The sequence below is a fragment of the Synchiropus splendidus genome, chromosome 6 (assembly GCF_027744825.2).
Source record: "Synchiropus splendidus isolate RoL2022-P1 chromosome 6, RoL_Sspl_1.0, whole genome shotgun sequence".
Classification (NCBI taxonomy): domain Eukaryota; kingdom Metazoa; phylum Chordata; class Actinopteri; order Syngnathiformes; family Callionymidae; genus Synchiropus; species Synchiropus splendidus.
In genome coordinates this window covers 16,204,419-16,316,879 of record NC_071339.1, presented here as the reverse complement: position 1 = coordinate 16,316,879, position 112,461 = coordinate 16,204,419, and the positions used below count along the sequence as shown (strand labels likewise).

At 43.8% G+C, this 112,461-nt stretch overlaps 1 protein-coding gene across 9 annotated transcripts; it reads left to right on the top strand.

The window, feature by feature from the left end:
* The first annotated feature begins 12,171 nt into the window (after positions 1–12,171).
* On the top strand, positions 12,172–109,717 carry magi1b (membrane associated guanylate kinase, WW and PDZ domain containing 1b). 9 transcript variants are annotated; one of them, XM_053868741.1, is made up of 25 exons: positions 12,172–12,357; positions 12,505–12,825; positions 47,470–47,586; positions 63,922–64,041; positions 64,938–65,159; positions 67,673–67,898; positions 68,880–68,962; positions 69,869–69,904; positions 71,635–71,692; positions 73,977–74,077; positions 76,511–76,630; positions 77,324–77,509; positions 78,045–78,704; positions 87,141–87,172; positions 87,419–87,463; positions 90,314–90,560; positions 93,214–93,305; positions 93,668–93,860; positions 94,186–94,548; positions 96,960–97,163; positions 100,942–101,035; positions 101,113–101,200; positions 101,530–101,670; positions 104,602–104,740; positions 107,406–109,715. In XM_053868741.1, exons 2-25 carry the CDS (start codon positions 12,528–12,530, stop codon positions 108,650–108,652), a joined length of 5,112 nt encoding a protein of 1,703 aa, XP_053724716.1. In that variant the 5' UTR covers positions 12,172–12,357; positions 12,505–12,527; the 3' UTR covers positions 108,653–109,715. The 9 variants fall into 9 exon arrangements, with proteins under 9 accessions (XP_053724716.1, XP_053724719.1, XP_053724715.1 ...); XM_053868749.1 differs by adding an exon at positions 105,747–105,826 and having other exon boundaries at positions 12,173–12,825; positions 107,406–107,620; XM_053868744.1 differs by having other exon boundaries at positions 12,172–12,825; positions 96,996–97,163.
* The last annotated feature ends 2,744 nt before the right edge of the window (positions 109,718–112,461 follow it).

Genomic DNA, 112,461 nt, shown 5'->3' with positions numbered 1-112,461 from the left:
GAGAGATCTTACAAAACGTACGTACAAAAACTTTTTTTGAAGCATGCAGTAAATAGAGTTTACATTAATATAAAGCAGTAAATTAAATGCAGCGATTTGTGGTCTTTTTTTTAAATAATAGCAGTGTAAATTTAGGGTGAATTGTAAGTCCTTCCTCAAGCCTCAAACTTAGTCGTCAATCTCAAAACTGCACTACTACTTTAGGACTGAGGAATACAAAGGATGCTTTGCGTATTTTCAGCCAATGAAAAATGGCATCCAAAGTGGCGAAGAAAGCAAGCCACAAATGTATAAGTATTTTCCTTGTTCATGGAAATATAAATATTATGGAAATACTGATTGTTGCATGATATTTTTTTAATTTTATAAACTTTGACAATCTTCTTTTTCTTCTGCATTGATAGACAGAGTGCAATGCTGCCCCCCACAGTCGGAGGACGTATCTGCATTTCATTTCGAAGTCACACTTAGCCTTCAGTCAAGGTTGAGGGTTAAGGATTGAGGCTTAAGGGAGGATTTTGGAGTTGACCTTTGGAGTGCAGAAAAATATGTTTGACACGGAAAATAAGCACAAAGATATCATTGCAACAAATAGCTGGAAACAAGTTTTGACCATAGAATTGTTGTTTCTAGAGCATAGCGACAGAAAATAGTAGAAAAATATTGAATCACAAAAAAACTCACGAAAAACTGAAACTAAATGAATACATTAATTAATTAAGAACCAGTTTATACATTTATTGACAAAATATGTTTTGAGCACATGGAAATGGTGCAAAATAATTTTTACTCAAAAACAACAAAGTTTAACATGCAGTGGAAAAATGAAAATACAAAATGTTATTTCTGTTCCAAGAGGACATTAATTGTTTTGTATGATATTGTTTGTTGTTTGTAGCATACGAAACTTGTTTCATTTTCACAGAAGCATTGGCAAATTTTCAGTACAAAGAAATGAATGTTGATGCATGTACACTAAAAAACAAAGATCATTTTGGGAAAGTCAAAAGACTTTGCACACACAATTCTTGTTCCAAAATATTGAGCATCCAAAAATATTGTATTTTTCAAGCGACGTGAATGATAAAAACGCAGTTTGGGCACAAACATGCAAACATGGAGAAAAATAGAGTTGTAGTTTTGAGAACATGGGGAAAAGGTACAAAATATTTTGACCGCAAAATATATTATTTTGACTCATGCAGAAATAATCTAGGAAATTTAAAAAAATGAGAAAGAGAAAGGAGACTTTGGATACTTGTGTCAATACTTGTGTTCGTATGGAATTCTTTCTCGAGGGCACAAAAAGTTGTTTTCAGAGCACGTACAAGTCTTGTCGCCCGTCGATCTTCACAATGATTGTTGATGACTTCTTTAAACCTGGAGATCATCTGTGAGTCCTTGTAAGACCTTCCTGGATCTTCCTCCGTTGGCACTGCGTATTCATATGCAGGATTTTCTCTTCTGGTTGTGTCGATAATTTGTTCAGAAGGTGTCTGTTCTGTCCCACGGAGCCATTCATCACCCTCCTCCAGCACGTCCGCACGAATCGGGCTGCGTGTCACTTGTGCTCTGTAAAAGACTGGTAATGTCATTAGAATGTAAAGAAGAGGAGAAGCTGCTCGTCATCGCTGATCCTCCATGGGCTCCAGGAAAAGTTTGTTCAGGTCGGGACACGTTAGTAGTTCTGTTGATTCTGTACATGTCTGGATTGTTTTCAACAATGAAGTTGAGATGCAGCTCTGCAGAGGATCAGCTCCTCTGAGTTTGAGACTGTTTGAGATGAGCTCTTTCCCCAGGAGGAGATTAGCAGTTAGCTCCACAATGTTTCCTCCACATATCCACAGGTAACATCCGACTTACGACCTGCTGGACTTATGTCCATCCGTACTTACGACCATAGTCAGCAGATGCCAGTAGATGCTTTTTTTTTTTAATTCAATGTCTGGCACTGCAGCACGTAGCAGCCCGGCATCACATACGACAGTTACGGCAGCACAGTATCACGGCATCTCACTCTCACAGAGCAATCTACCACTACAGTAGTACCTAACCCTCAAGTCGGCTATTTTGAATGCTATTTTGAACTTCCCTTTTATCTGATTTACGACTGGTTGGTCAGAACTAATCCTGGTCGTAAGTCGGATGTTACTTGTATTCTCTACCTTGTCAGCCCTGATCCCCAGCGACAGACCTCGTCTGCTGTCACTAACAGCTGCAGCTTCATAGTGACAAAGAGAACTGGCGTTTTCTCCGCAGGTGTGGACTTTCGCTTGTTTTCAATGAAAATAGTGAGTCACCTCACCATTTTCGCCCAATTGTATGGGAACACTTTGGAATACCGATCCTCAAAACCCATTTCCATTTCAGGGTTGTTGATCCTGGGGCCAGAGAGCAAGACCTAGTGATAAAAAAGGGACTTTAAGCTCAGTCATCCAGGAGCGACTGCACCAGTCGAGATGGCTCAGTCTTCCTGTCGAGATGTTTCCTGCACCAGTGTGGTTTAACTGGGAGGAGACCCTCAGGCACGTGGGGGAGATAGTGTCTCACGGTTGATGAAGATATCGAATATGCTTAAGTCAGCTGCGGCCCCCGTGACCTGCCATTGGATAAGACGAAGAACTGACATCAAAATCACATACTGATGCAACTGCCTCCCAATCAGCCGGCTAATGACTTACACCAGACACGTCTATCACTTGAAGATTTGCGGCTCAGGTCGGGATGAGACGATTTATTCTGTAGACTTAAAGGTAAAGCTCGTGGGGAGGAGCGCGAGTGTTCACTTAAACCAGCGTGGGGTCAGAGAGAAGCTAGTCAGGGCAGATTTGCGGGGAGCACCATTGATCTTGACCCACGCAGCGTGATCGCAGAGATAAAAGTGAAGAGACGAGAGCGGAACTTATTTACTGTCAGCCACAAGTCAGCAAAGGCCAATTCTCGCCTGCAGGCTGTCTTTGAAAAAGCGTGGCGGATTAAGACCGGAGGCGGCAGGAAGCAGCCAGGAAGGTTATTGTTCCAACGTCTAATGGCCTGTTTACCACACCAGCTCAACTCCAGAGTCAAGAGTTTACAGATTAGAGGTTGGAAGTTTCAACAGACGGACCTCAAATTAACATTTTTAGGATGAATTCCGGTGACAGGTTTGTTTGTTTGTTTCGGAGCGCACCATCTGCAGTCGTCACATCTTGACTCTGACACGGGAGTTATTCATGAGGCCAAACCCGAGCTCATTAGGCAGCCGGACATTTGCATCATTAGGCGACTGCGGGGGCAGGAGTGGGACGCGACTAAGCACCTTTCATACAACCCGTGTTCCTCCTCCTGCGACAGGAGAGGTGAGCGCACAAAAGGAGGTGAGGGAAAGTGGAAGGTTAAAAGAGGAGAATAAAAGAACATTCATTATGAATTCACTGAATCGACAAGCTGTCAGGTGTCGCTGTCGTCCTCGTGGTGCCTCTTCAATCGACTGTGCCGCCTCGCCCAGAAAATCTTCTGCAGAAGTGCAAACATCCAGTCAATGTGATTCAGAAAAAAAGATAATTAAAAGGAATTTCATTATCGACTTGCATGATGCCGCTCTCGTGAAGTGGTGCCGCTTTGGTGGCCCTCAAACTTCGGCGAGGAAAGTCGTGCCGCCTGGGTGTCATGACTTTGCGGCACACATGTGCCTGCCACTAATCAAGCCAGCCAAGTTCAGGGTCTACAATCTTGCCAGTATCAAAAAGAGGCTCAGTAAAAATGGAGCTGCGTCGTGTGCCGAACCTGGTTGTGCAATGCCAGTGTTTGTTATGGCATTGCAGAGCACGTTTGTGTTGTGTCTCCAAACATGAAGAGCTACATGTTTTGTCGTTTTCACTGAGTGCACTTTTCTGAACATCATAAATGATGCAGTAAGCGTTGATGCGTTGCAGCGTGCTCCACCTGCTCTCCAGCCTCCACCTGACCCACCTGGACCCCTTCCCCGCCGTGTCATCACCCCACCTTCCTTCTCTCCTCCTCCAGATGCTAGTCCCTGCTGGGGCGGCGGTGAAATATGAGCCGCCTGGAGCTCATCGATCCTGGCCGAAGATAGATAGATAGACCAGATGCCTCCTCATTCTCCCACAGCTGCTCCTCTGATAGCTTCACTGCTTGTCTATCGATCACGCCGATCAATTCCACTGTGACAGTCGCTCCAGCAGGTTAGCGGAGAAAAGAAGCTGTCAAGATGACCGCGATTGTCATGTAAATACCTCTAGATCTGAGGTCTGAAAGGAAGATCTGATCCACATTTCAGTGGTGACTGTGAACCTTCAGCTTCTGCAGCAGACACTTACAGGTTCAACATCTCCAGAAGCCTGTTGGTCAATAGATCGGACGCAGATACAGAATCACATCAGTCAGTGTTTTTAACTCCACAATTTTAGTTAAAGAATAACAATTTTGCTATTATTTTAGGTTTCACATTTCTAAACATTTAGGGTTTTTTTTTTTTTTTTTTCAACCATGTCGGTCGGTCGGAGCTTCTCGTTTGCGGAATTTTCCGAATGAATTCATGAACGTTTGCAGCTCACACAGCTGAACCAGAGCACATCAGATCGGATCGATGCCGCGGCGTGAAGATCCAAACAGACAAGAGCGTCAGTGTCATGCCTGCGCGCTGAGGCTGATGAAGACGGAGGAGCTGGTGAAGATATGCGCGGACATGCTCCGTCACTGCTCCGGCCCTCCTGGTTCACCTCGCGCGACACTTGAATTCACAGGAGAAATCATGTTGATGGAAACGCTTCTAAATCTGATTCATAAATGTTATCAGATGTCAGCAAATACTGACCTTTGAGCAGCGCGTGGCGCGCGGAGGGAGCAGCTCTGACCTTTGGAGCACATCTGGACACTGGCGGCGGCGCTGCTGCGGTCTCAGAGCGCCACCACGTGGACATCAGGGGCTCACTCTCTACGACCCACACACGTTCTGGTGCGCGTTAGTTCATCAGCGGTCACGCGTTATGTATGACTCCAGCTCCGCAGGCGCTGATTGCGCCATAACGAGTCATTAATGTGCAATTTTCATATGTCGTCTGAGATAATTGACATCATCAATATCAACACACCATGAACAGCTGCTGACGAACGCAAGAATGAAACAATGAAATGAATGAAATATTACCTGAGGTTCATCGAGACGATTTGCGGCAGTTTTACCTTTCTATGATTTCTGAGTGATGAATTAGTCTCAAAAATAGAGGATTTTGAATATGACATATGATATGATGAAGACATGAAGACGAAGGCCGAGACCTTCAACTCTCAGTGGAACGATTGCAGCCGGGATGCGGGGCAGCTCCTTTAAGTCTAGGATCATGATTCTGAATATCCTCTGCTGTTAAAGATGGTCATCTGCAGGTGGAGAAGATCAAGTGTCATAGGGTCTTGTTGTTGAGTGAGAAGGAAGGATGGGGATAGAGAGATGGATCAGAGCGGGGTCATGAGGACTATAGTGAAGAAGGAGCTGAGCCAGAAGACAAAGCTCTTCACTGACCGGTGGGTTTCTCCTCCCCTGTGGTCACTAGCTTAGTGGTGACACAAATAACAAGAGTTTCTCTGTGGGGACACAGTCTCCTCTACTCCTACACGAGTGAGGTGTTCAGCTGGGGGGAGGCCTTGGGTTAGACCCAGGACACACTCAGTTAACCTTATTCATTGTGAAGAGCCAGAGGAGGTTTCTGGCCAGAGGGAAATTTGGATGTCTTTATGTCAGCTGCTGCCCCCATAACCTGACTGCAACTCAAACATATCCCTTCAGATGCAAGCTAATGTTTCAAGTTTAGTTAATGCTTGAGTGTTTGGTTCTTGTGGGTGGAAAAAGCAATTAAATCCAAGAAATTAACCCTGACTCAATATGTTCTATTACAATCTTGATTTATGCAAGGTTTTATTTATGAGCTGTCTTTTTATTTATTTCCCACACTCAACCTCAGGCCTCAGGTATTATTATTTTTATTTTTTTAATTCAACAGTGTTTGGTTTTTTTTCTTAACTTCCAATTGGGAATGTATTTAAATATGCTTTGATGTCACTTCTCGAAAGTCTTTATCATTATTAGATTTACTCATCTTTCTTAATCGAAAATTCAAATTTTAAATCAGTGCAGTTCACGAATTGACCAGAAGATGACCGTCTTTACCAACTATTACAAAAAAAAAATGCAGTTCTCTTAAAATTTAAAACAAATCTCGGATATACAGTCACTACAGAACATTTAAAGAGTTATTCTCATTAGTGATCTTATAAATACTGTAAATGTATCAAGAATGTTCAACTTGATCAATTCTTCATGACTTCAAATCTAAATCTTGTCTCAGCTTGTCACCGAACTGTTTTATGATGACAGTGACTCTGACTGTGACGTAATGGCGGACGACCTTTGGCACCTGACTGATCTGAACTCGGAAAACAGCTGGGATGCGTTTTCTTTTCAACGTTCAACATCAATCAGCAGAGGGAGCACTTGCACTTTTCATTGCGGGAAAAACCGCTATACTGTGACGTCACATGCCATGTATAAATTAAATGTATTTTTAGCCGTACAGTTCATTTGAAGAGGTTTTGCGTGACAAGCATGGAGACTATAAAAGTCATTCGCAATGACGCTGCTGTTTACATTCTTACAACTGACCTTTGATCCACATATTGTTCCGTGAGCTTTTCTGTCCCTGTGACGGTTCATTCTATACAGGCTACTTTATATTGTTAGTGTTTTAGTTAAAAGAAAATTAGAATAACCAATATCCAGAATACTGGAACATGAGCTGCAATGCTCTGATAAAGTAAAATAAATGTGTCATTAATATTTTATACAAAATGGGAATATTTATGTTTTTGAGAATAAATATTATGTGTAATGAGAATATGTTTTTTTTTAAAAACACGAGTATTTTAGTACTAGTAAAAAAAAGGTGATGTCGTCGACAGGGCGGTCACAAAGTTCCATGTGGCCCCAGGGTCTGATCTCATACATCAGCTTCAACTATAAAAAGACTTTTCATGACACCAGTTTATATGATTTTGGGGATGTTTCATCATGTTTAATGAACGAGGCTGTCATCGGTGCGACAGAGCAACACTGCATTAAATATACGCTTCCTGTTTCTCTGTCCTGAAGCACGCTCCAGATACAAATCATCACATCGTCAAATTAATTGGCCTCGTCGTGCTAAATAGGCGTCAGACACACACACACACACTCACAAGCATGAGTGGGTGGCAGAGGCCTCGCAGCAGCATCAGTCCTTCTCAGCTTCAGCCTGAGCAGTGACACGGCAGCGCAGCTCTCAGCACACAAGTGACGCCTCAATTTACTGCACTCAAACAGTCACGCAGGAAGTAAAGAGATCCACTGGGACATAACTCTGCAAGACCTAAGACACGATGAAACAAGTTCTCACCCAAAACTGTGACCCACATCACAAGAACCAGGAGGTTGAGTTTACTTTACTTGGGGTGTGGCACATTTTTGAGTGATAGCAGTAACAGGGTTTTTCATCTCAGAGCGTCTCGGTCAGCTCCTCTGGCCTTCTTCATCCACAGCCTCTCCTGGAGCCACTCTTCACGATTCTCTTCAGTCCCTGTTTTAGTTTGAAACTCACTTCCTGTTTCAGTGTCGAGCGCAGGCTAGTGCACATGGCTGGAAGGGATCAGGAATAAACACCGGTCCCCTTCAGTTTCTCTTAGCGAGTGAGGTGTCCCTGAATACATCATGTCTACAGACAAAAAATTGTTCAGTTCTCCGTTCCTCTGATCCCTGCAACCGACCTCGTCTTTTTCATTGACACAAACATACTTCCTGGGAATCTGCATGTTCTTTCTTCACCTCCTGGTTGTCTTTGTACGCACCCTTAAGCCCTCCTCCAGATGTGACAAAGGTGGAGTGACAGCATTAGTTATCTTTGTTCAGAAGACTACTAGAATTCCCGTTTCTGACATTTGCAAGGGGAGTAACTTCATTCTTGGCCCTCATCCAAACGCAAGGCTCCTGAAACCTTCAGTCTGAGCTGCAGATGAGAATCATGTTCCAGCTGCAGCTCTTTGAATTTCATTCCTCCTGCTTCTGCTCAGCCCCGAACAATGAAAGCTTTATACATTTAAACAAACCTCAGCGCTGCCTCGCCCTCTGACACATGCCATCGAGCAGCGTCCGCGGAGGAAAGCTGGTTTCATTCTCCTGCCAAAGTCCACCTGTGGAAAACTGAACCGCACTCTAGTTCCACTCTGATTGACAGGCTAGCAAAATCGCAGGCATGGAAAAGAGCGGGAGCCAAGATTACATTTCGGGGTTCTGCTCGAAGGGCTGCAGTGACGTGTAGAAATAAAGAGGCTATTCTTCCAACAGCGCTTTGGAATCCATCCAGATTCCACTGTGTGTGTTTGCAGTCAGAGAAGTATGACATTTAAAGTTCATCCAGTCATGATAACATAGAGTCAGTGTGGCGCAAACACCAGGGCGAGGAGGGAGTCCTGTGGTCAATCATTACCACAACAGAAGCCAAACAGAGTTGGGAACCAGGATTTAGCTGGGAGACTGCTCTTTGGTCTTAGTCTGTCCAGTGTTTGCGTTGGACAATCGTCACTCTAGTTGTGCAAACACTCGGACACCCGGACATAACCAACACCTTTGTGTGACATCACTGGTAGATCAAGGTCATAAGATGTTGTTTATCTCTGTTTATTCAACCTCCATGAGAACTTTTCAGATGCAGAATGAAGCACAGACCTCCACCATGTCTTCAATTGTGCGGTTGGACTCCACAGACAGTCGAGTTGATCCCATGTTGGACCTGTTAGAGAGTGACTCACACCTGGAGAAGCTCTCGTATACTTGAGCCCCTCAAATTCTCCAGCTTCAACACCATCACCAAGGACTATATCATTGACAGATGACAGACTTTCAGAAGTGATGTGCGGTCACGCTGCAGTGCCCCATGGCTCCGTCCCATCTCCATTTCACCATCTCTGTGTGGACCTAAGATTGATTCTTCCTGAAGACTTTTGATCGCTCCACCATCATGGGCTGCATCAGTGGCAACAAAGAGGTCAAGGTTCTTGAGAGTGCCATTTTTGATTTTTGGCCAATACTGATTTTTTTTTACAACTGGTACAACTTCTGTATTTTAAACATGTTTTACTTTGAAGCAATACCTGTCAACTCAGCAGTTCTTATTTATTAATTTATTTATTTTCTGCCCCGAGTAATAAAGGCAGTAAATGAAATATGAAGTAGACTTAAAATAAATGGTAACAATTTAATGGACAATCTAACAAAACATTAATATGTTTACATTTAAATGGAGTTAGTTAGTTAGTTTAAAAGGCCATTCAAATGTTACAATCTTAGCCTAAAATTTGCTGTAAAATGTTGGAAAAAAAGAGCTTTAAAAATCAATGTAGAAAAATAAAACTCCGGTAGCGAAACATTTTACATGAATTAAAAAGTAATTTTCCAAAGTCAACAGGTAATAACAAGACCAGACAGGGCACTTGTTGTAGTCACTTGTCATGTGGCTGGTTTTTGTTTGTAAAAAAAAAAGTATTTCTGTCTTTCTACTAGACAAGATACTTCTTCTCTCATCTACATGTCCAACTCAAATATTGGTGCGGCCCCCCCTGGGAGGGGGAGAACGCATGTGACGTTTTTGCTGTACTAATGTGTAATGGCACATCCACTCAAATTGATGCACTTAAGGTCTTTTCTGTTGCAGACAAAACAATGCTAATAAAGTTATTCTTTATTGTTAGTTGATCTGTATTACTTTCTATTTTCTTTTCTTGTTAACAAGGATAGAATGTTATGCAGAGGTGTGCTTATCATAATGTCATAGACAAACAATACTATTTACAGAGGCGGCGGAGAGTTGAGGGGTGCGAAACGCTTACTTCTTCACTGCTTCCTGGGGGAGGCGCAATAGAAAATAACTGAGAAGCACTGAGCGTTGCTAACAGTGCCAACACTCATGACAGTTAACAGTGTCTGCTAGATAGCTCTTTGCTAATGCTAGCTGGAGCTATCGACGTAGCTTCAAATGCTGCGTATTTAGCTGAGGTGGTTTCTTCAGGTTAAGGTTAAGGTTGTTATACATGAAGTGCAAATGGCGATCAACATGCTAGCAACAGGTGCAACCTGTCAGTCAGTCCTTTTTTTATGGAGCAGAAGAGAACTGAGTGGATTTCCGGATTGTTTGTTTAATTAGTTCAATATATTTTTGGAATTTAATTTCAAAACTTTACGTTTAAGTAAGGGTGTGCACAGCTTCTTGGGTGCAGTGTTTTAGGAGCCATTTTTAAGCATCCCACATCCATAAACATTTTAAGTACTCTTTGTGTGACAAGTAGATTGGTATGGACCAGTGCTCAAGGCTGCAATATCGGTATCGGATGGAGAAAAAGGCCACTTACAGGACAAGCATGTGTCCGGCATGGTTTCGTGTGGACCCCTGTAACAATGGATTCAAATCATAATTTAGCAAGTCACGTGACGTCATGAGCGAACACCCCCATTCATATTTAATTCACATGCTTTGCTCCACTAATGGATTTGTTCTGGAATGTGAAGCTGTATTATTCATTCCCGACGATTCCCAAGATTGTTGTAGAGAGACTCAGCAGCAGATTACGTGACAAGGAAATCTGTCATATTTCAGCTGAATTACGACGTCCGGTCTCATCCGGGCCAGTGAGTTTCAGTCTCGGGGGGCCAAGCGATATTTTTAGACGGGGAAAGCTCATCTGCAGCTTCGAGGTGGGAGAAGGACTCAGTTGATCTCAGACTTCATATGAGAACCATCACTCACAAACCCCTCCTGATCAGTGAAACTACACTGCTCACGATCCTGACATCAATGCGGAGTTGTGTTTTTTATATTACTGCCGTTGTTTCTGACTCACGCTCTTGAATGCAAAGCATGTTCATCTCCAGGTTGGACCTGAAAAACTAGTTTAGTCACTAACTGCACTGCACGACGTCATCAAATTTGAATTTTTACAGTAGACGTCATGGTAATGGGTTTTCAAACTGCTGATTCTGCAATTAAAATTATGGATATAACTAAGGAGGTACATTAGTGAATTTGAGCGACAGATATTTACTTTACTTCAAAATAAAGTCGCGCTGCATCAACTGTCGCGCATGCGCGTTTTTCATTGATGCCTTCGTGGGTCTTTTGAAGCTTCGGAATTTTTAGTTTTGAAACGTTAACCGCGATATCATTTAACTTAAATTGATATTGATTTAACTTTAAAAGATAAAACATCGTTCAAATGTTACGCTTTGAAGATCTGAAGGGACAAAGGAAAATTACGATTAAAATACATTACAATACTCGCAAGCTAAAATTATAATAAAGTAAAAACAAAGTAAAAACAAACGAGTTTTCAAACATATTTTAATGGCATGTCTGATATGTTGTTTTTACAGTAAACAAGAATAATTATTGCGTGTCTGAAACTATTGACAAATACAAAATACAGATATAGTGTGTTTCAGTTGAATGTTTGAATGGAACATTTTCTGGACTTTGGTAGAATAGTTATTTTTGCTTATTATTGCCATAAAAACAACGCTAAAATGCATATGCATGTTCTGGCCTTTAATGGCGTACAAATAAATAATTGTATTGTGTTTGTATTGCGTTTGAATAATAATGATACATGCTTTTCCTAAAAGAAAAAGGCATTTTCTTTCAAAATGTGTACATTGCTGACTGTGATGAAGGCATAAAGTGTAAATATGAGGGCAAAATGTACCAATTGTTTGTGAATAAATAAAGAAAACAAGTACATCTATTACATTATTTAAGAAAGACAAGAATAAATGTTACATTAATCTTACCCATGATGATGGTGAGGAAAGAGCTGAGCTAAAAGGCAAGCTTTAATTTTCTATCCTCACCTGTGGTCAATAAAAAGAAATACACAACCGTCATTTTTATGCAAAATGTCTTTAAAATATGATCAGTCGAATGAAACTGGATTTCTTCTTTAATGCGTTCGACATAGATGACAGTTCAATTACTCTCGCTTCTCTCTAATTATCTTACATGAACGTGACACAGGACAAGTCAGTAAACTGCCAGTGAAATATGACCAGGGTCCGTGAACGCATCACCAACAGCAACGCAGCGTGGGAGTGAGATCCGGCCGCGCGACCCAGAGAGCGTCTCGTACCTGGTGGAGGGAGCCGAGCGAAGTCACCCAAGGGGGAAAGTTGGTTCATATTCGCGCTCACCGAAATAGTTGGAGATAGTTGGGTTCAGGCGCGCGGCTGAAGAGGAGCGGGACGCCGTGGGCGGATATGACTTCCACGAGAGCGGACTGAAAGTGCAGGTATGTTCGGCGGAGTGCGCCGGCAGAGAGCGGGGATGGCTTAACCACCGACGCTCGGTGGGAGAACGCGAGCCCATGTTCCACTCCAAGAGACGGAAACTTTGCTCGGAGATTCCTGTCAGACCCATTCTCTACTTGTGTCCCTAGTTCCCCGGCTCTTAGCTGCTAAAATGTCCAGACCCGCGCTGAAGAAGAACCACTGGACCTTCAGGGTCAGCGAGTCTTCGGTCTACAAGGACTCCCGCGGAGAGCTCAACGTCCCCCTGCGCGGCGGCGCGGAGCACGGCGAGTTCGCCTGCGTCGGACAAGTGAACGACGAGGCTGTGCTTTACAAAAGTGGGAAACTAACAGAAGGGGAGATTCTGCTGGAAGTGGAGAACCTTTCCATCTCGGGATTACCTCTGTATGACGTGCAGACCGTCATCAAGAACTGCAAGGGTCCCGTCAGGTTGAAGACTGTTTCGCAAGGTAAGACATTTTCTTTGACACTATACTGTTGAGAATATCTAAACCCATACTGACACATCTGTGGAGGTTAGCTCCAGGCTCTTCTATGAGCAGGTTTGTGTCCTCACTTTAGAGGCCAGTGTGTTGCCACTTTCATTTTCGGGCGATATCACCGCTTATGTGACCTAAAGTTTACCCATCATGGACTTGAGCAGACACAGATACTGTCTGGGACAGGAAAATTCGTATTAAAACAGGCTCTCAAATGATGGAAACTGTTCTCTCTGCTCCCTATAACTCCCCCAGATCAAGTGGATATGAAAGAGTTGTATGTTTGTTTTATGAATTGACCAGAACCATTAGGGTCAATCCAGCCTGGTGTGTTAAGGGCCCGGGCTGCTCCGAACAAACTGGTCCTCCGGCATATTTGTGAACCGGACGGGGAACATCAGCCAGTGGAACCCGTCTGGTGCGTTCATGGTCAGCTTGACTCAGCAGGGCTGGGTGCCTTGATGGTGAGTGACTCTGACACTCTCCCAGGCGCTTCAGGGATGCTTCTGAATCATCTCGCCCCTGGGAAAGGAGCGTTGGTTCTTTTAAGGACAATTTCACACATTGTGGGAAGCCTGGGAGCCAAGATGACGAGGTACCTGCCAGACGTGGACCTTGGCTAAGCAGAACTCTACTGCCGGTTTATGATGACCTGGGCGTTTTCATGACATTTGGCTTGGCAGTTGGAGGCTGCCAGCTTTCCATCCAAATCAGTATAAATCATTGCTATCTATCACAGTGTAAACAAGGCTTCGCGATGGGAAGGAAGCTTATCTAACTTTCATTCAAGACGTAGTGAAAGTAAAAGCACAGTAACTGTTCTAATGTAAAAGATGAAACTTTGTTTAATGAGGGGAATGCAGCAATGGAAACCGAAAATGGACCCTGTAGAGTACTAAAAACAATGGCTGTTTTGAGGCAGTATGATTGAGGTGTGAGCAATTTAACATAGTTTACAAGTTATGCTCCCCCTGCCCCACACATTATTAACATTTAGTAGTAGCAGTTTTGTTTGACATGCAACTGTCATTCACAAAAATTTAACCGACACAACATGCCCTCCGTAAAGCAATAGATCAAGAGCGAGTGAAATTAATAAATTATTAAAAAATAATACATTATATAAATGCAATCGATACATCTAAATGAAAATGGTTGGAAAATACAACAATTCGAATACAAATAACACCAACAATAATGATATAACACTATAAAATAAACCTCTCTGGCCACTCTGTAAAGTGTATTTTTTCAAAATAAAATGAAAAATAAAAGTGTGCATTTTTTTCCAATAGGGATGGTCTGAAACCAGGTCGGATAGCGGGCTTGAGTACTGGTACTCATAGAATGACCGCTGAAACCACGAAACCGAGACCGCTTTGTGGCAGTGCGCTGTTTTTGAATGTTAGTTAATGGCAACTTTGTAAATTTGTTTGAACCGCAGTGAAACTTGTGACTGTCTCCCATGTACAAGAAAAACATACTGGAATGTTGTTCAAACAACGCTATATATGGAAAAACCTTATGTGTAATGGTGAAGTACTGAGTATCGGTGAGTACTCAAATGCAAGTACTTCTATACTACTTTTTTTTTTTTTAAAGGTTCCTATTTTAAATCATTGCAGACTTGCCATGTTGATGATAATGAGCGCTTTCATGGATGTGGAACTTATTGTTTTAAAATTGGGTCATTGAATGCGCATGTCAACAATGCAAATCTGCAAAGTCAAAACCAAATATTTATTTTTATTGTTTGCCTTGAAAGAAGCCATAGTCCTAGCATTGTGATTCCAGCTCTTAAAGGGTTAACAGGTGTGATACTTGGTCTTGAGAGTGAGGAGGAGAAGGTCTGATGGAAGGAGGAGGATGAGATTATCTGACCGTCAATCTTATCTCCATGTTTACAGCCAGGCAGCACACAACCAGGCAAACATCCTGACTACTTTCTTATTCTGGATTTGTTTGTCGTCCTTATCTCCTCCCGCTGTTTGGAGAAGGGATCCAGGCAGGACTGGAACGACCGTTTGTGAAAATGAGTAATGACTGTAGATGTGTGAGTGAGTGTCCTGTGCTGAGCTGGAGGTCTGACCAGGGTGTCCCATGCCTCTTTCCTTGAGAAGAAATAAGTGTAAGACATGTCCTCTATGGTGGAATCTTTCATTTGTCTGATACTAGCAACCTCATATATGATGGTAGCTAGGAGTTCAGCTAAGTGGTCTGTGGGGCTACAGGATTGTGGGTGTTTGATGCTGACAGGTCTGTATCTGTGGGTAGTGAGACCGACTAGTGCTGGCCTTACCAGACTGAAGTAAACTCTCCTGGCCTGCTCGCTGTTTGAGCGGAGAAACAAATATCCTCCTCAGTCCTTCTTTTCGGTCAAAGCAGCCTTCTAAAGATCAGATTTGAGAGCTGAGAGCAACAGACTCCCAAGTGTTGTCAAGTTTAAGAAACCTGACTTCAGTCTGAATGGACTCACATTGCAATGCTGCGGTGAATGATGAAGGACTGATGGAGGAAGTGATGGAATTTTTGAATTATCTTAACCTCTGGTGGACAACTGTTCTCCTTTATGTGCGTCCAACTTGTCCAAAACCCTGTGCCCCTCCCAATGCACCATGTCAACGACTGACAACTAACAACTTGCTTTGTGAAATACAAAGATGTAATCTATTTGTACCAAAATAACTTGATAAACAACAGATTAACAAGCATCTGCCTCAAATAACAAACGTTAACAGACATGAACTCAGTAACTGTTGCCACAGTGACACTTTTAAAATGCAGGGGTCCTCTGGGCAATTAATAATGATAATAATAAAAACACTTTTATAATGATTCTTTCCTTACTAACTTGGATGTTAGTTAAAGACTAACAGCAGCATATCAGCCCTTCTGCGGATGATGTATTAGAACATGGCATCAAAATGTGGATGCTTTTTTTACTTATTGCTTGCTGTCATTACACAGCAAAGTATCTCAGTATCACCTCCTCATGCTTACAAAAGCCACGTCAAGTGTTTCTTACTGAAGAGCAGAGGTTCTACTCTGAGTCTCTCCTGGCTGAGTTTCTCTCTCTAAGAGAGTCCAGACAAAGAAACTCTTGTTCTTTGGGTCACTCCAAAGCTGGTGACCACAGCTGAGTGGAGAAAACCACCAGTCAGTGGAGAACATTGTCTTCTGGCTCAGCTATTTCTTCACCATCAGTCTTTTAAGTCTTTAAATGGGAGCAGGGGCAGAGCATGTATTCAGTCTTCTTTTGCCCTCCACAATGTTCACACCTGAGCTTGTGGCCCTAGAATTTGCTGAGTAACTGACGGCAACTGTTTACTTGTATATTAAAATGTTGTCATCTTCTTCATGAGTCTCCCGGTTGCTCTCACACTTTTTTATCGCTTCATCTCTGCAGAACACACGGACCACATCTGGGAATGTTGAGTGTCAACGCATCACATGATCAGCCTCCATTTCACGTTTTTAATAATTCACACTGTCAGGGTATTCCCCGTGCTAATCATCTCTAATTGGGAAAATATGCTCGTCGACAACGGCCATCTGTGCGACCCAATTTCTCCGAGAACTCGTGCCATATTTCACTTTCCGATCAAGTTGAATGATGGAGAAAAACAAAACAATGGCAAACAAGGTTTTTGTTTTGAGCTGTGTTGTGATATCAGCAGCCTGACGTGAGCTGCCATCATAATAAGTCCTCTCAGTCTGTCGGGGCCAAGAACTTTTCCCAGATTATCCTATAAGAAGATGACCTAATGCCACTCTGGAGTGATGAAACACACGGGATGCTGCGGAAGAGCAATCACAACAGAGAGGCTTGGGGTGGAGAACAGATTGACTGGACGTGTTTGGAACATATGGTGGGTTTATTGAGTGTTCTATTGTGCTTGGTCCCTTGTTCTGTGTGAAGAGTGGTGTGTTGTGTGAGAATCACTGGAGGGTGTCGTGTGTACTGGATATTGTATGCTGCTCATGTCTGAAAATCACAATTTCAATCAAAATACAATAAAATTGTCTGCCGCTACGCTAGTTTTAGCATGTTAGTGCTTGATACATATGGAAGAGAAGTAATGGTGATCATGTCTTTTTTACATTTTAAGGGGTTTATTCAGAACGTCAATGTCATACTGTTCTGTCTCCGTTAGAATCCGACTAATAGAAATACTTTTAGACACTACTAGTATTTAATTGGCCATAAATATACTACTTTAATGTCTGTACTTGCTGACCTCTTTGTGCACAAACTTGAGATGTCTCTACTGCCACCTCATCTTGTCCCGTCCTGACATGTCCTTGACACTTAGCCGTCAGCACGCCTCACTCTCCATTGATACCTTGCTAGGGTCCTTGAAACGTGACTTTAATCATCCAGGTAGGTCCTTCATGTGTTTCCAACAGCACATGGCAAGCTCTCCCATAGCCCCAACATGTCCTTGTTTTCTGAGGGAAAAACCCTTGCAAGAGTTGACTGGCTTTTCGATCTCTCCTGCAGTCCACACGGTTCAAGGCTGTGTGGTTTTGGGTATTGTCCAACCTCTGCGACTCACCAGAGGAACATATATTGGCATGATAAAATGTAATCATAAATACTGCGTTTTCAAATATATGATGTTTTATTGTATTATGATGTCTTTTGTAGCCTAGCACCTTCATGAAACCTAATCATTATGACCACTTGAATTACCCAAAGCATAAATCCTTTCATCACTAGACAGTTTAGAAGATCCAGCACCAGACAGAGCGGTGTTCCGTGATATTACATCTCCGTGGTGAAGTATGAGGTCGTGCTAGCTGTAAATTTCTGGGAGGAGAAATTGAAACTCCTTTTATATTCCTGGGCTTTTGCCCAGCTATCCTGCTGCTTGATATTACTTCATTCTGTTACCTGTGATTTAAGGCTATTCGTGAGTCTGCACTGCCAGGTTTGCATATGGAAGTATTTACTTCCTTTCCTCGAACACAAAGTTTAGCTCACTGTTCTTCCACCTACTTTACATCCCACTTAAGGACGAACTTCTGGCTTCAATTTTAGACCTTTCTTTTCCTGAAAGAGTGTTGATACTCGTCTGAAGCGGAAGACTTCACAAGATTTCAGACTTGGGAAGAGCCTTCACTTTCCTTCTCTAGTTTCTACTTAGTCCCTCCAACTGCCTAATTAACATAATCTCCACTCAAAGTTCTGCTAATGCTAAGCGTTAGCATAATTAACCTTCGCCCTAAAGCAGGCTTTTTAAGAGGCTTGATCTAAACCATCGTCGGAGTGCTTTAAAGTCTTCAAGAGGGACTTCATGCCGGAATCTTTCAATGTTAAATACAATTTGAGTAGTCGGGTTGGTGAAGTATAATAATAACACTTATTGTTTAGTTTTTGAGGGATGTTTGGTTTAATTGTAGAATGTGACTCTTTTGCTGTGAACACGTAAACCTCAACATGGGTTTCATTTTCAGTTGTTGTGTGGCAGAACAATAGGTGCTGCAGTGGAAATGCTGTGGATTTCCACAATTTTCATCTCGGTCTGAGGCTGAAATTTGAAAACTGCAGCAACCTTTCAAACCAAGCATCTTTCCTCACTAGCTAAATTTCCTCCCCCGTTTTGACACAATAGATGGTGGACATTAAATGCCTGTGCGGCTGCTGTGAAGTCCTTTAAAGCGCTGAAAACTCTTCCAGTGGGACTACTTCTGCCGTTGGTGGACTATTAAGGAGAGCTGACTTAATCCCGAAAAGCCCTTCGTTTAATCAACACTCCCAGAAGCACAACAGATTAACATGCTTGGAGGTCTGACTTCTCCAGAGCGCAACAATGCTGGTTGCTTTTCGAATTTACTAATATATATTTGTGTGGGAGTTGGTGTGTTGGATATAAGCCTGAGCTCTGAACCAGCTCCCCAGTACTGACGATGTCTTGTGGAGACAAGGTGAAACTTTTCCCTGGACAAAGAGAAAATATAGTTCTCTGACCCTTGGAAAAACATTGTTGCTGCGTCAAAGCAGTTGAAATCAAGAATGTCAAACTTGCAGTTCTGAACACCCTGAACCTCCACTGTGAAGTCTGATCAGAGTTTCTGTGTCGTTTTGACTCAGGAACTGGATCAGACAGTCGCAGATAGCAGACTTATGCGTGTGCATGTGTGCCCATTCGCTCGTGTGCCAGACGGGCTGATGTAGCCGAGTCGCTCTGTCAGCTTGGCTGCAGTTAAACTGAAGCTGAAATGTTGTTCCGCCTGCAGCTTGCAGGCTGAGGAAGGAGGCTGATGTGAGCAGCCGTGGCTCTGGGTATCAATATGTCTGAACATCAGCGCAGCTTCATGAAAAGGAAGTGTTCTTCCTTTTAAAAAGAGGGTTTAGAACCTCCTTGTTAGAAGGGTCTTGTGCCTGATAATTCTACATATTATTTAGAGGTGGGAATTTTTTACTTGCTCATTATTATTATTCGATTCTGATTTTTGGCTCCACAATTCAAGTAAAAATCGATTCTTCAATTTCTTCAACTTCAACATATGTTCTTGCTCACATAGAATTGTTGCAACTGCTAACGCTCCCCTCTGTTTCTCTATCACTTACGTTCCCTTGCTGCATTCCGTTCTGTTTTTATTTATTTATTTTTTTATGGGCGGAGGGAGTACGACGGCTCTGCCACAGTTTCAGAAAAGTCCTGGCGGAAACTCTGAATATCACATCCTGCATGACTAACGAAATAAAATAAATATTGCCAGGGCCCACGTGTCTTATCCATGGTGCCCTTTCAATTCATATGCTGACTAAACCTGCAGGACTCCTCTTAGGCCTCAGACATGGAGGTGAGTTGGAAAAGACCTTGCATGACCCCTGTGGTAGCTGCTTGTACCCAGTAACAACACTATGATGGTGCTTCTGAAGTATCTAAACTTTCCTCGCATTCTTCCCTCACCACCAGTTTCCTCCTACACTTGGGGGTTGATGGAATCTTACATAATTTTCTCTCTAAAGCTGATTTAAGTTTTGTGTAAGTTTACTTCTCAAATCTATGAGCACACGCTTTGGAGCCATGTGAGAATGTCCAAGCAAAACTAAACACTTGTGAATAAGAGGATTTAGCACTTCCAGTCATAACCACACACACTCTCTCAAATTCCCGGGGTCTTCCTGCAGCAGCAATCATGTGGGGACACACTTCTTTTAGTTAACCACACAGACGCTTTCATCTTCCTCCTCGCACTCACTGCTCCATTCTTTCCCTCCTATCTGTTTTTATGTTATAATGTGCTTTCCTTCACGCTTCTTTTTGTCACGAGTCTCACAGCCCTCCCAAATCCTGCCCTGTTTTGAAAAGAATCACCTAACAGGTCACTTCACTGCAGTCATGAGTTCTGGAAAGCTGATGTGGGTGGCGGTGAAGGGAGAGTGCAGAGGCTTTTGGGTAAAGTGAATGAGTTGTGCGAAGCACAAACGACCGGACAGTCTGTTAACATGTGTGTGTCAAAGGTTTGAATATGAATGAGGCAATGATGGGCAGGGATTGAAATTCATTTCTGGAAGTTGCCTTCACAATGATAGAAATGTGTGTGACCTCAAACTCAAACTCTTGGCTAATGGTTTCTGACAGCGGGAAGTCATGTTTTGGTGTCTCCCGACATGCTGGGTGGTCCTGCACTGTTGATTGATGCTGGACGATAATGGGCCCGCAGGTTCAGGCCTTGCTGTGCTCCATAACTTGCCCTTTAGATAGCCACTCATCAGAGCCCCGGCCTCGGCTGGACACCTGTGATTCAGCTGTGTGTTCGCCTGCTGGCCAACCACGCAGTGTGTCTCAATCATCACAGATGCCTAAACCACACACATTAAACTCTTGTGTTTCAAGTAGCTTTGTGCCTTATGGACCCGCTCTGCGGACCACACACACACACACACGAAACATTCACACTTTTACATCGACAGTTTTCTCTCCTACACATCAAGGTTTATTCATTTTTACTATAGATAACTGTGTGATGTACCCCAAAGACAGAATGAAGCTCAGTGATCATGAGCTTGGACGGTGTGCCTGCCAACCGTACAGGAAGACTCCAAAAGCCCCACATTGAGTCGACTGTTAATCCTGATCGAGGTTTCGGCTGTCGTGATTAAACTACACCGATCGATGTATTTGCAAAGCTTCAGACTGCGAACAAATGTTTGTGTTTTTGCAACAGTATTTGCAGAAATCCATAAGACCTACTCTTGTGCAGTCCGTCTGTGTCATTGTGCATTTTATGGAAGTTTCACAGTAAACATTGTGCTGTCAATCATTGATGTGTGACTTGCTCCCAGTCTGAGGATGGTATATGTGGCAAACATGCCCGTTGATGCCACTTCATTGAGCAGTGGTTGGGAGAAACTCCCAACCCTAAAGGCCTATATGAAAAGACACTTTGAGGAGGTCATGAGGTGAAACGTGAGACCTAAGATTTGTCATCCCAATGTAGAGATGGGGTATGACCTGCCGTCTTGGTTATGTCAACACATGTGGAGCTCCTTGATGTGTTCCCTGCTGAGCTGTGGTGGATCTGTGGGTTACATAATGGTACATTAAATAAGTAATGAGGTACAATTTGGTGGAAGGGGTCTCAGTCAATGGAGATGTGTCTCGGGCTTACCCAAGTGAATTGGGATGAACTGCACGACTGTCTCTTTTTGGGACGTCTGGACTCTTGTGTAGGCGCAAAGATGTGGGTTAAAAAAGTGTCACCAACAATTACTGATCGGAAACATAACATAGTGGTCTTCGACGACTTCTGCAAATCAGCGGCGAAGCTTCAGTGCTGTGGGCAAAGTGTACGAGCTCTCTGAATCTTAATTAGACAAGCGGAGACTAATTAGCCACGACAAGGAGAGAATTGAGTCTTAATTAAGAAGTGGTCGACGTCCGTCTCTGCTGCTCTCGTGCCATCAGTCATGGCTGTCGTGGTGGCATGGCGTTTTTCGTGATGCGTTCAGCAGATGAGTTCTGCCACATCCATCCATGGCTGTGAAGTTCAACGCTCATCTGCTGTTGTCATCCAGACAACTGTGATGACGCTGGATCCTCTGTGATCCAACACCTGTATGGAATTTTGTTTCGGCCCACAACATTGTGACTTGACACAGACCCCTCTGGCCTTTCTGTCACCGCCTGTATTTTGACTTGCTCAACGGCACGATGACTGGCTTTATGGAGCCATTGTTGAGCTGAGGTTAACCACTCCCTCAGTGTTGATGTTGTTCCAGGCCGTCTCATGTGGGAAATGGGCCCCATGTGATGTTTGACTGTGGGTCAGAACAATCGAGCACAAAACTGCCACATCCAGTTTGGGGAACTTTTCTGTCTGATTTTTGGAACTTCAGAGAGACAAATGTGCATTATTAATTACTTATGAAATTCTTTCGGACTTGCTCAGGGAGGGTTTGCTGTTGTGCTCGCTGTGAAGTTTTACTTGATGATAAATGAATCAGGGAATCTGACCATGATTCTGTCATTTTCTAAATAATATAAAACTATGACTATGAAATATATGAATATAAGTTTTTCCAGCCTAAAACCTTCATAATTCAAAAATTCAATTTAATAGTTGATTTTCTTTGACAATAAAGTTGTCGACCACAAACAAGTTAACCATGTAAGAAAGAATGGACTCAAACTCGTACTTGGCAACCCAAAAAAAGACAACCGTTAAAAAAGGAACCTCTGCAAGTAAAGTTTCTGATTATAAATATAAAATGATAACATGTCACAAAAAAATGCACAAAAGAGAATACTTGATTAAAATATGTGGTCCAAGCTACAACAAGAGAAACATTCATTAAAATCTACATCTGTTGAGTTTGTTCCATTCTGAGATAGAATCACCAGCAGTGAACCACCATTAAAATGGTTGCCGGCGTTCAACTCTCTCAGTTCTGAGCTCACTGGTACTGCCACGTTGGGTGGATCGCAAAACCTGACTGGTGGGAGGAGTTCAACTCAAACAGTGGGCACAGTATCAGGGTTCAGAGGGAATCTTCAGTGTGAAGTCACTTGAAAGAAGAAGCAAATTGTGAGGAAACCATTTCTAATTTAGTGCTAATTATTTCCAACATAACCATTCAAGCGATGATGCTTCAATAAGTTCAGTGGCGCCAAAGAATCAACACTAGGATGAAAAACCTTCCCGTAAAAATCCAATGGCTAGAGATAAAAGAAATCATGTTTAAATTAGAATGAATTAAAAAACACTGAATGTAGCTTGACCAGTGTAAGATGAGACTGTACTTTATTCTTCTCACACTGTAGAAGAGCACTGATTGTTGCCTGAAAAGCACCCACTTGTATGTATATTTATTCGGTCTTGTGACACACACACACATACACTCTCTCTCCCTCTCTCGCGCTCTCTCTGTACAGTTGGGGATTGTTGTGTTTACTCAGGTGCAGTTTGGAACTCAGGTGTCAGTTGCTCAAACCCAGAAATCCATTTCAAATGTGAAAGATTTGGTCATCTGTGGTGCACCTGACCCGCACCAGTGTATGACACTCACTTGTGTTCGGCGCACCTCTTGGTTACAGCTCCGCTTCTTCTTCTCCGACTGGTCTCACTAATTCAGATACACCTGTCCACCTGGAGCAGGACCCTGGGACTTCCCCCTGTGTCCCGGCGCCACGGCGGGCACCAGAGCTCATAAATTAGCCAAGAAATCTAATTTCCCTGCGGGGCTCTAGGACTGTTTCATTTCAGGGGCCGTTGGTTTCCAGTCCTCCTGATGTAAATGGCCAGATAAAAGAAGTGGATTAAGGTTTGGCTGAGTCACAGTGGACAAGAAGAAGTCAGACTTGAAGCTCACAGCTTCCATGTTAGTGTTGTTTTGAAGGGACTTTGCTGCCCCCCACCCCCAAAATCCTGTGTCACTTCCTCCTGCTATTGTTTTCCCCCATGCTTTCGCTGCCGGTTGATATTTGGAGGTACTCTTGGCATTTCCTGCTCCGCAGGGCGGAGGTCTGCTTTAGTTCCACTAGTATCACTGTAATAAATGTTTGACTGGGGTGTGTTCCAATCACATAGACAAATGGCCCATCACACATGTTTTAGTGGTATTGTTGAACCTGAGAACAAGTTTAGTGGTAATTGAAGTGACCCAGTCTTTTGAATAATCTATTGTTAAATGAAGGCAATGAAACTATTCAAGTCATTATGGTTTGAATAAAGTCATTTATAAGAGTAACTCAGGTGGAATGTAATGTGTGTTACATTATTGATATTAAATTATAATCTATCATACAGGTCACCTGTCTTTATTTTGATTATATGCCTGTAGATTTGTACTGTTGAGCGACCGTTTTTGTCCCTTTTTCCAAGATCAATGAGATTTTCACGATACATGTTACACCATAGCACAGGACATTTTTTTTCCCTCTATAACAAGGTAATGTATCGACACAAGGAGTGTTGACGGATTACATTGTTACGTTGTCAACTTCAGTTTTTCTGCCAGTTGACAAGTCAGTGTCCCGTGTTTGTTGCTAGTCTGGGTTGGACTCGAAACAGTTCTGAACTGAAGCTGTGGTTGCTACATGATGGTTCTAATTGAGACTCACATGTGAAGCAACACTGCCAGCTAGCCTTCTGACTAAAATGAAGTCATGAGAATATGAAAATAGAAAGGCTTCCAGGTGCTCTGACACGGTCGGCAAACATCAAGATCATAATTTACACTTAATTAATTAGCATAAATGAACACAAGTGTATATTGACAAATGTCAGGTGCGTTTGACCTGAAAAACAAGTTGTACAAAACTAGCTCCACTTGAGACTGTTGTTGTTATGGAAGTGTTTGGGCTGTGCCAGGTTCCTTGAACGCACCTGGGTGCTGTTGTGTGAGAGAAACACTGGGAGATTGTGAGCAACTTTGATATTACTGTTATGAGCTGACCTCCGCAAAAAAATGTTTTTGGAAGAAAAATTTAATTGCAATAAAAAAAAAAACCTCTCGAAGAGTAACGATAAAGAAAGTGAAAATAATCCTTGCCAGTATTAAAGGGTGACCTTTCAAAATAGTAATGAGAACCTACCATCTAAATGTACCACCTAAAAACGAACCACCTGTAAAGAAATACTGTTTTAAGAAAATTGTTTATAAATTATTATTATAAAAATGGATGTTGGAGCTTTTAGTATGGAGGCGCTGGATGTAACCACAAGCTTTTCGAGTCGACCCAAAGTTCTTCCAGTCATAGCCCAAATAAAATCTTAAATAAACATTTAAGATTTTATTAAATAAATATGATCTTGAAAAAGGTGAAACCAAAAAAAAACAGAAAAAGCTGTTCCCCACGAAGTATCCTAGGGTGGCTGTCGTATTTTGGTTTGGTGTCATTTTAAGTCTCGTAATGGAATGATGGTGATGATAATTTACATTTGTTTGTATTCTGTTGTATTTAAATTAACAATAACTCTGCAGCTGTGCACATGTTTGTTTTGCTAATGGTTAAAGTTAAAAGCAATAGCTACAGATTGCTTGTTGTGTACGTTCAAGTGTGATCAACTAGCCATCTTAAAGTTAACTATTCAGATTGTAAACCGGATCGCTGTTCATCGGCGGTTATGCTCCGACACATCCCCTTGGGCCGGTTACTCCTGAGCAGGAATGGTTGGAATCCCACTCAGCCACTCTCAAGTTGTTTTCACGACCCGGGTCCAATCTCTGCTTCATGTGCTGTGCGAGGGAGTTCACCGCAAGACATCTTCCACCGAGTGTATGGCTCACCAGCAAGGTCCAGTCATCTCCTTCAGCGGTCACCTCAAATGTATTTGTCACTTGTCTGTCTATGTGGACGACCAGTTTCCATAGAGAAGCCGGTCCAGCAGGTTTCAGGTGAAACTGCATCAGTGACCTGTGAGCAGGTGCAGTGGGCGGAGTCGCCCCATGGAGATAAATCACAACAGCACGCCCACATTTGTGCAGCACACGTTTGTTAGAATATGTAACTGTAATTACACTTGCTAGTATTTGAAGGCTCTTTGGCTCAACCCTCCTCTGGCGTTCCTCAAATGTTTTCGGTGTCACCGGATGACAACAAAATAGAGGTGTCTGTGCTGGTTGGTCATGTATGTTAGGATGTTGCAAGTGAACAGTAGAATTCAGAGCAGGAAATAAGCGCAGTCAATTTAAACACTAAAAACAAATTACATTACATTACAAAAATGACTTAAATTAATGGCAGAACATCTGGTGTTGGTGAAAGGCAACATTTTTGGCTGGGCGTGGCCCCTGCCCTGGCTTTGATCGCTCGGGTCTCTCGTGAAGCGTCTGCCTCAGATAATCACGTCTGTGATAATCTATCCTCAGCTGGCCTGACGCGTCTTCGCCCTCGCTAAAACACTCCGGCGCTCTCTCCGTCCACTCACGTCCCCTGGCGCTCATCTGGAGAGTGTAAACATGACGTCTGGGGTGATCGGTGTCAGGTGACCTTTCCGTTGCCGTGGTAACGGGGTCTGAAATCCCAAGTCGCCCGTCATCTGCCGAGGCTTGGCTGATTACTGAGTAAAATCTTCCTGAGCACACACACACACACACACACACACACACACGCATACATCAGCAGAGGGTTGGAAGGAGAAACTCCAGTGGAGGAAGCTTTTAGTCTCATGATGCTGCAGGGAGATAACTTTGTTTAGTCGAGCTTGGACAGACCACATTCCTGTCATTCTCTGCTCAGGCGGCGGTACAACTGCCTTTTTGTTCAAATATAGTCATCCATGAGTGGCGTCTTAACCGTCGCACTCCAAAAGATATTGATGAAGCAATACATGTGTAATCAGGTTACACAGATGTGGAGACTTTGTATAAACTGTGGTTGCTGATTATGACCCATATAGGATATGATATAGTCCTGAGACACATCTGTGGGAAACCACAAAAAAATGCAATGGAAGTAAAAAAAAGAAATCACAAAAAAGCAAGTATAAAGTGGAAACTGCCAAAAAAAATCCACCCTGAAAGACATAGTGATGGTTGAGGAAGAACTTGAAAAATCAACTTTTCTATTATTTTCATAGTGATAAGCATTTTACATTTGTTTGTTATAAGTAATGAGTACTTAAATGAATATGTTGTATTCACTATGTTCGTGGAATTGCTACTGGCTAAGCCTAAAACTATTGCCCTACTACTACTAATTGTACAAAATTCTAAAACTATGTTGACTAAATAAAATCATGAAAAAAAGGAAAAATGTTGGATAATGTCACAAAAGAAAAAGAAAGTTGATTGCTATCTTATTATTTGCTCTTTGACTGTCATACCTTCATCTAAACTTAAAGTAAGAAACCCAGCACTGGGATGTTGTTCCTATTATTTCTTTTACCTTTGTAGCATTGTTGTGCTCTTTGCTACGTTGTTAAAACGGTCATATTTTCTTTTGGCTTTGACCTTCCTCCTTTATTGTGGCAGCCTTTTGCGGTCACTTCCTCTCTTTGTTTTATTTCTGAATCTGCTGGACTCCTGCGTCATGGAGCAGCAAACAAACATCGGAAGAGTTGAACTGAGAGGTAGCTGCTGGGCGGGTTCTACATTTGAATACAGTTTGAAACGCATGATGTCACAACAGATGATGTAATCCAGAGCAGAGGGTGTGTGTGACAGCTGCTCACTTGTGCACTCTGAATGTTCCGCCACTGCTTCCCTGCAAAAACATGTCGACTGTTCTTTGTCCCTGACTGGCCACTCGACTCTGCAGCTCCTCGTTTGCGAGCTTGTGTTTGCTCTTTCACGTCAACACCTGACGTGTGCAGCTGAAAGGTTCTGTCATCGCTGCTGTGGTCTTGATCTGACTAATGTAACTGACACACATCTGCCTGAGCGCGGTGAATTAGAGCAGATGAGAAATGAGGTGGGAAGTTGTGTGTTTGTTGTTGTTCATGCGACTGAGCTCCAGCTGAAAGAGAAGACACACTACAGCCACAGATAATCCATTTTTTGGTGATGGTGCTCTGTTTTGATGCTCCTGTAGCACGGCTGCACAAAGGTTTCACTCTTAAATCTTGCCTGACATTGCATTCCATTTGTGCTTGGAAAGTCCCTATTACGCCCCCTGGTTACGTCACTTGATGTTGGATTTCCAAGTCAGAAAGAAGGACAGTACACAATTCAAGATGGCTTTCCCAAATGTCAACAGGAAGTAGAAGTTTTGATCAATGAAATGGGCAAAAAGAAGCAAATACTGACAAATAACTTTATGCCCCTTTCTTTCATTGCATAGAGCATGATGTTGCTTTTCTCAGGACAAGGTATGTGTGACTATTGCATTTGTTTTGAGTTAACTAGGCATCGTGTTATTCGTGTTGTTCACGAATGTGAAATTAAGTAGCAAGAAATGGCTGTACTTAACAAACATTGGCAGCTAATTCTTAAAGTGATTGTAGAGCGGGCACAGGAGGAAACACAGCGATGCCCCACATGCTCTTTCTCCTCAGTATGCCACTCGATTCGGGTCACTCTGTTCAGAACATTTGTCTGTAGTGTCGTTGAGTTGATTCTCAACAAGCTTGTTCGGCTGGTGTTACTCTTCTCACTCACGCCCTTCTTGACTTTGTTCCTCTCTCCGGGGAGCTTTCTGTTTTCTTTCTGAGCAGAATATGATGTAGGTCATAAAATTTGGGAGTGGAGGAACGGTTCAGGGCCTGAAGGATTTGACGTGACGATCCCACCAATATCCCGCTCACTTCCTTTATATGTGCTCTTTCGCGCTTCTTTCTCTCTTTTTTGTCTTTTTATAGCTGCATGTCTCTGTGTGTTGTGTGTTGTCACTGATCCTGTAGCTTGTCTCTGGCCTGTGACAGTACTGACACAACATGTGATTTAACCCTCTCACTTGTAGGTAACTGCTCAAATGAGCGTCAAGAAACACGTATCTTTCAATGATTTGTGTTTGCCTAGTTTTATCTGCTTAAACATCCAAATTAGCCTTCTTTTGGTGACATTATACGCTCTATAAACAAGGGATGGCTTGTATACAACTTTTCCCATCTGATACCTCCGATACTACAGTATTGAGGAGCGATTGATTACGATCCAATACCTTCTACTTGTCACACAAAAAGTTGTTACTATACTGACACCTAAAAACAAAATAGGTAGATCATAACCTCGAACAAGCTGCATGTGAGTCTGTATGTAAGCAAGTGTACAACTTAATTTTGTTTACAAAACACACGATACAACAGTTAACATGGTGTCACTCTGTTGCCATAAAACAAGCCGTATCCATCCAACTTGTGAATTTTGTGATGGAGAAGTATTCTATGTATTGGGGCTTTTATATGTACTGTAGCCATTAGCACGATGATGCTGCCAAGCTAGTTTCTCATTCCCACTGCTCGCAGGTCACGTGATTTGATGTGTGTTGGTTGGCTCGACAAACACTCCGATCTTTGTTCTTAATTTAGACTCCTCCTCAAATATCCAGGTACCATGTCATTAGGCGTCGCATGGCAGCAGACTTGTGAACTCATGTAGTGTTCATTCAATCTTTCAACGCTCTGTCAATTATATTTTTTCTTCCTTCCCCCCCAATGTTTCTTTTTCTTTGGACATTCTGAGCGCTGTTTTCACTCACTTTTCTGGTGACATACTTTTAGTATCTTACATTTGAACATGGAACGTGAATGACACTAAACTGCCTCACTCGCTCCATCAGTCTGTCTGAGGTGGTGATTTTTAATATCCCCGCTGTCTTGTCAACTGTGACTGCATTTCAGACCTCACTTCTCCTCGAACAAGATTCACTTGCGATTATCGTAAAACCACTCCATGAAGCTTGAGCGCAGCGAGCATCACAGATTGATGATAGCGAGCGAAAAAACGAGTCTGAGGAAGGATTTTCTCGGTAATCCTTTTGTTTGCGAGCGTGATATTGTCTGTGTGAGTGTGATGGATAAGCTGCTCGCCTGACTGTGCCAGATCTGGCTGCTCTTCTGTAATAATGATACTCCGTTGCTGCTAACAACAAACCTCTCCTCAGCTGGCTTCCTTCAACATCAATCTCCTTCTCACTCCTCTGTCGCTCATGTTTCTTCCATGTCCATTGGTTGGATTTTTATTAAATAACGTAAAGATAATGCAATTTTTTAAAATTAAATGTAAAAGCATTTTCTGAAATCTTTTTTAACTTGTTTTTTTCAGTCCTACTTCATTTGTTAAGCTTTTGAAATTCTACCAAAAATGTGTGTGTGTGTGTGTGTGTGTGTATATATATATATATATATATATATATATATATATATATATATAATGTTATTGCAAATATGTTTTTTTGTCTCATTTATATTAGGTAAATGTTTTTCTTTTTCTTGAATTGTTGTCAAAGATGTAATTCTTTTCTGCCTGTATAATTTATTTAGTTTAATGAATTTATCATTGTCACTGGAGGAGTTCTGGTACAGCCGGTCGACTCTTGAATCTCATCATTTGTTTTCCTTCGTTCAATTTTTTTAAACTGTCAAACTGCAGATGCTAGTGCTATAGAAATGACCCCGGATAGTTAGCGTTGTAGGCTGCGCCACATCCCTTATAGTCAGCCTGCTCGTGTAAACTGTTTTAATCAGGACCATGTGCTGACACGCCTCCCCCACCAGGACACTCATGTGGAGTCTATAAAGTGACAGAGGCTCTGCTCAAACACCTCTTCCACATGCGCCTTCCTGAGAAGACAAAGCTGAGACTTTAGTCACAGAATGTTGAAAAGCTAGAAACAAGTAATACCACAAAGTTGAACGACAACAAAACTTGTTCATCATTGAATTGAAATCACCGATTGAACTGTCATACAGGCGTCTAACTAGAGGCGGCAGGATGTCCTTGGAGACCTTTGGGAATGCTGTTGTTGGTGGGATGACTGACACAGTTCTACTTGAGTCTTACTCCAGACTCAAATATAAAAGAAATAAATAAATTACCAATTCTAAATGCATTAAATGCCGTTTAAAGGGGGTTAACATTTAAAAATGTCTGGTCGCTCTTCCATATTTTCACTGAAAGCAAAATTGTAATGCAATTGCAATGACAAAATGAAAATCAAAACAAAAACAACTTGCAATAATAAAAATTAATGAAAGTAGAAAATAAAATGACATGTAAAGAGAAAGGTGTCTGGACTTCAGGAGCACAAAAAACATTAGAATATACTGTTAAATATCTTATAACAGAGAAAAGACCTGACTGCTGAAGAAGTAGCCAAGAATTAATGCAATAAACTCCATCATCGAAAAAAAAATGAAATAATTGGACCCTGACATTTCACTTAAAAGGCCAAACAAAGAAATGTATTTATTGAAAAAGAAAGAAAAATACTACAGTCTCACAGTAGTTTTAAAATGAAATAAAAAATACGCCACGTTCACTTAAAAGAGCAACTTGTGAATGACAGAACTCAATTGTCAGTAAGAACTCAGTCAGGTTTTTTCGTTCCGACGCTGTTATGTTGGTCAGTGTGTATTAGAGTGACGTTACGACGGTCTGACTCTGTGAGAAAACCTCCTGCGGGTGAGTCAGCTCTGCGGCTCATCAGCTGATGAATGACTTCCACTGAGTCCGATCTTCATGCTCATCAGGACAGGAAGGTTATCTGAGGACACGCTGCAGGTCTCGCGGGCGACTTGATCGCTCTCTCAAAATCAACTTTAGGATTGTTCGCGGCCCACTTACTTCCCTCCATTGCTCATTGATGTCCCTCTCTTCTTTGCACGTCGTCCTCTCAGAGTGTGATTGATTATCCTCCTGAGTAAATACCCTTCCATCGACTCTCCTGCTGACTCACCGGACAAGCTCAATACCTCGTCTATTATCCAGCCCTGCGCTCCAGTAAGAATGCAAATATAGAAATAATATGGTGAGCCGGTGCCAATATGAAATCAGGGTGGGAGTCTTCTCGTCTGATGATGGGAACACACACGTCTAGTCTCCCCACAGTTCATCAGATTAGTCCGACGTGGAAACTGTTTATTGTGAATTTGATATCAGAAGTGCTGTTACCAACATGCTAGCTTGCTTTAGCTGGTAGAATGTGATATAACAGTGATACAAATGCCATATAAGTTGCTCTTCCTCTCCTGTGATTCTTCTCTTTTCTGTAATCTTCTGGAGTCTCAGAGTCAAACAAAGCCATGAGTCTGGAAGTTCAACAGATCAAGTTTTACTTGTAGATTACATCCATCCATTTCCCCCCTTATGTAAGGTCAGATTGTGGGAGCAGCAGTCAATATCCCATTTGCCAAGACTTTAGTGACAGAAACCTTCCCCAACTCTTTTGGTGCTATATTGAGGTGTTCCCATGTCAATTTCCACGTTAAGATTTGAAGGGTCCAGGCCTCTTTTGCATATTGTTTGACTGTGTCATTGACTGTAGTTACCTGACGGCCCCGAAAACCCAATTATTGTGTTGGTCCGGCGAAGTTCGGACCTTTTGAGATGCATGTCTACAGCTTACTCTGACTACTGGAGAGAAATTCGGATTCCTCTTACTACCTTCAATGTCCTTCACCCAGGTTGCTTTGATCATTAGTTCTCGCAGGGTAGTCATTTTTATTCCCCACACCTGCCTCACCCCAGCCAACAACGCACCTCTGTGCCTGCTGCTCCTGTGTAAATCTCTCAAATCCTTGTGACGAAGACCTGGTGAGGTGGTAACAACTTGTTTCTCGCTTTTGAAAACATGTAGTTGGACCTGTTTATTTGGATTCTGAGACAGTTTCTCCCTATGTTGCAGTTTCAGTGTGTTGGATTCCCAACGTGGCTACTCTGTAGTGCTGTTTGGGGAATGTGAGGGAGACATCTAAACATTCATTGATCTATCTCTCCATAATGAAGTACCATGTGCAGTTTCCTTCTCACTTGTTTGGAAGTGGTTTGATTCCGCTCTCCTGCCACGGTTCGTCCCAACCCGACAAACAAGTGTGTTGCACTCACTCTGATGGAGGTAGAGATCTGCTGAGGAGGCAGAGTATTCATCTGATCTCTGACTTATTCCCACAACACACAGACACAGAGGGAACATTCTCAGACTCGCCAGATAGAGGTAAGATCTGACCTCTGGCTTTTTCCCAGGAATCCCTGTCAGAGTTGTAATAATGTTTTCTGCTGATATTTCTCTACAACTTTTGTGCTGGTTCAGGCAAGATCTAGTTTTTTGGTGCATTTGTGTTCTCTTCTGTTGACATTCTTGAAAGTTTTGTGATAGCGAGCGGGCAGGTTTGGAACAATGTTGTTATTAAATGATGGCAGATTTCAGTTTATTAAATCATTTTGATTCATATTGATTTCTAGCACACTATATGTGTTGCAATGTCATTAAGGTTCTGATGGTTGTACTGTTCATGTGATTAGTATAAACATGCGGGAGGTGTAGCCTTGATAGTTGAACGTCTGGTGATTCTGAATTTTCTATTTTTCTCCGGACATTGTGCCAGCTCTGTATAATACACTGCACAACAATAAACATAGTGACGCATGATTATTGTTGTTCAAAATGCATGGGCTGTAACCACGAGTCGACTATGAAAGTCACATCGTGACATCATCACTCTTTCTGGGGCGCATGCACAAGTGAGCGCAATACCGGAATACCCGATGGTCCGGGACTGTTGCGACCCAATAACATCCAATGTATGGAAACCTTTCACAGCATACACATCAAACACTTAAGTTAGACGCACAATTTGGAAACATACCTTTCCTACAGTGGCACAGTGTCCAGATTGCAATTCTCCTCTTTAAGACAGTAAGTGAACAGTCAGATGGGGTTGTGAAGAATATCATTCTTGCCAAAATCAGCTAGTTAAACTTCCGTCCACATATCTGGCTGCAGGCTCAGGGTTCACTGAAGTGTGTTAACGTTACAATGGCCACTTGAGTACATCATGTCTCTTGCTAAGTGGAGTGGAGGAACATGCTTAACAGAGAGGCCAGTCAAATAGTTTAACTTCCAAACTAGAGTCACATAGGAATTTCAATTCAAATGTATACGGATCACGTGCAGCGCTGGACACAGACACTGGACTAATGTCACTCATGCAGCCCAGGGTCGAGCTACATTACACGTTCCGTTGGACTGCTGTGAAATTACCTGTACAATGTACGTTTCATCCAACAACAGTCTCTGCCTCAGCTCTGCTGCGTCCTGAGTGCAGCACGTTCGCTCACTCACACAATTTAACCCCAGAACCTGACTGACGGGAGGTGCACTGATGCGCTAATACATTGTTGAAGTCACACACATTTTACACAATGTTTAACGCTACAATTAGGCATGTTGGTGTGCCTCATATGCGAACTCGTCGTAAAGATAGTCTGTGCCTTGTCGACGATTAAAATAGTTGTCAGTTGCCGCGCTAAACTTGCCACTATCCTCCCAATGCAGTTGGGCTTTTTCTCTTTCCACACTTGAGCAACCAAACATGTCGGCAGCAAATTTTTTAATATATGACATTGTCAACATGCAACACTGAACATCAAAATGGATTGTTCGACAAAACCTCCCAGCTCACGAGCAAACAAAAAGAAATGTCTATTTGTAATCTACCACCTTAAACCAGCCGCCTCTAATTCCAGCTTTAATAGAGATGATGGGCTTTAGTTCGACTCCATCTGTGGAGTGGTCTCATGTCTCTGCTGAGCTCCCTTTGTGAGGTAATTCAAGACAAGGTTTCATTTGCCAATCAGACTGTCTCATCGAGGCCACTGGTCCATGTGTGGCATGCCCAGTGAAGTATCCACCAGCTGCTTGTGCTGTGCGAGTAGGAGATAAAAACATCAGCATATGGTCTAAGTCTCTGAGGAATCTGGAACAGTGGAGAAGCACGTACATGAGTTCATCAAGTTTTGTCGCATTAATGTCTGGAAGGGAACTGCTGTGTGAGTATGAGCCTCAGTTGAAGTCCACATGGTTGGCAGATTCGGTCTCCGTCTGGTCTGAAACCTTGCATCCGACGGATTCTCTTTCCTTGTCTGTGTTTGGCATGAACAAGTGTGTCAGTGGACGGCGCGGCTCATTGTAGGTTTCCACCGCTGGCAGCACGTATGTGTGTTTAGTCCAGCTGAGGTCAGGTGTAGGTTTGCCGGCAGCATGTGGTTTTGGGCTTGATGGTCTCAGTGATTGATTCCCCGGCACAGACTGAGCTGATGATGTAATGCACTGAGGCGTTTGCTCAACGATGAAGCAACGCCGTCATCACGTCTCGCTGCTCAGCTGAGAGGACGAGCGTAACCCTGCTGCTTCGGTCCACGCTGGTGTTAGCACGTGGACAACGTCATTCTGTGCATCAACCATTTTTAAAACTGACACAGACAACATTAGCTCCGCGGATGGGGAGACTATATTAGCCTGCATTCTGTCGTTCGCTCCCTTGATTCTAGACCCCTTCAGTTAAACAAATTGATCATTCAGTGCGATCACGCTGTACCGAATCCAGTGTCGGCTGACAAAGCTGCTGAAAGGAGAACTTTGAGGTCACAATGACTCCATCAAGGAGGGCCGGAGGCCGCAGACCCCCTGAATGTGTGCAGATATAATGCGCAGCAACAGCTGGGCAAACTTGGATTTTCCTTGTGGAAGCAAATGACTGTATTCCAGGATCTGGCTCGATCGATCCTTCTGCTGTTTTTAGGTCACAAATTTGTCTCTGGCTGTTTCCAGTTCAGTCTCGACACAAATCCACTATATTTATTTTCCGCCTTTGGGACTTTGACAGCAACATTTGTCGTCTCCAAAGTGATTTCATCGCCTCAGCTTTCAATCTCTCTTTGCTTTACTGACTGTTCCGGACACTTTGAGGTGTTTTTACAGCCTCAGAGAGATCAGTCACTTTGAGTGTTGGCTCTGTTTACTTTCCGACAAAGACAGCAGCCGTGTAAAGATCAGCGCCGCAGTCGATGTTTGTTTTCGTCCTACTTTGAAGGCAGTCTGTCCTCTGCTTGGTGCGACGCGGACGCTTTGTCCTTCTGATTAAACTTATAATCAGATGAGCGTTATCAGAGATTGTTGTCGCCTCTCTTACTGCTACCTCAGTTTAGGAGGCGCTGTCATTTGAAGGGCCCTCTTGTGTTTTATTTTTGTCTTCCGTAATGTCACATCCTCATAGAGAAGCTGCTCATTAAAAGAATGTTTTAAATGGCTGTCTAATTCGAAACATTCCTTGTAATTTGAAAGAGCAACGTGGACTACAAAAATGGCTGATGCTGTCCGGTTTCAACTAGGCCACCCATAACAACTGTTTTTAAAGTGTACTAATCTATTGACTATGTTATGGTCAAGTTCATTTATAGCACCAAATGGCTTTAAAGCAAGTATCTTAAAAAGATTTGACTGATCGAGTGTTGAGCATACTGGGCTGCACGGTATGTACAGCATACTCTGTTAGTGGTAAAAATGTAGTCTCTGCTCACACACTTCAGTAGTGCCGACACAGTCATTAGGATCCAATGTCCATCAAAATCAAGACGTCCTGATACCAGTTTCAGCACTCTCATCGATACTGGTCCAGTTGCTGTACTCACACTGATCAAATACTTGCTCATGACAGCATCCGATATCTACATTTTTACTGTGTCTCAGCTCTTTTCCTTGGGTCTGGTCGACCACTTTGCACCCTCCCACATGCTTTAACAACACTTGGGACTGAGATTTAAACACCAAAGTTGCAACTAAAGCCTAAGAACTATCAGCACTGTTCTCTGACAGAGTTACTTGGAATGTCGGCCTCAGTGTTCTAGCTTGAGCCTGAACCTGACACTCACCTGGTCATCTCTGTCCTCTGTAAAGCAAAAGCTTGACACAGACCGATGCTCGTGTGAGTTGTTGTTTCACTGAGTTACATCATTTCATCCGCGTCAGCTAATTAAGTTATGTTCTAACAACATAACTGCCGTCCGGAAACAAACGTGGGTGAGAGGTCACTTTCATCTCCACCATGTTTTCTCTTCAGCTCTCCAGCGCTCTTCTTCCTTGCTCTGATAATTAAAACTGGGTCACCACACCTGGCTGCTTCAGTCACTGATTGAAAGTCAAATGCATTCAAATATGGAGGTCTCTTTGTGCCAGGAGACCTCACTGGACCTCTCAGTGAAGTTAAACGGTCAAAATGTTGTGTTGAGACGGAGAGACAGACTCTTCCTGTCGTCCTGCTGTGTCCTCATTTGTTGTTTCCTCTCATTCTGGGCGTTGATGTTGTCTCTTCCTTTCGGCGAGGAAAGGTCTTAGTGAAGCGAAGAAGGTCCTTCTATTTGGTCATTTCCTGCCCTCTCTGATCTCAGCTCTGGCTGTAGAGGCTGGAGGGAGAGCCATCGCTCACCCCTGCTTCTCCTCCTTCCTGACCAGCCGACTGTCCTCTGACTCACATCCTGTGTGCTTCACTCCACTCGTGGAAGGTTGAGGAGAGTTCTTTAAAGAGACAGATTGGTGTAACAGAGAGCTTTCTTTTGTGTGTTAAAAACTTTGAGGGTCCTCTTTCTGAGGCGGAGATACTTATGAACTCTGGTGAGAGGAGAAGTCCACTGGTCAGTGGATCGCTTTGTCTTCTGGCTCAGCTCTTTCTTCACCTCATGACTGGAGATTCTGTGAACCATAGCAAAGCCTTCTTACTCTGCACCTCTGTGCCTGCTCCTCCTATGTCATCCCTTTTTTCTTCATTTTAAAGTTATTTTTCTCTTATTTTAAATGTTCCACCTCAGCAACAAGTATGTTTCCATGCAGCAGGATGAAGAGTGACCAAATCTAATCTAGAGGACTCAAGAAAAAGGGACTTTTCTTGCACTCTGCACTCCATTAAAATTTTATGGTGGAAGATAACCAGGAACAGGCTGCCATCGAAAAGCAATGTGAAAAAGTCCAATCAGGAGGTCAACAGCAGGGAATAAAGTTGTAATTAGAGTTTCTGAGAAAAGCTCAGGACTCCATATCGCTATGGTCCTAACCCTGCTAACCCGATGACCAACCATTTTCTCTTCATTTCCTGAAACTGGAGCATTCATCTGAACCATCTTCGCCAACATTTCTTCCTTCAACAAGCCGTGATTAATGATGCTCTATTTCTGAGTCGGCAGAAGCAACAAGCCCGACCCACTTCTGAAGGATATTAATTGTGTCCACGATGGTTGCCACGAACGGTGGCTTGTTAGCGTGACTTGTCGCGTCAACACGACAGGCTCGTTAATATTGTCCCGCCGCTCTGTTGAGGAGGAAGTTATTACGAGGCAGAGGGTGGTGAGATAATGAGGATGAGGAAATCATCGTGGATCATCTGTGTTTTGTCGACATCTCAGTGCTGGAATGTGAATCCACACCTACCTCCTTGTCAGTTTTTCATTATCTTTGTTTCCAGTTTGTGTTTATTCTCTCAGCCAATGACCCGCTGAGCAACACAAGGCCACATATCTGGGCTCCTGAGGCGACATCACGCTACACTGAGTGTTGATGCTCAGCTTCTGAGATGATTTCCTTCAAAACTTGATTAAAAGTTTTGTCAAATATTTCTATGAGGAGCACAGCAGTCCGATATTTTCAGCTGACTCGTCACAACAGCAGAAGTGTGATCACATTGCTTATGTTATTAATATGTCTGAGGTGCTGCCACACTGCTGACTTCCTTGTGTGTGTGTCGTTTTAATCCTCCTAAATGAGTGTTGAGACCTGCTGTTCTTCTTCAGCTCTTCAAGTGAAGTGAGGACCAAACCTCTGAGGAGCTTTGTGTTATCCCACGCAGCTTGCTGCTCCTCCAAACATCCGTGTTTTCAGAGGAGGGCGCTCCTTCATGTGCAACTGATCTCCTGATCATGATGATGTTTGGACTTGGGGAATCTGACCTTAAACTACAGTGATGTTTCCAATTTTCAGAAGAATGTATTATTTGCGTCTCATGTTGCCAGAGACGCTGAGGGCCAATTCCCTTTGATGCTTTCCGTTAACTTCCAAAGAAGTTTGTGTTGTGGGAGGGAAAGGCGCAGGATAACAGCAGTGGAACGTGAAAGTGGACCTTAGGGTTTGTAAGCCTTTATCAGGATCTGATGACAGCGCGTACAGACTTTGTAGCTTGTGTGATGCGTCACAGTTCAAGAGGCAAGTTCACCGATCAAAAAATGTTTTCTGACTGAAGCGTGGAAGTCCTGACTTAAGCGAAGCTCTGACAGTCATCTGGGTGGCCCTTCCTGTCTGATGCTCACTGGTGCAGCCTGACTGTGTGTGTGTGAGAGTGTTTCTGCCCGCTCAGCACATTCCCCCTGGGCTGTTAAGGCACATCTGTGGCACACTCCCTGTCCTGGCTCGAATCCAGATGCCCCTCCCCCCACCACCGTTGGCTCTGGTCGTCCCCTAACTTAAGCGGGCTCAAATGGTGACCTGGGGCCAGGCGTGGCCCAGGAGAAATGCCTCCGTCCGGCCCCAGACGTATATCACCGCAGTCAGTGATGGCAACACAAACTCATCTGAAGCAAACGTTGCAGACCACATTGTTGTTGTGTGAATTATTTGTCACTAATCGATGCTCATTGATTTGCTAATCTGACACCTTCAGCCGAACAGGCTTCTTAAAGACAGTTGATGTTTTGGGATGCTGGGTTTTGTGTTCATCTCAAGGGAGTAACTGAGCTGTGCAAGAAATTGTTGGTGAAAGTTTGTTAGGCTAGTTGAAAGAAACAATTGATCTCAACTGAGGAATCTTGTATGGATGGCAGTGACGCTAGGTTCTCAAACAAGTAAGTTTGGATGATCCTGAAGAGCAAAGCCCCGCTGGCTACAGGCCTGTGTAAAGTTCTCTGTTAAAGTACACAGTTATGGACGGAAGTGTTACATCTTCATCATCAGAACAACAAGCAGACGACATTTTCATGGTCGATAACTATTACACGTTGTTCAGCAGTCTAGTGAGTGTAAGCCTGACCTTTGACCTTTGCTAGTCAGGATCGTCATCTTGTTTGTGTATTTTGTGTTGCTGCCATCACATCAGTCTTCAGTTTTTTTTCCCATTGCTTTTAAAATGTTGAAAAAAACTAAAATCATAACCAATATAATTGTAATACAATGTAATTATTAACATTGATCAACTCAACCTATATTCTTACAAACACCATGTTCTTTACTCACAGAGTTGTGTACTTATGTACCATTAAAGTGTTGCAGCACATGCACTGTAAGTTGTGAGTAACTACATTAGACAACAGCGGTGTCTGTGTCTGGACGGGCGCCTTCTGATGACATCCGCATGCAGTTGTACACAATTTTCATTATTAAAGGAAGGCTGTAAACACCACATGAAACATTTCTGTTTAGAAAAAGATGAACATTGTTCAGCTCTGCTGTATCTAACAAGGAGCCAGACCCCTCGAGACCTTTGGTTGGCTTGTGACTGCGTTTAAATGAGTGAATCCGAAAACCCATCTGAGTCACTGGAACTCAGCCCTAACCGTGTTGTCGGGTCAGGGCGACCCCAGTGACCTCTCCTCGGCTTGTCGATCGTGTGTTCTCCCGGCAGCTTGGCATGACTGAGACTCATCACCGCTCGCGCTCGTGCCTCAATGAACATCGGCAGCCGTCCGGCTCCTAGCATGCTAGCGTGAGCGCAGATGGAGGAGTCACTTATAGAAGCACATGCATCACGCAGACGCCCTAATATGGACATGCAGCGAGTTCAATGAGGGTGATTCATGCTTGCCGTGGAGTGTGTGATGTTCATTTAGTGGCTCAGCAGCGGTTGTGTTCCGTCACTGTTTCGTGTGTGTGTGTGTGGCCCGGAGTCAGCTGTGAAGCTCGCAGTGATGCTGACCCAGAAAAGATGGCAGACGTAACGAGCAGTGACTGCTGCTCCATTAGCCCACAACACAGCGACACAATCAAGTGTGTGTCAACGTTGGAGCGCAGGTCCGCTCAAGCGCTCGTACCAGGTTCTAAATTTAGAGCAGCGAGCAGATGTGGAGCGTCTTTTTATGCCTGTGTTGTCAAACGCTTGAGCAAAGCTGTGAGTTCACACAACATCTCGACCGAGTCAGGGAAGTGGGTCAGTCGTACCTTCATACTGGACGGGACGGGACTGATGTGTGAGAGCTAGAGGAGACATGAAGGTTGGACGATGAGTTTGATGACAACTGTCGTACTGTCAGAGGTTCGAAAACATGGCTGTTTTTTTCCACATTTTTTGGTTAAACTTCAGAAATGTATTCATGAATATATATATATATATATATATATATATATATATATAATTTTTTTTTTGACTAAGAAGCTTCTGCATGTATTTATATTTAATTTATACCTAGATGCTTTTGATTGGATTCCTGCTTACTGTTGCAGTCTGGTGAAACATATATAGTTCTTAAAAAGCTTCAAACCATCAGACTATGTAAGTCAAATCCTGGAAGGAAATGGATTTAAAACAAGGCAACGCTCCTCTAAAGAAAGCACTGTATAGATACAACCCCTGTTCCTTCATTTAATCAACTTGAGGCCTCGATTATGAGGATGATCTAAATGTTGTCTTCATCATCCTGCTGGTCACACCTCTTTTTCTTCACCTCCATGAACCGCTGGTTGTCTCAGCATGAGATACTTTATTGGTACACAAATGAATTAAACTTATTTGCTTTGTTTTTCTCTTTGAGTCATGCTCTGCCCCCTGGTGGTCCAGTCTGGTATCTTCCAGACTCCCTCTGTGCCGGTGTGACTTGACACATGTCCTCTGACACCCCAGCAGTTGTTCCATAGAGGAAGCCAGAGGTGTCAGCCTCACACGTCTGTCTCACTGCTGTGAAGCTTTTAGCTCGCCAGCAGGTTTCTCCAGGTTGCAATGAGAAGTAGTTAACAGCCACAAACGACAGGCGTCTTATCTTGTACTGCCAGTTTGACAATTTTTTGATGGAGATTTTAGTCTTTTGAAAGTAGTCTTAGTCTCACAATCTTTAAATAGATCTAGTTTTTTGCAGTTAGTCGGGGAACAACTAACCGCAATGTGTGGGGAAAAGAAAGGATAAATTCAATTATTTTAGTACAAACAGAATTTGAAAAAATGGGAAAAATGTGATCTGATTTCAAAAAGTGGTAAAGAATGCTCTTAAAGAATTGTTTTAAAAATCTATTACAAGGACGTTCAAAATAAACATTCGTGTTAGATAAATACTAAAATATTAAATACAATTTATAAAATATTATAATAGTAACCAAATCATCAGAAGTTTTTCAGATACATTTCATGAGTTTATTTTCAAATATTCCGACAGACACCTCAACAAACTTACACATACGTGTAATTCTATTTTCGGTTTAAATGCTCTGGAAACAACGTTGTTTTTGAAGGTCTCGTGGAGACTCCATCGACACCTCTGAGCAGACGTTCGACATTTGAGGACGTTGTGTTGTGACTGAGACGCGTGTCTGCGCATGTGTGTTCTCTTGTGAGAGTTTGACAGGGCTGTAAATCATTGAGGCCAGAAATAATAAGAAGCACTTGTACACACACCCATAAAAATCCCTAACATGTGTCGGAGTGAACCACTTTTCCCCCCTCTGCCCCCGCCCTCCTCTAAAGAGCTAAAATTTCTTACTGTTGTTTGAAATGATATTGAATATGATACAATAAAATGTGATCGTAAAACGTGAAAAAGAAAACGATGTATATGATTTCAATTTAGGAGTTCAAACAATAATGGATATAATTTCTTAATCATGAAAAACGTGAAATAGAATGAAACACAATCTCAATGAAATGTTTGATTTACATTTTTAAAATTTTACAGTATTATTAGAAAATAAATTGGTGTAAAATAAAATTGGTTTCCTGAGGAATTAAGTAAACATATGATGCATGACTAGACGAAAATTTTATTTAAAATATGGGGAATTAGTCACAAAGTGACCATGTATGAAAATAAGAATTTTAAAATGAAAAAAAGTTGAGTGAAAAATTACAAACATAATCAACAGAAATTGTAGTACATAATTTCCATCTCTGTCAAAGTAAATCGTGGACATACTGAATGGCTTGTATTATTTTCCTTATTCTTCCGGCCCCTCATGGGCTGCTCTTGGACCATATTTGTCCCACAGGCCGACATTTGAAGAGCGGCGAGTCACGTCATGTATTTCTTTGTTTTTGTAATGCGCTCATCTTCCAGATGGGGTCAGCAGATGACGGTCCTCCAGAGCAAGCGCTTGTCCCGTGGCTGTTGCCATGGTTACTGACAGCCATTGCTGTGATGTAATCGGTATATGTCAGCGCGAACGTAGAGGTTGGAGGGTTGTTGGCTGGACAAACACACACTCACACACACTTGTGTCTCACTCTTTGTGGAGACATTTCATTGACTTTCATGCTTTCCCCAGCCTCTCAGCTGAAACCTAACCGTCCAAAACAAGTATCTAACCTTAACCAAACTGAATCCTATTTGTAATGAACTAGTTGTTTTGAAGTTTTTATTCTGAAATTGTTAGGACGGGCCGAAAGGTCCCTACAAAGCAAAATGTGATGACATGTCATCACAAGTAGGTGTGTTTCCTGGAATTGGTCCCCACACTATAGCTACACACACACACACACACACACACACAAACACACGCGTCTGTGTTGCGCGCACACGTTTGTCTTTCTGTCTTAGTGAGGACCGTCAATTACATACTTTGATGTTATGCTTTTCCCAACCTAAACCATCTAAAACAAATGGCTAAACTTAACCTTTACGCTTAACCCAATAAAACCCCATTTCCAATAACCCAGCTATTTTGTACTTTTAACCCTCAAAATGAGGCTAAACAAAGTACACAGTACACATCTTCATAACATTGTAACCTTGTTAACATTAAACAAAAGAAAAAAGAAAGTACTACAGATGAACTTACAAAAAAGAATAACTTTGTTCACATTGCAATTCATTCTAGTACGGCAAAAAAAGTATGGTCCCCGAGGTCACATGCGCCGCCCTGTGGGGTCAGCCCCACTATTTAAGAAACCATCCAAAATTGCTAACTTTATGCAGGACTCTGAACCAAACGTAAATGTAATTATGTAGTAATTATGTAGTATGTAGCTATGTAGTAACTATGTTTACTGACATTTAAGCTCTATAAACCTTGTGAGGACTAGCCAAAATGTTCCCACAAAAAGGCGGCTTGTCTTGGTACTCACAAGTATGACAACTCACTGACCCACACACCTCATTGTCTCTGAAGAGATTTGTCTTCTTCTCTTGAGGCTGAAACAGTTGTATGTTTTTGAAGAGTAGCTTTGGATGAGAGAGTGGTGTCAGCGTCACATGGTTGCTTGTTGTTGCTCTTTCATTAATTGAGCTGATAAGAAACAAGGTCTCTAATCACCACGAGGGGCTCAGATGGAGGTCTGTGTTGCTGGTGTAATTAGAACATATGGCTGATCAGCTTGGCGTGATGAGGAATGTCAACTGCACGTCGCTGCCACGACTGGATCCATTAGCCGCCGATTAGCTCAGATGATCTGATTAACTTGAGCCTGGGATGGAGTGCTCACTTAAGACTTGATGACTTAAGACTTGATTTAGCTGATGAGGCTGCGGGTTCCATGCACCTGCCTCCCTCGGCCAGGTTGTGGACAAGCGCTGACGTGAACTGGGCTCTCAGGGTCGACATGACCGCGGGACGAATGAGCGGCAATGAAAATGTTTCCTGGGATGTGGAGACAAACATATCCTTAAAGAGCATTAAATAGTTGGTTAAAAATGTCATGTCAATGTTGACACAGCGAAGGTGATTGTGTTCAGGATGTCAGGGTGTTAACAATTGACGACGGAATTATGTGCCCGCTTGTGGTAAATCGAAGTTGAAACATCGAAACAAGTGGTGAGGATGGCGGCTGCAGATTGGAGTGAGATTTACATCGCATCATTATAAACTAGCGTTTCTATTGTGATCCATTCAAATGTCTTAACTCCTCCTTTTGCTTCCTTGTTTCTCTGCTGGATTGCTTCTCGAGTGGAGATAATAAATGTCAATAATTTGTGCCACAAGACAATAAAACATGTTGTGTTCTGAACCACACAATAACGTAAGACGAATGACTTCCTGACTGCGTTTATTGTGGCTCCTTGGGTGAGTATGATGCCCCGTGCAAATGTTGGAATTACATGATCAAACTCAGAGGTACAATGAACAGTTGCTACAGATGTGGTGAGAGAGTAGTCGACGCAAAAACAAGTTGTATCTCAAAACCAGAAAAAACATGACAAGCTCCCTGAAAAGTCACTAGAAGTGAAAACACAACTCCAAAGCGAAAACTCGACAAATCCTGAACAGAAATTTGGTCAAAGAAAAGTCTACACACCAGGATAATAAGATGATTATTCAAAGCTGCACATTAATTATTCGTCACAGAAATTGTGGCCAAACCTCAGACCGAGTGTTGTTTTGATAAATACTGTATTGATGTCGATAGAGGGTTGACGAGGTTCCTTGAACACAGTTGAGTGTGTTTGAGTGTGGGTCTTGAATAAAGAAAGTGGCTTTGAGAGGCTTCAAACAGAAGTAGTTGGGTGCACGTGGCACACGTTTCTAGTCCACTGTAGGACACATCATGAACCTTGGTGTGTTTTCAGACTGTGAGAGGAGCCTCCTCTCCTTGTGGCTGTCGAGGATCAGTCAGCACTTCTGCGCGATGCTCCACAAACGTGACATGTCGCTCTCTCCCGTCACGAAACCTCATGGTCTGCTGTGGAGTCTGAACATTCCTGTGAACCCACAGATCAAGTTTCATTTTCGCTCACTGCATCGAGATGTGTGGCGAGGCATGGCCGTGTGTAGGGTGGGACAGGAAAGATCTTTTCATATTTCTCAGAAGCGGTCTTTTGATTTGACTGGCCTCTGATGTCTTTGTTCTTGGTTCTCTGCTCCAAATGTTGCTCATTTCAGGGGCTGGTGTAAATCTGTTGCAGGTGGACTCTGTTTGCAATTGTCCTGTTCAATTTGCTGGGAAGACAAACGTCCCAGCTCATCGTCTTCCTTTGTCTCCTCCAAGTTTCTGTAATGTCTCTGCATCTCACGATTCCTCTTAAGACGGCAGGAAGAAAGAAGGATGTAGTTTTGATGGAGCTTCAGTTCAGTCGAGCACTGTTGTGGCTATAAGTGTGTCTGCTGTGTGTCTTAGTCTCACTGTGGTCACTGAGCTGACCTGTGACCTCTGCAGCAGATTACCACACTGCGATACGTCTCGACAGCTTGACAGACTCAGCCCAATCAAACTTCTTCTTCTTTAGAGGGAACTGGAATCAGTGGGCTACACACACAACAACAATCAGTCTGTTTTTGTCCTGATTTTTCTCCTTCCCGACCATGTATGTTAAACACCCAATTATATACACTTCATAAGGCATGTCCTATCAGAGAATCCTCATGTCTGGAGTGTGTTAAAAGTTAATAGACTTTTCCAATAGTACAGGATCTCAAGAAAGATTCTGGACTATTCTTTCATCGTCTCATTTTCACTGTAGCCTTTTTAGTGACATTGATTTTTTCCCCCCACTATTATATATATGTATCTATATCTATCTATCTATCTATCTATCTATCTATCTATCTATCTATCTATCTATCTATCTATCTATCTATCTATCTATCTATCTATCTATCTATCTATCTATCTATCTATCTATCTATCTATCTATCTATCTATCTATCTATCTATCTATCTATATGTATATATACTTACACACCACACAACGGAATTTGTAATTTTAAAGAGCCTTTTTAATAGTCATCATGCAATGTAAGCAAAATTCATTCTGTGTCTTATTTCCCAGTTTACCAAAACAACCTATATCAACATCTGAACTGTTTTGGCAAAGGGAGGGAGAGCGCCCCCTCATGCTGAGCGGACATGACAAGTCAATCATATTTATCGAGTTGAACAAGAGATTCAGTCACAAATTTGTTCTCAAACTTGTTTCTCTCTGTCTCTCTCATGAAGCATTTCTTTCTAGCCCTCTCAGAATCAGACACAACCAATCGAACCCAGAAATGATCTTGAATGATTTTGCCAAATGATTTAATGACGTGTTTTTTTAACTCGGTGGGTCCATCTGTGTGACGCCAACAATCATATTTTCCAATACATGCAGAAGTGCTCACATACAGACACACACGCTGTTTCCATGGAAACAGGATCCGAGCCTTTTGTGTGACTAGTTGTTTGCCTCTGACAAGAAGCACTCGGCAGTCAAAGATGGTCGATATATGACGCTGTTATGAGATGTGTTTTCATTTGGCGGCATTCATTTCATTCCCTCGTTTACATCTTGTTCACACGAGATTAGCACAGTTGCAACCCGTGTAACAACCACTAGCTCACAGACACACGTGCGGACACCTTCCAGCAGGGCTGCCCCTCAGTAGCCTGACGTGCGTCTGAAGTCCAGATGGCCAAGCGGCGGGAGGGCTGGTTGTCCGTCTCAGCGGCCTCAGGTTTGGCTTGCCCCGGCGAGCTGGGATGGGAGAGTTCTGGATGGCAAGTCAAGCGAGGAAGTTTAGATGAAACGCTTAACTCACCAAGCATCGCTCAGGAATTGTGTGTTTTTGTTTTCCTCTCTCTTCTCCTCTTGTTTCGATGCCGTGACCTGACTCTCGTTCATGTCCACGCTCACAGGAAGTAAGCTGAACAAAGACCTGAAGCACTATCTGAGCCTGCGCTTCCAGAAATCATCGCCAGACCACGAATTGCAGCAGACCATCAGAGACAACCTCTACCGTCACGCCGTGCCTTGTAAGTCCGCCTTCATGAGACTGTTGTGTTTTGAGTTGCACAAATTCCTTTAGATCTCAACGGTCTAAAGACCACAAACTTCACCACTCTCTTTAAATGTGTCAAACTGCTCTCATGAACTTGTGCCTCTTAGCAAGCAGTTCATGGCTTTACTCTTACCTGGAGTGTTTTGAAGCATGACGTATTTGTGTGTTGCTGTCGTGAGTGAGGGAGTCCCGACACGCCATCAACAAGCCTTTCTCCTGTATGAATCTTTACGCTCACAGTCGACCTGAGCCTGGAGGCTAGCGTTGATTCTAAAGCATCTTAAGAGGAAATACAACTGCTGTGTGTCCAGTGGAACAAAGCAGCCTAGAGTTGTCAGCAGAAACAGAATCAAGCTCTTGAGTCAGTAGATGGTGCTCAGAACCTCTGATGATCCGGACTTGACTCCCAGAGAGTCACCCACAGTTACCTAATTAAGTCATTTTATTAGTGGTGGGCGACTTAATGTTATGGGAGAACTTACTAGTTACTACTATCTTATACTTTAAAGATGGGCTAATCTGGCAAGTTGAGTCTTTTAAAATATTTGACCCCTATTGAACACAGCAGCATTAGTCTGTTTGAACAAAACTCTCTATGATGTGAAATATATTCATTGGAAAATATGCATAAGCCCCGCCCATCGCTTTGTTGCTAGTGATTCTAATTTACACTAGTCTCACACTCTCTTTTCGGTGCTTCATAGGGAGTAGAGCTGACTTGTTCAGCTCACATCTCGAACGAAAACACTGAGGTGAAATTGTGAATTAAGATGTGGGTTAGTTTAAGCTGTGTCCCATTTCTCACCCTGACACTCCCGACACTGGGTTTTGCGCGTTCACCTCTAAGTGTGTCCCAATACTCCTAAGACCGAGGGCACTTGCCGTTCACCACTTGAAATGATCCCTTCAAACCGAGGGAGCTCCGGAGCTGACTTGAAACCAAGTGGGAATATGAAGTGTGGATAGATTTCCAGGTTACCAAAGTACTTTTTTTAAAAACAATGTTGGACAGGACAACATGGACATTTTAGTAGCGAGGACTACTCTTCCGTTCTTGTCTACTTCCTCTCGTATCACACGTTAGCGACCCAAACGGTCTACCGTGTCCGGCAGCATGAACAATACAACATGTATGTACAACAGTATGTTTTTATTTCTTCTTAACAAATGACAGTGGGCTGGCATCCAGGCTAACGGTAACATCCTCATACCTCTTTGGCTCCGCCCATTTCTTCTTCGTTGGTTCACCAAACCAGGCGAGATTATCAGCGCTGATGCAAGAAGTTGCAAAAACGTCTGGCAACTGGCATTTCCAAAACGTCTCCAACAGTCGAACAATATGCAGGACACAAAACACAGCACGGCAGCCAATGACACTTTATAGTGGTGGGCACGCAAAACCAAGTGTGTTAAGTCCTAGTGTTTGGGTGAGTTCAAACCCTTCAATGTATAGCTGTTTGCGGTTAATTCCACACTCATTTCTCATTTCCCCAGCTTGTGTTGTTCGCCAAATTGTTCTCATCCGCTGGATTTTCAAATAGTTGATCCACGTTCCCCTTGCTCGTATGACTTGATGCGTTCCTTGAAGGAATTACCCTCCTGTCAAGTGTGAAGCCAGACACCAGTAGTTGTGGGGGTTTGAGCATTGTACTAGTTTTTACTCATATCTGACTGTAAATATTCACAAACCAAGGATAAATGTTTGACTCTCCTGCATGTATTACCACCTGGACAGACTCTTTGCCCACTAGAGATCGTTGTTGGTGTCATGACAGGGACCAATAAATCTCTCCCTGCGTATACGAACATGCTGTTGTCATGCTAACATCAAGTATGATGCAAGTGGTACGTTCAGAGAGGAGAGACTTCGGCGCTGGTGGTGTCAGTTCAGAAGATGATGTTGCCTCCGCCAAGGAGGGTTTGGTTTTGATGGAGTTGGTTTGTCTGTCTGTGTTCAAAATAATTTTCGGATTTCAACCGAATTTTAAAAAGACATATAAAGGCTTTCAATTCAATAAATAGAACCACTTGACTTTTGATCCCCGTTATGCTATTATGCTCACAAGAAACGCCAAAACACTCCTCCAATTAAAAGGCTTTCGTTTATTTTTGTAAACAGTGGTTTATAGTTCGGAGCCAACCTGTATGCTCCCACTTACAAGATGTGGATAAGAATGAGATTACGTCCATAAACAAATGTGCTGCCCATGATAGCCAAGCTGCCAGTGCATAAAGGGTTGCAAATCGCCAAATTTTGTTCATGTGCAGCAAAGTTATCCAGTGGAAACACCCTTTTCATGGAAACCAGTGTGATGTTGCTATGAGCAGGCCATTATACAGGCACTATCAGACGCCCCTCTAGCTAAAAGCCTGTGAACACCTGGATCCAGGAGCTACTTTGTCATGCAGAGTTTGTTTTGGAGGTGGACTGAAGCTGCTTGGCACAGGAAGTCCTTGAGACGTGATCTGCTCCTGTCGCATGTGAATATCCACAGAAAGTCTTGATCCACTTTTGAGTGGTACATTCTTATTTCTTTAGCCATGATGCAAATGATTAGCGCCACTGTCTGCACCCCATTGTGAAGCAGTTTGGTGGTTACTTGGTGAAGGTTGAGGAACCTGGGCAGGTTGAGCAGCCTTTGATGAATAGCTAGGAGGCGGTACTATGTGACTTGTAACTGTTTTTTTTTTTATTTAAATATTTTCGTCAGTGCTACTTTAAGTACAAGTAAAAATAAACTGACAAAACAGTATGCTAGTAAGAGTGCCCGTTGAGCTCTTGTACTTGAGTAAAAATTGAAAAGCAGATGAAGCAATGACATTGACTTCAGTGTCCGGCGCCACCTCTGCCGTACCTGTGTGCTTTGTCTCTCAAAATATTTTTGTAGGTTATTAAATGTGCTGTAGTAATGTTTCAGTGTACTGACAATTGCCCAAATGTTTTAAAAATAATTGACTCATATGAAGCACGTATACCTGAAGTACAGGTAATTCTACTTTGCTACCCTCCACTTCTGATACACGTCTACTTTTAAGGTGATGAACCATTCAAGTTGAAACATTTCAGAAGTTGCACCATAAAAAGTAGAAAAACGTAAATCAGCACCCCCTTGCTGTAAAAATCTGAATGCGTTTACAGGTGAGCGACAGCAGGTGTTTTAGCATTTGAAGCAAACGTGTTTTTGACGTCTCCCATCCAAAACCTCATTTTTGCTGGTGTGTGACTTTGACGTGGTTTGCTGGGATTTCCACTACCTTGCACCTTCTTATTAAGTGTATTCTTCTTTCGTGTTGTTAACAGTTCATTTGCTTTGTTCATCAACGTGTAACCACAAATTAGAAGTTCAGTTCAGCTCAGTAGTCCGACAACTCTGAAGTCAAAATGTACATCGGTGCAATGTTTTGGTTTTTTTATCTTCAATCATGGCGCTACACAGTTGTGTAGTTGATAAAGTACAAACGTGCAGTAAGATCCGAGAAATCAGGTGAAGTCATCAATGAACCCTCGAAGTCTGGAGAGTTCAGGACATCAGCGACCTAAAATCAGAGCCAGAAAGGCTTCGTTGTCCCACAGGTGTTGATTAAAGATGGTAAATATTTTTCACAAACCAGTGAATCATGACTGCCCTCCCCCTTCTGTCTGTTTGCCCTTTAGCTCCCATGTGGTCACTCTGCCACACAGTTGCCACTTACCCATTATCCTCGCTGACCTTCCACCCCCACCACCCCTTCTCATGCCTGACCCCCTCGTCCCTGGTGACCCCAGCACCGCTGCCACTCTTGTCCTTCTTTCTGAGCACATGGTCTGTTTCCAGTGTGATTTGAAATCACAAGGTGTGCTGCTGTTAGCGCGACGATTTACTGCGCCGCGCCAGCACCGGCGATTGGACGAGCATCGTATATAGGCTAAGAGGATGGCTTGCGGGGAAGTAGGGGGCTGAAGCTGTGGATGGAGATGGGGGTGGGGTGGAGTCTGGGTGTGTAAGGGGGGTGCATCGAAAAGAGGGGGAGGGTTGTCAGGACTGGGGATGCAAACGGACATATCAACTCTAGCTTAAGGTAGCGGCTAACATGAAGCGTCTTCAGTCAGCTTCTGATGATCCCATCAGTTATTTTAGTAATACTTCAGTCAACACAGTTGAGGTCTCACAGCAGAGCATTAACGTTGACATACAAGTGTGGTCTTGGAAATGATAAAAATTGGTTGAGTGTCCCTCACAGTTTGCTGAGTCGGCATTATAAATTCAAGATATCACTTTTTCCTGAACCTCTTTTCAGGCTAGATAGTTAACTCGCAATTTAGAACATAAAATAAGTTGGCCACCAAAGTAGATAAATAAGCATCACAAGCTTGAGGCTCGACAATTGAGAACTGTTGAGAAACAAACTCCACCATTAAAAAAGAATACAAAGTCATTCAAGAAACGCAAAGCAATAAACAAGATTATTCAGTCATCGTCAGAAAAAAAATCAACATGATGTAAAAATGAGTGTAAAAGAATGTATTCTCATGAAAGTAACTATGACAAAAAAAAAAACTGAATTGAAAATGTTCACCCTCTTGGGAGAAATAAGGCGAAGTTAAAAGTGAGAAAAGGCAAAGAACTTGGAAGAAACTGTGAGATCAAAGATAAAGTCCAAGAAAATAATAGCTTGATGATCTTGAAGAAATGTCACAGTAAAAATAAAATGGAGAAAAAGTTGGAAAACTTGGAACAAAGTAATTAAAATCAGGCTGTTGTCAAAGAGAAAAAATGCAGTTTGTGATGTTTTGGGTCATGTAAAATTGGTTTTTGAAAAGTAGATTTTCACTAAAAATGAACTTTGGAAATTGGAAAGTGTTGTCTGACGAGTCAGGATGTCTTGTGTTGCGTTGCCTGCATCAACACTCGACTATTTTAATCCTGAAGTGTGTCCTGCAGGTGTTTACACGGATGCTGGTGGGAAAGATAACTGAGAACAAGAGCGAATGGGGGGTTTGAAGCCAAGAAGGAGGATGAAGGGGGGAGGTGGGCGGGGGCCTGCGCGATGGGAGACAGCGGGGCTCACTCACTGAGCGAGAGCGAGACAGACTGAAGCGTTGCTGTGTGTGTGTGTGGGTATGAAACAGAGTGCACGACGAGCCAATGTGTGGACGCCGCCTAGCTTTAGCTCCTGTTAGCTTAGCATCACAAAGCTGGATGGAGTGATTTTCTCATTGGATCTGTCTGACTTCACATCTATGGAGCCGCAGCGGGATCCGTGACTGAGGTATGTTGTTGTGATGTCGGGGGTGGGGACGGAGACAAACGCAGGGGGTGGAGGGTGAGGACGAGAGGCTGGCGGTAATGGAGGCTGATGGTCAAATGGAAGTGTGTGTCTGTCTCAGGTGTGCCTTTGTGTCAGCCAGCGTACGTGTGTGTCGCCTCTGGCCGTGTTAACGCAACGCGGACACGTCTGAGATCAAAAGCCATTCACTTGTGCTGTCTGTCCATCTGTCTGGGGCTCCATCCACCCTTTATCCCCCTTTTTATTTGGTGTCTGGATGACCCGCCGCCCCCTTTCATCTCCCCACTCCTTCCCTCTTGTTTACGGAGCGATTAGCCCAATCTTTATTTGTGGCTGCAACGGGATGACAAAAGATGTGTGCATGTGCGAGTCAGGCTCTTTCACTCATCCTTCTGGCTGATTTAGCTTCACACCGCTGTGCTGCTCTTTCAGGTTTTTCTCATCCCTCCATCTTTTCTTTCCCCTTGCCCGCTCCTTTTTTAGCGGAGCGGTCTCAGGTTGAGTGGAGGCCTGTTTTGATTGCATTGTATGCGTGCGTCCTCATCGTGAGCCTTTCCCTGCTGGGACCAGAGAAAACACCCTAGCCCAGTCAAAACATCCCAAAATCGCCCTGGAAAATGACACCCCCCCGGACACCGCCAGCGCCACGTGGGGTCTCTGGAGAATCACATTTAGATGACAGCCTGGACCTCTCTTTGAGAAGGAACGGGCAGAAATGTAGCGACTGGAAAGTGCTGGAATCTGTCTCGTGCTTTTGTTGGGATTAACCCTTTATTGGGACAGATGGCTCCATCCCCCTGCAGAGCTGCCGAACCCCAGTCAGCTCATCAGCTCTCCTGCAATATTGTGTTAAAAAAAAATCCCTGGCAAGCGAGCTGCGGCCAAGATGGTGGAGGAATCTGTTTTGGTTTTGGATACGATAACGGTCTGCCAGCCATCGTCTGCATATGTGTGCATCTTGACAAAGGTCTCTGGAGACTCCAGGATCAGCATCTCCCTGGAAAACATGGGCTCGCTTGAGTCTGGTCGAGGTACCCGGATCAGTACCCTGAAATCAGCTAACACTGCTTTAGGAAACTTTCTCATGAAGTAGATGGTAGTGTTAAAACTTGGTTGTCACAAGAAGTTGACCAGAATGTTGAGGAGTTGACTGCAAAAGAACTACACAGCTGAACTTGACTAAATCAAGAAAACTGTTCCATCCTTCCTATCGCTTACACTTAAGATGCTGTCATGCTTGCTAGCTAATAGCGAGTACAAGCAGTTGAGGCAAGGCAAAGAGGTGATAATTTTCATTCATTTTCCTCAGTTTCTTCCTTAACTGGGCTAATAGCAGGCTGGAGTCTAATTTCAGATACATAGGGTAAGAAGCGGAGAACACTCTGGACAGCTCACCTGTCCAAACGGCGCACTTATGGACAGACAATCACACTAAATGGAGCCTGGAATTGTTGATTGAAGCTTAAATTATGAGACATGAGTTGGCTGCTCCGGAAAGAAACCTCCCTGACATGTGCCACAAAAAAAAAAAAAACTTATTTCCAAAACCTAAAGAAAATAAATGGCCTCAAAAATGTAGTGTATTGGGGAAATTAATAACTTTTTCATCGTCATCCATTAACAAATTCAAAATGTTTTTAAATATTAAATCCTCAATTTCCATTTAATAAAATAGAATTTAGAAAAAGTAGGAAACCAAAAACATAGCGGAAAATATTTTTGGAGGTGAAAAAATTGCAAATTAAGAAAAATGTAATTGGAAAACACATTTTTGCTTGAGTCTGGTTGAGAGGATTAAAAGATGATGTACGAACCATTTCTTAAGAGGTCGGTGGTGAAGACTAAAATCTGCCACCACAAAAATATAGCCAATGATAGTGAGTTGAACCGCTATACCAAAGGAAAAAAAAACAAGCACAACAGTGCTAAACTTGACTTCATCCTGTCGGATGTGACTGAACTGTTTCATCCTTCGTATCGCAGACACTCTGCTTGTTGACAAGTGAGTTTGATGCATTGTTTTTTGAATTGTGGACCTACTAGCAATATTTAGGAACACTGCTTGCACCATCTTGTTGTGATAGAACGACATTAGGGCCTTTTCAGGAAGAAACATGAGCACATACCAAGACACAAGACTGGTAAAATAACTGAATGAAAGCAGAACTCAAGTATTGAGAATGAAGTGTACATACAATATGTGGAATGGTCTCCCACTTCATATGACAAGGAAATCAGGCATGGATTAGTTATAATAGACTTCTTAATGATAACAGCACTGCAAATAATAATTGTCTACAAACAAGCCAGTTGTTCTTTGTCCTTTCAAGACAAAGATCAGTTCTTATTCCTAAGTAATTCTTATCCCGTATTGCAAAAAAACATCTCAAGAAAAACTTGGGTCTGAAAAAATTTAAGCTGGTGTCCCTAATATTTTGAACCGTCAGAAGCTGGAGAGCTGCGACCATTTAGCAACATTTGTTTGTATGTGAAGGATGAGAAGATGCTTTTAATCGACATTATCTTCATTTAGAGCTCTCTCCTAACATGGTTAGGTCAGGATGTGCGGCACTTTAAATAAGGCCTCTGGACCTTAGAGTGTGTCGTGGTTAGTATGAGCGAGAGGTCCGTGTGGGACGTGTCCTTCAGAGCGTTTTCAGTCATGAGTTGAAACCAGGATCTGATTGGAGAGATTAGAAAACTTCGGTATCTCGTCTTTGTCTGTGTGCCTGTGTTTAAATGTACCGCAGGGAAAACTGTTGAGAAGCCCGACACAACAGATTTGGAGGAAACTAAAACAAAGGCTCATTCTTCTTTGTCTTTTGGGGGAGTATTTTAGTGACACCTACAGGCCTGGCATGGGTACTTCACTGGTGTAAATGGACATTCTTCCTGACCTGCTGCTGTGTTCACAGACCACTTTTTTGAGATTGACTAGGTCTCATAAAGAAGGTGCTTTTGTGTGGATAACACCTTGGTTGGGTCAGTGTCGGTTCTAGAAGTCTCCCGCAGGAAAGTCTTTGCTGAGATGCCGCATTGCATGTCTTACTCATAGTGAATGTAATTTTCCCAAGTTGGAATTGTCAATTGAAGAGACACTCACCTGGCACAATATAGATCGTAAAGAAAACTACTGTTTCAAAAAAATCCTGGCGGAAACCCTGACCCTCAAATCGAGTGGATCGTAGTCAATTGTGTTGAGAGTTGAAATCACAGAGGAGATAAATGTGTTGAGATGAGAGAAGCCAAAAAGAGTTTGTCGTTTGTTGATGAAAGTTGTCCAAAACAAGTGATCACACCAATGAAAGTTGATGACATGAGTTGATATTAAAGGAACTTCAGTCTCAATGATAACAGGAAAAAACTGCAGTAAAAAAAACTCAAAGTTCACGATAGCAATTTGACAAATATAATAAGATCAAAACTTTGCTTTATGATGTCTAGACAAGAATACGTGGACAGTGTGCGTCCTCGTTCCTCTCGAAAATCTCTTCCCACCGGTGCAGCATCAGTCATGATTGCAGGTGTCTCAATACCACGAGGCAGTCGTGTAGCAGAGGCTGTGTCCAAGTTTTGTCCTAGAATCATAAGCGCTTGATACCCAGATCACTCTATCACGTGACTCTACCTCGTCACTCCAGAGACTCACATGAGAAGAGCAAATATTCCTCACAGCGCAAACAAAAAATGAACATCACCTTTGTTGGACTTTAGTGCTCACATCATATGTGATGATAACATCACAAGTGCAGCTCCCAAATAAAAAGTTAACTTTTAGCAGAGTTGTAAATAACCACCTGTTAACATCGGGCTAGCTACACGTTAGCAACACTTGTTTTATTAGGATGTCCATACATTTGAAGAGGCAAAGAGGTGATCATATAATTGTTTTTTTTCTGCTTATTTTAATTTTGGTAGTGTCAGGCTGGAGTCCATCACGGTTACAAATTGTACCAAGACACATCAGCTGCCCAAAACAGGTCACAGTGGGGAAACAGTCAGTAGTTATGAAAACAAAGTCTGACAGTTGGAGTAAGTCTAGTTTAAATAGGTGAGTGGCAGATTGTAGTTTAGTTTCATACGCCGACTAGTTCACTAATCGCCGGGATACTCAGTGACTAGTCATAGTCTTTAGTTGCAGCCCGAGTAATGTGTGGTGAATTGGATCAAAGCCCTGAACAGTCACTGAACCGGCTACCATTTGTGCTATTGACCTAAAGGTGTGTTCCAACTGTTTGAGAAGAGGTGTTTTGTTAGGAACTTGACTGGCCTGTTTGCTGTCACTCGCTCTCTTCAAGATGGTGACTTTCTGAGTGGGAAGTTAATTCTTGTTTACTTTGTTGTGATTCGACTTGAACTTCACATGTTGTTGTCATGTTAGTTCGACCGTATTGTCATGTATGTGGTGTTGGTTGCTGCTCTCCTGAAAAGCTGTGTGGAATTCTTGAGGGGACCATGATTGGCATTGTTCCGATTTCAATGCCTATGTCAGGAGGAACCCACTGAAGCTGCGGCCAGCATTTGGTGTGAATGTACCTCGACAGATATTCTGGAGAGTCTCACAGTACATCTGCTGCTCCTCCACATCAGAGAAGCAAGCGGAGTTTGCACTGTAGAATGCAACCATGACGCCTCTCATGTGAGGTGTTCCTGGCATATCCAACTGGGAGGAGACTATTGGGACAGACACAGTACACATTGGTGAGACTTTGTCTCTAAGTTCCTCCAAGGGAAGAGGGAAGTTGGGGAGGGGAGTTGTCTACCTACAGTAGTGAAGAGCAGGAAAGTGCCCCGGCGATCTGACCTCAGATAAGCAGATTCAAATAGATGACAGAATAAATGTTTTGTAGAGATGTGTGCAACTCCCACAACGCAAGTTCTATTCCATGGACTGGATTCTAAATCAACAAGCTTGATCACTTTATTTTCTCCTGGCGAACACGTTACATCACTGGGTGGAGCAATGTTTCCCCAAACTCTTAGAAGCCCTAAGGTCAAATCCAGGTCCTCCTCCACGTTTGTCGAGCTAACACTAGAAGTCATGTGGAAGACTAATCGTCCACAGGAGACGTCAGTCGCAGAAGAAGCCGTCATGTCAAAATGAGAAGATATGGTGGAATGTTTTTCTGGAAACTAAATATGGATACTCTCACCACGTCTCCATGGTGACAGAGGAGGACATTTAGGAAACATTTGGATTCCCCATGACAGCGTACCGACATGTTTAATCTCTTCTCACTGGAGCTGTGCGGCTGTTTCGGAGTCCGCCGGAAGAGGAAGAAGCCTGGGACTAACATGAAAGAGGTGTACAAGTCTGGCTCGCTGGACACCTTTCGGGTGAGGAACAGAGTGCGGTTCAAGGAAGAAGCAGAGGAGGTCGAAGCAGGGCAGCTCAGGAGCGAACACCGAAGTGGATCGGATGAAGGTGTCAGACGAGGTTCCTTCTCGAATCGCAGCCGTGGAGCAGAAGAAGCTCAAGACGACAAACCCGATGTTGCCCTCGTCGACGGGATTAAATGTAGGTCAAAGCTGAAACGGAGGACTAGGCCCGAGGGATGAGGTGCCCGGGCTGGAGTGAGTCTGAGAGCACAGGCATAAACAGATTCTTCACACTGGGTTATTTTTGGAATGCAGTGATCCTTCTCCCGGGTTTCTCCTGTCACCATGTTCGACTTTAAGTCTCTCTGGTTTAGACACTGTTACACTCAAACTTTTTCCTTCATGCGATGATGTCTGGATTGAAGTTTGAGTGCAGCTGTGACTTGACCATGTTTTTGGAAGGTTATTTGTAGAGCAAAGAAACTCAGGAAGGATTTCTATGTTCATTCAAAACCTGGAATTTAAAACTCATTGAATAGTTTACTGAGTCATGTAAGCATCTGTAAGTCCGGATCCACTTATGGTTACTGCAGCCTATCGTTTGCAGGAGACCATGAACTTTGCGCTTTCTGACATTTGTTTCCTTCAAGTCCCAAATATCTTAAGCACCAACCCCACTTCTCTCTGTGTTTGTTGGTGCCTCATAATGGGAATAAAAAAACATGACTTATATTTTACAACATTTTTTTAAACTCAAAGAAAATGGTTGTGTGGTCATGATGGATAACAGTTGTTGTCATGCAGTTACAATTCTGCCATCAGGTTACCTGAAGCTTCATGACATAGTTTCAAAACCCTATGAAAGACGTTTCATATTACGACCTGCATTAACTATTTTCCCTCCCACCTCAGACCAGTTAATATGATCTTTTTTATTGTGACCGAGGTGTTGTTTATCTAGATAAGTTTTAACTTGTTTAGTTTGCTCTGTGTAGTCAGTAATGGTGCCACCTTGTTCTTGGTCCACACCATCGTCCCTGTTTCCACATTCAGTTTGTTATGCAAATGTAGCGTGACACTCAGGCTTGTGGCTCGAGCATGTACTATGCGATCTTCTTTGTCTGTTACCAGAAAATGGCACTGCCACACTAGAACTGGCATGTCTACTGCATTGTGTGGAGCAATTCATGAACCTGCACAAATTCATAAATTACTTTTGGCTTAGTTAGGCAAGAAAGGCAGTTTCATATATTAAAAGAAAAAGACAATCTTTTTCGAACTTTGGTGATGTCATCAGTTCAAGTCACTTATAGTACTCGTATTGTGCTTGCTGTGGGGTGGTATGTAAAGATGAGGTCGTGTCCCTCGATACTGTTGGTTTGTCTGTTTGTATGTCAGTCTGCCTATGCACAAGATAACTTGAAACGTTATTGACAAATGTGTATGAAATTCAATTTTGGGAGGGATCCGGAATACCATCTGAATCCAGGAATTTTTTTCAGCATTTTTGCCACATTTGGATCGAGGAGGTACTTCGTCACAAAGTATCGTCACATGACTGCTCAGAAAACCAAATTTTAAAACTATAAAAAGCATGGACACAGTTGAGTCCAACTATGGCAAGGAAATACACATACAGTGAGTGTCAGCCATGTGTGTGTAACTTGATGCAGCAGTGGTACTTGGTCTTGTCTGTGGTGAACACATATCAAACCTGACATCACATCTGTTGTCATGTGCGAAGACACTGATCTGCAGATGTGTAGATCTGTCTTCAACCATATTCACTCTGGTTGTTTCTCACAAGAAGATTATAAGACGGGTTTTGATGGTTTAAGTGCGTGGCATCACCGCTATGTTAGCCACCGTTAGCATGGTTGCTACATTTGTTGGATCATGCATGTAATCAGAAGCGCAAAATGAGTCTCCTGAATGTTTAGTTTTATTCAAAAACCAAGGTTCAACTATACATCTGCTGAAGGAAGTGCGTTGACAATGATGATGGCTCCTTGATCCTGGACCTCTTTAGTTAAACTGGTTGAACCAGCACGACCACCGTGTACAGAGTCTGAGCCTCTTGGAAGCGATTGACATGACTAAAAGATGCCGGATTTTCATCCCCATAGACATCTGGGCGTGCATCATATAATTACATTTCAATTTGCAGTCTTTATCCTTCTCGACACAATTTCACTGTTTTGAATGCTCATGAAATAGAATTAGTTGTGTTAATATTATTTAGCTGTCGTCTAATCCAATGACGCTTTAGTGTTGTCCGTGGTTTGCTGTTTTGTCTGCATATTTTGGTCGTGTGAGCCGGTTGTCTGTTTATTAACTTTGTCTCAGTATCTAGTGAAAACAAACGTGTTACCAACCCTTGAAGCTATCGGAAGCGTCCTTGAATTAGTGTTATCTAAATACAGAGTAGCTACTTAAATCTGACTGAACATTCGTCACGCTTGGAGGGAAGTCTTTTGAATATGTTTACTTCATGTCAGCGGCAGAGCACTCGGCCGTTTTGCTCACTGTGATCCTGTTTTTCTTGTCTGAATGGTTGACTCCAGACTTAAGAAGTTTTATGATGAACCTTGTAACGCGAATGGTAGTTTTTAGCAGCAGCTAGCTCTGCATTTAGCTTGATAGCGGTGTTGCGCTAATGGCTACCATAGAAAAATTCATGCATGAAGTGTTGTTAATTGTTTTTATCAACTGGTTCCTGGTACTGTTGTGTGAGAGACAGTCCCGAAAAACTGTGTTCTGATGTTATGTTGTGATTTAGCAGTAAGTGGCCCATGTAGTCGCAATGCTACAGTCCTCCCTCTTTGTGTTAGCTTGTTAGCAGCAGCACAGAGAGACATGGTAATGAACTCTTTATTCAGAACCAAATGTGGCTTCATTTTCGATTGGTCAGCTTGTGTGCTTGACAGTGCAAATGTTTGGCACCAAAATTAGTAATTGACTGTGGTTGTAAACTTTCCATGTCGGGTGGAAAGTTCTGTGATCGTTTTGTTGTTTGCTCTCTGTGTGCGGACACTTCAGGAACCGCTACACACGCGTGTCTGCCTGGCACACGATTCATGACGCGAGCGAAGGAGTCTGACTCATCCGTCCACTGGATCGCCCCGGAGAACGCGCTGGCTCAGTGTTCTGCTCTGTTTCCTCGTTGTGATGGGACAGACTCGGACAGAGACAGACGTGTTGCAGAGGTTCATATGGTCCTAAATATGGAGGCTAATGCAGGGAGTGGCTGGTGCTCAGGCTGTGGGGAGTCCAGCCCTTGGGGCCTTGATCAGATGTGAAACGGCCCCCCAGCTTCCCTCACAAAACAAATTTTCCTCTCCGAATGAGTGTTAGCTGTGCTCCACAAGTGCATCAGAGAGTGTCCCCTCTTGACCCACCATCAGCTGTACCTTCTTTCAGGTCACTGTAGAAGGCGTCACCGAGCAGGTCAGCACTTTCTTCTCTTGCAGCTCCCACTCTTGTTTTCATGAATCTTTCATGTGCTCTCATGTGGACCGGAGTAAACCCAAGTTTGTGGAGTTCTGCGTCATTGCCGTGACAATGCGCTCGCTGCTTCAGAGGAGTCCCCAGCAACACATGACGACACGGCTTCTTCTCACTGGTTCATACTCGTACCCACTGTGGACGAGAAGATGACGACGTGATTCATGATTAGTGTCGGAATAACCTGGTTCAGCCCACTGCTGCCCATCGATGACATCATTCAAATTAGAGTTAAAAAAAAAAGCTTTATAAATCACACCTTAACATCAATTTCTTTTCCATTTTGCACTTTTTAATGCAACCTTGGCCAATGTCTTGACCGCTTGAGTTGGACAGACTTTATTTGCGTTGCAAAGGCTCAATTTATAATGGTATGAATGAATATATATATGAAATGAATGAAGACATACTATAAAAAAAATCATTTTTAAACAACATATTTTGGTTGTTGCTCACATTAACTAGTATCATCGTGTACTTGACATTATTTTCTAACATTTCTTCCCTAAAAATGTTGGTATGTATCCCCTGAGGCTTTTCACAATACTTGTCTGACACTTTGATCTTCATTAGACCAACACATAAATATCATTCCACAGAGACATGTGCTATGTGGCCTGATCTTGACATTCTGTCTCTCATTGCGCTCCTCAGTGTGACGACCTCCTTGCTAGTTCGGCTGCTGCTCTTTAGTACTCTGCTCACAGTTCTGGGTCCAGCTCGGACTCTTAATGACAACGGGTTTGTCAATGGAGGCTTTTGTTCTGAAGTGACAGCTGAAGCTCAGAGATGAGCTGGAGATGATGTTCTCACGTTGGGGCAGTTTTCATTCTCACACTCTCTGGGTCTCGAGTGTTGTTGAAGTTGTTGTGGTGTTTGAACCACAACTCGGGTGCAGTGGCTGAACACTGCAATTGAACATGTTTCTTTTAAATCAAACACACCCACACTTATATTTCTATCCTTGTGGGGTCCTTCTCATTGACAAACTGCTTTCTCCAGCCTCTCACCCTTAACTGAACCCTCCAAAACAAATGGCTAACCTTAACCAGGACTCTGAACCAAACTGAAACCCAATTATAATGACCCAGTTATTTTTAATGTCTTCTTTCTCAAATTGAGGTTTGGACCTCATGGGGTCGAATTGTCCCCACAAAGTCATACATTCCTCACAAAAATAGTGTTTTGTCAAGAATTGTCCCCACAATGTAGGATAAAGAAATCCCCACAACACACAAACACACAAAATTGATGAGAAAAGATGTGGTTAACACATACATTGTACTCACACACACATATTGAAACACACTTAAATAGAAAACATTACATGCACAAGCATGCAAAAACACCTTGCTTACTACACACATTTACACACCACAAACATAGAGTATATGAGAACTAGTACATTGAGTATATCTAAAAAAGGCCATGTAATGTTATGTAACGTAACGTAACCTGATGTAATGTAATCTAATGCGCACGCTTTGTATTACGCACACGTTTACTACACTCACTTCTCAAGTGTGAGTGCACACTATATTGCACACCCACGAACAAAAGGAGACATGGTATGCAGCACAGCACAGAAAAAACTAACACACAAATTGTAAAATACATATACAACTGCAGGGAATTACAGAAATGTAGTGTGGAGTTCATACACAAATGAAGTACATGCTCAAATACGAAACACTCAACCAGATGTGAAGTACAAACAAATATAAAGTTGGCACATGCAGTACACAAATACACATTGTGAACACAGTACACACGGCACATACATAAAGCGCATATAGGTAGAACACACACATACAAATGTGAAATAAACATACTGAAGTTAATAATACATAAACATCGCACACTGTTTGTATTTTGGAGTCACCAGATGAGAGTTTATCACAAATGGTCTTCATGGTCGAGAATCTCTTCTTAAATCTAGTGAGGACATCAAAGCCAGATGAGAACCAGTGGCAGCAAGAGCTTTGAAACAAAGACACTCACTACACATTTATTATTGCCTCCTCACGCGCTGGAACATCAAGCATGAACTTAAGAGAACATACATGTGGAAGTGGCTCAGAGGTCGGGGGGAAATTCATAATCTCCATCAAATTAAGTGACGGAATCTGTGTTCTGGCGTGTGATCTGTCGTACCATCATCAAGTGTTGTGATATTCCAGTTAGGTCAACGCTAAGCCACATGTGTTTCCTCGCCCAGGTACAACCCGCCCCCCTCGAGAAGGTGAAGTCTCTGGCGTGGACTACGACTTCCTGTCTGTAGGGGAGTTCCTGGAGCTAGAGAAGAGCGGGACTCTTTTGGAAATCGGAACATACGAAGGTAACGGCTCGTATTTTTCAGTTTCATTCAACGTGCATGAGGTTGGGTCAGCGGGGCAGCAGCTGACGTGAAGAGGGCCAGGCTTCAGCTGCGATCAGCTGGTGTTTTGACTCTTGCAGCCCATAAAAATGGCAGCACTTTTCTCCATCACCTGTCTGAAGATGACTCACTTGAATCTGGTGCGAGTCAGGATATGAGGTCATGTCCTTTCATATATGGGCGTCTCTTCCTGCTGTGTCTACTCACTCGCCCGGATTGACAGAAAGTGAGGACACTGAGTCACAACTGAAATGTTAAAGTTTTGACATGTAATAGCTTCTGTTGGATTCATTTATGAAAACATGAGTGTCAGTGAGATACTGCTCCATAGCTGTCCACCAGAGGGAGCATGACAGCACTGTTTTTTTTTTTTTCTCATTTTTGGTGAATAAATCAAGAAATGTAAAAATATTTTCACTGTACAGTGTTCAACTATTTCCATAATACCAAATCTTAAACCAAAATTGACCTCTTAAATGAATTTGTTAATTTTTTTTTATAATGTTCACACAATTATTTAAATGGTTTACAAGCTAAAAAACTAATGCATGAAATGAAAAAATATTAAATTATCAAATTGATTTCTATAATATTAATTACATTTAATTTCAGAAATACACCATTGAGCAATTGCTGTTACTTTTAAAATGTGTCCATCACCAAATAATGAAACTAATACCGACAACATTGAAAACAGCTATGAATATTCTCAATAAAATTGACAAATTTTCTCTCACAGTTCATTTGCATGTAAAGGTTTCTGGCAGACACACCAAACAGACACAACCCTGTGACCCCTCTCCTTTTCTCTCTCTGATTTTAATCTCCCCCTCCCGTCCGTCTTCTCTGTTGCCTAGGTAACTATTATGGGACGCCCAAGCCACCGGTGCAGCCCCCCGGTGGGAAAGTGATTAGCGGCGGCGGTGATGCCCTACTACCAGACGGGCTGAGCGGTAGCCTGCCAGGCTCGCAGAACTCCACTCCCCGACGCAGCAAGTCCTACCATGACATGCACAATGCTGGAATAGGCGGAGCGGAGGACGACGAGGAGCTCCCGGACATGAACAGTAGTGTTACAGGTGCGTGGCTTGGAGACATGTGGGTGGCAGGGTCGCTGGAGGGGTCGCGGGCAGGCTGGGGGGGGGGATCGTGTGAATGTCTGGATCTGAGGTTTGATTCACTTGTGGTGGGAACTCCAGTCCGTAGCTTGCAGGAGACCAAAGAGCCTTCGTCTCCTGCTGACCTCACACACACGCGCCAAAAACACACACAGATCAGCGAATTCACAGGTTGAGACTCCTCAGAAATTTGGATTACATTATGAATGGGAACAAGATGTTTATATTATATATGTTTTTCAGAGTCGGATGCTCATTTTAATGAATATAATATATGATAGTAATGTGTTTTGTTATGTTTGCGATTTGTGACTTTTTAAATGTTTTTTTACGGCCATTATTTTGTTCTTAATATTGTCACAACCACATTTTTTTTTGTTAATTGGTGTTTTCAAATTTAATCTTGCATCATAATGGTTTCTTCAATAGTTTTTTGTTTGTAGCCACTATTTCTCAGTTTAAATAATAATAAATAATTTTGTGTGATGCTTACATTATTACTATTGTTATTGTTTGGGGATTTAAAAAAAAAAAAAAATTTAAATTTAAATATTTAAGTTTTTTTCCCCACCACCACTATTTCAGTTGAGTTAAGTTTCTTTTTGAATTGATTGGAATTTGTTATGTAGTTTAAAAAATATCTAGCTGTCATTTTTATTATTTTTTTACTTAACTTTTGCCCATTTTTTTTCTGCTGTCAAATCTTCGTATTTTTTTCACGACTTAGTTTTCCTTTTTTTTTTACTTTTAAACTCTACATTGTTTTCTGTCTGTTTTCCATTTAGAATAGCAGCTATTTCTTCTACTTTTGTAAGTCCTGCTTTATTTGCTTTATCAAGTCAAACAAACGTCATACTGCACTAATATTTTTCTCACGTTGTGAGGACTTTGTTTTCATGTCCAAACCTTTATCAGTCAAGTTTTTTAAGAGACACTCGGTAGTGATGGGATTTCGATGAGCGTAGTTTTTATTTGTTTAACTTTGGTTCGATGTTAACTCTACCAGCTGAGTTGTTCCTACGCCGACATAGCGCTCGCATGACTCCTCTGATGCGGGACTCTGACATGGTCCGCTCTGGTTCTGCAACCTGAGAACCTGTTTGTTCTGGAGTTGGGCACCAGAGTGAAGTCCCTCCTCATACGCTGACAGACAGGGAGGAGGGAGGGGAGGGGGCGGGGCTTGGAGGCAGATGTAGTGGTGGAGACTGGTGGAGGTGAAGCCCACAGAGGAGCAGAGGAGGTTTGATGCTGAGCACTGGAGCTGCTTTGATTGGTGAGTTGGGGCTCCACTACTTCAGTCTGTTTCTATGGTGCCAATGACGAACACTGCCCCCTGGCTGCAGGCAGCAGCAACTGAATCTCATTTTCGACTTCATCTATGATCCTGTGGTTTCGTGTCTCTAGACCTTTTCTCTAGTCCGTCAGAGCAGTTTGGTTTTTGGTTTTGCCGTAAACATCCTGCTGCGAGCAAATGTTGTTTGTTCTGTCTTTGTGGAAGTGTGAGGCGCAGAAGTGTCAGTCAAGTGTGAACACACAACAGGAAGTGAGGTGACAGACTCGCAGGTCTGAGTGTGAACCGTTGAGTCAGCGTTAACTTCTTCACTGCTTGGTTCGCGATTCTCTGTGTTTTCATCATGTGACGAGTGACGAGAGACTAAGATTTATCAGCTGATTGTGTTGTTATGGGGGAGAGTCTTCTGAAAGACAACATGAGCATATTCAGAGAGTGTCGATCATAATATTTACAAAGGGAAAAACAGTTTTGAACACTTAATATTAAATATTGAAGCAAATATTTGTAGATAACAATTCTTATGTAGAGAATATGGATGAATTATGTTTAAATCAAAATAATGCACTCCTAGAAAATGTGTTACATATGCTTTTTTTCTCCCCTCAAAAGTAATGGTTGAACCAGTCATTTGTAAAGTTGTATTTTTTTTTTTTTGTCATGGTTTGATGATTTTTGGAATAATAAGTAAAATACATGATTAAAAGGAGGCTGCAGCACAAGCCACTACTCTTCATTTAGTAACAGAACTTATTAAAGAAATGAAATTGTTGGAAGAACATTTACATATCATAGGCATGGGGTGAATTGTAAATGGTATATTAATAAAGATTCCAGGTAGCAGTCGATTTTTTTCTGAAAAAAAGTGCCAATGAAAGTGGAAAAAAAACAATTTTGAAAAATGGGACAGAAAAAAGACAATTGAGCAAATGGGACAGAAAAGGGGATTTTGTCTGGAAAAACGAAAAACGATAATATATAAGAAAATATGTGTTGACAAAACAGAAATAATAAAAAAATATTAAAACCGGCAAATAAAAAGTAATAGAATTGTAAATTGACAAATATGAGACAGAAGGTAAAATCATAGACAGTAGATAAATAATAGAGGAAAGGAGGAAAAATTTGGTCTGAAGATGGGTGGGGCTCGTGACCTCTGACGTTTGTCTTCACATCTCTGCAGGAGACTCCAGCGAATTTGACGAGATTAACCACTCGGTGCAACCCTTCGCCCCCCACCGGAGTGACCCTCCATACCTTGGGACCAGCCCCTCACCACCGTCCACCACGGAGAGCACTCAGCAGTCACACCCTCACCTCAGCCATCCTCCCTCAGAGGACCCGCTGGGACCTCTGCCCGACAACTGGGAGATGGCATACACCGAGAGTGGAGAGGTGTACTTTATAGAGTGAGTGTTCCTCGTGGTAGCGCACTTGTATGTTCGTTTAAATACACCTGCTCCAGCATCGAGCAAGAAAAGTAAGCAGACAGAGAAGCAGTTTCGAGTCCTGGAATTAATTTTAAGACAAAGTTGGACTCTGATTTGATAGGTAAATAAAAAAAATATTGTTATTAATTATTTAATAAATACAGTGGTGTGTAACAGTTTTCAGACTCCCCTTGCATGCTCCTGCGTGATAACGCCAGGACTACTGAATATTAATCATGATAGTTTATTATTTTTTCTGTTTTGAACACATTCTCTTCTATTTGTTGGCTGACAGTGTTGAGAACTGAGACATACAAACTGCAAAGAATTTAGTTTCGTCAGTGTTTTCTCTAAACAATATAGAAAAAAATGGTTTTGTCTATATAATGCAGCCGCTTTTTGAAACTCACACATAAAAATCCAAATATTTTAGATTGTGTCAAATTTTACTGTATTTAACAGCCAAAAACAAAAATAAACAAATAAATAATTTGATTTTGATCATTTTTAAAAATGATTTATGAAAATGAGTGGAATATGGCTTAAAAAAGTTAAAGAATAAAATAAAATTATATTTAAAACATATATCTATATATAGCTGGATATATCTATACATATAAATACGTATATATATTTATATATATATATACACACACACACAAGAGAAAGGCATAATAAAATAATACATAACTTGTGTATGTTTTTCTTTTATATATAGTTATTTTTGTTGTAGAAATTTACGATGAAGAAACTGATGAAACCTCAATAAAATGAATATGAGCGTACAAAACAGCAATATAGTGGGTAAATGTGTGATGTCTTTAGCATGAGAGTAAGTTTAAAATAGTTGAAGAGTAATCCACAAAAAGAAGATGAAATTGACCTACTTAGATTTTCCAAAGCAAATCAAAACATCTTTAAAGATCCAGTACACAATGATGCGTTTACTTTCCTGTGCAGCCACAACACAAAGACCACCTCCTGGATCGACCCTCGGTGCCTGGACAAGACTCAGAAGCCCCTGGAAGAATGTGAAGATGATGGTACGTCTACGGGTCACACATACACAGTGAGCTCATCCTCGAAATATAGGCTGCAGTGAAAAGACTGACAGCGCTACTGATCGTAGAAGTGAATTCTATTTTGGGATTTCTTTTGAAGATCGAAAATATATTTCTAAAGCTGCCAACACTGAAGATCAGTATTTTGTAGTGCGGGCCTCCTAGTGGTCTGCAAGTGAAGTGACTTTTGTATTATATATGTTATATATTGATTAGATAAATAGATAAGATTAGTTTTATTATTAGATTAGTTTTATCTAATCTATTAGATATATAGATTAGATAAAACACAATTTACTGGTAATTAAAAAAATGTTTAAACTTAAACTCTGCAGAATTAATAACATGTCATAATTGTTTGGTAAAAAATATTTTAGATTTAAATATGTTCACTTTTGAAAGAAGAAATAAATACATAATATACATTAAAATAAAAAACAAGCATAATTATTTAACTTTATACAATACATTCCAATAAAACAGTTTTGTACTACAGAAACTTAAATGTAAAATTAAAGAAAAATAAGTTATTATACTTTTAGGTAATTTTCGCTGTTTTAGTTTGTGCTCCCCCGTTAAGTCTGCATGGGGACCGTGGCTGCATGGCCTCCTGTAAATTAAATGTTAGCCATTTTAATGCATGTAAGTGGTTTGTTATCATGTGGAAATTTGAGATTTTAAGAGACACATCACATCACTGACATTCATTTGTCATTTACTCTTGAAACTGCTTTCATTATACCTATAAAAAGGTGCAAGTTAAACGCTCAGAAATGGACCGGAGGTCTAGGCTTGGAGTGATTCTGCCCCCTAGTGGACTCTTGTTGTAAGAGCCGTTTATTCATTTCTCTCTCTCTCTCTCTCTCTCTCTCTCTCTTTCTTGAGCAGAAGGGGTTCACACGGAGGAGCTGGACAATGACCTTGGTACGTACACCCTGCGTCCATTCATGTGTTCATGCACTCATGTTGCAGTAGGGTGGGAGTGAGCCATCTCAGTTCATCATGGTTTATTCAGCGATAGTGAAGCTTCCAAACGCTGGCAGTCGTCATGACAGTCCCGCTGTGAGGCCCGAGCATCATAAAATCTCAGCCGCATGTTTGGACACGGACTGATTATCGATCAGCCAATCCTGCCGAGGAGAGAATACAGTCATGTGGCGTCCTACCAGGACGAGCAGGTGCTTCATGAAAGCACTTGTGTTGACTCCTGAGGAATCAATCTCAGCTCTGCATCAGGAGAATGAGATGCTCACATTCATCACTGGCGTCTGCCGCTCCACTCCATTGTTTGCTGTGGGTCGAGCGAGCGCCTCGTTCCCTCGCTCTCGCGCTGTGAAATGGAGAAGGTGATTAAATTTGGCGAGCTGTCCCGTGTTCCATTAGCTGTTTTAGTTAAAACATCTGAGTCCTGACGCGTGCAGCCGAGTGGATCGGGCCACAATTGGGCACGACAGTTGAGACACTTTGTGACTTGTGTGCGATTAACCTGTCAAGTATCGGAGTGCAGCGCTTCCTCTGACAGCAGGAGAGGAAGCCGAAATATCCGTCATGCCGAATCGCCATTCACTGGAGCGTGAGAATGGTGCTTGTGTTTGACAGATTCCCAAATAGTTAAACAACAAGTGGCTCAAACATTGTTGTGGTGTGATTCTGCTTTGTCATTCACAAGAAATCTTATTGTTGAATGCGTCACAAGCATAAAGGTGGTGTCTAAAACTTTTTGTATTGTTATGTAGCGATAGCTAAAACCACTGTTAGCTCAGTGGTGCGGTTGTTTCTGTATGTGAAGGTAGCTATATATACTTCCTGCTCACGGTTGCTGGCTACTTTTTGCTCCAGGGTCTCTTAGAATTAATCAGTTTATTAAATTCAGTTAGGTCGCCTTGATTTGAGCTGCTGTTACTGTTCCCCAGTGGACTGGAAGTGCAATCACAGCTATCTGACAGATCGAAGTTTTACGATCAAGTCTCACAGTGTCCGTTATTGTTGCAGTTTGAGAAGACATTGGTGATGAGAGGCTGGAAAAAAACCCACATTAAGTAAAATAGTGGTTCAGAGTTGCACCAATGGTGTTGTTCCCTTTAGTTTGGCAAACAAGGATGTGGACAAGGGTTAGTGTTGCTGGTGGTGTCAGGACTGCAGACTGGTGCGTCAACATGGTACAGTCCTGCCGTCGTAGCCCAGTGGCAAGAGGAAGTTGCCACTTGCCACTACCTTCCTTGTCTTCTTCTTTCTTATAAAGCACTGAATAGCCCCTGCCTTTGTCGCGTGGTAGCTGGGATTGTCTTCACACTTTGCTACCCAGGCATGCTGGGAAAAACAAGCCCATAAACGAATGAATGCTCGCAGTTGTTCCTCGACTTTCACCCAGCCTTCTCTTTCTTATTTGGGTCTTCCTCTCTGCCCCCTCGCTTCCTTTCATCTCCCCTCTCTCTCCGTCTCTGCCAGTGGGGTTCTTGCTCTGTTTTTTTTATTTGTGATGTGTGAAAATGTCACCGGCGTGTTGGGGGAGAGGGGGCGGCCAGACAGACGGCTGGACAGCATGAGAAGCTGTGTGGCCCCGGGGACGCACCGACAGATAAAGGTCTTCATCAGCCTTAATCGGCTGGAGCCGTGTCTTGAGGTCTCACTCTCCCCTTTATTGTCTCTTCCAGAACTTCCTCCAGGATGGGAGAAGATCGACGACCCGGTGTACGGCGTCTACTATGTGGAGTAAGTCAGCAAACTCTTCACCTCACAGTAAATGAGCTTGTTTTGATCGTCATTATTGCTTTTGTCTGGAGAGTGAATTTCTGTTGTGTCGTTGGGGATACGTGCAGCGCGTGTGGAACCTTTGGGCCTCAGCATCAGTGCAAATGTGTTTTTGATGTTGCTCAAAGCTGCAGTCGGGGGGCACTGCTCATTTTAGATTTCTCTGTTGATATACATCATGAAGCAGTTCTTCATTTCCCCGTCGCCAGGTGCTCGTTCAGCGTGATGTAGGTGCGGGTCCCGACGCGCTTGCAGAACTGCAGCTAACGTTTGACATTCAGGATGAAAGCTAGAGGAACAGGCCGTTCCTTGGTTTCAAAAGGCTCCTTCATTTCCTGATAATTTCACTGAGGAAGACTCTGGGCATCAAACCTATCAAATTTAAATGCTCTCTGTAGAAGACGGGAAGAATGAGAACATTCACAAATGGTTCCACTAAACTCTGATCCGACCACGTCTGAGTGTGAAACATTCTCACTTTGTTTCATCACTCGTCATGATGACACGCATCAAGACCTGGGAGTCTGTGACTGTCTGGGTCCTGAAAACATCATGCTGCCATTTCATGACAGCCTCTTCAGCCTTATTAAGCCAAAAAGTATTTTCTAACCAACATGATCGTGGAACCACAGGTGAATGTTGTTGGAGAGAGCTTTGGACATTCCCTGCTTCCTTGAACGCACCAACGCTATTCTGTTCTGGTTTCCAGAAGCTGGAACACACATGAAGTATTCCGACCGTTGGAAGCCGCTAACCCCAACTATATTTATACTTTGTGATACTGGTGTACAGACAGGAGGACGACTGCAGATTGCAGAGAGATTTACTTGTTATCATTACTAAAGAGCATAAAAACAGCAGAATTATTGGTTTTATTGTCACCAATTCAGTTAATGTCAACCCTCCTTCCTTCCTAGTTTTTCTTTTGGACCGCTTCAAGATTGGCTGTGTTCTGTACCATGTTTATTTATTTATTTATGGGGGATAATCATGGGAATACTGGTGGAAACCCTGCCAAAACTGCAGCGAAGAGAACGAGGTTCAGCTATATAATTATTATTACATCACACTTCACTTCAATGTGACCCTACGACTGTAAATCGTGTCTGCATTTCAGAGGCGCAGCTATAACATTATCAGTATCAAAATGTTGTAGGTTGGACGTGCATCTGGAGACGTGAAACGTGTGTTTTTTTATCTACCTATGTTGCGGTCCCTATGACTGAAAACGTCAATGAAATGGCGAAAGTCCGTGAACCTGCCATGTGTTAGCGCGGATGTCCCCCGATTTTCAGCAGGAGCTGCAGCGGGTACTGTGGCGTAGTTTTCCATTTCCACAAGGAGGGCAGCATGGAGGATCGGTGCCCTATTGTTTGAAAGATATCAGTATTAATAAATTTTAGTGCTATTATTAGACACAAAGTTAACTTTTTGCTTTTCCACATTGTGTTATTATCAGGACCGTGATTCGCCGACTTTGTTAGAATCTGTTATTAGTCGTGTTAGCATGTCAGCTTGAGTTTGTATGACCGGTGTTAATGCTGGGTGGTTTGATGGTCTGGTTGCTGGGTGACGGTTGTGATGTGTTTCTAAACCCTCCGTCATCACTGTCGTCATGGACGACTGTGAAACTCTGACGTCCATTCCTTGTGATCCCAAATTAGGTTCTTTCGCAAAACCTTTCCATCAACACATACTCACTCAAGGTGATGCGGAAATTGTTGAGTCACAGCCAGTCTGATTGTGTCTTCTTCAAACAGTCGGTATTAAAGTCTCCTGTCTGAAATGACTGGCCGCAGCAGAGCTTCTTCATCTTCTGGTTTCCCGAGTGACAAGGCTCTTTATTGCATTATTGAGACGCTGATGCTGTAAAACTCTCTTCCGGCCCTCTTTTCTGTGAACCTGCACGGTGTACTGTGAAGGTACACCTGGTCTCACTGCGTGTTGCGGCCGGTAATGGATCAGCCCGAGGAGTTCTTGGTAGCAACATTGAAGGCAGAAAATGGATGAAGCGGGGCTTGTGAAGTTCTGGAAGGAAGAGGATGTAATAATGCCGCTTGTTTGACAAGTGTGTCTAATATATTCAGAGGTGCTTTGTGTTGTCTGTATCTGCATATTAATGCAGAGTTATCTTCTGGCCCTCATCGCTCTAATCCTGTCCTGTGTGTTCCTGCGCTAATCCCTCACCCTCTTCAATGTTCTTTTAATCTCCATTACCTGCTTTTTCATCTTCCGCTCCCATCAGCCACATTAACAGGAAGACCCAGTACGAGAACCCCCTGCTGGAGGTGAAAAGGCGCCGGCAGCTGGAGCAGCAGCAGCCTCAGCCCCAGCAGCCACCCGAAGGTGAGCGCCACACCTGAGGTTCCTTCACAACTCCTCCCTCTAGGGGCATGACTCCTGCTGTCACATTATAGTGATGCCATGTGTAATAAACAACACAAGCGGAGCTCTGAAACGTGACATATTCCAACCACACATCACGTTTAACACACATTTTACCAGAACAAGTCCTGACGTAGTAGCAAAGTATGGTACAGGGATCATCACATGACCACACGAATAGGACAGAGTAATAATGCTGCGTTGCATGAAAGCTACACATTCAATAAGGCATAGAAAACCTGAACAATGTGATGGTATTGAAGAAAATGTATCTGACACAGAAGCTGCCAGACAGCTTTAGAGATGAGAAGTAACTGACTGTAGCACTACATGAAGGACACGACACACACACATAAGCATTCACAGTTACACATCACTCCTGTTTGGGGAAGTAGGGAAACGTGTCAACTGTTCTTCACTCGGCTCCTTTTCAATCAGTTGCTAATGTGAGACGAAATGTTGATCACCCTGTCGAGCAGATGGAATGTAAGAAGAAGAAGAAGTTTGAGCAGTGTAAATGTCTCATGTAATTACTGTCAACGGATTAGAAGAGATTGAAAGAGATGACACGTCATTGGTACTTGTTCAAGTATTAATGTTCAAAAACATATATTACCCTTGTGTAAAGTAAAAAGTAAAAAGTAGAAATGTCAGGAAAGGAAAAACAAAACCCATTTTCCTCATGATTGAAAATCAAGTTCTCATTAGTACAAAAAAAACAACTCATCACCCCCTGAAACGCTTCCACAACAGTAATAACATGGAACTCAAAAAACAAAGGCAGTCGGTTGAATTGTATACATTTACATGTCATGTAAAAACCAGACATTATCTAATTCGACAGAGTGTGTCACATGTGTTGTCTCATCACAGGTCAGAGGGTGGTTTCAGTTTGTGGAGAAAAATATGTCACCTATTTTAGTATATAACATATCATAAAGAACGTAGTCATGCACGGTATGTGACATGACACAGTTGAGAACTACAGAGTGTCTGCTATTGATGTGTTAGTGACAATGTGACGCACTGGTCGTTGTGGCCATTTTTATCATCATCATAATAGACATTTGACTGATGTGGCCGCACTCTTCTGTCACGTACTGACACACTGTGGCAATATAACAGTTCATAAGTAAACTTATGTGGTTTCATTAAAGAAATGGATCCACTTGTTTTCAGTTTACACGCGGTGTGATTACAACAAGAGTGCTCCTCACGTCCGTCGACAACTCGACCGGTCGTGACTCCCGGTCACATGAATTGTTGGCTCCTGCTTCCTGTGAAAAACCTTCAGTGGAGAGAGATTAATCGTAAATGCACGGCGGCCCACGTGGGAACTCGCTGACCACCTTTCGCTGGTTCAGCAGAAATGGTTCAATTCCACTCGATTACTCGCTGACGTCTCTCCTCTGAAGCCTCGCTCTCCTCTGAAAACTCAATACCACCGCACCGGATGGAATTTGGCTCCTTTTTTTTTCCACGTGGGCATCGATTCTGACCCGCTTGTTTAGACTGTTAATAAAGGAGCAGGCTGACCCGAGCTGACAGGGAAACAAGGTGATTAATCAACCAGGAGGCAGAACTCAGACTCTGTTTTCTCTCTGCTCAACGTCAAGTAGCTCATGCAACAAGTGCTGAAGGGTGAAAAGGAGATGAACAGATTCTTGTCTTTTGTCTGCTACGTCATGATCAACGAGAATATTCAACGCTCCACTGCTGAGCTTACGACATCTTTCCCTTCTTTCCTGTCGGCTCTTGCTCCGACACTCTCGTGACTTCACTGTTCTCAGTTCTCTTCTTAATGCCATCCATAGTGGTTGTTAGGCACTCAACACCTCAAACAGCAGGTTGGACTGAAAAAAAAAAAAAAATAAATAAATAAAAAAAAAAAAAAAAAAAAAAAATATATATATATATATATATAAAACACCAAAGCACTAAATGAGATATGAGAAAAAAGCAAAGTACAGCTGCACTATGTCTATAAAATCAACGTTATCTATCTATCTATCTATCTATCTATCTATCTATCTATCTATCTATCTATCTATCTATCTATCTATATATATATATATATATATATATATATATATATATATATATATATATATATATACAGTATTTTGGGGCCATAAAAAGAACATGTTGTGTATTAAAAGTAATCCCAGTAAAAAATAAATGTATGAACAAAAATTGGGATTATTCATAAAAAATGTTTGGCAAAGAAGTAAACAAAAATAAAACAAAATTTAACCCCTTAATAATAATAATAATGAAGTGTAATTGAAATTTACACCAAGAAAAATATTATATAAATTATGCTGTTATGCTACTGTGTTGTCCTGGCTTGGTGTTGTTGGCAACTGGGTCTGTAAAAGTCTTGTCTTGTTGCAGAATGGATGGAGGACTCCAACATGGCGGGAGCCCCACTGGCCAGCTATGCTGCCAACCATCAGGAGACCTATAGAGACCCACAGACGGGACCCCCAACCTCCAACGCTGTCGGGCAGAAACGTACGTTGAGCTCCCTCTCCATGATTTGACTTCAGTTTCTTTCTGATGCGTCGAATGGTTTCTTCCCTCTCCAGTCTCAGTTTGAACTCCGACCTCAAGAGTCTTCTTCTTTCAATACCTTTTCTCTCTCCATGCTGCTTCACTCTCTTTTGCTTGAACTTGCTCAAGATAAAAGATGAATGAAATCCTTGCCGTTATCAGGCAGCATCTCGTCGGCTTGTCTTCACCACAATTTTTATTATCGATACTGCGATACGGAACACACAACTGCAGTCTCACCTTAATTTGCTTTTCTTCCTGCTTATCTTTCATAAGACATGTTGTAATATATGTCTCAACAGCACTGCTGTGCTGTGTTCCATAACTGCTGCAGATAAGACTGTGGAGCCTCTATCTGCTGCATTGGAACACGGGAGGTGGTTTTTAGAAAGGATATGAGCGATTAAAGAATATAGAAATAAGACATTTATATATGAAGGATTGTTCTTAAACAATTTTTTCCTTCACTCATCTGAGGTTGGGACATAGGATTCGTTGTGTCACTCCAAAACTAATGACAGATGGGAGGAGAAATCTGGTCATTGGAGAGCTTTGTCTTTTGGCTCAGCTCTTTCATGATTGCCTGTTCCCCTTCGACAAGTGTGGGATGAGTCGGCCAGTTGGAGATCCTCATGTTTGTTCTTCTGACCCCAGGTGGGAAACCCTTCTTCACGCGGAACCGCTCGGAGCTCAAGGGCACTTTCATCAATACCAAGCTGAAGAAGAGCCGACGCGGCTTCGGCTTTACCGTTGTGGGAGGAGACGAGCCTGACGAATTCCTGCAGATCAAGAGTCTGGTTCTGGATGGGCCCGCCGCGCTGGACGGGAAGATGGAGACAGGTGAGGTTTCGACTGGTTCACACTTGGATGTTAAAATTCACAACTCACCGCTGGACAGTATTTTGTTCAGACGGGACGTTTTGGTCGCGGATATTGACAGCTTTTGTTTTACAACAGTAATTGCGATTCTTTTTTTTTTCTTAAGGGGTATCAGATGTGCCCATTTTTAAAAAAATATAAATTTACAATTTACAAACACTCAGACTAATTTTTTCTCTTGTAATGTGATTCACTCTCAGCCTCATTTAAATTTTCCTTCTAATTTTTTGTTAAAATTTAAAACTTTCTTCGCAAACTTCAAGAAATTCGTATATATTCAATCTTTTTTCCTCTAAGTTTTCAGTTTGTTATTTTATTCTTCTCCATTTCATTTGTCTTGTTATCTGATTTAGTATTTTTAGTTATTTAAATTTTGAATTTTTTCCCATTATCTAATACATATTTCAAGTGCTTGTTTTAATAGTTTTTTTGCCTCATGTAGTCTTCCGATGAGTGTTTCTCATCATGGAGGGATCTGTGTCAATGTGTTCCTCAGGTGACGTCATTGTGAGTGTCAACGACACGTGTGTGCTCGGCTACACTCACGCAGAGGTCGTGAAGATCTTCCAGTCCATTCCCATCGGCTCTATGGTCAACCTGGAGCTGTGTCGGGGTTACCCGCTACCCTTTGACCCCGACGACCCCAACACGAGCCTTGTCACATCTGTGGCCATCTTGGACAACAAAGATCCGATCATTGTCAATGGCCAGGAAGTGTCCAACAGCTACGAGTCCCCGTCCAGCCACAGCAGCCAGAACAACAACAATGTCTCGGCCAATGGCGGGCTGCCGCTCAATGGCCTCCCGCGACCTCACAGCCCGGTGACGGAAGTAGCGTCGGACACCTCCTCACAACACGGCTACCCCAGTGACGTGCACACCTTAGCCTCATCCATCGCAACACAACCGGAGCTCATCACAGTCCACATGGAGAAGGGAGACAAGGGCTTCGGGTTCACCATCGCAGACAGCCTGGGAGGCGGGGGTCAGAGGGTCAAGCAGATTGTGGACTACCCAAGATGCCGTGGCCTCAGGGAGGGTGACATCATCGTGGAGGTGAACAAGAGGAACGTGCAGAGCATGTCGCACAACCAGGTGGTGGACATGCTCAGCAAGTGTCCCAAAGGCAGCGAGGTCACCATGCTGGTGCAGAGGGGTGAGTGGAGGTCTCTTCTTCTTCCAGATGCTTGCTGTGATGTTGCCAGCGTATTCTTCTCACAAACTGTTCTGGTGGTTTCAAACATGCGTTGAAACTGTCCATTTTTTATGTTTGTTTCTCTACACACTAAAAATATACTCACTCTGGAAGACAAGTGGTGGAATGTTCTGTCGAGGTTGGAGAGGAGAGCTTCCTCCACAACACAGCAGTTTCAGTGTCTTGGGTTCTTGTCTATCTGTGAGAGAAAGACGGAGTGACAGAACAATTGTTTGTCTCTCTGGACTCCATGGAGAGAGAAGCTTAGACAACCACCACTCCTCCAAGACTAGACAGGTGTCTCATGTCAGGGTGTCTCACCTCCTCGTGAGATGTTCAAGTGGGAGAGGGGTAGGAGCATGACCGGCTGGTGAGATGATGTGTCTCACCTGACCTGGAAACAACTCAAGACGTGCGGCTCTATCCTTGCTGGACTGCAGTTGAATAGCTTCTAGCCAATGATGTCTTCCTTAGGCCTGGTCCCATTAGCATTGTTTCTTATAACTGATCTGTTTTGAGAGAGACTCATATCACTGTGCTGTTGCTCCCTCTTGTGTTCTGCTCCTCACTTTGTGTGTCCTCATTTAACATCAGCTCTTCAGACGAACTCCCGTGCATCTGCTTGATGCCTCTCAAACTTCTCAGCTCGCAAAAAGAGCGTCTTTTTATCTCCTTTCATTTTTATTATCAACGCCTGTAGGGAGTGGAAGTTACTGGAGGAGAAATGGGAGACAAGTAGGGGAAGTGAGGGGAGAGGAGCTGCCGATGGATGGAAACATTCGATGACAGTTTGTTAGGAAACAAAGAGGAGCTTTCAGGGTTTTCTGTCCGCTGCCGACTGTCCACTCAGTATTCATGTCGGATAAGCGTGGGTTTGTATGCTTTTACCAGGACAGCAGTTCGCTCTAAAGACTCATAGGTGTTCGACTTGGTCTGCTCACCTTCACTAGGTGCAGCAGGAGCAACTCGCTGGCCTGTGACGGTACAATTCATTCCTCTCCTGCTTTTGATGGGCAATTGGTGCGGCACTGGAGCCGTGGAGGGGAACAAGGACGTGGGAACCAGAATGACAATCCTGGTGTTGTCCTTTCAATTGGGTGATGATGGTGATTTAGGCTGAGCTTACACCATCACCCAAAGAAGGTTCTGCTCCATCCCTGGTGGTACCTTTGTAGTTCGCCTGCTGATATTTTCCCAATCCAGCGCCAGATATCCTGAGAACATGGCTGTCTGCTGTTGTTCTGACTCAGTTCTGATCCAGCTGCTGCATCTCAGCCTGGCAGTGGCTCTGTTATTAATGTGGCATTAGCCTGACTGTAATTAGACTGAGGTGGCACTGATGTTAATGCTGCCTCGAACAAGTGGAACTGATGTCACCAGAGGCTTCAGACTCGATGGTCACGTACAAACTATCAGAACGGCTTCATCGGATTTGTATTCTGCGCGGCGTTCATTAGCGCGGCCGTGATGTGTTAATGGAGGAAACGTCCTGACGTGCTCCCGCTGATGTTCTGACACGATTCATTTTGGCCCCTGGAGTCTGGCGTCAGCACAGATGTTAATTTCCCGTCCGCTCCCTCAGAAGGTGCTCGTCAGCGTTATTTAAAAAAGGTTTGTCAAACTCTCCAATTAGTCAGAGGGACGATGATGGAACACTGATAATTAAGATGCTAATGAGCCGAATGCGACCCAGAACTGTGGGGATTTTTGGGGCGGAATTTCATGTTTTTAGATGCTAAGATGTCAGCCATTAAAAAATACACATCTCCATTCCTCACCACAAGGGGTCATTCTTGAAAAGAAAAATGATCCTCACACAGACATGTTCAAAGTTTGAAACACTGATGAAGCATGAAAGTGTGCATCATGGCCACAGGAGTATGGCAACTGTTGTTTGGCAAGCTGGGTGTGAGGGGTCCCTACAAAAGATCGCAAATTGACGGGTGATAAAAGGATCCCAGACCCATAAAATACTTCAGTGAGTGTTCAACTTTACTTGACTGAAAATCTTCCTGAACTTCAGTGCATGGTTAGAATAGGAGCCGCCAACAACCAAACGACAAATTTAGTGCTGAAAACCTTTGTTTTGCAATTGTACATTCACATGCACATGGATGTAGATGGAGCTATGAGACATTTCCTTTGCCAAGGTGCACATGTGTTTATGGATCTATACAACTGAGACTAAGTTAAATAAAAGGCTAACATCTCAATTGGGGTATTAGAAAATATTGGTGCTCTCAAATGTTGCGATACTTTATTGATATTAAATGAATACGGAAATTTCATGGAAACCAGTATGATGGCACTAAGATTAGGCCGCTAGTTGGGCTTGGAAATGTACAGCATCCTGCTGAAATAACAATTCACACAATTCATTACAATTTCTCATGTTTTTCCATTTAGGCCACCCAGATGGCTCTTCAGCTAAAATGCGTGTTGTTTTTTTTTTTGTTAAAATAATTTATTGTTAACAAATATTGTAATATATTGCTGTAGTCACAGTATCGCAAATAATTGAGATTTGTTGTTTTGTTTCTCTTGTCATACACATATGTATCGTATTTAAACTTAAAAAAGGCAGAACACAGAAACAAGTTGTTTAAAAGTTGACCAAAGGAGGAAACAAATTGCATCAAATTAGAACTTTGAAACAGAAACAAGCAATTCTCTTAGCTGTCCCTGAATGGTGAAGTAACACCCAACTCAACATCAGACAGGGAGGGAGGTGAAGTCTGCTCCATTGCCTTTAAGTGCTGTCTGAAAAGGATTTATTGCATCACTGATGACAGAAACATGGTGCTTTTCCTGCTTTTTCGTTCTGCGTGTGTCACATACTCCAAGACAAAGGGGATCACTGCCTCTCTAGAGAGGCTCTTTTGGCCATAATGGAGGCCCTGATGATCCGTGGAGAGGCACTCGACAGATTTGCTTTGAGTTCTGCTTTTAAAGATGTAAAAATCAATCTGTTGTGTTGACCGTTGATCGCACACTTGACTGTGACAAAAATGTAAACTCCGAGCCTACACTTGTGCTCTTGTTAGCCGGATATATTTCATCTTTTGACAGCTAGAGGGGCATCGGACCAATTTATGACCTCACAAGGTTGTGTCGGTGACTGACAGATATTAGTGAGATGACGATGCAAAAGTAGGATGTCGATTTCCTGACGAGCAGGAAGCCTTGAGTTTGTGCCTAGTTGGCATTAAAGATGCTGCTGACGGCAGACTCCAGTGGCACCGTGAGGAAAGGCAGTGGTCCAGGGAGCGATGATTGAAGAGCAGCCTGGTGCCTGCTCTTCACCTCGCTGTATTTATTTCCTTTTTTTGGAGGGGGAGTGTTGTAGACCTTGTGAATCATCACTGGTAACACCAGGGCGCAAGCTCGCCATATACTTTGTGTTTCCATGGCAATCCTCCGCATATGATCCTCTGCGGGGTGGTGCCGCGTTTCAGCACATCCTTGAAGGTCTAAACCTGCCGTGACAAAGCTGACATGAAGGTTTATCTCTTTTTGTGAGTGACCATTCTACTCCATTTGTCTTCCCTGAAGTCAGGTAATGGGGGCAGCAGCGAGGAGACCTAATGACCCTTCAGTACTGAACCCATTTAACCCTTTAAGTGCTTCAGTTGCAAAGTTCCAACAAGCAGCACCACTGCATTCAAACAAGCCAAGGTGCTAATATGGAGCCTGGTGTAGTTACGACTTCACACAAGCAGGTGGTGGATACCTGTTGCTTCAGTGTGAGCCATATTTGTGGACATGCTGTGGGGGTAAGTAGAGATTCAAAACCGCCTCAGCAGTCAAGGGAGGTTGTAGTTATGTACTGGGAGCATCACAGAGAGCAAGGAGAGTGATTATGACTGACTCAGATTCTGAAGAGAAATATCCGTCCTCGGATGAAGATGTTCAGTTGTCCAGAAAGTGACAGTGCTTCTGCGCATGGTGACAATGAATCCGTTCACCAAGAGCTTTGCTTCCCTGGGTCCGGGTATGTAGTGGTAGCATGGTCAATCTCCGCTTGTGGGGAATGGAAAAAAACAAAACAAAACAGGAAATATCATCAGACATGGTAGAAGCTGCGAGAGAAAATACACCACACATAGGAGCAGTGGTATTCATGACTCCCTCTTAAATGACAGTGACCTTGGTGCTTGAGAGGTGAGATGACGAAGAGTGTCGCCAGTGGAAAAAAAAAATCTACAAGAGTAATGTCATTCACTATGACTGCCTCCTGATGCCAGAATATACACATTAGATGACTGATGATTTTTATTTTAGTATTTTATTTTAAAATAGCGACACCAAAGTTGAACATTTCACTAGTGCCTTAAGGGTTGAAGGACCTTACTACAGTTGTCAGCCTGAAAACTCGAAACTATTTTTGAAAGTTGCTCTCTGGCTGCTAAACCTAGCTATACTCCTCTTTCCTGGGAAAATGTCGCGACTGAGTCAAGCATGTTTTAGATGTCATAGCCACTTTGGTCTGCCACACTCAGAAAGCGTCAGCCGCTCCATTCGCCTGTCAAGTCCGATGGCTACTGCTGATGAGAGTCAGTCGTCTACCACAACAACGGTTGCCTGGAGACCATCTGACAGCTCCACACGGTGTCGCCATGGCGACAGATGGACCTACGCGACGGGAAGCTCCTGATCCACGGTGGACCAATATTTACACATTAGCACGTGGCACGGCTCGACAACATAATCTGCTTAGTAATGGCTTTCATTCAGCGAGCTGCCAGTTTGGCAGCGGAGGGAGGAATCTGGTCGACACATAATCAGTCAGAGGTCTGCTGTAATGCAAGTGTCGGAGCCAGTGAGTGAGATCATTTAGTCCAACCTTCACAGGTGAGGGAGTCCAGCCAGCTCGACTGACGCCTGTACTTTGACTGCAGATTCAGAGTCACGTTTCAGCATCAGAAAGGTCAAATGTCACATTCGCTTAGTTCAATATTTTCTTTCTAATTATTTCCATGACCCCTTGATTCGCACGCTCTTAGTCCCCTTCCTACAACATGTCCGAGTTACACCGTCTCCACTCAAATATATTACCCCCCTTCAATTGTTCTTTTTAAACAAGTTTGTTTGAGGCCATTTTTACATTATTTACCTTTGAGATATATACATATATATTTTTCAATGATACCTTTCCAGATTTTGAATGTAGCAGAGAAATGTGTTTTGTTTCAAGCAGAACATATATTTTCTGTCTAAACTTGTGTATCTACTTCTAATACACGGGGTCGTCACCAACAACAGTATTCTTTATGTTGCTCTTTTGCATGTGAGGGACTAACATCTCCTGCAAACACAGCCGACCTTAACTTGCCAGCAGACTTCCTTCAGACACGAGTGGACCTCAGACTCACAAGAGGCAGTTCAACACATCCGCTGTTTCCATTGCTGTCCAAATGGCATTTCGGACTCAGGTGTTGGCTGCCTGTAACGGACAGGAGAATTAGTGTGCGGGTCGCTGGGTTAGCCTTCTGCTGTGAAAGATTCTGAGGACACACATGAGGGACTGTTGTCTGGCTGCTGTTCGTGAGGAACAGATGAGATTACCCACCTGCCCTAAGCGTCTGTGGGGCCCCCTCCATTGACAACATGAGGTCCAACACTCACACACTTGAAGTGATGAACCGATTGAAACTAGTACGAGAAGGAGTTTATTAGACATCCATTGAAAAGTCAGTTATTCGATGTGAGATCTCGACTCTCACAATCCTGCAGTCTTCGTTCTCAGTATTGCGTCGTCTTTACATAAACAGAAAGTCCCTGAACATAGAAGAAGTTTTTAATTGAAACTCTGCTTTTCTTTGCCTCCGAGCAATTCTACTAGAAACTTTTTTTTTTATGTTCAAAGGACAAGGCTGTTTACTGTTTACATCCGCCATGGTTTGAACAGCAGTTAGAGACTGGCATGAATGATTAGTTGAGTTTGATTGTTTGGCAGATGAGAACGAAATGAAATATGAGTCGACTCAAGAAGCTGTGAGAAATATCTTTCTCATCACTGGGCCACAGGTGGAATACAGTGTCGTCACAAGCAGAAGTGACCCGTTCAGTTCAGCTTCCGATACCAACGCTGTAGCCTCGGGGATCAGTTGATACCGAACTGATCACTGCTCACTGAAAAAGTTGTTCACAATCAGAAAGACATTGTGGCATTTTGTGTGAAATTGAGGATCAGATGGGACAAGTTCTCTGAAAAATGCAGTTCCTAGTTCCTCGTTCTCTGGCCTGGATGCTGATCCAGTTAAGTGCAGAGTGGCTGGTTGGTTTGTGTTGTCTTGAGAAATGAGTTGTCCTCATGTGCATGTGGAGCATCAGCCTACCCATGCGTACCATGCCAAAATTCCACCACTGTAAATCAGGAGCCCCCCAGCTGGTCGATTCATCTATCACAATAAATCTCAATTATCAGCTTTCAACCGCTCTCTCTCGATTAAACATGGACGCTACTTGGATATTCCTCCTCCAGGACCACTAGAGGTTAATTCTGTATCAGAGCGTTGACGGGGAAGACTGGAAAGTTTGACAGTTCAAAATACAAGTTCCAATTCTGATTGTTTAATAGATTAGTCTGTTTGTAGCACCAACACGACACGACGTCAGTTCCTGCGTCTTGATCTCAGTGTACTGAGTGGAGATCTACTTTAAGAGTACACTGTTGTATTTTTCTACATTTGTTGATTCTTTGTATGCTCTTTGTTATCTATTGTTTCTAAATGTATTGGATTTTGTTTGCTTTGTTTCTTTATTGTGCAACTGTGTGACTATCTGCCATTTCTATAGTCTTCACTACAGAGGCTTCAGACACTGGCATTTTTGTCTTCCACAATGCTGAGCCCTGCTCTTCAGGTCCATACGTTTTTTCTGTTCAAATGAAGGTCTGTGTGTATGAAACAAAGCATGGATTTAAGATCCAAAAGCTCTGAGTCAGTCAGGCCTTTAATCACTGAGCAACTGACTCCGGAGGAATCTTACGTTCCTCTGTGAGATGGATGAAGGAGGCTGTCATGGGAGGTCATTATCGCAGACCATGTGACTCGTGTGCTTGGCTTGTCAGTGCGGTGATAGTGAGATTGATGGCTTGCCTGAGTGACAGCTAAATCACATTATGAAATCAAACCGTCACTCGGATCGACGTCCTGTTTTACCCCTAAGAGACTCACAACACGCCTCCTCATCAGCCATTCTTATTGCGAGGTGAAGAGGGAAGTGTAGAGGAGCGCGTTCAGAGGAAGAGAGGAGGGTTTCCTTGCAGTCAGAGCTGTCAGTCATGAATGAGCCCAGATGTCGGCGAGATAAAGAAACCAAGCCTGATCATGTGTGTATTTAATGATCGGTTCCCAAAAGGACTGGCAGGCGACACGTCCCAGTTTCGTACTCTTTTTTTTTTTTTTCCCCAGCGCTAAATATCCTCCTGTTTGACACATATTTGTGTGATGACAGCAACAAAAGGGAAAGTGAGTGTAACAGTAATATCCACGCTGATGGAGCAAATTCCTGCGCTTTGGTCCTCGATCACGACCCCGCCAATTGTTCCGTCAGGTTCGTGTCAGAGCTGTATAAAATCTGTCTGATGGGCGTGTGAGCAGCTTCGGGGAGGTTTTCCAGTGTGTGAGGATGGGAGAGAGAGGGAGGGAGGGCGGTGATGCTGAGGAAAGGAAGAGGGAGGGAGGACAGTGTGCGGTCGGGTGAGAGAGAAAAGGGAAAAAAGGAAAAAGCAGCAGGAAAGGGAGAGACGGGGAGGACGCGATAACTGCCTATAGATGCTGGAGCCTTCGACAGCGGAGCGCGGCGCTCAGCGGACACAGGAAGATGGTCTCAGTAAGAGGAGAACTGACGGTTGCCTATAATTTAATGTTCAGTATCTTGGACTCCTTCTCCATGGGTAATGCTACGGCCAAGAAATCCAGAGCACAGCTCGCTTTGCTCCTTCTGACAGCCTTCCTCTTCTTCTCCTCCTCCTTCTTTCTTTGACTTAGTTGCTCTCCAGGTCTTTGTGTTTTTTTTTTTTTTTTTTTGGGTCGCACTTTCTCTCTTCGACTCGCGCAAACGTCGAGTAGCCTGGGCAGACGCGGGTTAGCCCTGGAGGCTGGCCCCACTCTTCCGCTGCACCAGTCAAGCCGAGAGCTTGGCCGCGGCAGTGATGCAGATAGATTGCGTTGCCTGCCCTCCCCTCCATTCCACCCACCCACCCCCCTCTTGTCTCTCAACTGTGGATGGGCGAGTGAGGGAAGCAAGCGGAGATGTAGGAGAAGGAGATGAGGGCTAGACGAGCGCTGTATTGACAATGTTTTGGAGTCTCTTCCGCTTTTTTTCTTTGAGCCCTTTTTGGACTGTTTGATTTAACAACTCATCGTTTCCCCTTTCTGTCTTGGCATACAGGGGTGGCACCTGCAAAGAAGAGCCCCAAGCTGGTGAGTCCATGCATTTTTGTTGTCTGTGTTTGTCTGTCACCTCCCGAACTTACCTGCCTGTGTTTGTGGGGGTGCTGCCTCACTCACTCCCTCCTCCTGAGGAGCTGCTTTGATGCACACACCGTGAGCTGGGTTGCTAACATACTGGGGGTGCTACGCGTGGCCGCGTGAGAGTTGAATAAGAGGAAGCGGTCCGCGACGCGACCCTGTTGACTGCGGCTCACGGGTTGTTTGTCTGTTTTGCAGGATGATTTTGAGATGGCTCCCCCGTACAGAGATTACACTCGGATGGTATGTGATGTCATGTGGGCTTGAAGGGTGCTGGATCTGGTGCTGGGTTAGATGGTGGTGATGGTTTCTTCAGCTGCATGGGTGTTGGCTTTTAAATGTTCTTTGAAACACATTAGCTGGAACAGCCAGTGTTCTCAGTCAACCTCCCCTCCCCTTGTCCCCAGTCACCCAATTCTTCCAATCTACTGACTCCTTGATAAGTTATTGGAGCAGCAGAAGCTGGCGTATTAGACCAGTGGTCATGATGGGGAACACTCTGACGGCAGAAGGTCAAATCTAATAAAGACCTTAAGAAATGAGATTTGTTTTCCATCCTGAGGAGAATTGAGATTTCAGGGCGAGGGGTTGAAGTCATGAGGCTCCTGCAGATGGAGTCGGAGCAGCTTGGTTTGTCATCAGATGTGAATCATGGACTTTCTCTCATTGGAGGTTCCACTTTCATTCCCCTCTTCCTGCAGGGGTTTGTAACTCAGGTGTCGCCCTTAAGACGTCAGTGCTGCCACCAATCATCCCCAGATGTTTTTTCGTTCGCAGGCCTCTGTTGGGTCAGGTTGGTTCTAACTTACGCAATGCTGACCCCTGAAATCTGTTTTTGGAACTTGAATGCATTTGTGTCTTTCAAGAAATTGTTTTTTTGATCAGTGCAGGTGACAATATTTCAACCCCACTCTCTTCTAAGGGTTCCCACAAAGGCCATCTAATCTAATCTTGTGGGCCTATAGTTGCTATCTTAACTAACATCGAAAGGAGTGAACTGTGCCACTGCTGACCTTCGATGATGGAGCCGTGTTTGTCATGTGAATCAGTTTCCAGTTGAGGTATTTGAGATGAGGATCAGCTCCTCTGAGTCTGCGTGTGTGCAATAGATTTAAGGGTCTATATAATGAAACTGGACCTAGTGGTCTTGGGTGTTTTACATTGGAATTCTATCTACTACAGGTGATTTACTATTGATTTACTAATGATTTAATTCAAGAGTTTGGTGGTGTCCATTTGCTGCTGATACAGTGGTGAAAGGATGAGTGTCTATGTGAAAAAGAGCTGAGCCAAAACATGGTAATCTGGATTCGCAGATTGGCCCTCATTGCTGGTCTTTGCGGCAGCAACTATAAAGTCTTTAACACAAACAGCTGTTGAAACAGAAGCTGAGTCACCCAGGAGGAGCTCGGAGCAGAGCTGCTGCTTCTGAAGTTGATGGATCAGAGTCAGGGAATAGTGGAATATTAACAGACTACGAAGATTGTGGAAGTCGACATATTTATTCCTAGTTTATGTCCAGGACTGAGGATTACTGCTCTCACCTGTGGGTAGTGACTTCAACTCTCTCGAGTGAGCGTTTCCTCATTGGGTGGTCACTCTGGAGGGAAGATGTCTCTCATCTCACCTGGGTGCACCTCAGTGTTGCCCCAGAAGAGTGGGATTCTGGTGAGAGGGGAACGTCTGGGCTCCTTTGGTAGGCGCCACCGGACCGCAGATGAGCTGAAGAAAAGGGATCAATATTATATAATAGGAAGCATGTATGAAGTACTCTCCAGCGCTGACTGTTGGAATCATTTTTAAGCTTGAGAAAGCTTGAAGATAAAGGCGGAGGATTTGGTAATGAGTGTGGATTCTAAGATCTGCCTGAACACTTTGATTTGAGCGCAGACGACTCCTCTCCTGGAGTATTTTTGTCCACCAAGTAATGAGGAGTCGTGTGAGGCGAGCAGATGAAACCACTCTCTCTTAATGTCTTTAAATATCTGCTCTCATCCTATCGCTGCTGTACTCGTCATTCTTCATACGAGGAGTGAAGAAAAAGGTGAATAGGAGCTAAAGAAAGGGTTTTTGCTTTATCTCTCCCTGGCACGGCCGTATCCTTGAGCAGGTGCTTAAGCAGCCATGTTATTGAGGGCCGGCAGCAATTTACCAGACGCCTTCTGCGTTCCACTGGACTGTTCTGCCCTCCCTTGATCTGAAGCCCCACAAGTGCTTTATTCGGTCTCAATGTCTCAGCCACAGCAGGAAGATCCACTTTCACATATTCTCCTGTTAAACAAAAAGAATAGTCAATGTAGCCTCATAAACCGAGCTCCCTGCTGCAGCATGACTTAATCATGATCCTAGAGTCTTTTTGTCTTTGTTAGGTTGAAGAAGTGACAGAATTAAACTGGTGAGTGAATTACTGTACAGAACCCGACTGTCAGGCGGCAGGTGTTTAAGAGTGGGGGTAGTGGTGGGCACCAACTAGTGCTTGGAATTTGGGACTGGTTTGCCAGGATGGGTGGCAGAGGTTTGAAAGATATTGAGCTGCACATCTGTGCGTGGACACACCCTGCCAGCCAAAACATGGTGGAGGACCAAGGCCTTGGAGTGTGTCAGACTCTAGGACCCCTGCAGATCCACTGCTCAGTCAGCAACTCGGGTCCCATCCTTGACTGGAATACATCTTCCCGCTGCTCCTTCAAGTCCCGGTTCTGTTCTGGGATTGCAGTGCAAGCTGGTGAGCGTCACTGATGATGAACATGCTGGATATGGCTGCCAGGATGACCCTGCCGGGGGGTGGCACGCACAAATCTGATGCTATACCGCTCCCCAACAAAGGCCTATACTCTACCTACTCTTTCAAATTGCAATCATCGCTAGTACAAGATTAACAATGTTGTGATACAGTGCAGTATATTCTTAGGATCATGGGGTTACAAATGATAGATTGAGAGTTAAAACAGTATGTCATGTCTTTTATCCTCCTCTTCCCCCGATAAGCGGCTCATGACACCTTTCAGCCTTCTGATTCTTTGTATTCTTCTTTTCTTCCTGGTTCCTTCGTTTCTTGGCCGTCCAGCTAATGACGTCCCTCTTCTTCAACAGCAATTGTCGAGAAAGGACAGTCAGAACAGCTCGCAGCACAGCGTCTCCAGCCACCGTAGCGCCCACACCGACTCGCCTGTGCACCAGTCCCTGGCCACGGCCCTCAACGAGAGCGTTGCGCCTCCGCCCCCATCCCAGCCACTGCCCGGTCTTCCGCAGGACTCTGTGGGAGACAGCGGAACCATCCAGAGGAAACCAGACCCCTTTAAGATTTGGGCCCAGTCCAGGAGCATGTATGAAAGTAGGCGTAAGTATATTATTTTGGTGGCGGCTGCATGGGGACGCTGGCTCAGTGGGGGACGCTCATGTGTTTATAGCTGGTGCGTCTTGTTGGAGAAAGGTAGGGTCCTCTGGTGGTGCTTTGGCTGTCTGCTCTTCTTTAAACCAGTGCTTCGCTATCATGACAATGACGAGTGAAGAATCAGAGCTGCAGCGAGCCATTAATAAACTGGATATGGAATACACATTGCACATTTGTCAAACCCAGTATTTTATCATTAAATATGGCCACTTGCTTCAATTGAAAGTGTCGTAATTAAGTCACACTTTGAGAAAGAATTCAGAGTACAGAGTTACATCCCATAAAGAATCCGTTAGAGTTCTGACTGATGAGAGCTCAAAATAAAACTAAAGTGATAGACTGGAACTCTGAAACGACGATCTGAGAGTCTCTCTTCACAGTGGTATCACAGACATCAAGGAGGGATAGACTGAAATAAACCTGACTTCTCATCCCTGTTTGACACGAGCCCCCTCAGTGTTTTTGACGCCACTGAAGCAGAATGTGATGAGAGGTGGACAGGTGGTGCTGATAAGCTCACGAAAGTGGTGCTGAGTGGACAAAAGATTTGGATTGAGAAGAGCAAATGTAAAGCGGAGCAGAAGCCTGTTGTGACGCTTCAGTATGTATTGTACTAGTCACCTAAAATCCCATCCCATTCACTCTTAGGGTAATCAGAGTTCCAAAGAGCTGAATTTTTATATAAGCTTAAAAATCTTCCTGACAAAATTCTGTTTACTATGACTGTTTCAGTTAAATTCAGTCTTTCCCCCATATGTTGAGCAGACAAAGATGCCCAATTATGTGCCTTTTTGGCAATCCCAGACCTTTTCCCTGCATTAGCAGTTGAAATATTAGCTGAGCCAACACTAGCGCTTTCATCCACCAGCTCTTCTTCGCACTACAACCACTAGATGGCAGCAGGGTTGACCCCAGTTCTGTGGAACAGATACAAATTTGAAACTTTCACCGCATTCAGTTGCGATTGGTGACAAGATAAGTTTGTTAAAACCTCTGCCAGAAAGGACCTGTAATACCAGTGTTTTTTTTTACCAAAGCTGAGGTAAATGAGTTCCTAGGAATCTCATTGCAGAAGTCAGAGAACTTTCAGGAAGTCTCATTTACTGCCATTATTATTTTAATCTGGACCGTTAACATCAGTGCTCTTTCCTGTAAAGCACTCATTGATTCGCTGGCAGACAGCGCCCCAGTGGGAGTCACTTAATCGACATGAGCAGGGAATAACTGCGGCGTTGACCCTTCCAAGTGCGACAGTTAGCCTTTGACTCTTGCTCTCCTGGCACCTCGGCGGTTACTGCTGTGACAGATTAGAGGCAGTGGCCGGACTCTGCAGGGACCTCAGCCGGAGACGTGAAGAACAGATTGGCCTCCTTCTGCTGCCTCTCGTGGCTTTTGAGCCCTGGCTAGTGTGTGTTGTTAGCAAAGCCATGCAAATACACAAGGAGCGGTTTTAAGGATGCAAACACACACACGCACTCACACTCCAGCTCTACCCTTAAGGCTTTTTCTCTCTGCGAGTACATGAGCTGTCAATCTGTCAGGTTTTACTAACGGAGTCAGCCACACACACACACACACAATAATTCTGAATGAAGCTCTGGCAAAGCTAAACTTGATTTAAATATTTTTTTATTCAGCTGATTTGTGTTTAATGGTCAGAAACACATTAAACCTTGAGCTACTCTCATGATGCCTCTTGAGATGTAATGTTGAGAAACATAGCATCTTTTTTGTGGGAATCAGTTCATTTTATTCTGTTTTTTTCATGAGGGACTTTTAAGCGATTGACTTTTTAGTGACCTTTTACTCCAGCTAATGTTTTTTTTTGTTTTGAATTTGTGATCACTTGATACCCGTCCGCCATTTCTGTAGTCCTCGTTGCTCTTTCTATGTAATACAGAGCGATTCAAGGGAGGAGGCCATTTTGTAAACGTTAACTTAAAATAATTTGATAAACACAAACATTTCCAAATGTATTTTGATGAGAAGCTGCTGCGTGATTGTGTGAGATTAGATGACTGAGGAAAAAAAGTACACAAAATGGCCCCTTAAAACCAAAGCAACCAAAGCAGCATGTGCAGCAGCCGAGCTTCCACAAACAGAACTGTTCGCAGAACTGGGTGGTTTTCCTTCTAAAATAACGAGGAACATATATATCCAGAACAAAATACAGGCAAGAATAAATAATATGTGGTTTTCTTCTCTGGTAGGTGTCACCACATTACGTACTGATGGTTTGTTTGCCTTTGGTCTTCACTCGGTGTCATTCATGTCAAATTGAAGTTGGTTCTTAGCGTCACGTAAACATGGAGGATTTAATCCCTGATCAGGACATTTTAATTCTGACCGGTTACCTAGTGTCTCACACAACCTTTTGCATAAATAACCGTTCAGGTCTCTCATTGTTTCCCTCTGTCATGTCACAGCAGTTCAGCTATACACTACAGAGAGCTGGTGGAAACCAGACTGCTGTGTCCTGCTAACTTCAGCAAAGACTTGTACGCAACACTAACGCGTGACAAAACTCGGTGGTGGCGGTGCTCTGGTTGCTAACTGGCACGTCTGCTTTAGTAATAAAACATGATTCTTGTTTCTACAGTTCCAGACTTCCAGGAGCAGGACATCTTCCTGTGGCGGAAGGACACTGGCTTTGGGTTCAGGATCCTGGGCGGGAACGAGCCGGGCGAGCCGGTGAGTCATCGTCTCCAACCCCCACCTGAATGTTAACGTTTCCATGTTAGCGAAGCTGCATCAATTCAAGCGTCCTGTCAGAGCCATCTTGAAAAATGCTGCTCTTTTATCAGTGGCCTTATTACGTCAAAACGTGTGTTTGTGAGCAGGAAAGGTTGTTTGTTCTCCTTCGTCGGCCTCAGAGGCGCGTGTGGATGAAAAGAACGAGTCGTTCATTTCACAGCTCTGCTCCGGTGACGACCGCAGCTCTAAATGTTATTTATTTTCTCCGACAAAACGCTCACCCCGGTCCCCGTCGTCGGCATTAACTCCAAAGGTCAAAGCTGTTGTTTGTTTTTCTAAATGACTGCATCGGGTTTCAGATCTACATCGGCCACATCGTGAAGTACGGAGCGGCTGACGAGGACGGGCGCCTGCGCTCCGGAGACGAGCTGATTTGTGTGGACGGGACCGCCGTGGTGGGGAAGTCGCACCAGCTGGTGGTGCAGCTGATGCAGCAGGCGGCTAAGCAGGGTCACGTCAACCTGACGGTGCGCCGCAAGACCAGTTATGCCGGTGAGAGTCGCTTCAAATTAAACAAGCGGGAATTTGGTGTTGGGATCTCTAAGTGAGCGAGATATGGAGGGCTGCTCCGCCTGGGTTCCTCGCTAGGCAATAAAAGGTCCCTCATAAATATGATGGAGGGCCTGGTTGACCTTCGGCCCGATGGCGGTGCCGAGACATTACACCATTTCTGCCTGCCGGAGAGCGCCGGGAATATTAGTGGCGCTGCCTCAGCAGCTGGTCAGGAAATGAAAAGTCCGCCAGCGACACTGCTATATTTGTGAGCCTGATAAGGTTGTAGAGTCTCTTCTCATCTCTGATGTTTTATCTCTGGCAGTCAAATCAGAAGGCGAAGTGCCTCCATCGCCCGCCTCCTCTCACCACAGCAGCAACCAGGCGCCAAGCCTGACTGAGGAGATGGGGAAGCGGACGCCGCAGGGCAGCCAAAACTCCCTCAACACCGTCAGCTCCGGCAGCGGCTCCACCTCCGGCATCGGGAGCGGCGGCGGCGGAGGGGCCGGCGGTAACCCCGTGGTCCCCGTGTCGGCTGTCACCACTGCATCGCAGCCCCTCAACTCCACCCCGCCCACCGGCTCCGCCCTGCAGCCGTACGACGTGGAGATCCGCCGTGGGGAGAATGAGGGCTTTGGTTTCGTCATAGTCTCATCCGTGTCACGACCCGAGGCCGGCACCACGTTTGGTAAGATCCTCCACTCACTGTCATCACCGAGCATGAAACGCTAATCTTCTTCCTGGGGCCACTTCTCGTGGCCCACCGTCCCTCTGAGCCCCTTTCAGCTCTAAATCAAGCTGAGCTTCTGTCAACAGTCCTTCTGATCAACTCCTCCCGAGCTGCTCCTCTCTGTCTCTGCTGGCTCACTGGACTCTCCTCTCCGCCTGCAGCTGCTGCACTCACGCTTGACTTCCATAATTGATCACAAGTGAAGGACACTTGCGTAAGAGGGATAGGGATGAATTATTCACCTGAACTTGGACTTGCAGTGGTCGGATAAGTGAATTATATGAACGGCAGTGTTGCTCTTCCTGCACGTCACAGTTCAAACATCTGTACTGAATCAGGCTCCTTCATTCTCGTCTATATAGCAGATATAATCGTGAGCTACAGGATTTAAACCAGACTTTTTAAATCAACAGTCGCTCCTATGTTGACACTGAGGTGGACGAATGCTGCCAACTACGGTCATAAGTCGTAAACGTCGAAGACTGAAGCACAAAACTACCTTCCTTGTACATTTCAGAGCTACGGTAGCAATGTTAGAGACAGTCCCGATCCACTGGTCGATCGGTGCTTAGTTCTGTGTGTCTGAGCAAAGCTGGTTTCAGCATTAAACGTATAAATCTTTAATAGCAGTCTGTGATTTTTGAGGAACTAGCAGGCTGGAATGAACGCTTACGTCGCAGTCATTTGAACAATCAGGTATTTAAAGTTAACAGTAAAGTTAGCATTGTGAACTTGTCTTTTTCAAAGTCAAAAGACACGACCACACTGTGGCAGCAGAGTTCATTACTGAGCGACACAGGAAACTTTTTTTTTAAAGCTAATGAAGCAAATAAGCAATAATAAGAAACAACAAAGCCACCCCTTGGTCATTACATGTTAGCATGTTTTTTGTCAAGTGGAGTTGGCAAAAATTGTGAACAAAAATTATATTAAGTGGACAAAAAAAATAAATACAAATAATAAAATGAGCGAAATTAAAATCTTTTAAAAGGTTTACAAATGAATAGGGGTGGTAGAGGGGAAAAATTGTTGAAAATGCTGAAAAAAGAAACGAACATAGGACACACTCCAAAATGTAAATCAAATAAAAAGGTGCAACAAAAATGCTGGAAACAGAGCCTCAGGCGGAAGAGAAAAGGAAAAGAAGGTTGTTGAGATGCTGATGTCAGCAACTAGTTAGCTTGGCGACAGCAACAGTGATCCTGTCAGTCTCTCTGGACTCGGGTGTAGACTGACGTGTGATGATAGTCTGGAGTCTCCCTGCTGAGTCCTGCTGGTCCGTCGAGGCTCTGTGTCGGTGTAATATTTGGCCCCTCCCTTCCCTCACCCGGATAAGACGTGACGTTTGGACGCCGACCAATGTTTCAGACCTCCTCTGTCTGCTGTCGATGTTAATCACATCGCTCTGCTCTGTCTGGAGAACAAAACGCAGCATCATCCTCCTTGTCAGTCGTTTCAGCAACAGTAGCGGAAGATAGTGTCTTGTCTGCGGTAACTGATGTCAGACCGAAGGACTCCCAAGCAGAAACGGAAACTGTTTTGATGTGTGTCCACTTGCTTGAGGTGAATCATAGTTACAGAGGAACATGTGTGGGCTGAAGGTCACGTAACTGTTTCATGGTGTTAAATTTGTCAACAACAATTATGTGGAAAGTCGATCGCAGCTATCTCATACTTTCTTTCTTTATTCGTATCTCCCCAAATGCTTACAGTTGGGTTTTTTTCAGTTAATTTAACTTTTTTTTTAATAATTATTCTGCTTCCCCCAATTGTTGTACCTCATCTGTGAAATTCGTGACTGACGACTCACCTCCCCCATTAGGCCGACTTCTTCCATAAAATCCAATTATTTTTTGTCTTTTTTCCTGTTAATTCTTTTTTCCCCACAGTCAAAATTTTGTTGATCAACTACAGTTAACTATAAAAGTCAAGCTTTTGCTTCCCGCCACACTTTTTCTGATTTTTTTCCTTTTGAGTCATCCATTATTATTTCTATTTTCCTTTACATCTGATTATTTCTTAAATTGACATTTTAAAATGTTCTGTAATTTTTACCCTTTTCTTTTTTCACAATTTTTTTGCCTCTTTTTTAAAAAACTTATGGACATCAACTTTTACACGATATCCGAAAATGATTATTAGTAGAGAGTCACTTGATCATCTATTTTGTTGATTTTATAAAACACTAGGTTTCTCTGCTCCTTTGATTTGACCCTCCAGCTTCTTTACTAAGCGGACTCTTGCTCTGGTGCTGGTGATTAACGCTCTGCTGACCTTCTCCTTCTGCTCCTGTCCCCTCTTCTCTCTCACCTTCCTCCTCACACACACACACACACACACACGCAAATCACACTTCAATCACACCAAAGCTGGAAATGCATGTGTGGCCATGCCTCACAAAATAGGACGCATCATTGAGGGGAGTCCAGCCGACCGCTGCGGGAAGCTGAAGGTTGGCGATCGCATCCTGGCGGTGAACGGAGTCTCCATCACCAACAAGTCTCACTCGGACATTGTCAACCTCATCAAGGAGGCGGGGAACACGGTCACGCTTCGCATCATTCCTGGGGACGGTGAGTGCACACAGTGTTGTGGAGCCGTCTGGACGGGGCCTTCAGACTCCAAATATCAGCCAGTGTTCACTAGAAATGTCGTGAGACAAACAGGTGGTCAAGCCGTTCACCCGCTTGTTTCTACAGGTGATATCGGGTCCATATATTATTTATTTGCTAACAACATAAGTATGTGTAAAATATGTTTGTGAAAGGAAGCCACATTTTTCAATTTGAATTTGGTATATTAGTGAATCAAATGTTGGACCCATGCATCCATTTAAACAACAATATATTGTTTATTTTGCATCAATTTGACAATAGCACAATAAATCACGATGGTGTCTATATTCAAGTTTTTATATCACCTTATTTAAACTAAAGCTCTTTTAATGTCTTGAAAATATTTGTATAAGAATTTCAATTTCATAAGAATTTCAAGTCCATTCAGAGTAGTGGAAACCCTGGCCATTGTGTAGCAAAAACATCCCTGAACAAAAGCAAACAGATGCTTTTGTTGCTTTTGTTCAGGGATTCCTCCATGTTTGTTGTTGTTGTTCTCATCCTAGCTGCCACGTGTCTCGTGCATCAGTGTGATCAGTGGACCAGGAACTTGTGCAGTTACAAACTTCCCTGTTGTCTGGAGAGCAAACTGTTCATTTAAATTAAATGCTTAAATATTTTAACATGTTTTTTTGCTGCAAGTAATTCATTGTAATTGACTCGTTGAAGTCTCACCACTAGTAATTATAACGGACCTGGGCAATCCGTCCTTCGGAAAGCCAGAGTGGTGCAGGTTTTTGTTCCAACCCATCAAGCACAGAGTGCTTAATGGTTGGTGGTTAATACCAGTGACGTTGGTTAACCAATGAAGTTGGTTAATCTCTGTTAGAACTCGACCAGTTGTTCAAACACACCACTGGTGTGCGAGAGCTTCGTCCTCTCACCATGGCAGCGACATGCTGCGCCTGTGTGTTGACCCTCTGGTTTTCAAGATGGAGGAGATTTGTCCGACAGTCCTTGTGTTCTGACTCATTTGTTACGGATCATTGGCATTCCTGCACACACTAGGGGTGCGAGGAGCGCAGTGCGAGCAAGTGTCCATGTCAAGTGAGCGCAGGGGCGTTTGTGTGCTCGTGTGAAACGTCTGAGAGCCCCAGAAGAGTGTGGCTTGTGTTTCTCAGTAAGTGACGTTCCCTCCGTCGTCCCTCTGACGAAACATCGACGTCTGAAAAACATGTTTGACTAATGACTCTCATCAGTAAGTCGCAGTCACTCGTTCACACGGCTTGTGTCTTCATCAACACTGGTTCGTCAGTGTGTGTCGTAGATCTTGGGAGAGTGCTGACGTCAGATGTGAGGATGGAGAGTTCAGCCACAGACAGACCTTCGACTTTCCTGCAAGGAAATTCACTGCTCAATTCAGCTGTTAAATATTTATGAATTTGTTTTTCCCCTTGAAGTTGTATTCCTTGATTGAAGTAGTTAATATTATTATCGGTTATTTATTATTTGGTCTTTTCTATTCATTGATTTTCACGAGTCAATGTAATCCATCATTTGCTTCTATGATTAAATGACATCAAATGATTTATTCTAAAATGTGTTCTTGGATGTAATATTTTATTTATCTAAATGATATTTTAATTAGTTATATAAATGCTTTTTAAAATGATTTTACTATTGCACCTTTTTGTTACGTTACTGTTGTTTCAATAATATGACTACAAAATTATTATCTAAAAAAACGACTTCATGAAAAGTCATTTCCCAACGTCCCCTCAGATGGGTGTGGCCCCACTGCACTTTCCATAGCTCCAGATATGCCGGTGAGTCTCATTGTGACTTGTTTGGCTCTAGAGACTCAGCGAAGCTTCTTGCACTCAGAGATGTTCATCAGTTCTCAGAAGGTCACGTTTCGGACCGAAGCTTAGAATGTTGGCCAGTTCCCCGTCCGGTTGTACTTCAGGTTTCAGGGATCTTTGGAATACAATGTTTAGTGTTGCAACGTTAATGAAATATAACTGAAGAAGAAGTAAGAAGTTGATCTTTTTTCTATTCAAATTTCTTACTTGAAGTGAGAAAAAATAGGAGGCAGTTATTGCCTTGTGCTAAACTGAAACAGAGTGGCGAGAGTACGGAGCCCTGAGGTCATCTGAGACCCACCATGTTGTCGTGGGTGGTGAAGGTGTCACAATTCTCTCAGACCTTCATGAGGTGCCCTCTGTGTGATGTTTGCTGAGCCAGTGAAACCATCTGCTACGTTCTCCAACACAGTTGCTCCAAACCTGAGTGCACCAGAATCTTCCTTTTTAAATCGGTCTGTTTGTCAGTATCTGTGCTCGGCCTTTTGTGGAATTTGGACCGTCTCTTGATGTGTCCGAAGGTCTTCCACGGCTCCAGCATCTCTGCATCTACTGGTGCTCCTTAATTTCCTGTTATGATTGTTCTTGCTCCGGTCCACTTGGTCCAAGAGCCTGCCGGGCCGCAGACAAATTATGGGAAGAGCTCGGAGGCTCCTGTGAGCGGGAATCGTCCGACACTTGCTGGAGAGGAGCGTTTCCTCGGAGCAGATGTCGGGCGGACTCTTTCACTCTGGCTCCTGGAGAAACATAGTGAAACATTCATCACACACTCTCCTCCGCTCTGAAGCGGTCGGCTGAAGAGTTAAGCCCAGGCTCTCCAGAGGGACGAGCTGATGAGAGAGGAAGATGTGAGGGGAATATCGAGTGGACTGGATAGATTGCTGGGTTCCTGTAAACAGCTGAGGCCATGAGAAGGAAACACTCTCCTGTGGAAGGACTTGTGAGACTATGAACCTGCGAGTGTCTCGTTTGATCAAGTTTTAGGGTCCAAGGGAGACGTTCAGTAGGGTGTGATTGAGTGAGCTGCTGCTGTCGCTTCTGTTCGCTGTGGTCGTGGCAGAAGCTCTCAGGTCTGGAGGTTGGCTTGTGTTTTATGACGTTCAAGCGTTTGTTTTCTGCCTTTGCTCCCACTGGTGCTGGCAGCTTTCTTCAGGGTTGAGGAAGTGACTTGACCAGCTCTGCACGCTGAGGGACTCATGATAACCTCCGCTCCTCAAGAGTTGAGATGGTACTTGTGAGGAGGTCCTTTAGACTGTTGAGGTCATCAACTAGGAGGAGGCCATGGGGCAGACCCAGGGCACTGTGGAGAACCACTGACATAGAAGCTGGCAAAACAGACCAGGGTCCTTGGTCTGTGTTTATCTGACCCTCAAACTCAGCATGTCCATTTATCCTGGTAGTTAATATCATTTTTTATTGTACATTTTTTCTTTTTCACAAGTCGTCTCTCTTACACTTATTCTTTATATTTGAAATGTTCATGTAAGATTGTTTTCTGAACCCGATGTTCTATTGTTCCGCCCCACTGCCCAACTTCTTTAATAATATGAAATGACTGGTGTATAAAATAAAAGTAAATTCAATTTCATACAAAACACACACTGAACATTTGTTTGGCTGTGGCTCCAAAACAATAAAGTAAGAAAGTAAAAATCACGAGGCTGTGATTAAAACTTCTCTGGAGAGAAAAACAGCAGCCTTCACTTATAAAGGTGGGAAACAATGGGCATCATGAAACAGTGTAAGGAGAAAAAAAATTAACCGCAGATGAAAAGCCTTGTGTGTAGCAACATTTTGAGACAAATTGGCCAATTGATGCTAAAGCTAATAACAAGCTAACAGGTATAACTACTGTAGTAGAAATGATTGTTTCATCTTGAATCAGCCGCTCAACTGTCACAGTTGTCATGATGACCCGACTCTTCTTCCCTCAGAGTCGTCCAACGCGTCCTTATTGACCAACGCGGAGAAGATCGCCACGATAACCACCACACACACGCCTCAGCAGCAGGCCACACCCGAGGCTAGGTACGCTCCGGCGGCCATGTGACCCATCCGGGCCGGCTCCACTGACCTCTCTCTCTCTCGCTCTTCCTCCCTCTCAGGACCAACACCAAACCAAAACAGGAATCTTTTGACTATAAACCTCCACAAGGACCTCCACCTCAGCTGCCCACACAAGTCTCCAGCCAGGTGAGTCACGCGTCCCTCTGACCAGGCACCATGTTAGTCTGGGCCCAGCTTGCTCAAGCTTGCTTCTCCTTGTCTGTCCCGGCTCTCAAGGACGACCTGGATTTTATGTATCTCTCCTCAGTCCGACCTCACGCTAGCACGGTAACCTCTCCGCTGAATTAATGCGTGGAGATGGCTCGCTCAGATAGAATTGATCCTCCGGGGCTCAGGAGGGTGGAAACGTCCTTGCGGTGTCCGTCTTTGTCTGAGTCCTCTCCTTAGTGACCGTCTGATTGTCCGTCTGGTTCTGACAAATCTAATATTGACTTCCATGTTTGTGTCTTCGCCAGGACGAGTTCTACTCAGCCGACCTGGAGCGAGACAGCAAGGGCTTCGGCTTCAGCCTGCGCGGCGGCAGAGAGTACAACATGGACCTGTACGTGCTGCGGCTCGCCGAGGACGGCGCTGCTGTGCGCAACGGCAAGATGAGGGTACGGACACCGACACTGCACTGATGTTGTCATGGTGACTGAGGTGGCATGGCCAGGAGAAGGGCGTGGGTCAGAGAGAAATCCTGTCCAGAGGTCCCCCGCTTTATGAAACACACCTGTGTTTTTGGGGGTTTGTAATTTTGGCTCTCTGCATGCAGGTGATGTGAAACCAGGTACAGACTTCTGAAGCTCCCCGTGGGGCAGATTCAGACGAGCTGTTTGGCTTTCAAAATTAATGAGTCTGAAGACACCAAATACACATGAAATAAATTGGACCTTGTAGATCAAGAAACCTGTAAGAAGCTGGGGAAATAGAAGCGGAGAAAGGTCTTTGGAAAAATGGATCTGAAAATACATAAGAAATAAATATGCAATTAACTGGACCTTAATAACTGAGTGCTGCTAATGAGAGAAGAACTTCTGACAATAAAAGTGAAACCTCATGCAGATCCACACAGAAGAAAAATACATTTGCAGCAGAAAAACAAATGGCTGCAGAAAAAATTACCAAGAAATGAAAAATCAGGAAGTTGGCCAAAGACAATAGCAAATACTGTAGAAGCACAGGTGACTCTTTAAAAAGCAAAATACATCACTTCCTTCACCATGTAGCCACAAGAAGCTAGTCCGAGAAGAAAAAAAGAATTTAAAGGGGTGGGGCGAAATTGACAGATGAAAAAAGGGTCACATCCTGGAACAAATTAACAAAAAAGAACTCGGCCGTCACACAAAAATTCACTGTATGAAACATTAAAAGAGAGAGCCAAAAAACGGTCCACTATTTTAGGAGAAGAAAACTACTAGTCTTAACTACTGTAGAATACAACTTGGTTTAAAACATCCATTAAGTCAATCTTTAAAAATTCTAACCATCTTAAAAAAAATGGTGAGCGGAGGGAAATAAACTTGACAATCAGAAGATCTGAACTGTTAAAAACAAAGTTAAATAGAAAAAGATGGAGAATGGAGGAAAAAAAATCAGTGGGAAAAGACAGGCACCAAAAAAAAGTAAAGTAGTAGTAAAAAAGTACATGAGAAAAAAAACGAGAGCCAAAATAGACAAATCAAAGATAGTAGAGCATCTGAGGAGCAGTTGGATGACGTTTGTGTCAGTGAGGCTTCAGGATGAAGTTGGGCCGGGTCACCTGGTCCAAGGTCACGGACGCTGCAAGTCCTTGTTGCGCTCTAAAAGGTTCTGAAAGTCTCCGGACGCCTCGTAACAAGCACTTAAGCTCCTGTAATCACATCTTCTGAACCTGCTTCAGTGCAATTTGAGGAAACACTGGGCGTTTGATGATCCTGCAGCCGAGACCCTTCACCATGGTGTTGTCTATCAGCCCCCCCTCCCCCCTCACCTGCACCTCTCCAATTACTGCGAGACGTGCTCTGCTGCTGCAAACACCCTGCAGCAGCGCCGCGCTCCCCGAGACTCTCTGCCACGCTGCTGTTAATGAGCAGCGTGAGAGGCTCGCCGCCGCCTCACTCCGCGCACCACCCTGTAATTACTGCCGGGGAAGTCACGTGACGCTGGCGGCGTGACGGAGGTGTGCGACAGATGCTCATCTCGCTAGCCTGGATGTCAATAGCAGCTGCGCAGAGGAGGTGTCAGAGAGGATCCATTGTTGGGAGAGGAAGTCCCTCGACACCACTGCTGACAGATCACTGGAGGTGTGCGGCGACAAACCGGTTCCTAGTTTTAGTCGTTTCCCCTAAACATTGCCTCGTGAACAGCACCAACAAACAAGTTCTTCAAGCTTGAAACTGTGGAGGAGATCCACCCAATCTGGGTCAGAGTGGATTCAGAGAGAGGTGGGAAGGGCAGCAGGTGGATCCCTCCTGCAGCTGTGCAGCGCGTGAGAGCGGGGGTCGGGTCGCTTTCCACAACAATTCAGACGCCATATTGTCATCGGGACGGGATGGAAATATGGGCGTGTGACATGAAAGTGCGCTGCAAATTTGGTTTTGAATCAACACAAAATTAAATAATAATAAAAAAAAAAACCACTTGGCGTTGACTAAATCAAGTCTTTAATTTAGTCTTAATTCCACCAGTCACGTCTCACTTCCGCTGCTGCAGTGTGACGCTGCTGCAGTAACACGTTCAGACAGAAAAGTGCAGCTGATCCAGTCGCATATAAACTCTCCCTCACCAGTTCCAGCTGCAACACATTATACTCTATGATGTCATCACCAAAACAAGATTCTGCTGATGCTGGGAAAATTGTTGTTTAAAAAAAAAAAAAATTCTGTTGGGAAATATTGAAATGTAATTAATCACGATTCATTATTTATAAAGCTTGTAATTAGTTTATTATTTATCCTAATCTGTTCATAGATTATTATTTTAATTGTGTGCCAACTCTACTTCAGAGACCAAGTTTGCACAGTGCTGCAGAAATACGTAGACACATAAATCAACGATTTTTGTATTTTTGTGGGAAATGGGTCAAATATTGAAGAATGTTGTTTTCTAGCAATATAGTTCCAGAAAATGCCACCCCCATATTGCTTCTGTCCTGGTGCCTTCCTAATGTCCGATTTTTGTTCTAGTGTGTATTATTATGCTCATATTTCTCCAAAATCAGGTTCAACATCACTTGTTTTTCATTCATAGTTTCTAACACTCTGATTTACTGTATGGAAAAAATGTACCAGGTTTCTGTATGTTTTACCACAAGATACTGTACTGACAGGGTGGAATGGAATTGCGTCACTAAAAAAAAGACGAAATAAAAATCTGATGGCTAAAATGATACTAAATGCTAAGACTTTTGAAGACGAAAAAAAACATGGATGGGACTAAAACTTATTGAGAATTATTGACTGCTGATAATCGAATAGATGAAAACAGGCTGCCCAAGTCAAGGCTAGTTCGGAGAGCAATGCTCAGGAACGTCTCATGATGGCCTCTCCACGTCTGCTCCTCTGCAGGTCGGCGACGAGATCCTGGAGATCAACGGCGAGAGCACCAAGGGCATGAAGCACGCGCGCGCCATCGAGCTCATCAAGAGCGGGGGGCGCCGCGTCCACCTGGTGCTGAAGCGGGGCGACGGCTCGGTGCCCGAATATGGTGGGTCAATCTACGAAAACATACCTTTCTCCCCCATCTTCACGCCTTGAGCCGGCGGGCGGCGGCGGGTCGAGAACACGAGGGGGGGAGGATCCACGCGATCCCACCCCGAGCGCCCGTCACCCCCTCCTCCCCCGGCCTCAACAAGGGAGTGTGTGCTTGCTCATGGTGGAGGGCACTTTGGGATTTTCGGGTGCTGTCGCCTCCTCTCAGTTTCCATGTCATCCCACTGTCACTTTCTCACCTGCGAGCCGGCGGACGTCATTGCTGCATGGAGACGTTTACAGCGCTAGCATCAAGTGTGGCGGCGGTATTTATGATATTTATTGAAGGTGAATGTAAGCTACTGAACTCTCGGAGGGTGAGACTCTAATTTGCCGCCATTGCGAAAGACTCACTTCCTGCGCTGACATCCCTCACCGATCATGGATTTCTTTTTTTGCACCCTTTCTCCGCCGCTGCGTTTGTTTTTGTACAAAAGATAGAAGCATTTTTACGAGTATTTTTCTTTGTACAGAGCGCGAGCCACTTCTAGAGTCTATCGCTGCATGAACGTGTCAACTGTGTAAATCAGATCATCCTCCTTCTATTGTCCATAATATTTATGGAGTTTTTATTTTTAATAACAGTCGGACCACGAGCCATCGTTTTTCTTTTCAGTCGATGTCATCAACTGTACTTTGGTTTGAATGTGCAGCGGTTTCATGTATATTTTGGGCATTTGTACCTTTTGTTTTGGCACAGTCTGTGACGGGGTTTTGATTTCTGTCAGCGATGTAAAGTGCTTCTTCATCCGCCGTTGTCGTGAGCTCTCTGCTGCTTCTGTGTCCACGTGTGTGTGAGTGTGTTCCACTGATGGGTTCTATTTTTCTCGGGCGGGTTCTGGACTCTGAATGATGAAATAAAAAACACTTTTTCATTCAAATAAATCACTTAAATTCTGCTCCTTCACTTGATCTTCTCTTTCCCTGTCTATCTTCCTGGTGTCGTGCTTCCGCTCCTGCAGGGTTGGTGGCTCCCCATCTGGCCGCGGGCGTGAGGGGGGACAAGGCGGGGGAGCCCGCCGTCCTCCAGAATCCAGCCACGGTTTGTAACTCCGCTGTCGTCTTGTTTGGCTTCTCTCATCTGCTGCTCTCGCATCATTGTGTGCCGTCAATGCTCACCCCAACATCCACCCAAGCTTCATGGCGCTATCTCACAGGGCTGTGACAGCGAGCCGCAGAACCTTGGAGAAGTTTCTGTTGGCTGTAAAGGCGGAGCTGTGGCTCTTGAAACTTTGAAACCATCATGGTTTAGATTTCAGAAAGGCATAGACGTGTGGCTACATCTGTGATTTTTTTTAAAAATGCTCATTTTTGGAAGGGAGAGAACAGCAAAGGGAAAAAATGTGGAGTTAAAATCAAGATGTCAGATATCTTGTTAGAAAAGTCGCAAGTGTGAAAAAGTGAAAAATTGGAAAAAGAACATTTGTGTAAAATGGGAGGCTAGAATGAAAAAGAAAAAAAATGTCTTAGTGAAAAAAGGAAATGGTGCCATAGAGAAAGTTTAATGGAGCAAAAAAAAACAAAGCTAGTGTTTAGATGAGTTAGAGATGAGATGCGTACTGTGGAATCCCCCCCAAAACTGGAAAGGTTCGGAGAATGAAAGACCCAAACAAAACCTATACGAACTCAACAGCCCCATCCCACACACCCCAAAAGAGCAGAACTCAAACTAAACATGTCATTTGCCTTTTCTTTTAGGATAGTTTGGTCAAGTTTAAACTAGCTCAAGCCGCTTGTCATTTCCATTTCTACCTTTATGTGTACCTGGGATGGCGCATTAGCTTAGCTCCCAGCGCACCTCGTGAACATCTCCAGACCGTCTGGGTTCTTCTGCCTTGTCGCAGCCAACGTACTAGAGATATTACCATCGCTGCTGGTGCCTTTGGCAAAATCACTCTTGATGTGCTGCAAGCAACATTTCCATGAAGGCTGCAGTGTTTTAGCCGTACGCTAACCCGTCAGTCATTGTTGTCTACTCCAGTGCAGTCCACATGATGACCAAATACCTTTCCTGCGACTTTGTCATGATAGTAGATAAGACTTTAGTGAGGTCCCTTTGCTCGGTAGCATGAGGGGTAGAGTCAGGTTAACACAGGAAGCTTGACGTTTTACCCTCAGTGATTACCTCAGGCCTGAGCAGGAGGCGTGTGTTTTTATCATGTGAAGCGTCTGCAAGTGTGCATGATAAGAGCATGGCTTACCTGTGCGATCCAGCGACATCACCACCACGCTCCAACTGGTGGAGGCCAGCTCCTCCTCCAGGTGAGTCCCAGAGCGCTCCTGTCAGGTCAATCTAGAACCACCGGGGACCAGGTTTGTTCGGGCTGTTTTCTCTCCTGCCGCAAACACGCAAGGGCAGCATCCACACCGCTTGTTATAGGAAAGGTGCTGCATCCAAACTGGACTGAGAGCACGATCATGTGACCGGCTAATGTGCGAAGTAGACATTAGAGGTCACTACCTAGTTTGTACACCTGAGTTTTCGTAAGCTTGTGTTGTGACAGAACGTAGCAGTGTGGATGCGTCCCTCGTTGCTTCCATTGACAGTGTGTGACCCGCGAGCGCCTCACTGTGGCAGCCTTCCTTCCAGTCTGATGAGTGTTCACCCCAATGTGTTGCAGACGGCAGCCAACCCAACAATGGCAGCACAACCACAGGGTTACAAAACGCTGCGGAAGTGAGCGCCCAACCATCCGTCAACGAGCTGTCAGAGGTCAGCTTGCCACCAGAACCCAGCCACTCATCCCGGACCAAAAAGGAGCCTGCTCAGCGCTCTTCTGGCACCGGCAGGCACCACCATTCCAAACACCGCCACCACTCTCCCAACAAGAGATCCAGCACCGGTAAACACAAGGGGAAGAAGTCAACTGGAAGGCTCAACCTTTTCAAGAAGAGCAATGACAAGAGCAGTGACGGTCATCGGCACCATTCCAGCGGGCACCATCGAAGCCGCCACCGCTCCCCTGACAGGGGCCACAAACGGTCACACAGCGCCGAAAACACCCTTGACAACCGTCATGGGACACATCGCCACGGCCGTTCCCCTTACAGACACCGTGGAAGCGGCTCCCCTCACCGTCGCCACCGCTCTCCCTACCGTTCACCCTACCGCTCCCCTTACCGCTCGCCTTACCGCTCGCCTCACCGTCACAGGTCCCCCCACCGCTCCAGGCACCGTTCCCCCACCAGACACCACTCCCATGACCCGTACCGTCGAAATGCGTCCCCTGACCGCTACAGAGGCCGCAGCAACGAGAAGCCCAACGTGGAAGAAGCTGTATTGAAGGAGTCGCGAAACACTCCTGAACAAAGCCTTCCATTCGAGAGCAGTGTTCTCCGTGAACCCCCAGCACTCGATCGCTTGAATCGTGAGGCGACACTGCCATCCCGGCCCAGAGATGACCGGCTGTACGCGGAGGATAGCCTGCTGATGAAAGCTTCCTCCATGGAGCGAGCGTACAAGGGAGACGGCCTTCTGAGGGACGTGGCGTCCCGTGACCAGAGAACCACCTACCGAGATGCCTCCTTGCCCAGAGTGCGCACCCCTGAATCTGATTCAGCGTACCACAGGTACACCACCCTGCTAAGGGGGCGCTCTCCTGAGAGGGCGTCTGACCGATACGCGAGCAAAGGCAGCACCCTAGAGCCGCTGGAGAGGCGGAGCCACAGCCTCGGACGAGACTTCTCTCCCATTAGAAGCTTCACCAGGGACGACTCAGAGGATGAGGAGGATGATGACAATTTTGTTGCGGCTCAGGTGAGAGATTACTACAGCACACTCAAATCCAACAACAGTTACGCTGCCAAGCCCGCCGTACCTGAGCCCAAGAGGTCCTACAAGGACAACCCCAAAGATCTGAGCATCTGATTTGGACGTCTTGAACCAACTCCAGCTGCCACACCTCACACGCCCGCTGGACAACATCGTAACCATGTCGAGCTACTAACAAAAGTTGATTTACAATTTATTTCTTTCTCTCTTTTGATTTACCGTTCAACATTTGCCACTTTTTTCCAGAAAATGTAAAACCACAAAAATTGATGATGTGCCTAATAGTTCCATTACCGAGCGACTTTTTTGTTTTGATACGCAGTGGACACTTTGTCCCGCACGGCCAGATGAAGAAATATATATGTACTCTTTTACCACAAGGATCTGAAGGAGTAGAAGGCCGGGTCACGCTAACCAGCGCCCCCATGATGCTGTGCATGTCTCTACTGGTTTCAATGTCTCTCTCTTTCTATCCCCCTCTCTCTCTCTCTCTCTCTCTCTCTCTCTCTCTCTCTCCCTCTCTCTTTCTTTCTCTCTCTCAGTGCCACTGTTTTTTAGACATTTGACCGGACTATAGCACAAGCCTGCGTTTGTTTGTATATTTTTGACAGTTTGCAGTATGTGTACATTCAGAGGTGATCATTTTAACGAATGAAGGGAAAATAAAGTTCAACTATGAAGCTGATGATGATGTTAAAAATAAAATAATATATTCAACAAACCTATTCGTCTGATGTTTCCACAAGACGGTTTTATTTAGAAATCAAGGTGGCGCCGAGTTTGAGGCTTCGGGGAGTGGCTTGGTTATTTTTGGTGTCTGGGTCCCAAAGCGAGAGAATCTGAGGACGCGGCGCGTGACAGTACTGCAACTGTTCCTTTGTTGATATGGCCAAAGAAACAAATATTAAGAGTCAAGACAAATACTTAAGATATCTGAGGAGAAACGTGATGACAAGAGGTCCACTTTTTTGTCATCTCACATCTCTGGAAAACGACTTGAGCAGATCTCTGGTGCTCAGCTCAAGAATCGTGTGTGCCTTTAGAGCCGCCGCCTTAAAACTGGATGTTTCTCAGCCAGATCTAGAGGCGCAGCAATAAAACGGAGGCACTTTCAGATCGTTGCATCAAATGAATTTCTACTTGAATCTGGGCCAAAAAAAAAACAACCCTGTGAAATCTGTTTGATGGCTTTCAATTTCCTCTGGAGCCAGGCGGAAGGTGTCCATCGGGTAATCTGCCATGCATCCTTGCTCAACACGCGGCATTTTAGCGCTTTGACATGTGCAAGAGGTGAAAGATCAGATATCTGCAGTCACTGGAGGAACAGAGGATGTTTCTTTCTTGAGACTAGTTACAACTTGGTTCTGTGGACTTCAGTTGGCTTGTGAATGCTCTGACCTGGTAGGAGGAGGTCAAGTGTTTCAGGGTCTTGTTTGCGAGTGAGGGAAGGATGGAGAGCTAGATAGGTGCAGCATCTTCAGTCAGGAGGACTCTCTTCTGGCTCAGCTTGTTCTTCACCATCGAGACAAAGCTCTCCACTGACCAGTGGGTTTCTCCTCTCACCTGTGGTCACCAACTTTGTAGACACTGAAAGAACTATCGCAAACATGATGAGTGCATTCAAATCGACTGGTTTATATGTAAAGTTGTGCAACTATGTCCCGCCTGGTGTGAACGTACCTTTAGCGGGAGCCGCTCATTCTTCCAGGAGAGACTCAGAGTGGAACCCCTGTTCCTCCAAGTGCAGCCAGTTGAGGTGGCATCACGTCTCCTGGACTAATGGGTTGTTGAGCTGGGTGGAAGCCCCGGGGCAGACCCGGCTTCTTTGGTTTTCTTGGCTACAATAGCGGCGGTAAGTGTGAACAGGTCCCCCAGGCCTGCTCCCCAGCAAGACTGCAGCTGCTCACAAACTGTCCTCGCTCTTCCCAAAATAACCATGACCGGAGGACCTCACCGAGCGGGACATGCATCATTTAGCAGGACGACAGGCAGCGCCAACTCTCACACATGCATTTCTTATGACAGTATAACTATTTCATCGCTCAGGCTCTCACAGCGCCACAGCCACTGCTCCGAGCTGATGAGGCTGGTCTAGTCGCAGTCGAGACCTGATGGCGGAGCCAAGCGGTCCGCGGGCTTCTTCAGTCGTCCAGAGACTTGTTTTGGCTGCAAGAACTGACAGATGGCGCCACATCCAACACTGGATCAGATCCTGCATTCAGAATCATTTTCAACGTCTGTGTCGTTGCAATGTTTGCCTCGAGGATGTTGACAGAGAAGTACAATACATAGGTGGTCAGAGGGTCTACAGAAGGAGCTTCTGCAGAGTAAGTGTGAGGTGGGTGCTGCCCATGTATCTGGGCTGTGAGACAGACAGTCTTCTACAGGAGGGACATCAATAACCTGAGGTCAGAGAGGACTCTCCAGGGACCGTGATGTTTGCTGTTGAAACAGAAACTAGGTGTCAGGAGGAAAGAGGAAGGTGCCTGATGTTCGAGGAGTCAGATTGAAAAGAGTCCAAAACAAAGTAGGGAGGTCCAACGGTTTGGATGGTGGAGAAAAGACACAGAGTTGGACCAAGAATGTAGGAGATGAGGAGGAGGAAGCCAACGGTACACAAAGGATGAGGACTTGAATATTAAGAATCTGAATTCCGAAAATAAACACTCAATAATGTGAACCAGGGCTGATTCACGGCCGTCCTTTCTCCCTCCGATTTCCTCCCAACGGCCTGTGATTGATGACGCCAGCAACAGCGAGCGACTGCAGCCATTTGTCTACTTCATAAAAGCGTCCGAGTCGATGGCCTGCAGCGATTATTGTCCACCCAAAAACACACATCAGAATCAGACACATTCCTTCCCAGCTGAGAGGAGTTGAGGTATTGCAAACATCTCAACGGTGGGAACCGACTCCCCAGACCTGAGACTGTGTGAACCACGAAATGTGTTTGGAGCATCATGTGGAGGGTTTTCTTTTCTTTTTTTTTTTTGTCGTTGCATCAGTGTTGCCATGGTTACCAGGGAGGAGAGGCTCTCAAGGTCGGAAGCGAGAACCTGGAATGAGAGAGCGGGAGTGTTTAGGCTGAAGTGGCTTCTGCCATCGGTGACATGATGAATTGTCGCGGCCCCAACAGTTCCTCTTGTCGCCGTCACTTCCTGATGAGACGCAGCCGAGTGAGACCCGATGAAGAGCAGCGACGTCAACGGAGGTAAGTGGATCTGTTATTAAAGAGACGTTCCTCTTCACTGGCCTCTGCGACGCCATTGTTGTCTTAGACCCGCCGGCGGTTTGGAAAGTAAACAACTCCACCCAAGATTTCCTTGCATCAAATTTTTCACAACTATAAAAGTCGAGGGGGCAGCAGACAGGTAAAGAGGTCCAGGCTTCCCTCTGCTCTTCACCCACGTGATCAAGTGAGACATCATCTCCCAGGTGGCATCAGTACAGGAGACAACCTCAAGTGTCTTCTGTTGGAGGAGATTCTACTCTGAGTCTCTCCTGGATGACTGAGCTTGTCTTTTTAAGAGAACAGAGAGCTTTGAGAGAGAAACTCTTCCTCTTTGGGTCACTCGAAAGCTGGTGACCACGGGTGAGAAGAGAAATCCACCTGGAGAGTTTTGTCTTCTGGCTCAGCTCTTTGTTCTCCACAGTAGAGCAATACTGTCCGGTGGAGGAGTGATACTGTGAGGCATCACTCCTTTTGGCTCCTCTGGGTGCTCCAGTTTCCTGAAAGCATTGGTGACTAAATTGCCTGTAGTTATGATTGAGCGAGTGTGTGTCCTGTGATGGAGAGGTGACATGTCCAAGGTGTCCCTTGCCTTTCACCCCAGGTAGCTGGGACAGAATTTGCGTTGTTTACCGTGGTAGCGCCAGCCGGCAGCGGTGGGTGTGTGTGATGCAGT

What these genes read in the sequence shown, in the direction of transcription:
- magi1b (XM_053868741.1), top strand. Translation starts at nt 12,528, where the DNA reads ATGTCCAGACCCGCGCTGAAGAAGAACCACTGGACCTTCAGGGTCAGC. An exon ending in CGAGGCCGGCACCACGTTTG is followed by an intron (nt 94,549 to 96,959) that starts GTAAGATCCTCC and finishes ATCACACCAAAG; the next exon opens with CTGGAAATGCATGTGTGGCC. An exon ending in TGCGCAACGGCAAGATGAGG is followed by an intron (nt 101,671 to 104,601) that starts GTACGGACACCG and finishes GCTCCTCTGCAG; the next exon opens with GTCGGCGACGAGATCCTGGA.